Source organism: Capra hircus, chromosome 22 (genome assembly GCF_001704415.2).
Source record: "Capra hircus breed San Clemente chromosome 22, ASM170441v1, whole genome shotgun sequence".
In the NCBI taxonomy this organism is placed as follows: domain Eukaryota; kingdom Metazoa; phylum Chordata; class Mammalia; order Artiodactyla; family Bovidae; genus Capra; species Capra hircus.
Window position 1 is genome coordinate 31204108 of NC_030829.1, and position 144179 is coordinate 31348286.

Genomic DNA, 144179 nt, shown 5'->3' on the forward strand with positions numbered 1-144179 from the left:
GAAACTCCAGTACTTTGGCTACCTCATGTAAAGAGTTGACTCATTGGAAAAGACCCTGATGCTGGGAGGGATTGGGGGCAGGAGGAAAAGGGGACAACAGAGGATGAGATGCCTGGATGGCATCACCGACTCAATGAACATGAGTATGGGTAAACTCCAGGAGTTGGTGATGGACAGGGAGGCCTGGTGTGCTTCGATTCATGGGGTCACAAAGAATCGGACAGGACTGAGCAACTGAACTGAACTGAACTGAAATAGCAGGGAGGGAACACAGCTCCACCCATCAAAACAAAAATTGTCTATCTCAGTGAAACTATGAGCCATTCCGTGTAGAGCCTCCCAAGACAGATGAGTCAGTGGAGAGTTCTAACAAAACGTGGTCCACCGGAGAAAGGAATGGCAAGCCACTTCAGTATTCTTTCTTTGAGAACCCCATGAACAATATGAAAAGGCAAAAACACTGAAAGATAACTTCCCAGATCAGTAGGTGCCCAATATGCATGAGATCAGTGGAGAAATAGCTCCAGAAAGAAGGAAGGAGTGTAGCCAAAGCAGAAACACACCCAGCTGTGGATGTGACTGGTGATGCAAGCAAGGTCTGATGCTGTAACAAGCAATACTGAATAGGAACCTGGAATGTTAGGTCCGTGAATCAAGGCAATTTGGAAGTGGTCAAACAGAAGACGGCAAGAGTCAATGTCAACATTTTAGGAATCAGCAAATTAAAATGGACTGGAATAGGTGACTTTAACTCAGGTGACCATTTATCTACTACAGTGGGAAACAATCCCTTAGAAGAAATGGAGTAGCCGTCATAGTCACAAAAAAGTCCAAAGTGCAGAACTTGGATACACTCTCAAAAACAACAGAATGATCTCTTTTGGTTTCCAAGGCAAACCATTCAATATCACAGTAATCCAAGTTTATGCTCCAACCAGTAATGCTGAAGAAGCTGATGTTGAATGCTCCTATGAAGACCTACAAGACCTTCTAGAACTAACACCCCAAAAAGATATCCTTTCCATTACAGGGACTGGAATGTAAAACTAGGAAGTCAAAAACACCTGGAATAACCAGAAAATTTGGCCTTGGAGTATTGAATGAAGTAGGGCAAAGGCTAATAGAGTTTTGCCAAGAGACTGGTCATAGCAAACACCCTCTTCCAACAACACAAGAGAAGACTCTACACATGGACATCACCAGATGGTCAACACTGAAATCGGACTGATTATATTCTTTGCAGCCAAAGATGGAGAAGCTCTACAGTCAGCAAAAACAAGACCAGGAGCTGACTGAGCTCAGATCATGAACTCCTTATTGGCAAATTCAGACTTAAATTGAAGAAAGTGGGGAAAACAACTAGACCATTCAGGTATGACCTAAATCAAATCCTTTACGATTATACAGTGGAAGTGAGAAATAGATCTAAGGGACTAGATCTGATAGACAGAGTGCCTGATGAACTATGGCTGGAGGTTTGTGACACTGTACAGGAGACAGGGAGCAAGACCATCCCCATGAAAAGAAATGCAAAAAACCAAAATGGTTGTCTGAGGAAGCCTTAAAAATACCTGTGAAAAGAAGAGAAGTGAAAAACAAAGGAGAAAAGGAAAGATACACCCATTTGAATGCAGAGTTCCAAAGAATAGCAAAGAGAGATAAGAAAGCCTTCCTCCATGATCAATGCAAAGAAATAGAGGAAAACAACAGAATGGGAAAGACTAGAGGTCTCTTCATGAAAATTAGAGATACCAAGGGAAAATTTCACTCAAAGATGGGCTCAATAAAGGACAGAAATGGTATGGACCTAACAGAAGCAGAAGATATTAAGAAGAGGTAGCAAGAATACACAGAACCATATAAAACAGATCTTCATGACCCAGATAATCATGATGGTGTGATCACTCACCTAGAGCCAGACATCCTGGAATGTGAAGTCAAGTGGGCCTTAGGAAGCATCACCACGAACAAAGCTAGTGGAGTTGATGGAATTCCAGTCGAGCTATTTCAAATCCTAAAAGATGACACTATGAAAGTGCTGCACTCAATATGCCAGCAAATTTCGAAAACTCAGCAATGGCCACAGGACTGGAAAATGTCAGTTTTTATTCCAATCCCAAAGAAAGGCAATGCCAAAGAATGCTCAAGCTACCGCACAATTGCATTCATCTCACACGTTAGTAAAGTAATGCTCAAAATTCTCCAAGCCAGACTTCAACAATATCTTAACCATGAACTTCCAGATGTTCAAGCTGGTTTTAGAAAAGGCAGAAGAACTAGAGATCAAATTGCCAACATCTGCTGGATCATTGAAAATGTAAGAGAGTTCCAGAAAAACATCTATTTCTGCTTTATTGATTATGCCAAAGCCTTTGACTGTGTCAATCACAACAAACTGTGGAAAATTCTGAAAGAGATGGGAATACCAGACCACCTGACCTGCCTCTCAAGAAATCTGTACACAGGTCAGGAAGCAACAGTTAGAACTGGACATGGAACAACAGATTGGTTCCAAACTGAAAAAGGAGTACATCAAGGCTGTATACTGTCACCTTGCTTATTTAACTTCTATGCAGAGTACATCATGTGAAATGGCAGGCTGGATGAAGCACAAGCTGGAATCAAGATTGCCGAGAGAAATATCAATAACCTCAGATATGCAGATGACACCATGCTTGTGGCAGAAAGTGAAGAACTAAAGAGGCACTTGATAAAAGTGAAAGAGGAGAGTGAAAAAGTTGGCTTAAAACTTAACAGTTAGAAAACTAAGATCATGGCATCTGGTCCCATCACTTCATGGGAAATAGATGGGGAAACAGTGGAAACAGTGGCAGACTTTATTTTTTGGGGCCCCCAAATCACTGCAGATGGTGACTGAAGCCATGAAATTAAAAGCCGTTTACTTCTTGGAAGAAAAGTTATGACCAATCTAGACAGCAGAGACATTACTTTGCCAACATAGGTCTGTCTAGTCAAGGCTTTAGTTTTTCCAGTAGTCATGTTAGGATGTGAGAGTTGGACTATAAAGAAAACTGAGTGCCAAAGAATTGATGTTTTTGAACTGTGGTGTGGAAAAGACTCATGAGAGTCCCTTGGACTGCAAGGAGATCCAACCAGTCAATCCTTAAGGAAATCAGTCCTGAATGTTCATTGGAAGGACTGATGTTGAAGCTGAAACTCCAATACTTTGGCCGCCTGATGTGAAGAACTGGCTCATTGGAAAAGGCCCTGATGCTGAGAAAAATTGAAGGTGGGAGGAGAAGGGAACAACAGAGGAAGAAACAGCTGGATGGCATGGCCAACTCAATGGACATGAGCTTGAAGAAACCCCAGGAGTTGGTGATGGACAGGGAGGCCTGGCATGCTGCAGTCCATGGGGTTGCAAAGAGTTGGGCAGGACTGAACTGAACTGAACTGATCATGTCAGAAGCGGGGGTGTGGTAAGGGGGGAAGTATTATGGGTTATAATCTTATCAGGAAAATAAAGCAAGTTTATATAAGACCACAATGGATATGTGTATGCCAGAAGTCCCAAGAGAAGGGAATGATCATTTCTAGATGAGTGAGATAGAAGACTTCAACGTGGAGGTGAAGATGGGCCTCTAAGGCAACATTCTGAAATGTTAGTAATGGAAGCAGGTAAATTCAAGGAACTGCAGCACTACAATTAGGTTAAAGTGGAAAGAAGGTTAGGCACCACGGAAAAATCTTAAAACTTGAAGCCATAGGGTGAAAATAATGTTATAGATTGTAACCAGTCAAGGTTTTTATTGGCTGTTACAGGAATCTGAAATTTATCTTTGCTCCCAGTTTTATTGTTCTTAAAAACTATGTTGATCAGTCAATTTTCATATGAAACTGAGAGCAAAATAGAAGAAATGAAGTTGGGGAAAAGAGGTGAAATGGACACAAGACAATCAGATAACAGTTTCCAGGTTAAAGACACTGGAGGAAGCAAACCACCTAGGGTCAAAAAATAATGATTGTTTTTTTCATAATGGAAAAACCAGCATTTAGGAATGTTGGATGATTTATTATCATCCATACCTAAGGGTTATGCTTTTTGTTTTTCAACTTCTGTTGAAAACAGTATCTTTGCCTAAGAATCTAAAGACAAATCCTCTTTGGAATGTGATTTCAAATTCTTTTTTGGATTATCTGCAGAGTCTCAAAAGAACTTGAAATGTTTTCTTGTTACCTATAAAATGTTAGAAACACTTGCCTTTCAAAACAGCAGCTGCAGGGTGAACATCTAGAAAATAAACCCAGAGAGGCTTCCCTTCTTTGTTCTGTTAACCCAAATAGTCTCTATGTATTTTTCAATCTCTTTTTTTCTACACCTTTTAATATTAACCATAAGTGATGAATGGCGGGTGTGGAAGGAAGGGGACTGGAGAAACCCCATCCATTTGAAAAGAGTTCATTCTTTTTACCCTATTTTGCAGAGTATCATTTTAAATAAGTGCTAGCCAGGAGAAGGTTTCTATTGTTTTGAACCACAGGCTTTATATTACCTTAAAAAAAAAAAAAAAAAACCTCTCAGCCGCAAGTTGGATGCTTCTGGCAGCAATACAAATCTAGCACCACCCAGAGAAGGAGCGTATTTGCTTCTTCGCTCACTTCTGGCAGGGCAGAGGAATGCTGGACATCGAGAGACGACAAGGGAGGCTGTCCAGAGCATTGCCACGCTGCTTCCCCATCCCTCGCCTTGGGCCTCCTCCCTTGGGAACACACAGGTAAGGACATAGAGGTGCTGATGCAAGTGGAGCATCCTAGCTCACTGTGACCATGTCTGGGAGGAAGTCAAGTGCAATGCACTAAGGATGCCTACTAGATCTCAACACTTTCAGGAAGCTCAATGTGGCCTGGCTGAGGTCATAGGGCTCTCATTCCATCCACCACACTGCTAAAAAGGTCCTTCTGTGTTTCTTAGCCTTTCTATCTTTGTGTATCTCTTTGAAGCATGCTTTTCTCTAGACTATTAAGAAAAACATTGAAACAGCACTGTATGTTTTGATTTTGACAAATCGGAGGCTAGTTGTTCATCTGTTTTTCTTTTGTATTCAGAAATCAGAGCTTACAGCAATCTTGACTGCTGAAAGTGAAATATCTTCTAAAGTTTCATTTTCAGTGTAGTGTTGTAAAATACTACATGTGGATAAAATATAAAATTTAGCATCAGACAGGGAGCTGAAAAACTACAGAGATAAAATGTTCCTATAATATGGCAGTCATCTCTAAATATAAGGTTCCATGTTATAAATTTGGGTTCTTAATGAATTTTTTATATCATCAATTCTGTTTCCACTTAGATGTCAGAAACTGAGCTGGAAAAGATAAAAGTCAGAACAGCTAAGCATTTTGAAAATGACAAAAATAACATTTCTTGGTTGAAGGAAGGTAAGTTCTCTTACTGCTGATTTTCTATCAATGTGAAAATTGTGCTTTTGTTTATAAGCAAAAAAGAGTGGGCAGAATGAGGAAAACTGCCCTGCAGTTCAAATGATATTAATTCTTCTGATTTTCTGTTTCTTTTTCTCTCTCTCTCTTTTTTTTTTTTTTTTGGCCTAAGTGGTAGATTGAGGGTGTTTAGTATTGAAATGTTTTTTACATTTCTTAGGCTGCAGGACACTTAGGTGATTTTATGAGTAGGGGAATATACTCTTCCAATTCAGATACATGTTACCTATCAGGTTCTTGTTGTGCTAAAGAATTTTCTCCTTTGTACCCAGGAAGATGAAATCATTTGAGGACAAGTATTTTTTAAATAATAATCACAGAAAGGAGTGCAGGCTGTAGGAAGGCATGTCTACAAATAGAATTGTCATTCACTGCAGTTACAGAGCCACCTTCCCAGGGGAGAGTGCTGTCGGCCACAAGCACTGTGTGCATAAGATGCCTGCTTGAAATACACACACAAATCGATAAGTCCTCCTAGGAGGAGTACAAATTGGTGCACTTTCGAAAACACGTATAAACTCATGATTATTTACTAGAAGGCTTTATTTCATATTCTTTTCTTTTTATGAATACCTTTAATGTTTCTTAAAGGAAACTGATTTGATATTTTATTTAAATAAATAAGTTGTCTCTTTTACACCATTTCCTGGATCTATTCAATTGTAAAAAGATGGCTCTTAAGTAGTTGCCATTCCTCAAAACTGTTTTCTAAGGTCACAGGAGACTTTAATATATATGTCAAGTAAGTTCTATAACATCAAACATCATCATCATTATTACATCAAACACAACGACAATGTGCATTAGTGATTATGCTGAATCATCAAAAACAACCTTATAAAGCACTAATTACTCCTAACATTCAGGTGAGAAAACAGAATCTCAAAGAGTTTAAGTAAATTACCTAAAATTACAAAATTAGGAAGTGACAGAGCTGGGATTTGATCCCAGACCGTGTGACTCCTCAGCAAATAAATTTAACTACCACCTTTCACTGTGTTTCAAAGAAAAGATGTTTAAGTCACTTGTCAGGACATGATTTGTGCTCAAAAACTTTCCTAAAGTGTTTAAATCAACACCTTCACTTTCACATATACATACTCCATCCACTCTTATTCTTAATTGCTCTTTACCACCACTGTCATTTTTCAACTGTTCACTTAAAAAAAAAAAAAGATTATCCTTCTGCCCCAGGGCCCCATAATCAAATTTAATAGCTGGGACTCATCTCTAGTGAAGACTTCATTTCAGGATAAAAGTGGGTACAGACATGAAGCATTCTCAGAATCATTTCCTTCCAAAAGCCACAGAGCTAAGAAATCTTTTTTTTTCTTTTAATTAAACAATCTTTTAAATACAAACTTAAAAAAAAAACAGAAGTGAAAAACAAAAACTGAACTCAGGCTAAAAATCCTTCTGTGTTTTTGTTGGGAGGACCAAACCCACAAAGACAGAGGAGTTCTTTACTGCTGCTTATAGGGAAGTTTATCTTATTTTGTTTTGCTTCAGCTGCTCCATGCTATAGATGTATCATAGAGAAATAACGACAAAATTGATAGACCAGTCAATTGCTTCCTGAAAATTTTTGGTTTAAAAAAACTGTCTCCATGAAGTAAAACTTAGGATTTAATTATTGTATTCTACAAAACCTAATTTCCCAGGTGACCTGTTTTATCCCATTTTGGACACAATTTAAGCTACACTCAAATTATGTTTACTTTATTTCATTAATTGTGAATTATCAGGAGGAGTTAGTTTTTTAACATAAATGTCTTTTCATTTAATGTTAAGAAAAAGTTAATATGTTGTCTTATCAAAAAAGAAATAGGCTGGTGCAGTGGCAATAGGAGAGCATTTGAAGTCAGGCAGGTGAAGCTTTAATTTTTCTGCTCAGTTGTTTGCTAGCTGGTGACTATGCTCTTACTTAACCTCTCTGAGCTTCGGATTCCTTAGCCAAGGAGTATAAGATCTAGCTTGCGAAATTACGGGGAAGATAGGCCATTATTTCGTGTCTTTTATCCCCTCTTGAAAGTATGGTTCAAAATCAGATAATTATTTTTCGAGATTCTGATTCATAGTTTGAACAATGAGCACCACGCTAAGTGCTATATGTTTTTACAGCACTGTCAACAGAAAGGACCTCTATAAAGAGGCAACAAGGCAGTTTATCTGGGATCTTAGAATTGCAGTTTGGGGGATCACAGATTTGGGAGGAAACCAGAATAGTGTCTGATCGGAGAAAATGGGCAGAGGGGTTATGGGGAAAAGAGGAAGATCGTGCAGGCTACACAAGCTGGTGACTGAAGTCTGGACAGGAGAGTAAATCTGTTCCACACATGACTCAGCTATCGAGCTTACTTATCCTTTCCTGGGGGTAGGTGGGATTTCCTTAGTCCACAAAAAGCCCAGTTCTCAGCATTATTCTTTCCTTCTGGCAACTCAGCCAACTATTCAGTTGCTTTATTTTTCCATGTTCAGTCAAAGTTCAGCACAGGCAGCAAACATGGAGATCCTTCTTGCATGCCTCAGTCATTCCTGCCATTGTTTCTCTCAAGGCATTTCATGTAAATTCCTTCCTTTTGTCCCTGTAACCATTTGGTGTGCTGTAGTATTGGTCCATTTTCCAGATTAAAAGACAGAGGCTCAGAGAAACTAGATCTTTTTTTTAATGACAAAAAAATGCTTTTATTTATTTAGCTTCTTATAATACTCACATAACAGAAACTGAAAAATTCGTGTTAATATTTAGTCTCTAAGTCATGTCCAACTCTTTGGCAACCCCATGGACTGTAGCCCACCAGGCTCCTCAGTCCATGGGATTTCCCAGGCAAGAATACTGGAGTGGGTAGCCATTTCCTAGTCTTTCCCATTCTGTTGTTTTCCTCTATTTCTTTGAATTGATCATTGAGGAAGGCTTTCTTATCTCTCCTTGCTATTCTTTGGAACTCTGGATTCAAATGGGTATAGGTTTTCTTTTCTCCCTTGCCTTTCACTTCTCTTCTTTTCACAGCTATTTGTAAAATGCTACTCAGACACGCATTTCATCTTTTTACATTTTTTTTTCCCTTGGGCGTGGTCTTGATCCCTCCCTCCTGTACAGTGTCACGAACCTCCATCCATAGTTCATCAGGCACTCAGTCTATCAGATCTAATCCGTTGAATCTATTTTGCATTACCACTGTACAATCGTAAGGGATTTGATTTAGGTCATAATTGAATGGTCTAGTGGTTTCCCCCACTTTCTTCAATTTCAGTCTGAATTTGGCAATAAGGAGTTGATGATCGAAGCCACAGTCAGCTCCTGGTCTTGTTTTTGCTGACAGTATATAGCTTCTCAATCTTTGGCTGCAAAGAATATAATCAGTCTGATTTCGGTGTTGACCATCTGGTGATGTGCATGTGTAGAGTCTTCCCTTGTGTTGTTGGAAGAGGGTGTTTGTTATGACCAGTGCATTCTCTTGGCAAAACTCTATTAGCCTTTGCCCTGCTTCATTCTGTACTCCAAGGCCAAATTTGCCTGTTACTCCAGGTATTTCTTGACTTCCTACTTTTGCATTCCAGTCCCCTATAATGTTAAGGACATCTTTTGGGGGTGTTAGTTCTAGAAGATCTTGTAGGTCATCACAGGAGCATTCAACATCAGTTTCTTCAGCAATACTGGTTGGGGCATAAACTTGGATTACTGTGATATTGAATGGTTTGCCTTGGAAACCAAAAGAGATCATTCTGTTGTTTTTGAGATTGCACCCAAGTTCTGCACTTTGGACTCTTTCGTTGGCTATGATGGCTACTCCATTTCTTCTAAGGGATTGTTTCCCAGCGTAGTAGATACAATGGTCACCTGAGTTAAATTCACCCATTCCAGTCCATTTTAGTTCACTGATCCCTAAAATGTGAATGTTAACTCTTGCCATCTTCTGTTTGACCACTTCCAATTTGCCTTGATTCATGGACCTAACATTCCAGGTTCCTATGCAGTATTGTTCTTTACAGTATCAGACTTTACTTCCATCACCAGTCACATCCACAGCTGGGGATTGTTTTTATTTTGGCTTAGCCTCTTCATTCTTTCTGGAGCTATTTCTCCACTGATCTCCAGTAGCATATTGGGCACCTACCAACCTGGGGAGTTTATCTTTCCGTGTCATATCTATTTGCTTTTTCAAACTGTTCATGGGGTTCTCAAGGCAAGGTTACTAAAGTGGCTTGCCATTCCCTTCTCCAGTGGACCATGTTTTGTCATAACTCTCCACCTTGACATGTCTGTCTTGGGTGGCCATACATGACATGGCTCATAGTTTCATTGAGTTGGATAAGGCTGTGATCCAAATGATCAATTTGGTTAGTTTTCTATAATTGTGGTTTCCATTCTATCTGCCCTCTGATGGCTCCTTAGATGGCTCCTTAGAGGCTTGTGGAAGCTTCCTGATAGGAGGGGCTGGCTGTGGAGGACGCTGAGATTTGCTCTGATGGGCAGGGCCAAACTCGGTAAATATTTAATCGAATTTTCTGTTGATGGGTGGGGCTGTGTTCCCTCCCTGTAGTTTGACCGGAGGCCAAACTATGCTAGTGGTAATGCTGGTAACAGTGACCTCCTTCAGAAGGACTTATGCCAGGACTGTTGTGCTCAGTGGCCCTAACCTCACAGAAGGCACTGTTGACCCACACCTCTGCTGGAGACTCCTGGACACCCATAGGCATGTCTGGCTCAGTCTCTTATGGGGTCACTGCTCCTTTCTCCTGGGTGCACACAAGATTTTCTGCCCTCCAAGAGTCTGTTTCCCTAGTCCTATGTAAGTTCTGTAATCAAATCCCACTGGCCTTCAAAGTCAAATTCCCTGGGGGTTCTCAGTCCCTTTGGTGGTTCCCCAGGTTGGGAATTCTGCTGTGGGTCCTAGAACTTTAACAACAGTGCGAGAACTTCTTTGGGATAATTATTTTCCAGTTTGTAGTTTGTTTGCTTGATGGCTCTGTAGTGGAGTTCACACATCGTACCTTCCAGGTCTGCTGCAGCCTGACTGCCTGTCCCCGTGGCAGGCCACTGCTAACTCATGCCTCTACAGGAGACACTCAAACACTCAAAGGTAGGTTTGGCTCAGTGTCTTGTGAGTTCCCTGGGTCCTCGTGTGCACAAGGTTTTGTTTGAGCCCTCCGAGCATCTCTGGTGGGTATAGGGTTTGATTCTAAACATGATTTCATCCCTCCTACTGTCTACTGGGACTTCTCCTTTGTCCCTGGATGTTGGTATCTTTTTTGGTGGGACCCAACATTCTCCTGTTGATGGTTGTTCAGCAGTTACTTGCAATTTGGGGGTTTTCACAGGAAAAGATGAGTGCACGTCCTTCTACTCTGCCATATTTTAGGGCTGTTTGTAATTTATCAAAACCCCTTCCCCCTTAAAAAAAGAAAAATAAATAAAGTAATCCTTCAGTATCCACCAGGGGACTGGCTCCAGTACCCCCTGTGGATACCAACTCCAAAGATGCTTAAGTCTCATATCAGATGGTATGGGGAGTCAGCCCTCTGTATCTGCAGATTCAGAACCCATGGATAGGGAGGGATGACTGTAGTGATCTGAAAGTTGTTCAAAACCTCCTTTATGAATAACAAATTAATTGCTTCTCCCATCACAGTGTCTCTTGCCTCCCTCTGAAACTCCAGCTGAATACTGTCCATGGTTAAAATATAGGGAATCACAGCACTGCCTGATTAGGGTTGGACCAAATGCTCACTGGGTTTATCTACATAAACCAGTTACCACGGCACCTGACCTCGGAGTGAGCGTGGAACCAAGAAGAGTCACATCATCACTTCCAACCTAAGTACTGATACTCTTTCTAACTTTTCATCTTCAAACATTCATTCGGTGCACCCAATTTGATTTACGTTTATTAACAGTATCAACAGAGACAAGGCATGAGCATAATAGCACACATTTAATAAAAAAAAAAAAAAAAGGAGGAAAGAAAGAAACACAGTCCTGCAGTTGAGAATTTTACCTAATTGTCCTGCTTTGGCCTGAAAGGTGAAAAGGTTCTTTGCTTTCTACTTCTCTCAAAGGGTTGGTTGAAGCAACATCCAGAGCTTTTTACTAACAGTTAGGGTAAACAGTGTTTAAGAAACACATCAATAAACCTGAAAATGTATTCAGAATAAAACTAACTGAATCTAGTTTCATCTTCTATCAAACTACCAGGCAATCTTGTATCACTACAGCCTTTGAACTCCTGACTTCTCAAATTTTAGATTGATCAAATTCCTGACTCCCAACTTAAGGAATTCAGCAGGATATAGATGGAGAGAGGATATAAATGTTTAAGAGCAAGTAACATGAAGTAACACGCTCAGGGACCATACTCAGAGAAAACCTGTTTTAAGACAACAAGAGAAGCAAAATATGATTGTGAAATATGCACCCAGCAAGATGAGCTGTGCTATGTAACTGTGGGCCAAGATGGTCTTGAAAGGCCAGTCTTGAAGATGGCCATGAGCTATTTGCACAGAGGGAGAGAAGGAGTTAATGCCAGGAGTAGAAGCATCAGAGGCTGCATGATGCAATAACCACTTTGGTGCCAGGGAAATGGGCATGTTGGCTAGTTATCTGCATATGGGTTAACACAAGAAACGGAGGACAAAAAGACGGAGTGCCAAGTATAAGTAGCTGGACATGGGTTTATAAGTTGTCAGTGCAGGCAGGTCTGAGGTCAGGGACCAATATACTGAACTGTGATTTGGGCATACATATCTGTAACTGGAGTACAAGCTGGCATGGGACAGGCAGAGGAAAAGTTTAAGGCAAGATGGATGATGATGGCTAAGCCAGCAATGCACTCAACACCCTAGACAACAGGGCCATATGACTGGCATAAAAGTCATAACAAGGAGAAGAAGAAAATAGGCCCAAATGTGAAAAATGTTATGAAGGAAAAATTGATATAACATAGAAATTGGGGGGAAATTACAGGTGGAATAAGATGGCATGTAATACTCCATTAAGCCAGGGAGCATTCTGGGTAACCATTTCAGTGCTTGCTCCTTACATCATTTGATACGGAAGAGAAACAGTGAAATGAAGGGATGGGAGCCTTTAAATTGTTGCCATTTGCAGTTTAAAATCACAGCATCGCCAGTGTTTGAACTGCACACAATTTCCTGGAGTGTCTCCTGATTTTTCAGGAGAACTGGATTTCTATATGACATCGCCTGAATTCTAAAGGTTAACTAATGACAATGAACAGCAATAGTTACAAGAAAATACCATGCAGGACAAATAAACCAGATTCTGTGAGTCTAGCTCAGCTCAAGGGCTACCAGTTTGTAACTTCTGTTCTAAAAGCTTGTATCTCTCAACAAAATCTATTACAATTTCCTGAAAACTGGTTTTCCATAAATATTACTCTGTCTATATATGTATGTGTGTACATATATATATATATATATACACACACACAAAGTTAAAACAAACGTTTGACTTAAAAACATAAAATTAAGAACATTAAAATAAAACTGTTTGTCTTTCGGAAGACTAGCTCTCCGTGATTGGTTTAGTAAAGCAGTCTCTTTATGGGTGTAATAAATAGAAGAATAAAATTATCCCAAGTTACAAATGTGTCCTCAACATACAAGGCATAGAGTTCTATACTTCTGACCTGATGCTGACTCAGTCCCACAGCTGCTACACTGGGTGGGGCCACACAGGGAAAGTTCATATTATAGAAAATACTTGATTTTTTTTTTTAAAGGCAAGGGTGGAGGAGGAGGGAAATGAATAAGTTTGGCTTTCACTTCTAAAAATGCCAGGAAGAAAAGATATGAAAGTTCTATAGGTTATTCTGAACTATAGATACTTTTTCTATAAGCAGTCACATAGTGACTATAATCTTTGATGATTTCAAAATCATTATTTAGATATATTTTAAAGAAAATGTCCCTAAACTTTAGTATCAATATAGAGAAGTCAGGTCACCAAAGAGCTGGCAGCTTGAATACAGTGTGATCATTTAATCAGAGTTCATGACCATTCAGTTCAGTTCAGTTTAGTCGCTCAGTCGTGTCCGACTCTTTGTGACCCCATGAATCGCAGCACGCCAGGCCTCCCTGTCCATCAACAACTCCCAGAGTTTATCCATACTCATGTTCATTGAGTCGGTGATACCATCCAGTCATCTCATTCTCTGTCATCCCCTTCTCCTCCTGCCCACAATCCCTCCCACCATCAGAGTCTTTTCCAATGAGTCAACTCTTCGCATGAGGTGGCCAAAGGACTGGAGTTTCAGCTTTAGCATCATTCCTTCCAAAGAAATCCCAGGGTTGATCTGCTTCAGAATGGACTGGTTGGATCTCCTTGCAGTCCAAGGGACTCTCAAGAGTCTTCTCCAACACCACAGTTCAAAAGCATCAATTCTTCGGCACTCAGCCTTCTTCACAGTCCAGCTCTCACCTCCATACATGACCACAGGAAAAACCATAGCCTTGACTAGATGGACCTTAATCGGCAAAATAATGTCTCTGCTTTTTAATATGCTGTCTAGGTTGGTCATAACTTTTCTTCCAAGGAGTAAGTGTCTTTTAATTTCATGGCTGCAGTCACCATCTGCAGTGATTTTGGAGCCCAAAAAAATAAAGTCCACTGTTTTCCCATCTATTTCCCATAAAGTGATTAGAGACCAATAATTCTAGATATTGGAAAATATCCAAGAAATTCAAAAAGCCATGTTCCACAAATTCCCTTCTCAATATAATCCAAAACTTGAAGTCCATAACACAAGAATCCCATCTCATTTCCGTTAAGGTCTGTTTGCAAATGAGATGGAGAAAGCATAAATCTTACATGTACTGACATTCATAAATTCACTAAACTTCCCTTAATTCTAAGTGAAGACAATTCACTTCATTTGCTCAAAAATAATTTCAGATCATGAGCATTAAGACAATTTCAAAATGCATTTTTATACAATTCAGCAAGCATTTGAAGAGACTCCTCTTGAACTTGCAGATAATATATTAGGCAAAGAAACAAAGATGTCAAAAAATGAAAATGCCACAGGTTCTGCCCTCAAGGAATTCATGTATTTAAGTGCTTTATTATAATGACTAAATATTAATCCATGCTAATTCTCTCACTCAGATAATTCTCATTTTTAAAGGGGCTACTTTTTGTGTGTCTAGCTTTAAAATTAAGCAACACTAATGTCTATTTGAAATTGTTAATGTGCACCAATAGTGTATCTTGATTTCCTTTTATTATGTGCACATAGGAAATAGAATCATTAGCTCTTATTTCTGTAGTCTCCATGGACTTGTGAACATGTGTTACCTAATAACCAAAACACTGGTAAGGAGAAGGTAACAGTCAAAGAGAATGTTGTTTTGTTTTTAACCAGAGGTGAAAGGAGAAATTAGATGTGAAAATATGCCCTTAAAGAAGTAAACAAGCACAAGATCATTTCACAAGGTAATTATTTTGAAGTGTTAAAACAAGATGATATGAAAGAGACTGGCATGGGAACTATCTTTCAGAAGCAGCCATCAGAGAAGTTTTTTGTTTTTGTTTTTGTTTTTTTGGCCTTCTTTTGGTATTTTTATTTATTTTTTATTTTTTTATTATTATTATTTTTTAATTTTAAAATCTTTAATTCTTACATGCGTTCCCAAACATGAACCCCCCTCCCACCTCCCTCCCCATAACATCCATCAGAGAAGTTTTGAATGAAAGATTATTGACCTGAAATTTAAATAACAAGAAGAAGCCAGCTGTCCAAAAGTCTGGGAAGAGCATTCCAACAGGGAAAAGAGTCTTTGTAATGATAGTATGGTTCAGAATGACTGGATGAGAAGGAAGAAAGGGAAGAAAGAATAAAGGAAATAAGGGAGGGAGGGAGTAAGGAAGGGAAGGGGGAGAAACATGTTCAAGTCATAAATAATGTTGAACATTTGCTGGTCATAGGCAGGAATTTAATGTTTTTCCCTAATCTGAATTAGGAGTCACTGGAGATTCTAAGTAGGGGATAAAAGCAACTACTTATACTGGATGTGGTAAAGAATATATGCATATGCAGAAATAAAACAGAAGACCCTGCAATTGACCAAGCAAAAGATGATAAACGAGACAGGCTAAAACTGTGAAGGTGAAAGAGGTAGTATAGAATTCAGGATCTATTTTGGAGATAGAACTAATTGAACTGGCTGGTGCTCTGGTGTGAGGCAAGAGAAGGAAAGGAGGCAAAGTTAACTCCTGGCTTGAGAACCTGCATGATGATAATGATGCATGAAGAATAAGAGAAAACGTGGCTGGAGATGGAGGAATCAGAAGATTTGGGTGGGTGCCATTAAATGTGAAATGGTGACATCCCATGAAGATTATAAATTGGGCAATAGCATACATGAGATCAGCTGTCTACTTTAAGTAACGCTGACAGGGAGGTTGGCTAGAGATTTTGATTTAGGCCTGAAGATTGAGAAAGCATCTGCTGATGGCAGAATACAGGAAATGAAATACCATTTCAAGTAGAAGGGTTAAGGTGGGAAAGAATGTGTCATGTTCCAAAAAGTGAATGAAAATAAGAGGGGCTGGAGCATCTTGACCCGAAGGAAGGCTGGCATTTGATAAGCATGGGGAGTTTGCCCAGGAACGGAGCCTTGAAGCTTTTGTGGACCTTGGTCAGCATCTTTGATTCCAATAAACTGTCTACCCTGGAAATGCCTACTAGAGATTTATTTTAACTTGTATTAAAATATATCTCACTGTATTTTATCCTCAAATGAAAACTAAGTAAAGGACTATCAAAAAAGGAGAAGCAGGTGCAGAGGATGAGGTGGTTAGATGGCATCACCAACTCAATGGACATGAATGTGAGCAAATTCCAGGACAGAGGAGCCTGGCATGCTACAGACCATGGGGGTCACAAAGAGTTGGACATGACTTAGCTGAAAAACAACAACAAATCAAAGGATAATGTACTACTTTCAAAATATCACAACTATAAAATGAAGCTTTCATAGTTTGCATTAATCAGGGTTCTCCAGAGAATCAGAACCAATAGGAAATAAAAATAAGATGGACAGATAGAACATAGATCAATGGATAAATAGGTAGAACATGGATGGATGGATGGATGGATGGACAGATAATAGAGGATTTATTATGGGGGACTGGCTTACACACTTATGGAGGCTGGGTCATCCCATCGTCTGCTCAGGAGGCTCAGGAAAGCCAGTAGTGCAGCTCCAAGCTAAAGCCTCAACTTCTGAGAGCCAGTGGTGTAAACCCTGGTGCAAGCAAGAAGTTCTGAGAACCAGAAGAGCTGATGTCCAAGGGCAGGAAATGGATGTCCTAGCTCCAGTGGAGAGAGCAAATCTGCTTTCCCTCTTTCTTTTCATTCTATTTAGCCCTAAACTCACTCTGGAATGATATTCTCTTTAATTAGACTATCAGTTCAAGTGCTAATCTAGTCCCTGAAACAACTGCATGGACACGCCCAGAAATAGCATTTTACCAGCTCCCTGGGTATTCCTTAGCCCAGCCAAGCTGGCACATAAAATTAATCATCACATAGTTTTTAAGAGGAAAGTAACAGATACTTTTTCTAGCGAAATTAATGAAAAGTGGAATTTATTGGAAGTCTGAGAGTTGTTCTGCAGTCTACAAAGAAAATTCAGGTCCAGGGTGGGCAGGGAGTAATCTAACTCTGGTGATCCAGATGTCAAGATTTAACTCCTAAAACATGAGCTTCACACACTTTTCCTGCCCTTTCCTCCCTCCGTATTCAAGACTTCAAATCTCTAGGAAGAAAGCTCTGTCGATTTGGCTACGAGTCCCCATCCTGGCGAGGCAAGGAAGGGTACTTTGACTGACAGCACCACAGGGCTACACATAATGGGGGAGAGATGCTTCTTCAGAGGAAATCCAGTGCTCTGACACCAGAATGGAAGAAGAACAAATGCTACGTGGCTTCCAAATAAAGTGCACTCTAAGGGCTGGTGCCCACTATCAAATTTTCAGTGCTTTGCTCCACAAGGGATGATATTTTTTTAAGAGCCTGACATGTGCTGTTGTTGGAACGCTGAACATTTCAGGAAGGACAGTACTTACTTTAAATGTATTGGCCTTCTACTTAAAGTTCAAATGTCAGAACCATTTTGATTCTCTGATAACCTTATTTTATGTGGAGAATGTTCAGTAAAAGATGAGATCTTCTGTGTTCTCATAGGTCAACAAATTAAATTCCCGTGGCATATCCTACAGCTGACGGTTGAAATTTCTCTCCAACTAAGCCTATAAAGAAGTAAGTTCATTTCTTATAAAATGATGATGTTGATCCCAATGGAATGGAAGGCCTAGAAGATGCCATGTCAGCCCATGAGACTATAACCAGATGAATTAATCAGTGCAAAGTCCCTATAAGTTGTTAAACAGCAGATTTAAAGACTCTTTTTCAATGATGATAGAGCAGTACATCAAATCCAGAATGATCTTAGCTCACCATTATTAATTGCAATTTTATGAACTAGGAGTGAAGCCATCTGTAGAGACTGGGAACCAATCTTTCCTGTCTCAACAGGAAAAGAAAATTGTAGCTAACTAGAAACTTCAAGAGATTTACTTCTTTCAACTGAGATTTTCAGGAGACTCATTCATTTTCCTCTCTGTCACAACAGCTGTTGGTGTGACTCACTTAATCAACATTAGTATAAAGAGCAATCTTACAGAGAGAGAGGGAAAAAAAAAAAAGGACCCTTATGTTCTATGGCTCAGGAATAAGGACATTCCATTTCTTGCAAATTCCACAAAGAGACACTTTATTTTTATATGATTATGGCCCATTTCTTTCAGCTTAGGAACAGCATTTAGAGGGAATATACTCTTTAATAAAATGCACCTGCACTAGGTGTGCACCAGACCATTAGTAAAAAAAAAAAAAAAAAATTGGAATGTGAAGCGAGCAAATGAAGACATCAGTCTACAGGCATAAATCACTTCAACCATTTTAGCCATAAGCCTGTCAAAAAGTAAATGTGAAGCAAAGGCAAAAAGCAAGGGCAATGACAGTAGTTTTGCCAGTGTAAAACTTCAGAAAAGAGAGAACAACTCCTAGAGGCATAGGATTAAGTAAGACATCAGGCAGTTTCTCCCTTTGAGCTGAACTTCCACACTAATACAGATCTGAAAAGAAACAGCTACACTGCAGAAGCTAAGAAAGGTATTCTATGATGTCTCATCTCAAAGAATAGACAAAGGAGAGGAAACTCTGCACTTCAGCTCTTTCATTTGTGATTTTTTTTCTTTCCTATATTTAGAATATTCAGCATTGTAGACAGGAAACCAAATTTCTCTAACAGTTACTGAAGATGAAGGTGAAGTCGCCCAGTCGTGTCTGACTCTTTGCGACCCCGTGGACTGTAGCCTACCAGGCTTCTCCGTCCACGGGATTCTCCAGGCAAGAATCCTCGAGTGGGTTACCATTTCCTTCTCCAGGAGATATTCCCGACCCAGGGATCAAACCTGGGTCTCCCACATTGGAGGCAGACGCTTTAACCTCTGAGCCACCAGGGAAGCCTGAAAGATCTCTGTAAATACTAAAACATTCTGAATGTAAATTTCACTAAAATATATAAAGTTTCCATAAATAAACTCTTCTGAAAAATAAAAAATAACTCATCAAAAATTATATTCTATCCACCTTCAACAAATTAGATTCCACTCTACGTATGTGTCTTCAAACTAATTTCTTAGACCACTATATACTGATAAGACAAAATGATTCATATCATAAAAGAGGCATTTGTTTTACAAAATAATATACAATTAAGTAAGCCAAATCAACAAATGTTTTGATTTCCTCCAAGGCACAAATTTGCGCAAATAACATACCAGGACTTCTCTGCCCAAAGAACTTAAAATTCAGTTGGGGAAATAAAATATCAACATATCTTGTTTGCCATTAGGATTCAGACCAGACAAGAGCAAGCTTTTCAGCTGTATTTGAAACATAGCGTAAAGTGCATAACCAATTTGGAGGCAGTATTTCAGTATCAGATCTCTCATACAGCAAACCAAATGGGTACACACAATTCCTTAAACAGATACAGATTTCTCTTAAAATTAAAACAGAGCTGGTTGCTTTCCTCTATTTTTAATGTATATAGCAGATTTGGTCTAAAACAACTGTACTTAAAATCCCCTTGAAAACAGAAGGATTCATTTCAAAATATTAACTTCTTACCTATGTCCCTGAAAAGAAAAGACCTTTTGTGTAAATACTCCTTAATGTATTAGCCAGTCTTTTTTCTTTCAAAAAAAAAAAAAAAAAAGAAGAGGAAAGAGAAAACAACTGATATCCTTATTTTAAAAAGAGCAAATACTATAACACGAAACAAACAGAGATACTTAATAGTAGTAAGGAACTTCACTTAAGTCTCCAAGGGAAATTCTAACATGAATGATTTCTGAAGAGGGAAAACTGCACTAAGGACTAAAAAAAAAAATAACAACTTGGAGGCATAGCATATTCATAGGTCATGAACATATTGGTGTTTCCAATATACTACTATTAAATCCCTAAGTTCCGTAGGCTAACAACCATTAAGAAGCTACTCTCAGATCACCAGATTCTAGGGCAAATTACCAAGTCTGAGTTCTAAACTCAATTCATCACTTGCTCTCTAGAAGAAGAATGTAAGGTTTGCTTCAGTCTCTTAAGGACATCAGTCTCATCTTGAAGTCCCCTAGCAAACTAGGAGAAATAACTTGTTTTCATCACTCCACAGGTTAACAGTGCTAATTAGAAATCAAATTTAATTTTTGAAAACTCTGAAAAGGGAAAAGTGACATGGTTAAAAAATAAATCATTATATGTTACATATATATGTTCATATATCTAACGTATGTATATATTTATGGAACAAAATATTTTATTCCATTCTTCTCTCTGCCTTTCTAACACAATACAATTCTTGACTAGCTTCTCTAAGACTGTAACAGAGAATTTTATTATGAGATATAAATAACACTTCATGTATTCACAATCAATGTACATTAATATACCAGTGTGTGGATATGTGTGTGTGTGTATATGTGTATATATATATATATATATATGATAAGGGAGAGGTGGTAGAAAAGGAAACTATCATAAGTAAACAAAAAATAAAGCAAAAATGTTAAGTATTAGATTGTTAATTGCTCAAGGACAAAGGTGTATTACTTCTTACTTCTATAACTGGGAATCCAGATAGCCCCTAAAACATAGCAGATGCTCAACAAATGATATGAATAAATGAATATAAATATATTCCAAAGATGATATGATATTCATTAGTAGGAAAGGACATATCTAGAATTCAGAGAAATGGGATGTGGCTGGGTTACACAAGTAAAGCTTTAATAGGAAGTAGCATTACAAGCTCCAATACTCTTGCCTGGAAAATCCCATAGAGGGAGGAGCCTGGTGGGCTGCAGTCCATGGGGTCGCTAAGTCGGACATGACTGAAGTGACTTAGCAGCAGCAGCATTACAAGCTGATGGAATATGATGGTCCAAAGTGGAGTCAGAGAAGTCTGAGTTGTTCAGAGAACAGTAGCTAAGTTTCGCTGGGTCAAGGGTATGTGTATGACAGAAAGAAATAAACACTGGCTCTATCATGAAAGACTTTCAATGCTAGACTGAAGAGCATACACAGAAAGTTCTAGGGCAAAAAGAAGCTATCAAATACATCTGGGATAGGGGTTGAGAAGGGGAATAGGATCTAAAGATGGGAGAAAACTCTGTGCTTTAGAAAACATTTGTGATTTGAGGACGTTAATGTAAACAGACTGAAGGGTAGAAAGAGAGGTGAAGGGTGGAATAGAGTGACTAGTTAGAAGCTTGTTGCAACCACAGATGAGAAAGAATGATTTGTGAATTGAGTTACTGGTTGCCAGAACAACGGAAACAGACTAACAAGGAAGACAGTGGTAGACCCAACATCTTTGCCATGGACTAGACTTTAGAGCATAAGAGACAGAGTGGGTGTCAGAGATACTAGAAATCCTCTAGTATTTAAACTGCAGTGTGTGTGTGTCTGTGTGTCTGTGTCCTTATGTAAGTAATCTGTTTATTTCAGAAAAATTAGAAAACACAAATAGCAAAAAAATTACTCCAAATCTTAACACCCAGAGGTAGCCACTGCAAATCTTTCTTTTTCTCTTTTATATGTGTACCACACAATACTTGGTAAATATAATGAAATATGATTATGTAGTATATTTAATAATGTGTTTTCTTATTCATAACTGAACATCAATACCTTTCCAGGTTGATAAATATAAATTTACAGCATCACACCAATGGCTATGTGTATTGTATGCTGGGCTGTGCTACACTCAGTCACTTCATCATGTCCAACTCTCTATGATCCCATAGACTGTAGCCCGCCAGGCTCCTCTGTCCCTGAGATTCTTCAGGCAAGAATAGTAGAGTGGGCTGCCATTTCCTCTTCCAGGGGATCTTCCTGACCCAAGAATTGAACCCATGCCTCTTGCATCTCTTGAATTAGCAGGTGGATTATTTATCACTGAGCCACCTGGGAAGCCTAGCTATACACACAGTACTTCATTATTGAAATAATAATATATACATCAGCATTTCCTTGCTTTCAGATATTTAGGTTATTTCTTTCTTTCTTTTTTTTTTTTTTTTTTGCTTTTAAATCTCAAAAGAATACAATATCTATAGGGATTCCCTTTTAAATGGACTAACCAGAGTACTTCGTATATTCCTCAAACCTTACCTTTGGCTGTCAGGGAACACTAGACTCTATATACTCTCTATACTCTATATACTCTATAATATACTGTATATCAGTGCTTCACTTTATGTTCTTAAAACAGCCATGCACAGAAGAGTGTGAAGGTCAGAGAAGTTTTTAGAATGTTCACAGATAAGAGCCCCAGATCTCAAGCTCAACATGCTGATCCCTAATCCAGTGCTTTTTCCATCAGACTCTGCTGTCAAATACACTTTAAGATAGATAACCAATAATCCCTCACCATCACTCATTAGGACAATTAAAACTAAAGGAAACTGAAATGTTTGGGAAAGTCTTGTGGGTAATGTATCTTTAAACCTCTAATTCATTTAGTTGGATTCTCTACATACCTGTCTTCAGCACAGACATGGTGATTTAAGTGGGAAAGAGGACTTAGTTATGACATTAGGCAAAGATTCAGAAGCCGACTTATCTACAGATTGCAATGATTAAATAGTTCAGAATGAAGCACAACACTGTAATATTGCCACATTCACATTTAAGAGATAAAAGTTGGAAGTTCAGCTCACATAATATCCAGTCATTTAAGACACAAGAGAGTTAATCATTTTAATATCTTCCCATTGATGTTGGCTAAGCAAATAAAAAACATTGCTGATGGAGGAGGGAAGTGGAAATCTCACTTTGTTTGCTGATCTTTGTGAAACAAACACTTGAAAAATAAAACATATCACATCAAAGTGGGGAGGAGGGAATAATTCCAGTGGCAGAATCAACCATGATCAGATTAAGAAATAGCAATATATTTTTGCATGGCTAATAAACAGATCAAAAACCTGCAAAACTAAGGATGTTTGGATCCAAAATCTAACTTTAATTTTCAAATATCCCTATCTGGTCTTAACATCTCTTCAGAAAGAAAATTACATTAAACATAGCCCTGCTTTCTCATATTCAGCGAGTAGCATGCCATTGTCAATCTTAGATGTGACCTTAATTTTTCTTCTTGTAGTTAGAATTTTTCAAAAATTGTCTCCTTAAATCTTTATATAGTAGTAAATGATTTTAGCAAAGAATAAAAGGCATCATTCTGTAATAAAAGCCTGACGCCAGAAACAAACATAATGTATTTCAGATAGGCATTATGGATACTTCATCCATTGTCTTTTTCATTTGCAAATTCAATTTGATTATACTTTGGTGATCAGAAGCCTGCTAGTTTACAATAATAACATTTTTTAGTTAAAATAATAAAGCAAACTTTTTAGGTAATCAAACAGCGCTTGACAAACTACCTGAATTCCTACCATCTGACCCACAAAAAGAAAACAACAACAATAACAAAATGCTTAAGGAACGATTTTAATTTCTCACTTCACATAGTAAAGGAAACTAGGAAGTTTCATGCTACTCAAAGAATTCTGATTATACAAATACACTTCCTGCTCCACAAGGCACCTAGACATAAGAAATGAAAACCATTCTTGTTCCTGTCTAATCAGTTGAAACTATGGCAATTATATGAAAATGGCATTACTAATAAGAGAAGCTAATTGAATAACTTGGGGTTAAGCAGAAGTAGAGTCTAATTACATCCCTCTAGTGGCTCAGATACCTTAACTGTTAATTTTCACCAAGTCATCTAGTCTTTGTGATCTGAAGCAATTTTCATACTGCTGCTAAGTCGCTTCAGTCGTGTCCGACTCTGCGTGACCCCATAGACGGCAGCCCACCAGCCTCCCCCGTCCCTGGGATTCTCCAGGCAAGAACACTGGAGTGGGTTGCCATTTCCTTCTCCAATGCATGAAAGTGAAAAGCGAAAGTGAAGTCGTTCAGTTGTGTCTGACTAGTAGCGACCCCATGGACTGCAGCCTACCAGGCTCCTCCATCCATGGGATTTTGCAGGCAAGAGTACTAGAGTGGGGTGCCATTGCCTTCTTCGAATTTTCATACAACCTCTATCTAAACTTTGTAGGCTCTTTGGTTCTTTTGCTTTGTGTTTTGTAAGGACTCATTTTACAATAACCAACTACTCAGAGGGAAACAAAATATCTGTACAATTATTAAGACTGTACAATATTAAATTCAACAAAGAGAGTAATGTACTTAAATGTAAATTTAGCTTGTTCTCTTTTTTTAAAACTAAGCAGAGATTAGGGAGAAATAGCTTCATATCATTTCAAATTTTCATAAGGAATAATATATATATTAATTAGTCAATCAGCAATCACTGGCAAAACCATGATATACTGGGGGTGGGGGTAGGGGGGGTATCTGATCAAAGCCTGGCAATAGGCTGGACCAGAGAAGCAGATCATAGTGTACTTATTAACTATGTGAAAGAAGTTACTTGAAGTGTAATGAGAAAATATAAAATGGCCTTTAACACAGAAAGACAATTATTAGATTTGCTTTTTTTCTTCTTTTTTTTTTAAGACCACTATGTTTTTTTCTTTTTTAAAAAAAATTGGAAGATAATTGATTTACAATGTTGTGCTGGTTTCTGCCATACAGCAATGCAAATCAGGTATAGGTATACATATATGCCCTCCATCTTGAACCTCCCTCCCACCCTATCCCCCATTCCAGCCCCCAAGGTTGTCACAGAGCTCCTTGGGTTACACAGCCGCTTCCTACTAGCTATCTATTTTGCACACAGTGGTATGTATAAGTCATTGCTACTCTGGCAGCAGTGTGGATGTGAGAGGCTTCATAGTAGCTCCTGTAGAGATGTTTTAAATGACATTATGAATGAGAAAATACATCTTGATAATTTGCTGAAAATTACAATTATCAGGACTTCCTGGTAACTTGGTCCTACAGATGAAGGAGACAAAGGTCAAGGACAGTATCTCAGTTGCTGGGTCAATTACCAAGGTCCTTGCTCAGTTGGAAACACAGGAACTGTGGTGTGTACTTCATTTGGTGTGAGTTACATAACTAAACGTTTTTCTTTTTAAAATTACCTTATTTGGAGAAGTACGTCCACCAATGTCAGGGTGTTAGAAGTGTTGGGTTCTATTAATAGAAATGGAAGTTGAGTATTTCTTAGACTGCAGACACTAAAATGTAGTGCATCACATTTTCGAGTAGTTTCTGGATGCTAAAGTTAATAGGGAGGAAGCAGTATATTTAGAGTTCTTTCAGTTACTAAGTTGGAGAGATAACAAGCGGAAGATCTGGAGAAGGAAAAGAAGCATAGGGTTTAAATGAAGCTCCTTGGATTCATATATTTTAAACTTCAAGTTTATAGGCATTGGAAGAGGAATCTAGGGTTGTGCTGTGCTTAGTCACTCAGTCATGTCCAACTCTTTGTGACACCATGGACTGTAGCCCACCAGGCTCCTCTGTCCATGGGATTCTCCAAGCAAGAATATTGAGTGGCTTGCCATGCCTTCCTCCAGGAGACTTTCCCAACCCAGGGATTGAACCCAGGTCTCCCACATTGCAGGCGGATTCTTTACTATCTGAACCACAAGAGAAGCCCAATCTAAGGTTAGTAATGGGTATACAAAATTTATTTATTTTCTCTTCACGTTAATACAAACTAAAGAAAGTATCTTGATAAGTAAAGCTTTCACCCTTTCCCCATCAGTAAAAATGCTGCTACTTAAAATGAATGATAAGATGTAAAAGAGATCTAGAGTTCTGTTGATGTGTTCAACAAGTTGACTCACACATTAGACATAGTCATAATGGGGTAAATAGAGGTTATGAGGTTTGCAAATCAAGCCTGTGTCTATTTTTACACATAATTTAACTTTGTTATTTCCATCAAGATGAAAGAATGTAATGAGCAGGTATGGGAAGCAAAGAGAAAATAAATGTGGGACAAGTGTTTTTAACAAATCATACTTAGTTTCATTAATTAAAGCCTGTATCAACAACAAAGACACAACACTTTTGCCTCAGATAGTCAGTATGAATCAAAGGATACCATGATCAAAAATACAGAACTTTAGAAACATTTCCATTGCATAATTTATACCTTTGGGGATGATGCCATCAAGAGTAAAGTCTTTGGAACCACAATGACCTGTATCTAACATCAGGTTCTACTCTTAATTAAATGGTGAATTTAGGCAAATCAATTAACATCACTGAGTTTCAGTTTCCAAAGCTATAAATCAAAAATAATAAAGGCTGTTGCAGCAGATACAGCAGATTGCCTGCCCAGTATCCATTTTCCATCTCTTCTTAAGGAACCTCAATTTTGTTCAGAACCAAACAAAATTTCAGCTTGTTTCTAGCTTGAGCTTCATCCAACCCAGCATTCCACATGATGTTCTCTGTATATAAGTTAAATAAGCAGGATGACAATATACAGCATTGACATATAAGCTGAAATCAAGATTACAAGAGAAATATCAACCTCAGATATGCAGATGATACCACTCTAATGGCAGAAAGTAAAGAGGGACCAAAGAGCCTCTTGATAAGGGTGAAAGAGAAAAGTGAAAAAGCTGGCTTAAAACTTGACATTCAAAAAACTAAGATCATGGCATCCAGTCCCATCACTTCATGGGTAATAGATGGGGAAAAAGTGGAAACTGGCAGATTTTCTTTTCCTGGGCTCCAAAATCACTGCAAATGGTTACTGCAGCCACAAAATGAAAAGACGCTTGCTCTTTGGAAGAAAAGCTATTTGCCAACAAAGGTCCATATAGTCAAAGCTATGGTTTTTCCAGTAGTCATGTATGGATATGAGACTTGGACCATAAAAAAGGATGAGTGCCAAAGAAGTGATGCTTTTAAATTGTGATGCTGGAGAAGACTCTTGAGAGTCCCTTGGACAGCAAGGAGATCAAACCAGTCAATCCTAAAAGAAATCAGTCTTGACTATTCAATGGAAGGACTGATGCTGAGACTGAAATTATAATACTTTAGCTACTCTATGCAAAGAGCTGACTCATTGGAGAAGACTCTCATGCTAAGAAAGATCAAAGGCAAAAGCAGAAGAGGGTGACAGAGGATATGATGGTTGGATGGCATCACTGACTCGATGAACATGAGTTTAAGCAAACTCCGGGAGATAGTGAAGGGCAGGGAAGCCTAGTGTGCTGCAGTCCATGGGGTCTCAAAGAGCTGGACACCACTTAGCGACTGAATAACAACACCTGCTTCAGTGCAGCCATGCATTTCCAGGGAGGCTAGCTCTGTCAACAGTCCCTGAAGTGAAATGAATTCTGATTGGTTTAACTCTAACACTAACCAATCATGGTGATCCTGTTTTCCCTTGCCAGTAACAGTTTTAGACAATAGTGTGTGAACTAATTCAGGACAATGAGACATTAATCTGCTGGAGACTTCTGGTATAGGCTTTTGTCTTGTTTTATTTTGTGTAAGGAAAACTGAGTTGATTGTTTTCTTTATTTATTCATTTTTATTTAGATTTATTTGGATCCTAAGAAATCTTACGAGAAAAGTTCTTCTTACTTTTGGATGCCGTCAAGTCTTTATGTGATGCATGAAAGTGGGAAGCCACCTTATAATCATAAAGGAAAGTCAGGCTAATTATAAAGCTGCACATCCGACCTAAATTAACACGGGGAAAAAAAGGAAACAAAAATCTGTGTTCTTATGTGGGTTGTCTGAGCCACTGATTTAATCAACCCTTGAGCCAGTCTACTTCTAAAACTGACATAAAAGAAATAAATTATCTTAGACTTTAGGCAAGTTTGAGTTAGAATTGTCTGTTATTTTCAGCTGATGGCTACTTTGCAGAATGAATAATAAGTGAAAGTACTGAATACCCAATAATAACTACTATTATACTATAAACTTTTTTCTCATAATCACCTTTTAAGCCTCTTTCTCTCTTTTCCTAACACTTTTGAAAGCAACAGGGAATGTGTGGTTTCTTAGTCCTTTCTATATTCCCCAACATACCTTCAACAGTGTTTGTCAACAAAAAGGGCTTATAAATATTGTGAAATAGACTAGAATCAAATGAAATAGAATTGAATCAAAGCAATTTCATTCATTGTACTACAAAGGTCTATTAACGAACTAGAGTGGACAGATTTTGTTAGCAAAAAAGGGTATGTTTTATAAAGAATAGTATGAGGAAAATCAATGTACATTTTATTCTAAAGAATGATATCTTTTTCACTGTAAAGAGAAATATAAATTTCCGTGAACCAAGTATTAAATGCTAGAACAATACTTGTTCTGAACAAGTGACATTTCTAAAGCACTGAAGAAGAAACTCAGATGAGAAAACTTGGAACATGAAAATGTCTTTATGAAAGCAAGCTGTACTTGTTTTCAATTATCAGTTGATAAACTTACCAATTTTAATAAAAATTGGTAAATATTAAAAATTCATTCAACTGTTGCCCAAAGTACCATCCTTGATCTTATATTCATATTCCTGAGTGACAGCTTATGCTTTTAATGTTTCTCTACACCATCTTTCATCAGACAACTCCACTTTTTTTCCTGGCTCTAAGAGTCTCTTTAGGCTCAATGTGTAACACAAAAATTAAGTAATAAAATAGAAAACAGCACAGTTAATTGTACCAATTAGCAAATATAAGGAGGTTCATAAGCAGGCCTTTTTCCTCCCCTTCTCTTTTCAGTAAGAGTCAGATATTCATTCATCTTTTTTTTCTTTCTTAAGCCTGTCTGGATGAATATTAGTGTCATAAAAAACTGTTACTTCTAGTAGAATCAAGTATTGCATTGAAAAGAGAAAATAGGAAGAAAAGGATGAGGCCTATCAGGAAAATCTTATTTGGGGACAAATACCAAGCTAACACCATTTGATATCACTGTAACACCCAACTAAACTTCTCACTATGCTAAGTCGCTTCAGTCGTGTCCAACTCTGTGTGACCCCATAGATGGCAGCCCATCAGGATCCCCCGTCCCTGGGATTCTCCAGGCAAGAACACTGGAGTGGGTTGCCATTTCCTTCTCCAATGCATGAAAGTGAAAAGCGAAAGTTAAGTTGCTCAGTCGTGTCCAACTCTTCACGACCCCATGGACTGCAGCCCACAAGGCTCCTCCATCCATGGGATTTTCCAAGCAAGAGTACTGGAGTGGGTTGCCATTGCCTTCTCCTAAACTTCTCACTAAAGTCTAACAAAACTTTAGAATTCCTTTGAATCATAAATAAAGGCAACACCATAATAATTTGTACTGGCAACAACTGTGACTATAATAAAAACAGAAATCATGGATATTTTCACATCACCTTAAAGTTGTTACCGATATTTCAAAATGTTATTTTTATGTCATGATTAGTTATCCAATTTCTGGACCTTTTTGAGTTAATGTCCCAGGTGACATTAGCGGTCAAGAATCCTTCTGCCAAAGCAGGAGACATAAAAGATGCAGGTTCAATCCCTGGGTTGGGAATATCTCCTAGAGGAGGAAATGACATCCAACTCTAGTATTCTTGCCAGGAGAATCTCACAGTCAGAGGAGCCTGGTGGGCTATAGTCCATAGGGTTGCAAAGAGTCAGACACAACTGAGCATCTGAGCACAGCACATTAAGTTTATTTGATGAAGAGATACATATATTACTTTATCAACAATTTAAAAATATTTTGATAACTATATGTAGCTGGTTTCCTGGATTTTATTTTATGCATTTAAAACATGATTCTGGAAACTGGTTATTAGCCTTCACCAAGCTTCCATGGCTTCATAAAACAATATTAAGGACACCTGAACTAAGGAAATGCAAATGAGCAGAACATGTTCAGAAATCTAAAAAGTAAGGAGAGGGGCAGAGTCTAAGTCAGCTAAGACTGAACCTCTGCCGCTCCCATTGTACAATACGCTATATATTTCTTAACACAAATCAAAGTCGACTGCACTTCCTACAAACAGTTTTTACTTCTGCAAAAAAGATAAATTCTTAAGTTTTCATAAATCAATTATCCATATATTTCTCCTATTGGATAATTTTAAACCAAAAATATTCTAAGCTTATTTTGGAAAAGTTGATAATATTGAACTTATACCCACCAGAGTAGTTCTGCCATCAGAAGAAAATTTTGCATACAATTTCTACATTTTAATTGCAATTTCAGTGTGTGACTATGAAATGAAAAATAATTATTTTTTATCTATAATTTATCTGCAAATTATAGATAACACATGTATATATATATGTATATATACAGATATAGATGCCATATATACATCATCAAATATGTGGTTTTCAATGTCTAAACATTGTTAAAGAGAACATTTCATTAGCTAAAGTACTGAAAATGAATTTTGACTTTATTAATATCAAATTTTAAAGTGCTGCTGCTCAAAGAGAAGACAATCCATCCCAATACAAGAATCCATATATTTAAAAAATATGTAAAAATACATAACAATATGAAACACTCCTACACATAAAAGAAATCACAAGTCTATGAACTTTCTTTACTCAATGTCTCTCAAATTAAAGGAGCCAGACAAATAGAGCTTGAATTTCATCTATGCAATTGCTTCCAGATTCACCTTTATTATTGTTAAGTGATTAACAGTAAAATAATAGCAATTGCATTTACTAGGTGTCGGGCACACTGATTGAAGCTATAGCTATAAAAGAAACAGGGCAAGCCCCAAAACTACACTCAGAGATTCTGGTCTGGTAAAGCAGATATTATATAACATAAATAATCAGTTAAACATAATCGCTAATATTATGAAGGAAAATTGTAGGGTGTATTCTCTCACTTAATTCTTAACAACAACGATGTGAAATAGGTCATATTTTAATTTCATGAAAAGAAGCTTAAATTCAGAGACATAGAATAACATCCCATGTCATAAGGGGGCCACAGAGGTAAGACTATAACAGAAGAAGTAGAAACATACAAACTTAATTGTAGAGTATTAGCCAACTCTTTGGAAAAGACCCTGATGCTGGAAGAGATTGAAAACAAAAGGAGAAGATGAAGACAGAAGATCAGATGGTTCGATAGTGTCACTAACTCAACAGACATGACTTTGAATAAACTCCCGGAGATAGTGAAGGACAGGGAAGCCTGGAGTGCTGCAGTCCATGGGGTCAGAGAGAGACTTGGTGACCAAACAACAACAGCAACGTTTAACTTCCTGAGGGAAGAGAATCATTATTATTCAGCTCTGAAACCATCACGACTTGTATATGATAGACAAAACTTAACAAATGAATGACAAAAAGTAAATCATTGAACAAAATTTAAGTAAGAGATTGGAGAAGGAAATGGCAACCCACTCCAGTATTCTCGCCTGGAGAATCCCATGGACGGAGGAGCTTGGTGGGCTACAATCCACGGGTCGCAAAGAGTTGGACACGACTGAGCAACTTCACTTCACTTAAGTAAGAGATCGAGAATGGGAGAATACAAATTATTACATTTCTACATTATGCCAAGAAGCCAAAGACAAGATCTGTAGACTATATGTTTTGGAAGAAGGCTAAGTTCACCTTTGGTTAAAACAAAGCGGTACTATTCTAGTGAGTGATGTTTGTAATGGAGGAAGTCGTGCATGCCTGAGGACAGAGGTATACAAGAAATCTCTGCAACTCCCTCTTATTTTTGTTTTACCTAAAACCACTCTAAAAAATTGTCTTAACACAGACATAGAGAACAAACCTATGGACACCAAGAAGGTGGGGAGGCGGGGTGAAATAGGAGATTGGGATTGACATATATACACTATTGATACTATATGTAAACTATGTAAGTAATGAGCACCTACTGTATAGCACAGGTAAGTCTATTCAATGCTCTGTGGTGATCTAAATGGAAAGGAAATCCAAAAAAGAGGGGATATGTATACATATCTGTATAGCTGATACACTTTGCTGTCCAGTAGAAACAAACACAACATTGTAAGACAACTATACTCAAATCAAAATTAATGTAGAGAAATTTAAAAGAAAATCTTAAAATTTAAAGGACAAAAAAATTGTCTTTAAATTTTTTCCACCAATAAAAAATGAAAATAAACACTGGAGACAGTGTGGAGAATAGGGAACCCTCTTGCCCTGCCTGTGGGAATGTAAATTGATTCAAGCACTATGGAGAACAGTATGGAGGCTCCTTAAAGAACTAGACATAAAACTACCATATGACCCAGCAATCCTACTACTGGGCAAAACCATAATTCAAAAAGACACATGTACTCCCAATGTTCATAGCACATCTATTCACAATAGATAGGACATGGAAGCAACATAGATGTCCATCAAAAGGTGAATGGATAAAGAAGCTGTAGTACATGTATACAAAGGAATGTTATTCAGCCATAAAAAGGAACTCATTTGAGTCAGTCCTAGTGAGGAGGATGAAACTAGAGACTATAATACAGAGGAGAGTAAGTCAGAAAGAGAAAAATAAATTTTGCATATTAATGCATATATATGGAATCTAGAAAATGGTACTGATGAACCTATTTGCAGGGCAGGAGTATAGACACAGATATATACAGAGAATAGACTTTGGACACAGAGGGGGATGCAGAGGGTGGGACGAATTGAGAGAGTAGCAATGAAACATTCTAGGCAAGAGTACTTGAGTGGGTTGCCATTTCCTTCTCCAGAGAATCTTCCCGACCCAGGGATCAAACCCAGGTCTCCCACATTGTAGACAGATGCTTTACCATCTGAGCCACCAGGGAAGTCCAACATATACACTGCCGAATGTAAAATAGATCACTAATGGAAAGCAGCTATACATACCACAGGGAGCTCAACCCAGGGCTCTGTGACAACCTAGAGGGGTAGGGGATGGCGGAGGCGGGGTGGGGGATGATTCGTGTTGTTGCATGGCAGAAGCCAACACAATATAGTAAAACAATTATCATTCAATTAAAAATAAATTTAAAAAATGAGTAACTAGGCAAGGGAAATATTATGTATCATTTAACACCTGATGAGCATCTATTATAAAGGTAACAGATACACTGATCTTGAGCTCTTTGGTTTCTAACTGGTCGTCAGTGACTCCTAGGAAGGCTGTGCTGAAGAGGATTCTGAATGAGGTAAGGGTAGCAGCTAAGTACCAGAGGGGAGAATAAAAGGATGTTTGCCAAAGATTTGCCATTCTTGGCTACTGATGTTGCAATACTGTGCTAAAGGAACTGTCCTTCCTCAGGAGAATCTCAGAGTGTAGTGGGAGATAAGGTTAAAGAATGAGAAAAAGGGTTTCCCTGGTGGTCCAGTGGTTAAGAATCTGCCTGCCAATGCAGGAGACACAGGTTCGATCCCTGGTCCTAGAAGATCTCACATGCCATGTGGCAAAGAGGCTTATGTAAAACTACTCAGCCTGCACCCTAGAGTCTGTGAGCCACAACTTCTGAGCCCACACACCCTAGATTCCATGCTCTGCAGCAAGAATAACCACCACAATGAGAAGCCCAGGCACCTCAACCAAGAGTATCCCCCACTTGCAACAACTAGAGAAAGCCCATGCATAGCAATGAAGACCCCGTGCAGGCAAAAAGAAATTTAAAAAGAGAGAGAGAGAGAGAGAGAGATAAAGCATAGAACACTGTGGTAAGTGCAGGAACAGATCTGTGTTCAAGATGTTAGATCACTCCAGAGAAGGGACACAGGAGTTCTGTTTGGAGTTACTAGTGAACTTGATTGATTTGTGACAATAAAAACAGTAACAGTGGGATACACTGCAAGCTTACAATTTGTCCAGCACTAAATACTTACATGTCTTACTTTACCAAATTATCTCAAAATTCATATGATAGCTGTTATTACTATCCACACACACACATACACACACGAAGAGAAACCATTGAGAAAACTAAGCTAGACAATGTTAATTACATTAATTTGCCCCAGATCAACACATAATAGGTGGGAAAGCAGAGTGCAAAGCTTAGATAGTCCAGAACCCAAGATGTTACCCATTAAAGTATGTGATAAACACTTTTTTTTAAAAAACATTGGGTGTGTTTTCTCCAGGGATAAGTAAAATTACTTTAAGAATGTTCTTTTCCTTAGTAAGGAACAAGATTCCTTACTTTGGAACCACAGTGGTTTAAGTTTAACCTACAAAACAGTGAAACTCCAAAAACATGAATCAGCTATACCAAACCATTTACTCCTGATGTTTGTTGCTCTTCAAACAAGTATCTTTCTGTTTTTGCTTTTGCTTTCAGATAGGTTAATAGAGTTTTGTGAGAAATATATGAAGAGTAAAATATCAGTTTTGGTAGTTTACCATTTGGAATCAAGTTAATCTCAACTCTAAAATTGTCAGGCAAGATTATGGAAATAAACCACAGGGATTAACAAGTACAATATCCTGGCTTCTTCACTTTTCCTGCTAGTTAATGTTTATTAAGTCTGTCTAATGAGACTAAAAAAAAAAAAACCTATAAATTAAACACATGACCATAGGTTACGTAGAACTTTAACTAGAATGAGGTAACAGTTTTAAGAGTCACACTCAAGAAAACCAGTCTAATTGGGCTTTAAATCCAAGCTTTGTTCAGGATTTTAAAAAGTCACTAGGCAGTTTCTCTGTCACCCAAAGACAGTAAAGCCCTTTTGTATGAGGGTGGGAAGACTACAGATCAGGGATCAGAAGCAGAGTTAATTATCTTGTAATAATCATGTAAGATTATTAACAGCATGTATATTAAGTACTTGATTTTTGACATTTTAAACATTCTTTTAAAAAGATATTATTTACTCACCACCCAGACTGAACAGATGTTAACATTTGGCCATCTTTGCCTCAGATTCATTTTCTTAAAAAAAAAAAAAAGAATGCCACATACTCTTTAGTCTCTCTTATTTTGTATGAAATCAGGATTCTAACTTGAATTCCCTCTGGAAATGTGACATTCAAACCCCAACTTTCGTTAGGGTCATAGCAATGGAAGGTCTAACACAAGCATCTATCCCTTTCATCTGTGCAGACACCACAGAGGTGGGACAGACAATCATGCCCACTGTCCAGATGAGGCAGCCAGCGATAGGAGAGGCTGAGACTTGCCAACTAGTGAGTGACATGTGTGCAATTTGAACTGAGCGCTGCCTGTACAGACAGCAAAAACAAGACCAGGAGCTGACTGTGGCTCAGATCATGAACTCCTTATTGCCAAAGTCAGACTTAAACTGAAGATAGTAGGAAAAACCACTAGACCATTCAGGTATGGCCTAAATCAAATCGCTTATGATTATACAGTGGAAGTGAGAAATAGATTTAAGGGACTAGATCTGATAGACAGAGTGCCTGATGAACTATGGATGGAGGTTCGTGACACTATACAAGAGACAGGGATCAAGACCATCCCCATGGAAAAGAAATGCAAAAAAGTGAAATGGCTCTCTGGGGAGGCCTTACAAATAGCTGTGAAAAGAAGAAAAGCGAAAAGCAAAGGAGAAAAGGAAAGTCATAAGCATCTGAACTCAGTCCAAAGAATAGCAAGGAGAGAAGAGAAAGCCTTCCTCAGTGATCAATGCAAACAAATAGAGGAAAACAATAGAATGGGAAGACTAGAGATCTCTTCAAGAAAATTAGAGATACCAAGGGAATATTTCATGCAAAGATGGGCTCGATAAAGGACAGAAATGGTATGGACCTAACAGAAGCAGAAGATATTAAGAAGAGGTGGCAAGAATACACAGAAGAACTGTACAAACAAGATCTTCACAACCAAGATAATCACAATGGTGTGATCACTCACCTAGAGCTAGACATCCTGGAATGTGAAGTCAAGTGGGCCTTAGAAAGCATCACTACGAACAAAGCTAGTGGAGGTGATGGAATTCCAGTGGAGCTATTTCAAATCCTGAAAGATGATGCTGTGAAAGTGCTGCACTCAATATGCCAGCAAATTTGGAACACTCAGCAGTGGCCACAGGACTGGAAAAGGTCAGTTTTCATTCCAATCCCAAAGAAAGGCAATGTCAAAGAATGCTCAAACTACCGCACAATTGCACTCATCTCACACGCTAGTAAAGTAATGCTCAAGATTCTCCAAGCCAGGCTTCAGCAATACGTGAACTGTGAACTTCCAGATATTCAAGCTGGTTTTAGAAAAGGCAAAGGAACCAGAGATCAAATTGCCAACATGTGCTGGATCATCGAAAAAGCAAGAGAATTCCAGAAAAACATCTATTTCTGCTTTATTGACTATGCCAAAGCCTTTGACTGTGTGGATCACAATAAACTGTGGAAAATTCCGAAAGAGATGGGAATACCAGACCACCTGACCTGCCTCTTGAGAAACCTATATGTAGGTCAGGAAGCGACAGTTAGAACTGGACATGGAACAACAGACTGGTTCCAAATAGGTAAAGGAGTACGTCAACGCTGTATATTCTCCCCTGCTTATTTAACTTCTATGCAGAGTACATCATGAGAAACGCTGGGCTGGAAGAAGAACAAGCTGGAATCAAGATTGCTGGGAGAAGTATCAATAACCTCAGATATGCAGATAACACCACCCTTATGGCAGAAAGTGAAGAGGAACTAAAAAGCCTCTTGATGAAAGTGAGAGAGGAGAGTGAAAAAGTTGGCTTAAAGCTCAACATTCAGAAAACTAAGATCATGGCATCTGGTCCCATCACTTCATGGGAAATAGATGGGGAAACAGTGGAAACAGTATCAGACTTTATTTTGGGGGGTTCCAAAATCACTGCAGATGGTGACTGCAGCCATGAAGTTAAAAGACACTTACTCCTTGGAAGGAAAGTTATGACCAACCTAGACAGCATATTAAGAAGCAGAGACATTACTTTGCCAACAAAGGTCTGTCTAGTCAAGGCTATGGTTTTCCCAGTGGTCATGTATGGATGTGAGAGTTGGACTGTGAAGAAAGCTGAGTGCCAAAGAATTGATGCTTTTGAACTGTGGTGTTGGAGAAGACTCTTGAGAGTCCCTTGGACTGCAAGGAGATCCAACCAGTCCATTCTAAAGGAGATCTGTCCTGGGTGTTCATTGGAAGGACTGCTGCTAAAGCTGAAACTCCAGTATTTTGGCCACCTCATGTGAAGAGTTGTCTCATTGGAAAAGACTCTGATGCTGGGAGGGATTGGGGGCAGGAGAAGGGGACAACAGAGGATGAGATGGCTGGATGGCATTACCAACTCTATGGACTTGAGTTTGAGTAAACTCCTGGAGTTGGTGATGGACAGGGAGCCCCAGCATGCTGCAACTCATGGGGTCGCAGAGTCGGACACAATTGAATGACTGAACGAACTGAACTGAACTGCTTTTCTTCAAGGTTTCTATTCTTTGTGTATATCTATAGCCCCCAGGGGGCTTCCCCAGTGGCTCAGCAGCAAAGAATCTGCCTATAATGTGGGAGCTGCAGGAGACATGAGTTTGATCCCTGTGTCAGGAAGATCCCCTGGAAGAGGACACAGCAATAGACTCCAGTATTCTTGCCTGGAGAATCCCATGGACAGAGGAGCCTGGCAGGGCGTGGTCCAGTGGGTCACAAAGAGATGGACACAACTGAAGCTACTTAGCAAGGCACATAGCCCCCAGGGATAATAAAACGCAAGGGACTTCTGGAGAAGTATACAAGGAGAAACAATACTTCAGAGCAGCCCATGAAAGGACAAAGAGTAAGGGATTTATCTGCCTGAATGCATAATCTAGCCCTTAGCAACTATTCAAGAAATCCCAATCCACATCTTATGGTGTGGAAAAAAGAAGAAAAAGAACTGGTTATGTAAATAGAACCCAGCATGTGGTGCGAGAGACCCATGCAAATTTGAGCCTTCAACTCTGATTCTGTTTGAATGGGGAGCTCACTTTTACCAGGGGTTCCAGTAAAGTTGATGGTAGGTTACATGTTTGGCAAGAAGAACATTGTTAAAGGAACTTAGAAGGTGTACAAAATTTGCAGGTAATAGGGAGGTAAAGATGAAATTATATATTCAGGGATGTGTTGGAGATTGTCAAGAGGACCTTTTGACTAGTTCACTGTATTGAGTTGTAGTTAACCAAATGAACATCAGAGTCAAAGGGACCTAGTTTTAAATCTTAGTTCCACCACCTACTCTGTGTGTGACCAAGGATAATATGATCTCTCAAGTTCTCAGTTTCTTCCCATCTGTAAGATGGAGAGAAACCTATGCAATTTGCAAGGTTCTAGTGAAGCAACATGTGTAAAGCATTCATTACAGTGTTTGGCACATAGCACTTGGTAAATAAAAAACCAGAAAGGTACTCATTTCTGTCATTATTGCATAGAGTGAGTGAGCCAGAGGAAAGACCGTGGGAAGACACTCAGGAGTCTGGCTTGGGCAACAGAATATTTGGGAGGAAAGAAATCTTGAGAATGTAGAAAATGAGAAGCTAATAGGCAGCTACATAGAGATGGATCTTTCTGGAGCAGTTTCACTGTTTTATGTGACCACCCAGACCACTAAGAAGAGAGCAAAGGAACTATCCATTGAGTCCCAGCTATGTGCCAGGCACTACTTCACTACTTTACATGTTATTTCACTTGTCTTCATGACAATCTTTTGATTTAAGGTGTTTTGCTATGCTCTACGAAAGAGAAATCTGAGGCATAGGGAACATGAGTTATTTGACCCAGGTCATTCATTTATAAAAGAGTAGAGACAGAGATGTCAACTTAAATTCCTCTGATCCCAAAACTGGTGTTCTCACCACCTCCCCATGGCCCATGGTAGTCTCTTACACATGTTCAAGTGTACTTAGAAAACATATTCCCAAGCCAAGTATGTTTTTTCTTGAATTTCTTACACATGTAGCATATAAAGGCATTCACATTTATTAAAACAGTATTGCAACTGACGATATCAACTGTTGACAACAGCACAGAGCAGCTAGCATTCTCATATACTTTTGAAGGATGTCCAAACTGCAGCCAATTAGGAAAACTGCTAAGCTGTATTTACTTAAAGCCAAAAATAAGCCCATTCTACAATATAGCCCATTCTACAAAATAGGAATTCTATTACCCAGTTTTATACTCAATAGAACTGAGTAGGGTTTATGCCCACCAAAATAATGTATGAGTGTTCAGAGCAACTTTATTCAAAACAGCCAATCACTGGGAATAGTCAAGTTCCCTGACCATAAAATGGGGAAATAAATTGTGGTGTAGCCCTACACACCTGTAAAAAGGAGGAACTGCTGTTGGTACACATTAAAACATGAATGAATCTTTCCAGAAACAATGGTTAACAAATAAAGTTGGGTATGGAAGAACATCCATCAAATAATCCCATTTATAGGTAAAACAGACAAAAGCAATCTATGGTGATAGAAGTCCAGATGAGTACTCACTCTTGGGGCAAAGGTCTGAATTAGAGTGGGTCATGAGGGAGATGTCTAGGGTGCTAAAACTGTTCTTTATCTTGTGGACAGTGGTCACATGACTGTACATTAAAAAATTAAAACAATCTGTATACTTAAGATTTGTCAACTTCATTCTATGTAAGTTATATCTCAATCAAATTTTAAAATATTGTTGCTGTTGTGGTTCAGTTGCTAAATCATGTCCAACTCTCTGCAACCCCATGAACTGCAGCACACCAGGCTTCCCTGTCCTTCACCATCTCCTGGAGTTCACTCAAATTCATGTCCTTTATAGTCAGTGATGCTATCTCATCCTCTGCCATCTCCTCCTCCTTTGCCTTCAATTTTTCCCAGCATCACAGTCTTTTCCAATGAGTCACCTCTTTGCATCAGATGGTAAAAGTATTGGAGCTTCAGCATCAGCACTTCCAATGAATATTCAGGGTTGATTTCCTTTAGGATGGACTGCTTTGAACTCCTTGCAGTCCAAAGGACTCTCAAGAGTCTTCTCCAGCACACAAATTGAAAGCATCCACTCTTCAGCACTTAGCCTTCTTTACGATCCAACTCTCATGTCTGTACGTGACTACTGAAAAGACCACAGCTTTGACTATACGGAACTTGGTCAGCAAAGTGATGTCTTTGCTTTTTTAGGAAGCCAGTGAAATCCAGCTGGCAGGCCCTCAATCATCAACCCCTGATCAAAACCAGTCCCATCTTAGTCAAGTCTGTGCTAACCTTTCATTCCTACACCTGGCACACAGTAGCATTCAACAAGCATTTATGTAACAAGTGAGCACATGCCTAGGATATTAAGCAAGTTCCCACCCATCTTTAAGTACATCCCTCTCTGTTCCTCAAGTAACCACAGACTATGGTGACATCAGACTCCATAGCTCAGAAGGTGGTGGAACCATCCCTGTACCTGGTCATACTTTCTTAAGAAGAAATAAACCATAAAACCAAGCAGCAGTTTTGCAGTATGACACAGCAGTATTGCTTGCATTAGGCCAATTTTCCACTTATGACAGCAGTAATAGCACTAAAAGCCAATAAAAGCGGTCTGTTCGTTCAGAGATCAGCTTTTATGGCTTACTCTAAATATTATCAAGTGAATCAAGAGCCGTCATTATAGTGTCTAAAAAGCCTTCGTACCTTGTAAGCAAACAGTGTGACTCTGACAAATAATCATTAGCGTGCCTGTGTGAGGCCAGAACTAAGGGAAAAAAAATCAAATAACTGATATTTTCATTTACATAAGTCATTAGGGTAATTTTGGTTAGTTTCAGAATAAACAAAATGGATTGCCTATGTAAAATGATATACTATTGCTTTCAACAATCCCAGTTATTTTTTAACATCTTATTTCCAGGCAGCTGAAGACACAGGCTACTTAAATTGTTGAAGCCTTCTCAGGCCTTATAAGTAGAGAGCTAAAGTTTGAAAAAACTACTGAGGGCTCAGTCAGTTACACAGACTTCACCAATGTATCTTCTGTCTCAGTTAAAGTACCTGTCAGTATCTCTGATTGCATTAAATTTCAGATTTAGTAATTACTCATGCTTGCTTGTTTATAAGGACAAGGACAAAATTTTTCTTATTTTCTTAAGAAAAAATAAATAAATCCAGTATCCTCTTCTGAAATTTACTTTACTTACCTGGCTCTCATATATCATACATATACATACCTAATATACGTGTGTGTGTATATACACACACGCACACATATATGATGGGCTTCCCTGGTAGTTCAGCTGGTAAAGAACCCAACTGCAATGCAGGTGACCCTGGTCGACTCCTGGGATGGGAAGATCTGCTGGAGAAGGGATAGGCTACCCACTGTAGTAATCTTGGGCTTCTCTGGGGGCTCAGCTGGTATAGAATCAGCCTGCAACGTGGGAGATCTGTGTTCGATTCCTGGATTGGGAAGATCCCCAGGAGAAGGGAACGACCACCCACTCCAGTATTCTGGCCTGGAGAATTCCATGTGTATAGCATACATATATATATACATAATATCTGTATATATACATATATATATAGCATATTAAATACACACATGCATACACACCCAAGTATCTTATGCCAGACACTGCTCTAAGTACTTCACAAATATAAACTGACTTCATCCTTGTAACAACTCTATGAGGTAATCTGATTGACAGATGAGGATACTGAGGTACGGGAGGTGGGATAAGGGACTTGCCCAAGGTCACAAAGCTAACCAAAGGCAAGGCCAGGCTTTAAACACAGGCTGTACCATTCTGCAGCTTTTATTTTTAATAATTATGAATACTATCAATATTTGGAAATGTAATATATAAAATAGGGAATTCTTTAAAATCAACTTTTTTTGTAAGTTAAAATTTCTAACACTGATAAAATTATAAGATCAGTGAGAATGATGTGGAGGCGTTTCTGATAACTATAGAAATTTTTGTTTGGAAGTTATGAGTGACAGCCACAGACTTATATCACCCTGAAGAGACAGTTTATTTTTGCAATTTGCTTTGGAAGACAAAGCACTGAGAATCTTATTATAAGACAAATGATAATAGATTTTATTCTCCCTTTTTATATAATTTATATTTCAAAACTGGCAAAAGTCTTCAACAAAAGTAATCCAGAGCTTATAGAAGGAATAGTGAAAAAAAAAAAAAAAAGATTGGGTTTTAAAGTTAAATCACTAGCAAAATCTAATAATTATTCTAACATTTCTTAATGCATATTGAATTTGAAGTTTCCTAAGTCCTGTACTCAGTTTAACATTATTTCCAGAAAATACATTGTAAATGTATCTTATAACACCAAGTTGATGAACAGTGTCATTGAAAAATTATATATATCAGTGCTCACTTCTGTCAGGTATTCACTCTATTTTTCAAAAGTTTATTTTGTTGAATATGATGACTCTAAACCTTGTTTCATTTCCATCAATCATAATTTACCAGCAATCAAAAGCACCAAAATATTATAATCTGAATCACCTAACTGAACTCCCTGAAATGAAAATAACCAGCTCTCTCTCTCTCACTACACACACACATACACACACAGCTATTTCTTCATTTTAATTATAATATGTATACCAACCTCTTGCTCTGAAAAGGTCAATGAATTTTGGTATCACAAAGCAAATTCTAGACCTCTGTACATCTGACTACTAAGCAACTATAAAAAAAGCTATCCTTTAAAAAACTATGATCAATTTGTAATGCCGACCACTGGCTGTTACAACACAAGGAAAATGGCAACATATGTGTACCAAGTATTCCTGAGCCTCGCCTTTTTCCCCTCTGACACTAGCAAAATACTCTTACTGCCAAAAATAAGACACCTTCCTCCTTTTGTAGAAAAAAAGATCCTCATAACACAGACTTTACACAAGAATTGACTTTTCCCCAATTATGTGATATTGTTGTATTATCTGGAGTTTACTGTTTTAGAGAGGGTTTTTCTGGAGCATCTCCCAGGTGACAGCAATCATCCTAAAAAATACTCCTGGAGAGAAACAATTCTGTGATCTCATCCTGAAGCTTTTAAGACTTTTCTTTGGATTAAAGGTTTTAGCATCTCATTTTTTAAGGAGAAAAAAGAGGTGATGAGTCTATATAAACACATATTTTCTTGAGAGTAATCTTCAGAGGAATTGTAGAGTCAAGTAAGTTTTAATGAACTCGCTGGGCTTAGCACACTTGCTATTCTACCTCTGGGACAAGCATTCACATCTGCATGAAACCTCATACATACCTTTCATGTCTCACTGATCACTGGGGTAAATCTCAGATTTGGCAGTCCTCTTAGGATCTTATTCATCTTCCTTCCTTTTACAGATAACCTTTCTCAGACAAAACTCAGGTCTCTGGCTGGACTTTCTTTGGCAACAGGTAGTCAGGAGTGTGAGAAAGAATATTTGAAGCTAGAAAGAGGAGCAAGAATGTTATGTGATCGGGATTGAGGTCTTAAGGGCAACAGTTAAAAGGCACAAGGCCAGGAAGTTTCTTGGGGGAGCCTGTGCAGAATGTTACCTGCTGGCTGTCTCCCTAGTTATTTACTTCAGTGACCTCCTTTGATCTCTTTTCCATTTCCTTTCCTTCCCAAAATCTTGCTGAAAGAGAACATTCTAACCCAGTGACCCAGGAAACATTTTCAATGAGAACTTGGCTGAAAGATGGAAGAATTTAGAGGAAGGATAACAGGGTTTTGGTATTTCAGCATTTTCAGACAGTAAAGACTCTGCCAGGTTATGCAGTGCGGGAGACCCAGGTTAGATCCCTGGGTCGGGAAGTTCCCCTGGTGAAGGGAATGGCAACCAGTACTCTTGCCTTGAAAATTCCATGGACAGAGGAGTTTGGCAGGCTACATACAGTTCATGGGGTCACAGAGAACAGACATGACTGAGCAACTAACACTATCACTATCAGTATCTCTATATAAACTCACAATGTGCCAGGAAGTATTTTTACATATGTTACATGTTGAACATACATATGCCATACAACCCAGCAATTCCACCCCTAGATATTTAACCAAGAGAAAAAATGCCCACGGAAAGGCCTGCACATGAGGGTTCATAGTAACTTTCTTCATATTAGCTCTGTGAAGTGAAGTCACTCAGTCGTGTCTGACGCTTTGTGACCCCATGGACTGTAGCCTTCCAGGCTCCTCTGTCCATGGGATTTTCCAGGCAATATACTGGAGTGGATTGCCATTTCCTTCTCCAGGGGATCTTCCAAACCCAAGGATTGAGCCCGGGTCTCTCGCACTGTAGGCACTTTACCATCTGAGCCACCAGGGAAGTAAGCATCAATCAGAGGAGAATAGATAAAAGAATTATGGTTTATTCATATTAATATGATGAACTATACACCTTAGCATTACAAATGAATGACCTCAGCAAAGTGGATGAATCTCAGAAACATTATGCTGAGCAAAAGAAAACAGACACAAAAGAGTACACACTGCATGGCTCCGCTTACACAAAATGTGAGGAAAGGCAAATTTAATCTACAGGAACAGAAAACAGATTAGTGCATGGCTGGTAGGTGGCATGGTAACTGAAAAGGGAGAGAAGGAAATTTAGGGGGATGATAGGGGCTTCCCACGGAGAAGGCGATGGCACCCCACTCCAGCACTCTTGCCTGGACAGAGGAGCCTGGTGGGCTGCAGTCCATGGGGTCGCTGAGGGTCAGACATGACTGAGCGACTTCACTTTCACTTCTTACTGTCATGCATTGGAGAAGGAAATGGCAACCCACTCCAGTGTTCTTGCCTGGAGAATCCCAGGGATGGGGGAGCCTGGTGGGCTGCCGTCTATGGAGTCACACAGAGTTGGACACGACTGAAGCAACTTAGCAGCAGCAGCAGCAGCAGGGGCTTCCCAGGTGGCACAGCAGTAAAGAATTTGCCTGCCAATGCAGGAGATGTAGTTTGATCCCTGGGTTGGGACAATCCCCTGGAGTAGGAAATGGCAACCTACTCTAATATTCTTGACTGAAAAATTTCATCAGAGGATCCTGGCGAGCTATCGTCCATGGGGTCGCAGAGAGCTGGACACAATTAAGCGACCAAGCATGCACACACATGCGGGCATGCACACACATGAGGGCACGCACACATACATACACACACACACACACACACACACATATGCACAGAAATGTTCTGCATCCTGATCATGGTGACGATTTCATTTGCCAAGACCCCACCGTATACTCAGGTGCATTGTATGTAAATTACACTTCCATAAAGTTGACCAAAATAAATGTGCTGAACAGCCCTTTGTTTGTGATGCAGACTGTTCTTATTCCTTAAAAAAAAAAAAAAAAAGTGAACATCACAATTTTAACCATTATCATTCAGGACTAGCATGCCACTCTTTTGTGCCTTTTGATAGGATTTTCACTGCAACACAGCCTTGGCAAGTGTGATTCAAGAGGCTGAGATTCCAGGGGCACCCTTGCCCCCAACTTTCTCTGTGAGGCCTTCCTGGATGGGTCAGTTACTTACACAGGTTTCAGTTTTCCCATCTGTAATATGAAGGCAATAGACCAGGCCAGAACTTGCAAAATGGTGGCCTGTGGATGGGTAACATTAGGTCGAATTTGCAAGTCCTAGTGTATTGTAATTCATGCAGTGTGATTCTTATGAAATATTTTAATTAAGTAGCAATACTGAAAAAATCTGAAGTTTTTCATAGGAATTTTAAATTTCTAGCATCTTTGAAAAGCAAAAATCTGATAACACAGTCTGCATCTCAAATGGCACCAATTAGCTGGAAATGATAAATCACAACTCAGTTTAGCCATGCATAATACTCTCCAGTTGTCCTTGCCTTCTCCCAGGCCTTTTTCAGTTTACATGCCTGCCTGTCTCCTGGTCATGTTGAGTTTGGAAATTCTAAACTAGATTAATGATGAATAAGTGGGAACCTCGAGATGTAAAGAACTTTCCAGCTCTTTAGGAATAGAATCTTAATGTATTTAAAAATCTGTCCTGCAAAGCCACTCACTCAGATATGCACAAAGAGAAAACATTCATAAGTTGTGAAGTTCCAGGCAGCCTTTTGCAAACACTGGAGTAGGACTAAGGAAGCAGCCATTTATGTAATAGAGTTCCAATAACTAAAATAGTCCAGGACCTAGACTACAATAATCAGCCACTAATCTACCAGGGAATGAAACATTTAGCCCTGAAACAGATGCTGCATTTATATGGGATTGCTCTGAGTTTTTCTTTTTGTTTTTTCAATTTATAATTTGGGGTTCAGAATTATATATTCTTTACAAAATTATGTTGAAAGCTGTTCTTATTTAACTTCTCTGCTTTTAAATATTTTATAAAGTTCTGGAAATAATTGTATCTTAGAAATTGGAAAGGAATCATCTGTAAAATCAACTGATAATTGAGACTTCAACCACTTTTTCCAAAGTTCTTAGTCTATTCTGCTTGTCTGTGTATTCCAAGTTTTAAAATAATCTAAAATTTCTAATGTATTTGCATAACTTTATGGTTTGCATTACAATATTTCTCAGAACTTTGTGTTCTCAGTGTCTTTCCCTCTCTGGAGGAAAAATAAACTCTGATTTATTTATCTTTGCATTCTCATCCAATTTTTATTTTTCATTCAATGTGTTTCCCTTTTCTTCTCTTTTAATGACTTAGGATCATTTTCTTTTTAAATTTTCTTGAGTTGAATCCTTATTTCAGTAATTGTCATTTAAAAATAGTAATTTTCCTTAAGTTTATATTTGACTTATGCTTTAAATTTGGATATTTAATATCACAGCCTTTGTTTTCTAAACACAACATAATTGTGCTTTGATTTCTTTTCTGATCTAATAAAAGTTTGGAGAATAATTTTTGAATTTCCTATTACCTAGACAGCTCTTTATAATTGCTGTTCTTTAAATTTCTAATTTTAGGTAACCATAGCAAAAAACAATCTGTACATTCTTACAGGTCATATTTTATTATAGTGACCTAAAAGAAAGGCGATGCCAAGGAATGTTCAAACTACTATACAACTGTGCTCATTTCACATGCTAGCAAAGTAATGCTCAAAATCTTTCAGGCTAGGCTTTAGCAGTACATAAACCAAAAATTTCCAGATGTACAAGCTGGGTTTAAAAAAGGCAAAGGAACCAGAGATCAAATTTCCAACATTTGTAGGACCATAGAGAAAGGAAAGGAATTCCAGAAAAATATCTATTTTTGCTTCATTGACTATGCTAAAGCCTTTGACTGTTTGGATCATAACAAACTGGAAAATTCTTAAAGAGATGGGAATACCAGACCACCTTACCCTGTCTCTTGAGAAACCTGTTTGTGGGACAAGAAGCAACAGTTATTAATAGAACAGAACATGGAGCAATTGACTGGTTCAAAACTGGAAAAGGAGTATGACAAGGCTGTATACTGTCACCCTGCTTATTTAATTTATATGCAGAGTACATTATGTGAAATGCTGGACCAGATGAATCACAAGCTGGAAACAACATTGCCGGGAGAAATCCACTCTAAGGGCAGAAAGTGAAGAGAAACTAAAGAGCCTCTTGAGAATGAAAGGGGAGAGTGAAAAAGCTGGCTTAAAACTCAACATCATGGCATCTTGTCCCATCACTTCATGGCAAACAGAAGGGGAAAAAGTGGAAGCAGGGACAGAATCTTTTTTTCCTGGGCTTCAAAATCACTGCAGACAGTGACTGTAGCCATGAAGTTAAAAGATGCTGGCTCCTTGGAAGAAAACCTATGACCAACCTAGACAGCATATTAAAAAGGAGAAACATCACTTTCCCGACAAAGGTCCATATAGTCAAAGCTATTGTTTCTCCCGTAGTCATGTATGGATGTGAGCTGAACCATAAGGAAGGCTAAGCACCAAAGAACTGATGCTTTTGAATTGTGGTGTTGGAGAAGACTCTTGAGAATCCCTTGGACAGCAACAAGATCAAACTAGTCAATCCTAAAGTAAATCAACCCTGAATAGTAACTGGAAGGACTGAAAGCTCCAATACTTTGGCCACCTGATGCAAAAGCTGACTCATTGGAAAATACCCTGATGTTGGGTAAGACTGAAGGCAAAAGGAGGAGGAGGAGGGATCAGAGAATGCAATAGCAAGATAGCATCACCAATTCAATGGACGTGAATCTGAGCAAACTCTGGGAGGCTGTGAAGGACAGGGGAGCCTGGCATGCTGCAGTCTACAGAGTCTCAAAGAGTCAGACACAACTTATGGCCTGAACAACAACAAACACATTTTTTGCTTCAGGGAATTTATTGGTATTTTCTTATGACCTAGCATATGACAGGGAACAAGTTTTTAGTTTTTGTAAATACTGAATGTCGATTTTCAAATAAATATTACACAAATATTTTAAAAGAATATGTATTTTCTGCGATAATTTCACCTAGTAAGCCAAGAAATCCCAAATATTACAAATTACTTAGAAGCTAGGAAGAAGCAAGGAAGGAGCCCTACTACAGAGTCCAGAGGGAGCACAGCGCTGCCAACACCTTAATTTTGGACCTCCAGCTTCCATAACTGTAAGACAAGCAATTTCTATTATTTTGTGCCATCTAATTTATGGTATTTTTTGATGGCAGCAACAAGACACTAATACAGGGGAGACTACGGATGCAGTCTATACACTTCAGACTTGCAGGGTCCAAAAACGATTGGAAAAAAAGTTGAAAGCAAATCTAGAGGAGTAATTAGATCCTTACATATCTACAGCAGTAGAGTAATCTAGAAAGTGCTGCTCAGTGCTTACTTCTGAGATGCCCATGAATAGAACAGTTATGTCCCAGCTCTTCAAGTGCTTCCAGGCCTTGTTTAACACAATTTAGGCTCAAGTGCAAGACTTGACGATTACTTTCTGAATAAGACCAGTTTTCTTGACAGATTATGTGACATGCTAACCCTTACTCTCTCTAGTCCACTTCTAGCATTGACTATGAATAGAGAGTATTCCAGGAAATGGCTAGAACCAAGGCCATAGAGCAGAGGGACAAAGGGTAAATGATAAAGGACCTTGTCTTCTATACTGAGACATCTGGAATATAAAATAAGAACTACTAGGGGACACTGGATAATTTAAAGTAGGGCCTGACCTGATAGGTACATTATTTTGATTTAGTTAATTAACACTAACATCAAGATTTTTCTCTTTTATATCTCTGGTACCTTCCTTTACCTTTTTAGTTGTTTCTAAACTTTACACTTAAATTTTAACAACAGGTTCACTATTAGCATATGTTCAAAAAAATTTTAAGAAAAAAAAATCAACCACACCCCTCACCCACTGTCAGTATTTTTACATGCTTCCTTCCAGTTTTATATTTTATTGGATAAATAACATTTTATTGTCTGGTTCTATGCCCCTATTGACAGCTATTTATATAATTTTAAAGTTTTCATTATTTAAAACACGCTTCAATGCACACTCATACATAAAGCTTTGACTGTGTAGTTTCTTTTCAGGTTTTATGAATTTCCAGTAGTGTGAGAGCTATGTTAGAGCATATGAATATTTTAAAAGATCGTGCCAATCAGAACTCCCCATGTGCAAATGGCAGACATTCAGAGCATACTAACTTAAAAGTGAGACTCAACTGCTCTTAAGACTGAAGAGTCTAGAGACTGATCTACAGTTACGACTGCAACCAGAGTTTATGAGCATCTGTGCATGTGCTCAAAGGAAGTTCTTTTCAAATAAATATACTGCAATTATTTTCTCCATATGTAATCTGCCTTTTAAATTGCTTACAGGGTCTATCAAAGAACAGATAATTTTAATTTTGATAAGCCCAATTTATTCATTTTTTTATGGTTCGTGCTTTTGAGATCCTAGGAAATCTATCCTCACATTCAAGTTGCAAAACCTTTCTCTTATGATGAATTCTAGAAAATGACAGGTTTTGCATTTACATTTAGATCTATAATCCATTTCAAGTTAATTTTTTTGTGTATGAGGTGAGGTGAAAGTTGGGATTTGTCTCTATGAATACCCAGATGTTCTACTAACGATTAGTTGAAAAGACTACTTCCCCTATTGAATTACCCAGTCTCCTTTGTCAAAAATCTATTGCCTTGTAGATTTCAGTATACAGTTTGTATGCATACATCCTTAAATTTACTACTCAGTATTCCATGGTTTTTGGTGCTATTGTAAGTGGTATTTTCTTCAAATTCCTTTTCCAGTTTCTAAACCTAATTCCTTAAAGCTCATGGTCCCAAAGGAGAATATTTTTCCCTGTTGACTCTTTTCAAGAAATTCCCCATGAAGTCTACTCTTAACTGCCCTGACTGACCAAATGCAACAGATTTTAAGAGATAGGAAGATTTTGCCAAGGAAAGTCCTTTCCAATACTGAGTGGGGGTGGGAGGAAAGGGGAGGGGCATTAGGAAGACAAAAAGCATAATTAACCAAGTCCTATACAATAATCACACCTATATTATCAAATTACCTTCTAGAAAAGTTGTGCTGGTTTACCCATCCATAAACACTGCATAAATACTCTTTCCTTTTTCACAGTCTATGCTCTAATATTGATTTTCACCATCATATCTCTGAATTTTATAATACTGGCCAGATATTCTTCACATCACTGGCTGTGTGCTCCTCTAATTTGCTTAGTCACAAAGTCTGGCTTTTCCTTGGGCTTCACAGTGAGGACAAATTTTAATCCATTTCCCAAGGGACTGAATGCATTGCTAAATGCCAAGTATTTATCTACAGAAGTTCATCTAAGTTTCTAGTTGCCTATGAACATAGGAAAAATAGCCTCTATCTACTTTGAATTGTAGTATCAGTGTGCTAAAACACGTTTAGAAGCTCTCAACTTGGAAGTAATGATTAGTAGGGGAAAATCTCTTAGAATAAACTAGAGAACTAATAATAATCATTTGATCCTTTCCATTGCTTCCTCTTACTCTGAAAAAGGAGAGACATATCTCATAACTTTAGACTCTACTGAATAATGCATTATTTATTTTACGGATGGAACAGAAAGTGGCATGGGTTTTCCAATGTTATATTAATTTCGTTAAAGTCAATAGGATTCCAGCACTAAGAAAAGTTAATTAAACAATGGGGTCCTGAGACCCACAAAGAGCTAGCATACCACCCTAAATTAGAACTGGGATTACAAACTTTTAATAGTTACAGTTTACAGTCAGCATTCTATTTTAAAGAAACTTTGGAGATTGGTTTATACACTGCATCATCATAGGGAAGGTTGAGAAGAAGGCCAAACCACGTCTCTCAAGTAATGAACACATTTCTGTGTGACTCAGGGAACCTGTGACAGAGACACGTGTTATCTTGATTCCCAGAAAGCAGCTTTATTTTTACCAGCAGCACACAGCTTATATGTAATTTTTTTTAACATTTCTTAATTACAAGGACCCATTTCAAACAGTTAGGAAACATGGGGAAACTACTAGATAAAATTATTTTATCTTGTTGGGTCTCACCTCATCACCTAGAACTCTGAACTTTCATTTTTATTTGTACTGTAAAAGATTTCCAGGTGGTATTATTACCTGTATTTAACCAAGGAGAGAAGGGGGAGAGAAGGTTCTGATTTTAGCTCACATATTTAAAATTACCAATTCTCCATGTAAGTAAGACTTTTTTCCCCCCACGAAATGTTCAGGATCCACAATTTGCACATAACCAAGGAGCTAAAGCATTTCCCAAAGTGACAGAGGCTTCCGCCAACTGTGCATGTTGTCTCCCCAGTTCTCAGTGTTCAGAGTACCTAAGGCATAGTTGAAGAACGGGCCGTTTATTCACTCCTGAGTCACAGAACCAACACATTCCATATTCGCTTGTTATGAATCAGCTGTCAAAAATGGTTCAGACTCATCTATGATTATTTGTGTGCCTGGAAAATCCCATGGACGGAGGAGCCTGATAGGCTGCAGTCCATGGGGTCGCAGAGTCAGACACGACTGAGCGACTTCACTTTCCCTTTTCACTTTCATGCATTGGAGAAGGAAATGGCAACCCACTCCAGTGTTCTTGCCTGGAGAATCCCAGGGACAGGGGAGCCTGGTGGGCTGCCGTCTATGGGGTCGCACAGAGTCGGACATGACTGAAGCGACTTAGCAGCAGCAGCAGCATGATGCCCACAAAATCACAAAGTACTTTTCATAGTTTTGTTTTACATACACAAAAATACATCATATATTAGTACAATTCTGTTCTTTATTCTATAGCTTACTAACATTTTTGTTTGTTTTTTACTTGTTTTGTAACGATATGCCTCAAAATAACTTCCCTGATATCAAAGAAGCAGCATGGTTAAATCAGTTTACTCTTTTGTTAATTGAACTATTTACTCTTAATTGCTCCGTAACTTTCACTTGCACTTATTTCTTCTTCAATTTGCTTCCCCATTCACTCCGAAAATTATTACAGTCCTGCCGGACTTCCACAGGGGATTGGTTTCACAACCCCTGCAGATACCAAAGTCTGCCAATGCTAAGTGAAAAGTCACTTAGTCATGTCTGACTTTTCATGAACCCATAGACTGTAGCCCACCAGGCTCCTCTATCTATGGAATTCTCCAGGCAAGAATACCGGAGTAGAGAGCCATTCCCTTCTCCTGGGGATCTTCCCAACCCAGGAATCGAACTCAGGTCTCCTGCATTGTAGGTGGATTTTTTTTCTCCCCAATCTAAGCTTATATTGAGCTTATACAATATGGCATAGCATTTCCATACAATCTATGTGCATTCTCTCATATACTTTAAACCATGCCTATATTACCAGAAACAATGTAAATGCTATATGAATGCTATATGTATATACATATGTAAATGCTATATGAATAGCTGCTAATGCAGTGTAAATGCTATATAACTCAAGTTTGGCTTTTTGGAACTTTCTGGAATTTTTTTCCCCCAAATAGTTCCAACTCATGGTTGTTTGAAGCCGAAAATGCAAAACTCATAAAATCAGAGGTCTGTCTTACAAAAGTATAGGAAACAAGCTAAATGCCACAATTTTATTACTAGCCAAATACAGGGGAATACTATAAAATTATTAAAGAACATGTTAAGGTAGCAAAAGGGAAAAATAAACATCATTGTATATAATAAGCTTTTATTTTTTTAAATAAAAATGAGAAGTGCAATATATCCATAAATCATGTACAGAGAAACATAAGAAACTGCCCACAGTTTAACTACCATGCAGAGGGAGGTGACTGGATATCGCCACTGATAGAGTGATTAAGTGATGAAAGGACTTCTAATTTCATTTTATAATTGCAAGAAAAAGACTACCTATTCTATCCCAGTGAGAAACTTAAGTAATGAACTTCTTGGCAATCACTGATTTCATAGAAGAAAATTGCTTTCCACATTTTGGTCTGTAAGTGGAACTACCTTTGCCACCTCACCATTGGGGAAGATAGACGTGTATTTAGTATTCCAAAGCTGTCTAAATGAAAATGAATTTTCTCCAATGTTTACTGAAAGGAAATCCCCAAGGGAGTTTATTTTTGTTCTATATCTTTTGTATCTAAGGTGGATTATATTATTTCAGATCATACTCACATCTGTTTATAATAATGTAAAAAAAAAAACTTGTATAAAACAAAATAATAATTGCAGATTGAATAAAAATAGGCAATTTTAGGGTGTTTAGAGCTGAGATTTTTTTTTAAAGATTCTTTTAAGTAGTCTTAAAATATGACTTTAATTTATCCATTAAATTCAACAGAAGCCAAAAACAGACATTACAGCTGTTAAAATCATGCAATTGACACTAATGTTTTTTCATTATTATTTAGCATATGATATTTTGTGTGTAGTTGGAACTAGGTTTTATTCTGTACAATTACCAAAAAAATTAATGTTCTGAAAAGAATATTAAAAATACAAACATGCCTACTAAATTCCTGCTATATAGATTCAAACTATATAGATTCATAATTAATCTTATATCTGCATTTCTTAACCTTTCTCTTAACTGGACTAACTCAGTTTTCAGTTCAGTCACTCAGTTGTGTCCGACTCTTTGCAACCCCATGAACCCCAGCACGCCAGGCCTCCCTGTCCATCACCAACTCCCGGAGTTCACTCAGACTCATGTCCATCGAGTCAGTGATGCCATCCAGCCATGTCACCCTCTGTCATCCCCTTCTCCTCCTGCCCCCAATCCCTCCCAGCATCAGAGTCTTTTCCAATGAGTCAACTCTTCGCATGAGGTGGCCAAAGTACTACAGTTTCAGCTTCAGCATCATTCCCTCCAAAGAAATCCCAGGGCTGATCTCCTTCAGAATGGATTGGTTGGATCTCCTTGCAGTCCAAGGGACTCTCAAGAGTCTTCTCCAACACCACAGTTCAAAAGCATTAATTCTTCGGTGCTCAGCTTTCTTCACAGTCCAACTCTCACATCCATACATGACCACTGGAAAAACCATAGCCTTGACTAGGCATACCTTTGTTGGCAAAGTAATGTCTCTGCTTTTAAATATGCTGTCTAGGTTGGTCATAACTTTTCTTCCAAGGAGTAAGCGTCTTTTAATTATATGGCTGCAGTCACCATCTGCAGTGATTTTGGAGCCCCCCAAAATAAAGTCTGCCACTGTTTCCACTGTTTCTCCATCTATTTGCCATGAAATGATGGGACCAGATGCCATGATCTTTGTTTTCTGAATGTTGAGCTGATTTGATTTAGGTCATACCTGAATGGTCTAGTGGTTTTCCCTACTTTCTTCAATTTAAGTCTGAATTTGGCAATAAGGAGTTCATGATCTGAGCCACAGTCAGCTCCCAGTCTTGTTTTTGGCCAACTGTATAGAGCTTCTCCATCTTTGGCTGCAAAGAATATAATCAATCTGATTTTGGTGTTGACCATCTGGTGATGTCCATGCGTAGAGTTTTCTCTTGTGTTGTTGGAAGAGGGTATTTGCTACGACCAGTGCATTTTCTTGGCAAAACTCTATTAGTCTTTGCCCTGCTTCATTCCGTATTCCAAGGCCAAATTTGCCTGTTACTCCAGGTGTTTCTTACTTCCTACTTTTGCATTCCAGTCCCCTATAATGAAAAGGACATCTTTTTTGGGTATTAGTTCTAAAAGGTCTTATAGGTCTTCATAGAACCATTCAACTTCAGCTTCTTCAGTGTTACTGGTTGGGGCATAGACTTGGATTACTGTGATATTGAATGGTTTGCCTTGAAAACAAACAGAGATCATTCTGTCGTTTTTGAGATTGCATCCAAGTACTGCATTTTGGACTCTTTTGTTGACCATGATGGCTACTCCATTTCTTCTAAGGGATTCCTGCCCACAGTAGTAGATATAATGGTCATCTGAGTTAAATTCACCCATTCCAGTCCATTTTAGTTCGCTGATTCCTAGAATGTCGACGTTCACTCTTGCCATCTCTTGTTTGACCACTTCCAATTTGCCTTGATTCATGGACCGGACATTCCAGGTTCCTATGCAATATTGCTCTTTACAGCATTGGACCTTGCTTCTATCACCAGTCACATCCACAGCTGGGTATGGAGCCAAAGCAAAAAAGCAAAAGCAAAAGCAAAAACAACTCAGTTTTACCAATGAGCAAAACAGAAACGTTTTTGGATTTTGTTTTGCTTTTAGATATGAGTGCACATTTTATTATATTTAAATATTTTTATTTCATGGAGTAGAATATTTCCTTTTACTTGTATTCAAAGTAAAAATTTCAAACTTCTCTAAAATAGGTTTTGTTGGCTGTTTTGTGTTACCTCATTTTTCTGCTCTTTTTTTCCCCTCTTTACCACTTAACACCACCTAAATTTTTTTTTACTTCACTCAATTTTTTATGGTCTGTTTAATGACCAGAATATCAATGCCATGAAGATTTCTGTTTGTTTTGTTTACTATTGTATCTGTAGTATCTAGAATAGTTTTTGGCACATAGTAGGTGTTCAAAGACAGTGCAGTGCCCTGCATGACAAAATTAGAGCCAAATACTCACTAAAAAGAGCCTCTGGATGAAAGTGAAAGAGGAGAGTGAAAAAGTTGGCTTAAAGCTCAACATTCAGAAAACTAAGATCATGGCATCTAGTCCCATCACTTCGTGGCAAATAGATGGGGAAACAGTGGAAACAGTGGCTGACTTTACTTTTCTGGGCTCCAAGATAGCTGCAGATGGTGACTGCAACCATGAAATTAAAAGACACTTACTCCTTGGAAGGAAAGTTATGACCAGCTGAGACAGCATATTAAAAAGCAGAGACATTACTTTGCCAACAAAGGTACGCCTAGTCAAGGCTATGGTTTTTCCAGTAGTCATGTATGGATGTGAGAGTTGGACTATAAAGAAAGCTGAGCACAGAAGAATTGATGCTTTTGAACTGTGGTGCTGGAGAAGACTCTTGATAGTCCCTTGGACTGCAAGGGATCCAACCAGTCCATCCTAAAGGAGATCAGTCCTGGGAGTTCATTGGAAGGACTGATGGTGAGGCTGAAACTCCAATATTTTGGCCAGCTGGTGTGAAAAGCTGACTCATTTGAAAAGACTGTGATGCTGGGAAAGATTGAGGACAGGAGGAGAAGGGGCCAACAGAGAATGAGATGGTTGGATGGCATCACCAACTCGATGGACATGAGTTTGGGTAGACTCTGGGAGTTGGTGATGGACAGGGAGGCCTGGCATGCTGAGGTTCATGGGGTCACAAAGAGTCGGACACGACTGAGCAACAGAACTGAACTGAACCCACCTCCTATAAATAGGGTACATGTTATCCACTTTGCAAGCATGTCCCATTCCTATCATCTGGCCTACTTAACTGATTTCTGTTTTTCACCTGGGTTTACTTAACTTTTGAGATTATAACTCTAGAGTCATGCTTCTAACCTATTACTCTCTAATCTACATTAATCCATTTGACAGCTATTACTACAACAATTTATACCCTCAGTTAAGGCTCATTCCTCCTCTATCACTCATTTTTAAAAAGGTCATTAAAAAAAAGTGAATATGTTAGTCACTCAGTCATGTCCAACACTTTGTGATCCCATAGACTGTAGCCTGCCAGACTCCTCCGTCCATGGAATTCTCCAGTCAAGAATACTACACTGATGCAAATGAAGTAGTCCTTGTGAAGGGTTTATGAACCACTAGTATGCGCCACCATACTCCAGTGGAAGGTACAGCATATACTGCTTAAATTTAAACTAAGACTTTACATACTTTTAAACCTATGTGGTACGTTGGGTAAGAATTACACCGAGACTTTGTATAGCTCCATTTCAAAAACTATTTCAAGTTTTCAAAAATCTCCCATTTTATTCTCTTTCACTAAGAAATAGGTTTGGGCACTGATCAATTACACATGACTCATAAATGTATTGAAACGTTTCAAATCTGTTCAGAGCCTGAACTCAGCTTCAAAAGTAGCATGGAACCAAAAGAGAACAGAGTAGATGTTTTCCTGTACATCAGCACCTGACACCTCTGCAGATGCTATTTTGAAGACTCTGGTTAAGGAACTATAACCAGGCAGACTGGCTTAGTCAGACAATGCCATAATAATGTTATATAACAAACTACCCAAGATATCAGTCACAAATGCCAGTGAGCATTTATTTCTTGCTTGCATATCTGTGCAACAACTACAGTTTGGCTAATGTGGGCTGGGTACAGGAGGGCTTAGCTCAAAGCTGGGTCCAGATCTACACGTATGTTCTCATTTTTCTTGGAAAATCAACTATTTAGTCATGTTATTCTCAAAGTAAAAGGCATGAGTTCACATTTGTAATCACAGTGCTCATATTCCATCCTTTATTTTGGTCAAGTCAACTCACAGTACTAGACTCTCCATAAAGAAGGAGTCTGTAAACTCTGTCACCCATCATGAGCCAGAGCAAGGGTGTACAGGTAAAATGCTGTTTTAGGGAAGTGAAAAGTTCAGACCAATAAACCACTCTGACATACACCCACTATTATATGAAAGTAGACGGTGACAGTTTATCTATAATCTTAGACCTTGGTATAAACAGTCGGGTAAAATAAAATTTCAGATGGTGCCTTTATTATGGAAAAGATGAACTACCAACACAGAATATGAAGGCTCAAGACTGTGGTAAATGACTTTACCTCCTGGACATTAAATTCTAAGAACTCAGATATTAGAACTGAAACTACAAAGGACTGGCATCTCAAAGTTCTAAGAAGGCAATAACCACAGAGGTTATTGTGGTGACCACCGAGGAGTCACTTTGTCTCCAAAGATGTGGGCAGAAACCACCTTTCTGCAATTTCTCTAATGGAATTACAATTAACCACAGGCTTGTTGTGGAATAAGGGTCCACTGGGTATTAGAAATAAGCTTAATGAATACAATTCAATAGTGTACGGCACATTCTCTCAGTCTCTCTGAAAAGGTATTTAAATGGTGATTTCACACAATATTACTTTTAATCAAATCACATCGAGATACGTCATTATTTTATAGTTTATCTTTCTCTAAATAGATTAAATTCTACTGAAGATCACTTTTTCAGCCAAACAAGCTATGTAGTTTTGGTGAATCTTTATTATTTGACAATATGCCCATTAAACCTGGCTTCCCCTGAAAAGAATTGTGTGCTGAAAAGGAAATACATATGTTCCTGTCTATAAATCCAAAGGGAACGCAGTATTTTCTTGGTTCCATATTGCAAGATGCTTCCAGGACAAACGAAGGATTGCCAGTGGAAACTCTGGATATTAGTTTGTGAAGTGTCCTGGGGAAGCTGGAAATTTTTGTAAAATAAAAACATACAGTAATTTGAAATTACACACATATACAGAATAAACCTTGCCAAACTGGCTGCCCTAAGACTGTTTTTCCACCCAAATAGTTTAATGGTTTTTCTTTTAAGTATTAGTTGAAAATATTTACCTATGAGCTCAAAGGAATGTCTTAGAATTGACTGAATTTTGTTGGAAAACATTCTGAGTTTTTAAAACAATCATTCATTATGAAGAAAAATACAGAATGCTTTTTGGTCAATAGCAATTAAATCTGAAACATAGAACGTGGCATCTCCTCAGTTACCTAAAAGAATGTCATTGAAAACAATAAAACTACAAGTAATTGAAAAATTATGTACTAAGGATAAAATAAATACAATGAGAGATTTAGGGCATCAGATACACGAGATGAGAAGAATTAAGGGGGCCAACTCAAGAAGTTACGAGAAAATGTTAAAACTTCAAATCCCTCAAAATATTTATGGAACAGAGAAGAATAACTAGCAACAGATTGAAAAAGAAATCCCTTGGCTTTAACCACTAAATAGAAAAAGGGACACAAAATTTGCACAACCTGACCATTTCTTTGTTTAAAAACAATACTTTAACAAACAACTCAAAGGCAGAAGTTCTCTCTTCATTTTTGACCAAAATAGCTCAACATCAGTTGGACTAGTGGATCTAATTATGTGCTAAAACTTAGACCACTTTGCTCACTGCTCACTTTTTTTTGCCAGAAAATTCCCTCGCCCCCTCAAGAATGTTTTTTTATTAGCATTAGCAAATAAAGGAATTTTAGTTCTTTATTTTATGACCACTGGCATCAGCAGTTACAATTTGAAATAACTACCGTATCTTAGCAACTTTAATCTTAACAAAATAAATACAGTAAGGAGCAAACAGGCTTCATGCCACATGAGAGTCTCATCACCATCCAGAAAAGGCAAGAGAGGAAATCAACAAAAGATGACTCTCAACGTGCTGGTACTCTGGAATTGGCAGCTCGCCAGTGGCCAAAAACACTACATTTTTTTCCCCTTTTCATAGCAGAGGCACATACAAGGCTGTATCTTAGGGAAAAATTCACTGTGATCTAATGGGGCAGTCATGAAAGAGGGAAGGGAAAAAGATGATTCATCTAAAAAGAAGGATATGAAGGGAAAATTTGAAATTTTATTATTTTCTGTTCCTTTTTCTCCTGGGACTTGGGGATCACAGCAATGGCTGCATTTCCCAAATTGGATCCAAGCCAACACTTACACAAGCACAGCATAAGTTCCTTTCATTAGACACTAATGCTCCAAATTATGACTGAAAATAAGAAAGAGGGCACTTACTAGATATTGAATGAATGAATGAATCAATACGTTTCTGAACTTTCAAGCCAGTTAGAAAATATTAGAGACACAAAGCTCTTGAAACTACTTCATACTCCTGCAGAGATTACTTGAAGTATCTCTGACATACAATTAAATCCCTGTTCAACTTGGTCCAAACACAAGCATCCCTCTGAAGTTAATCCTAGGCTGTGCAATTTAAAGGAGAGATCAGAGACCTTGTGGTTAGACAGACTTAAGTGAGGACCTCCACACCATCACTTTCTAGCTCTGTGAATTTACAATATTACCTTTAACACCTCTGAGTTTTAGGGTATTCTTCAGCCAAATGGATAAAATTCCATAGCGGGGAAAAAGATGGTTGTGAAATTGTCAACTGGAATACTGAGACTAAAGCTGCCTGATCCATTTCCTTTTAACATGATTTACCATCAATAAATTTGACTCACTTTCCTTCCCTTGATATCCTTTCCTTTGAGTTATAGAGGCCACCATCAGCAAACAAATCACATATGGCAGCCTCCTCATTGCAATCCTGTTTGATGTTAACCAGGTTTATCACCACTCTTCAGAACGTGCAGCTCTTGAGTTCCTTGGCTTATTACGTTCTGAATTACAAATGGACATCCTGGTTAAGCCTTGACTATTTCTTATCTGAAGAGATTCCCAGGTGGCTCAGCAGTAAAGAATCTGTTTTCAATGCAGAAGACATGGGTTCAATTCCTGTGTCAGGAAGATCCTCTGGAGAAGGAAATGACAATTTGCTTCAATGTATGTCCCGAGGAAATCCCTTGGACAGAGGGACCTGACGGGCTATTGTCCATGGGGTCACAAAAGAGTCGGACACAACTTAGTGACTAAACAACAACAACAAATCTCTTACCTGAACTAATGATTGGAAGACCCCAAACAGTGCTCTAACCTTGTCTCTTCCAATCTGCTGCAAGCATTCTCTTCCTAAATTTGACCATATTTTTGCTCCTTCAAATTCTCTTTTCTATGATATTATGGGGCCTCCAAGTTCTGAGTTATGTCTATTTCTCAAGTCCCATTTCCTGGAATTCCTGCTATGCTCTAGTCAAACCAGTCTGCTTCTAATATTACTTCAGACTCAACACGATTGTTGCACTCCCTACATAAAATGTCTTTTCAATTTTTTTTGGCCAGTTGATAATTGCATCAGAATCCAACTCAACCATTATCTCCCCAGTGAAGACATTCCTGCAGTTGCTTTACAAGGGCGATAACATTCTACGTTGGACCATGTCTGTACAATATACTCTGTCTTTATAGCACTTAATTATAGTGCATAGTAATTATTCACTTTCTATCTCTCTCATTAGATCATGAGTCAAAGAGTCCTGAGGTCAGAGATTATAGTTTAGCATTCCCTGGCACAGTGCCTGCATGGAGCAGATAGTAAATATTAGTTTGGGTCCCCTACCGCTGTCCTCCCTATCCTTCAAATAATATAAAGATGGATTAAATTGAACTGTTTGGACTTTTATTTTGATGAAGTTAACTGAAAATTCTGCTTTATTTGTTAAGGTAATGTCTAACTTAATCTAAAAGAAGAGTAAGCATCTCTTTTTCACAGAAAATAAATAGAAACTTACATTTAAGAAACAAAATGTTGGTATTATTTTTGTTCTTGATGAACTTTCAGCTTCTGGTTTCTTGATGACCATAATCCTGTTTTGTATGGTTGTTACCTTGAATCTTTTCTAAGGCCCTAACTTACTCTGCTTCTTGCTTGTCTCCCCTACATCTCTCTCACTTTATACCTCCTTGGCAAATGGTCATAGCATGTTTATAAGAGGAACAAAATCAAAGATGATGATGGGAATAAAAGGATTTACCTTTTGATATTAAAGAGTCATTAAATTCTGAGTTTTGAAACAGATATAATCTTATATATCAAAATTCTAATACAATATAGTTGCTGCTTGGTTCTGTGGTTCAATGAAAGGCTGGTACAATGCCTAAGATAAAAATTCTATAAAGTCCTCTAAGAAAATTCTTAACTCATTTGTATAATAGATCTCTCTCTCTCTCTGTCTTTAGTTGCTAAGTCATGTCTGACTCTTGCGACCTCATGGACTGTAGCCTGCCAGGCTCCTTTGTCCATGGGATTCTCCAGGCAAGAATACTGGAGTGGGTTGCCATTTCCTTCTCCAGGTGTATAATAGCTAATATACATTAAATAATAAAGACTACATATGAAGTGCTCAAGAATATAGTTGAATAGCTGAAGTTAAATATTTCTACAACTTGCCTGGTGGCCTTAAAAAATAACTTCACTAATTCTCCCCATCACCAGACCTAATCTAGTTCTATCCTTGTAAGAAATATTGTCTATACCCTACTGCTAAGATGGTATGACATTTCACCCTGTGCATGCTGAAGAGTATCTCAAAATGGAAATTCAGCTATAGAGGGAATATTATCAATGTGTCTGAAAATGAAGGGAAATGACAAAAAGTTGGAAGGAAAGAGAAAATCAATTCAATGGTGAGGGAATAAATTCATTCAAGCAGCACAGCTTAGACTTCTCCTATTTGCTCTGTATCTGGTACCCAAACAAGACATTTTAAAAAAAACTATCTATCCTTCATGGCAGCCATGGAGACAGACACCAACTATGATATGACCTGAGCCTTGTATTGTTAAATATTCTGTGCAGGACTTATAATCATAAAGTTTTGAGCAGAGAGTCAAATCTAAACATAATATTGTATACTGCTATTCTTTGAGGGGAAAAGAGACTTAAAAATTTTAAGATGGTAAGGCTGTTGTAAGGATAACAAAAAGTTCTATTGGTTTTTCTCTAAAACTTTCTTTACCCCAGTTATAATCTATTTTCCAAACAGTACACAAAGCCTTGCTTTTATGGTGAAGACTGCCAGATTAAATACAGGATGCCTAGTTAAATTTAAACTTCAGCTAAATGATGCATATTTTTTTAGTATTAAGTATGTTCCACATATTGCATGGGACCTACTTCTCCTAAAACTTATGCATCATTTATCAGAAATGCAAATGTCACTAAGCATCCTGTATTTTTATTTGGTATTTTTAAATTTAATATGGTGGAGCTTCCCAGGTGGTGCAGTTGGTAAAGAATCTGCCTGTCAGTGCATGAGACACAAGAGATGTGGGTTTGATCCCTGGGTCGAGAAGATCCCCTGAAGGAGGAAATGGCAACCCACTCCAGTATTCTTGCCTAGAGAATTACATAGACAGAGGAGCTGGCGGGCTATAGTCCATGGGATTACAAAGAGTTAGGCACAACCAAGCACACATACATACAACCCTATTTATAGGAGTGCCTATCCAATCATAAGACTCCCCACTTTGAGTTTACTTTATGTGGTTTTAATGAATGCAATGGATCAAACACTGACTGATACAAAGCAGTCTATTCAGCCTCATGTTTACCACAACACTGTTTGTCAAGGCCTGTAGACTTGGACAGCTAAGTTCCCAGCTCACTTTTCTCAACTACTTCAGTTAACAAAATGTGACCTTTCTATCCTCCTCTTCTCCTGAAGAAAACAGAAATTTTCTAAAGGGATAAAAATATCCAAAATTAAAAATGACTATGAACTATTTCAGAATCTTGAGGCTGTCAATACTTGATGCTTTTAAATAGTTGTCATGGTTCACCCTAGACGCATCTGCATATTTCTGTGGTTTTTTTCATGGCGTGTAGTGAACTTTGATATCTTTGGGGAATAAAAGAACTCTCTATCTGTCTATCTACACATATATATTTAACAATGCAAGTTACTGTTATATAAATGTAGGCTGTTGTCAATTTCAGTTCCCTGCCATATCAAAAGAACAAAGCAGGCAGGAAGAGCAAGAGGATGATCTAATATGCCTACGCTAATAACAAACTCAGTGTCCTAAATTGGCAATGGCAGCCCTCTTCTGCGGAGATTGTTTTTAACACCATCAGTAGACATTTTAAAAAATTGGATGGTGACAGGAAGAGTACATTTTAAATTGTCAACCTTCATGATGTCCTTTTGAAGAATAGCAATTACATAACTCAGGGAGCTTTATTTTGCATTTGAAAAAAATACATATATCTAAAGGAGTCTGCGACTCCATATCCTGAATTCTTTGTAGAAAATAAAGCTCCTTATTTTTTCCTATGATCTCTCTTATTTATTTATTTTTTTACTCACTTCCTAGTTAAGGCGGGTATCAATATTAAGTAAGCAATACAGAATTAAAACTGCTTTGGATTTAAATTATTAACAAATTCATTTTAAAAGACTTTTGACCATATGCTACTTCTTAACCATATTTAAAGTCCAGTTTTTAATTTTCTAAGGGTAGCATACTTTTTTTTCCCAACTCTATGGCATTAAAAAGTTTACTTATAGTATTCTAGCATTTTGTTAAAGTTTTAAATTGTTTCCTCTTGGGCAATGAGAGAAGGAAGTGTTATGCAAGAATAAGTTTTTATCACACAGAAGTCATTTGATCTTTTTCTGCTAATTCTCATCATTTAAAAAAAAATTTTTTAGAAAAAAAACTCTTTAAAAAATGCAGACAATGCCAAGAGAAATGCATTTCAAGTACCCTAAATAGTTAATGTATTTTCTAAATGAATGATTTAAAATAGCTATTAAAGGAGAGGAAATGAGCTTAGGTTTCTAGTAATGACTTCTCCTCTTCAAAATGAAATCTGTAAATCCCTGATTGCAATTCCAAATCCCCAAAGGACCAGCAGTTCTGGGACCAGGGCTCACTGGCTTTATGTCTAATAGCACCAGATAAGTAGTATGATTTTTATATATGTAATTTGGGAGAATATTCAGAATTTATAGACCTGGAGACAATTTATGAATGAATTTCCTTTTTACAGTACATTATTCTAAAAATCAACTTTTCCAACCCGATTGTAGGCAGAGCACACAGGAATGTGGGAGGCATGGATATATACACAGAGAGACATATATATATATATATTTATATATGCATGCACACACATGCACGAAATATAAGTACCATTTTATTCATAAGAGCATAATGACTCGGCCTGTGATTGTTAATAAAAATGCATTTCTAACCATCAAATTTGAGTCTATTATTCTAAGTTAATTGCATTTGCCCTAAAGAGACTTACAGCTGGCTGTCAGCCTGTTTGCGTCAGTTTCATTTTATTCATCAGTCAGTCTTGTCTCCTCTCCTTTTTATATTCCATATATTGATCAAACAGATTTGTTAGCATCCCTCCACAGCTTTCACATCATCAAAAAATTAAAAAATATCCTTGATTTTATCATCAAATACATTTGATGACTTCATTCATTCGTGGGCTATCTTCACTGCTATTTCAGCAGCAAATAGATACCCTGTGGACAGGCCCATAAGACTGCCATTAAATATAAGAGATGTAACTCACTCAAAGAGGCACTGAGAAAAAGTCAAACAGGAGAAAGTTTACACAGTAGTGGTCTGCGGCACCTCCGCTTTTCAGTTGGAATAGGGATACACATCACCGTAAACATTAGTTCTTTACTGGAGTGTACTATGCAGTAAAAAGCATCTTGTTAAAATTCATCCTCAGAGTAGAATGTACTATGAGGTGGTGAAGTGGATTAAAGAAATAAATGGGCACCATGTTCCCAATGGAGCCAAGGAAAACCAGTGGGTGAAACAGAAGAGCAGGGAGGTTAGGGTAGAAACGTAGTTAAGGTGAAAATCTGTGAAGAATTAGAATTTTACTTATGTGAGTCAAGTTGCTTAGAGGGGAGATAAAAGGCATCACAGGGTGAGAAGATAATTAGCTGATCAGAAGCAAAGCAGTTTAAAAGGTGACCCTTACCTCCTCTGTTACTCAGTCTAAGAAACTACAGACAATTATTACAGTATTTTCTCCAGGGATGTGTGATACAGTTTCTCCACATATCCTCTAAGACACAAAGCTCTCTCAGCATTGTCATTGCGTTGCCTGAGTTCAGTGCTTTTTATGGAAATTCCTTACATCACGCCAGCCTTGTCTTTCAACCTTGCTTTAGATCAGTGATTCTCAAATGGGGTGATTTCACGCCCCCCAGGGGACATCAGGAATAAATACCTGCAGATGCTGGGGGAAGGTGTTGCTAACATCTGGTGAGTAGAGGCCAGTGATGCTGCTATACAACCCGCAATGCACAAGACAGTACCCACCACAAAGAGCTATCCAGCCCCAGAGGACAATAGAGCCAAAGTTAAGAAACCCGGCTTCAGATGGCTGACTGAAATCCAGTTAAAGCTACAAAACAAAAACTACATCACAGTTCAGCAGCCGTGCAGTGAGGAGGATTTAGCAACTCTGAGAAGCAGAGAGCAGTCCAGCTATTGCACACAGAATTTCACACTCACCTATTAAATAATACAATTCATTACCCAGACCCCAGGAACAGTGGAGCAAAATACAACCCCGATGTTAAGAAGAACAAAGAAAAATGAAAATCATTGCTTGATAGAAGATATTTCAAAGACTTCCAAGGCAAACCAACTGAAAAATCCCCAATAAAAAGACTCAGCAAGAAAATTGTGTCACAGCCCCTAATCCTCAACAGACCTTAACAAGATGTTCATGAGCCAAAGACTCATGTCTGCAGAAGACAAAAGACATAGGAGACAATATAGTCTAGAGAAGGATTATCGTTAAGAGGCAGGAGAAAGATAAAATGGATGCCTCCACCTTACAGTTAGAACTCCCAAAGAGAATAAACAGAAATGGACTCAAAACCATGTTACAGTAACTGTTAGTCTTTCTGCTCTTGGGAAATTAATATTTAGGTTAGACTCGGGGCAATATTTTTAAAACGTTTTTTTGATGAGTGCTTTTACCCCACCTGACTAGACACCCCTGCCTGGCACAGATGGCCAAGACATTTGCTTTTTTAAATACTCCATATTTCCACAGCCACCCACCAGACAAAAATTAGATTACCAATGCTTGTGTAAACTTTCCAAGCTCTGACACAATAAGATTCCAGGAAATGTACATGCACGGCTAAAAGAAGCATTATACATAATGCACTGTAATTCCAACAGACAAGTTGCTATCTTCGATAGATATACACATTTTCCATGCCAAACACATGAACGTCAATACATTTTTCTCAAGTTAAAATGGAAACCATTTAACAGATATAATGGGCACAATGAATTTCATTTTGCATTACTAATGCAGCAGAGGAGGAGGGAAGCTTTGGCAAGGATTGCAGTAAGACCAAGAAAAACAGGAAACAACTTAGAAGCTAACGTGGCTATACAAGCTATTGCCCCAAAATGTAGTCATGGAACCCAAGGGCAACTGAGACTTCATAGTCTCAAAACTCTAAGTTCATGTAAACAAATTTTCGACTTAGGGGGAAAAAAGTAAAAAATGGACAAAAGAGCGGTTGCATTTTTGGAAAAAGGTCAAGAGAATGTCACCATGTTTGTTTGTTTGTTAACCACCATTCCTGAAGAGATGTTATCACGACCAACTGAATTTAGGGGAGATAAATTGGAGGTGAAGGAATTAAATGACGTGTCATGTGAAAGGGAGTTAGAAAAGTAATCCAGGAGCCTAAATCCCTAGCTTCTGCTTTTACCACTGGACATATGTATCATCTAATCTGATGAACATTAGATTCCTGTTCATCATTGTTAAAAAAAAATAAAACAACAAAACAGCATTTATTTCATTGGCCCTTACCTTTAAGTCTTTTTGGCACCTAAAATAGTTTATTTCAGTCACTGCACACCAAAGAATTTTTTTGGTGCTGTCTACTAGATTTAAATAGTAAATTCTGAAGCTTTAGACAAATGCTATTATTTGGACAAATGCTATTTAGACAAAGCCATTTAAAATAAAGGTTTTGAGCACAGGGTTACTGCAGTCAGGCAGCCCTCACTTCCAACCTCATGTCGCCAACACAGTTTAATGGGCAAGCTGAGCGAATTTGAGAAAATTCTGTTACCAGAGTTTCAGTTTCTCTATCTGTAAAATGGGTGTATAATAGACCTTATATTAATATTTTTTGGGGGGTGTCAGACAATGAAAGTCACTCAGTTGTGTCCAATTCTTTGTGACTCCAAATTCTCCAGGCCAGAATACTGGGGTGGTTAACCTTTCCCTTCTCTAGGGATCTTCCCAACCCAGGTATCAAACCCAGGTCTTCCACATTGCAGGTGGATTCTTTACCAGCTGAGCCACAAGGGAAGTCCAAGAATACTGGAGTGGATAGCCTATCCCTTCTCCAGTGGATCTTTCCAACCCAGGAATCAAACCAGGGTCCCCTGCATTGCAGGCGGGTTCTTTACCAACCGAGCTATCAGGAAAGCCTTTTTTTAGGGGGAACAGGGGATTACATGAGATCATGTGTATAAAACAGGTTCATTAACTGCAGTAATGTCTAGCAGTGGGCTTCCTTGGTGGCTCAGTGATAAAGAAACTGCCTACGGTAATGGACAGGGAAGCCTGGCCTGCTGCAGGCCATGGGATCACAGAGTCAGACATGACAGAGCGACTGAACTGAACCAATGCAGGAGATACAGGTTCGATCCAAGGGCTGGGAAGATATCCTGAAGAAAGAAATGGCGAGCTACTCCAGTATTCTTGCCTGGGAAATCCCATGGACAGATGAGCTTGGTGAGCTACAGTCCATGGGGTTGCAAAAGAGTCAGACACAATTTAGAGACTAAACAACAACAACAAACTCTAGCAGCAGAAGGGACCCTTTTCAGAGGTCAAGTCTATGCCTCCACAGCTTCCAGGTTCTGTGAACTAGGATACAATCTTAGTTCAATCCCCTCTAAAATGAGGAAAATAACAGAACTATCTAAAGTAATAATATATACAATTATATAATAATGCCAATAATATCTAGGATTGCTACAAGGATGAAATGAGATAAAAATTTCTAACTTAAAGCACATTGCCTTTTATCCACAATCCTGTTTCCATCATATTTACAAAGAGGATTTAACATCTTTAGTATTAGGCTCCAAAATAATTGATGAAAGCGTCTCAAAATGTAAATGGAAAGACCAATTGGAGAAAAAACATAAGACATTCTTCATTATATTTATCATGAGTTCCATCAAGGACTTGCATTTCTTTGATTTTCTTTTTCTCTTAGAAAATAAAAAGCACATTTCAACTCAGTGAAGCTTTAAAAGATATATGACAATATTTAAAAAGATTTGACCTAGCAATTCTTTAGAAAAGCTCCTACTTCCAGAAATTGATGACTTTTTTGGCTAATGTGCAGATGTGGTACTTCATGTAAGGACAGAAGCCAGTACCACCACAGTCAGTCCCGTGGCCGAAAACGATGTGCCAGCAAATTGGTTACGAGGTGTAAAAAACGGTGGACACAAAAAGTGAAGAATATCTTTGACTGTGAAAGGTCAAGATGACTTAGTAAGCTATTAACTTGGCTCATTTTTCAAATGATGAATCAACTTTTATGAGAAATATTCAGTGTTTTCAAACTGCTTATCAAGATCCTAATTCTGTCATCATAAAGACCTATATAACTCAAAATTTTAGAATACCACTTAATATGTTAATTGTTAAATTACAGTGATGTGAACTGGAATATGAAGATAAGTCAAACTTTCAACTTGTTTCTCTCTTCTGATGCAGAATAAACTTTTCCAAATAAGGGGCTTCTAAGGTGCACAATGTTTAGCCAGATAAAAAATAAAACAGATTGGTATGATAGTCAGCAATAGAAAGAGAAACAAATTAAGTACTTATAATTAAAGCTTGAGGAATGAAAGAATTCACACTTTCTCAGAGCTATTATTTCAGACAGTCTGGTGTCAGAATTAAAAGCCAACCAGTGCATCTGTTTATATTGCCAAGGATTTTCACAGTAAGAAGGGCTAGGAAACACATATTTTTTAATTAGGGTCCAAATCCCAAAGAACACCAAAAAAATAGTATGTCAAAAATAAATGTTCTTGTGATTTGTATTGTCCAATGTCCAAACAAAGACAAAAAATTATGTTTCTTACTTCTCCTTCACAAACACAAGTGAAAGAAAAAAAAAGTATTTCTGTTGCTTTGGCCACAGACTCCTTTTTTTTTGTTGTTATTCTGCTTGCTTCTGGCTTAGCTACTGCTTTTCTTTCCCAGGATGAAATAATATAGGAAAAGCTGATTAAGGAAGGTTTCATTCACAGGAAGGTTCACCAAGATGGCTCAGTTACCAATCCTTAAAAGCTGAATTACAGTGACATCCTAAAATGACCATTTTACACTTTAAAGTACATCTCCCATCTGAAAACTGTGAGTTAACTCTTTGTTTATCTTGAGCTCTGAATTAAAGGAAAGTCCTCTTTAAAATACACACTGATGGACTGAGCCCCATAGTACTCAAATCTTCCATTAGCTTAGTTTTACTTCTCGCCAGCAAAATTTCAGGTTCTTTCCTGCAATTTCAAAGATCACTCTTTGGTCAGTAGAAAAACATATATTAAAAAGTAGTATTCTAGATACAAAAGTGAACAGACTTCTTTCCCTCATCTATTTATTCAACAGATATTAATTGATCATCTATTATTTGTCATATGCTGGGTTCGTTGTTGGGAAAGTCATCAGTGCATATAATCACAACACAGGGTGTTAGAATTTCTAATAGGAGAAGTATAGAGTTTTGAGAAGTGTGTACCAGCAGAAGTAGACTAGGATAGATTTGAGAGATGATCGGCCCTCATATCTTTTATTTGACAGAGGAGGAAGCCTAAGATCTAGAAAGGCTGAACTTCATAACCACGGAGCTCTTCAGTGGAAAAATAAATATATATATATCACAGAACTAGAATTAACGTCTCCAAGTTCAAATCTCAAATTCCCTATAGAGCAATATACTTCTCTCCAGAACATAATTTCCCCCCAAACAATAATGCCAAACCATGAATGTCAAAGCAGTTGACTAAAAGGTAAAAATGTGCTTTGAGACCTAAGAGTCAACATTCTTCCTCACTGTATGACATTCCAGATGGTGGACAGGGAGGGCTCAGAGGTCAGACCCAATTGGACCCTAATCTTAAATCGACCACATCTAACCAGCCAGTGACCTTCACCAAAGCACCTAATCTGAAAATCATCTTGATTTTTAAAAAATCTTCTCCATCAGGATCTGTCATGAAAGAGTTGAATTGAGTAGAAACTCAATACACATACATTTTTGTCTCCTCTTTTCACTCAAGTAAATTGAATAAAACTGATGAAAGACCAGGTCACCAAAAACCACATCTCAGTTTATTTCTTATCAGACATTTCAGCACAAAATCCAGCCTCCAATTTCTACTCTGTGAATGTTTTAGGAGTTAGAAGGCAGAGACTAAACAACTGAACTTAGAGAATTTCATCAGCATACATCCTGTAAAAAAGAGATGGGAAGGAAACAGAATCAGATAAATATTTAAAGTTATTTAAACCTCCTACATAATGTTGCGAGCCTCTTTCCGTTATGGAAACCCAAGTAGCATAGGTAAAGGGAACTTATAGATTCTTATATCTAGGATCTCCAAAAGAAGATGAGTTTCAGGAGTAAGTGAAACTTACTCAAATGACACTCAAATTCCAGGCACTCAAATGACAAGTCAATGCCCTGCTTTGATGGTAATTTGGCTCCCTGTTTTAGCTTTATTCTCAGCTATTTATACAAGGCAAGAAAGACAACTTTTATCAGTTATCTTCAACCTCACAAAAGAGGAGAGAACTCTCACTTTCAGGCAACAAACTGACTGGTACTACCTGGTTCTTAGAGCCATCCCACAAAACACCACCATGGTTGGGTTTTACAGGATGTGGGTTACCATGTCTCTGCACGGAAGAGGGATGGACAAGACCATTCCACTCAAACTATGTGGAACAGGTCTTCTTTTCGAAAGTGGGGTTCTCTTCCCTGAAAAAAAGGTAAATGGATCCTGGAAGGACAAAAAAATTGGATATTCGTGCAAATAATTATCTTTAATTTCCTTTCTTTTAGGATTATCCAGTTCGATTCAAAGTCCTCTGGAAGACCCTGGTAGGTTCATCTGATTTCTTTGTAATAGCTTCCTATACTAGATAATGGGCACTTTGGGTGTAATGTGTTAAGGGAAGGACTCCATCTTTGTCAGTGTCCACTGTATAGTGGCCAAAGCACTGGCATACACATCATCACACATCTGCATTATTCAAAGTATACCACAATCATTTTTCTTCCTTGAAGGTGCTTATAAGCCTATCTCTACATACATGTTACATAACAAAAGTTGAAAAATCATGTTCTCATTTATACATTACACTGATTCAGCGTCTTCCTATTTAAGACCCTGTGTTTAGCTTTAAGGGATGAAAAAAAGCTCAGTCTCTGTCCTTGAAGGATTGAGCAACTTCTCTAAGAAATCACTTTAAGCTAGAATTAGCCAAGAGGACCCCAAGTAAAATTGAGCTGGGTTTGGGGGGGTAAGTAAAAGTTTCACTGTTAAGCATGTACAAAGAGGCAAAGACGGAAAATGTGAAATGTGATTTCTCATTTAGTTAAAAGATGACACAGATAAATGGGGAATAAATAGTAAGGGAGCTTTTAAACATTCAGCAATGAAAGTCCGCCTAATATGTCATGGTGCTCCTGTAGGAGGCTATACTGGGCCACAGTCCTCTAGGAAGAGGTTGGGCTAAAGGAACAAGACATATTAATGAGGGAGGAAAAAGCCAGCATCACGTTAACAAATGCAGTATGGCCCATTTACTTTAAGTAAGCATCAGACATGTATATGTTCATCAATTTAGATGAAAAATCTAGAAAAGAGTTATCCCCAACTGAATATAGGAACCACCTCCGTAAAGAGTAGTAAGAAAGAAGCGAGGAGCAGGGGTGAAGTGAGAATTTTGCTTTTCTTTTACACTTCCATATTGCGTGAGCTCTTTCTTTCCACAATAAAATTGTCACTATGTGTTGCTTGCTTAAAGTATAAATATTGTTTATATAAAAGGGAGTTTTGATTAAAATAAGGGTCAAAAAAAACCACTGGCAGGATAAGAAGTGTGGAGTTGTAAGAATTACAGTTCTTGTAATTTTTGGTTGTCATTAGGGCAGGTAGCTAAAAACCTGAGCTATACATTAGGAAGAATAACATTTGGTAGATGGGAATATCATTAAGCCAATCAACAGATAGGCAGGTAGAACTCTTTGGAGGTCATGACATAGATAAACACATATATTTTGTATATGTATATATAAATGAAACAAATATATATACTTTATATTTGAAATATACACATATTTATATACTTGAAATATATAATTTATATACTTTGAATATATATATATATTTCAAAGGACCTTACTTTCTCGGCCAGAGATTGAACTTGTGTTTCCTGCATTGGAAGTGTGAAGTCTTAACTACCAAACCACCAGTGAAATCCCACAAATATATTTTATATAGCAGACTCTTCCAAATATAGATAATGAATATATTAAAATGAATAATAAGAGTTAGGGAGAGAGAAGACAGACTAGTTCTTTTCTGAATATAGTGATTTTAAGATATGCAAGAAATGCCTTTTGGGATGCTTGCTTGGGAAATGTCTTAAAGACAACATATCTGGATATGGAGGGCACAACAAGCCGAGTCTAATTTCAGTTTAGATGTGGCGGTAATCTACATGAAGAAGAGAGGTGGAGTAATAAATGATATCAAAGGTCATCAGGAAATAAATGAGGTCAGCAAGGTAAAGAGTGAATAGAGCCTAAGGCAAGGCTTTGAGAAAGATCATCCATTAAGAGAACAATGTACTGGCTCATTCATTCACCTTTTTTCTCAAGGATCCTGAGCCTAACACTGTAAGTTTCAAGTACAGAATACAGTGGTGGAAAAAATGGCTTAGTGACTGCCCACAGGCAACTTCTATCCACTGCAATGGAAACATCCACTAACATTAACTGAGCACTTAATGACTTGGCAATGGCACTGAAGTATCATATCAATCTTTAGAGCAGTGTTGTCTTATCTCCACTCTATGGATGAAGAAATGAGACTTGGTGAGGTGGCCAATTTGTTCTAAGTCATGCAACTATGAAGTGGCAGGGACTTGATTTGATGACCAAGTTTGTCTGCTTCCACAACCCATACACCTGTGCACAACTGTGAAGTGGCCAGCCAAGGGGTCGTAGAAGAAATATCAGAATGGGGGAAAACAACAACAACAGCATTTTCTGCTAAAAAAGACAGGGTCAGAGTCGTGGACCTGACTAGTCATGTTATCAAGGAGAGAAGAAAATGATGAAATATCATTGATTTGATTATTAGAAAGTCATCTACTCATTTATTTTTTCACTCAACCAATATGTATTAAGCAGCTTGCATGTACTACCACAAGGGCTTTGAAAGATCAGTTTTACTTGGTGGGGATAGAAGTCAATTGTGAAGGATCAAGAAATGAGTAGATAGTAAAGTCACTTGTGCTAAGGACGCCTCTGAGTAATTGGGTGATGGAAAAATTACCTTAAGAAGGCTTTTCAGGCTATAGCACACCTAAGTCAGCCTGCAGAGGCAGGACAGAGTCAGTAGAGAGAGTGAAAATACAGGGAAAGGGGATCATGGTGAATAAAGATGCATCCTGTGGACAGCGAAAGATAAGGAGATGCAAACTCCTGATACAAAAGGTCATGTTGAAGAGGAGAAGGACCCATTTTCCTCTCCTAGGGGAAAAAAAGGAAATATAAAGGAAAGGGTAAATGTTGCTGCAAAATGCAATCGTAGGACACTATACCAATAAGATTTTATTTGCACATGTTTGGACAGCGGTTCTCAACCCTGGCTACATACTAGAATCATCTTGGCAATTGTTACAAACTGTGATGCTTTAGACTGAACTCCAGACCAATTAAATCAGAAAAAAATGTGAGGTTTCTTCAGGCTGAGGATTTCCAAGGCTGTAAAGAGGACTTGGCAAGGTGTGACTAGGTGGGGAGAGGGGGGAGGCATTACTTGAGCAAAATCTGAAAAGCTAGGAACCAATAAAGAAACTAATTTGCCAAAATAAAGTAAAGAAGAACTGGTGTGGGGGGGCGGGGGGCGGTGTGAAACAGCAACCCTGCTATGTGTGTAGATCACAAAGGATCCCTATAAATTTTCAAATTACTGCAAAGCAGATACATGTGCATCCCATTACATACAACCATAACCTGTACTAAGCACAGGTCATATCAGTACTACTCTCTTTTGTATTTCTAATTTCTATCAGAGTCCCTAGAATGCAGTAGATACTCAATAAACATTAGGTAAATGAATGATTTAATAAACAAATGTGTAACTCAGATGGCAGCACAACCCTCTCTTCAAGTGCCTAGAGTCCTTGAGATAAGCAAAACTGTCTCATACTCAATCCCAACTCACCTACTGCAAATACCTTCCATGTCTCAGATCTACATGGGGTCTAACAGATTTTTACCAAAGTTTAAAGAAAACAAAGGGGAGAAAGCCTTTATCAGCAAAACTTACAAGCAATTTAAAATTTGCTATTTGTTGTTGTTCAGTCGCTCACTTGTGTCTGACTCTTTGCACCCCCATGGACTGCAGCACATCAGGCTTCCCTGTCCTTCACCATCTCCTAGAGCTTGTTCAAACTCATGTCCATCGAGTAAATGATGCCATCCAACCATCTCATCCTCTGTTGTCCCCTTCTCCTCCTGCCTTCAATCTTTCCCAGCATCAGGGTCTTTTCTAATGAGCTGATTCTTTGCATCAGGTGGCCAAAGTATTACAGCTTCAGCTTGCTGAAGATCAGTCCCTCCAATGAGTGTTCAGGTCTGATTTCCTTTAGGATTGACTGGCTTGATCTCCTTGCAGTCCAAGGGCCTCTCAAGAGTTTTCTCCAACACCACAGTTCAAAAGCATCAATTCTTCAGCATTCAGCCTTCTTTATGGTCCAACTCTCATATCCATACATGACTACTGGAAAAAGCTTTGACTATACAAACAGCCCATATTGTTAACTATGTCACTTGGCCATTCTCACTGGCCATTGTTCCATGGTGAGTCCTTGCCTCCTGCCACCTTGCTGCACTTTTATTTCCTTCAGGCTTCACCAGTACCATCCAAATCACAAATTTCACCTGTTCTTATTTAGAACAGTTTAATCCTACACCATGGCTTTGGGGGGAACTCACTTTTAGTATCCAGACTTTCCTGGATTTTTTTTTTCACCAAACCAAATGGTAAATATTAACCCTATCCTTTTTAGAGCCCCAAAGTTTTATGGCCAATTATTATTTTAAATGGCCATTTCCTCCTTCTTTTCATATAAGAGAATGAATCATCTGGAGAAGACAAATGGAAAATCTCCAACCCAATAATGAATGAGGCCCAATGAGAGAATAAACATTTGTTATTGGAAGTCCATAAAATATGTATATAATTACTGTTGAGAATAATCCTTACCGTCCTTACTGGCTAGTCTCAAAATCAATGTCTTTGTCTTTGAATGTCATCACTGAACCCAGTCACATGAGCAGTGATGTGAATACAGCGGGCACTCAACACACCAATCATGAGGATAAAGGGTGAAGATGAGATACTCTCTGAGATTTTATACCTTATAATAATAGTGGTAATAATAGCTACTTTCTATGTCCAAAGCCGTTTAAAAGCATTAACATTTCACATGGCCACATATCCTCAGAAAGCAGATCAATATTTATTCTTCCAAGTGTGTCGAGTACACAATTGGGGCACCTCGAGGTGAAAGCATCACCCTGCCAGTGTCAGCCTCAGAACTTGGAAATCACATCCCCAGTTCATTATGTCAGAATAATAAAGTGACCCTGGCCGGTTGAATGTATTCATTAATGGCTGAGGAAGGAGAGGGGCAGCAGGAGCAGACAATAAAGCTTGGGGAACTCAGTGCTAACTAGCCAGCAAGGAAACACTATTATTTAGTATTGCATCAGTTCCAGAAGAGAAACGTACACAAACACACGTACATCAGAGCAGGCCTGTTTAGTCCTTTTCAATGAGAATTTATTTTTTTTAACTCCTAGTCCAAGTAATTTTATTACCAATGATTGGATGGGGTGAGGGATAGTAGGAAGAACTTCCTTCTGAGATCTCTCTCTCTCTGTGTATCTCTGTCCCCTTGCTGTGTGTTTTGCTGATTAAGCAAATCAACCTTAAATAGCAACTAACTAGAAAAGAACTCCACAAGGTTTCCTTAAGCAGCATCAAAATGACCGTGGCCTGTTCTCAGAGCCTATTAAGAGGTAATCAACCAACACGACTAACAAGTCACTCAGCCCAGACTTTCAGAATTTGGCTCTTTTGTTCTGTCAGTTTGAAGAGTGCCCTGCGACTGATGCAATTTAGAAGGGAGCTCTTTCAGAGCTTTCACTCAGGAAGGCGCTGGGAGCTCTGGGGGTAGAGCTTAGCTCAGGAAAAGGGAAGGAATACAAGTCCGCATTGACAGCTTGATCCCAGAGAGAGGCGGCAGGGGCGCTTGTCTGGCGGGTCCTCTGGGTGTGGATGAGGCAGGGGCAGGGAGGAGCCTTCATCTTAAGTGAACGTGTGACTCCAATATTAAAAGAACAATTACCTTCCTGTGCTCTGCTTGCTGTTTGCTACTGCTGTTTCCTTCAATAAAACCTCTTTTCACTTGCCAATGGGGGCTTGTCAGGCAATAATATTTTTCAGGCATGATACACATACTAAAATGCCCTTGTGAGTTTTTAATACATTTACAGTTGATAACAATACGGCTGTTTTTTCAGGAAAGGTAAAAAAAAAAAAAAGGATTTGTTAAAATTGCAGAGCAATAGCAAGACAGGATGGACCCGTGTGGGTATACTTCATGCTGCTGGTCCCTCCTAAGGGTCAAGCCAGCCGCCTGCAAGCAGGGGAAAGTAGCAAAGTGTGGCCAGGATGTGGCCTTATTATTCAAATTGAAGTTCACCTTTTAAATAAAGACCTTTGTGTGTTCAGATCCTCTTCTCCCATCTGGGAGGAGGAGGATAACACAAGTTAGGTGAGATGTGTGCACAGCATCCTTATATTTGAATATATATTTGGCTCATGGATTTATCATGGAGCACTGTCTTTATAACTCAAGCAGGATGAAGGGATGGGATGAATTGTTCCCAAGGAGAAACCTCTACTTAAAAGAGATTTCCACCAAAAGACTAAAATCCTTGACTCATAAATTACAGTTTGCTGTGATCACAGCTCAAGTTTGTTTCATTAAATGAAACTGGACATTCAGTTCAATTCAGTAGCTCAGTCGTGTCCAACTCTTTGTGACGCCATGAATCGCAGCACGCCAGGCATCCCTGTCCATCACCAACTCCCGGAGTTCACTCAAACTTACATCCATCGAGTTGGTGATGCCATCCAGCCATCTCATCCTCTGTCATCCCCTTTTCCTCCTGCCCCCAATCCCTCCCAGCATCAGAGTCTTTTCCAATGAGTCAACTCTTTGCATGAGGTGGCCAAAGTACTGGAGTTTCAGCTTTAGCATCATTCCTTCATTCAGTTCAGTCGCTCATTCGTGTCCAACTCTTTGCGACCCCATGAATCGCAGCACGCCAGGCCTCCCTGTCCATCACCAACTCCCGGAGTTCACTCAGACTCATGTCCATCGAGTCAGTGATGCTATCCAGCCATCTCATCCTCAGTCATCCCCTTCTCCTCCTGCCCCCAACCCCTCTCAGCATCAGAGTCTTTTCCAATGAGTCAACTCTTCGCATGAGGTGGCCAAAGTACTGGAGTTTCAGCTTCAGCATCATTCCCTCCAAAGAAATCCCAGGGCTGATCTCCTTCAGAATGGACTGGTTGGATCTCCTTGCAGTCCTTCATTAAGGTATAATAAATAATATAAATAGATAACATCAATCAGTCAATTTCTAGATAGATTTCTATTGTTATTTTCAAACATCCATTTGGCTAGAGTATTTTTAAAAATGTGTGCGTGTATGCATGGACTCATATGTATGAGTCATCAATTATGTGCATAATGCTTATAAGCTTGTAGAGACTTTAAAAATCAAATAATAGTTCTAGTGGTCAAAACGTTTTGGTACTAGCCCACAAATAAATACATATTTTCATGAAGGGACATACTGGTGAAAAGAATTTCTCTTAAGGGTGAAATGGAGCTTCTACATAATCCTACAGAATAAAGGCACCTGTACTGACTGTTGTTAAAATAATACATGGTATTGGTTGTTCAACATGTATTACAGTATCTACCAATGGGAGACCATATACAGTTAAGTGGATAGCTACCACGTGTGACAGCATGGATTCAAATCCTGGCCACAATACTGTTAATTCTATGACCTTAAGTAAAATGTCTCCAACTCTCTGAGCCTCAATTTCTTAACCATTATAGTGTGATGAATTCTGCTGCTGCTGCTGCTAAGGCGTTTCAGTCGTGTCCGACTCTGTGCAACCCATAGACGGCAGCCTGCCAGGCTTCCCTGTCCCTGGGATTCTCCAGGCAAGAACACTGGAGTGGGTTGCCATTTCCTTCTCCAATGCATGAAAGCGAAAAGTGAAAGTGAAGTCGTTCAGTTGTGTCTGACTCTTTGAGATGACTTCTACTGTTATACAATTATATAATACTACAATTATAGTATCTACTAAGTACATTTCATATAGGGGAAAATCAGGAAATAAATATATTGTATTTTGTACCAATCCTGGAACTTAATAAATAGTAAGTATTTTGATCATTATTACTCAATAATAATTACTTAAATATAGTTATTGATTAACTTACATATGAGTTGTATTCCAAATTAACGTATTATTAACCAGATTGATTAACAGTACCTGCTGTAAAGTGCTCTTGCCTGGAAAATCCCATGGATGGAGGAGCCTGGTAGGCTGCAGTCCATGGGGTCGCTAAGGGTCGGACACGACTGAGCGACTTCACTTTCACTTTTCAGTTTCATGCATTGGAGAAGGAAATGGCAACCCACTCCAGTATTCTTGCCTGGAGAATCCCAGGGACCGGGGAGCCTGGTAGGCTGCTGTCTATGGGGTCACACAGAGTCGGACATGACTGAAGCGACTTAGCAGCAGCAGCATCTGTAAATATTCCCCAAGTTTCTATGGCCTAATTTAATAAATGATCTCTCTTGGCCACCCAAAGTTCCATGCAGATAAATATCTGAGTTGCCTTCCACCACATGGTGACTCAGGGATTCAAGTTTTTTTCATCCTGTGGCTCTGCCATCCCTATGTGGACCCTCAGAGTTTTCTACTGCATTCTCTGCTTAAATATGTCCAAGAAGTGAAAAAACAAACTGTGAAGAATCACAGGGCATATTTTAGGGGACAAACTAGAAGTGAGGCACTTCTTCTGCCCACATCCCTTTTGCACACAACCATGTACCTAATACAAGGATGCCAGAAAATGTGTGTCCAGAAAGAAGCAGATTTGGCTCAGCAGACATCCAGTCAGTCTCTGTCAGCAACATAAATCTGTATAAGCTAAAATCAGTATTATTGAGAGTATTTTCTTTAGCCATATTTGAAGCACTAGGGATACCAATTTATGCAATAAGGAGCTTTCAGAATATACAATGTCCCTATTAAATGCACTGGTGATGTTGACTGCTAAATTCTTTTATACACTCACCCAATTTCCTTGGCTGTCTCTGAAATTTTTATTTTTTTCTATCTGCTTCTACCCTCCTTACTCATCTTTGCTGGTTCTCCTTTAAACATGTGTACCAGAATGCTTGTAATTGAACTTTTTCTTCATAGACAGTTTTACACTTTTTTCTTTTTTAACAAAAGAAAATGGGCATTCTTCCTATGCTTCCTCAGATTCAGCTCTTGAGATCTTCTCTGGGAAGACCTCCTCCATGATGGAGACAGAGCTGGGTACCACTCACCAGTATCCCTATAACCTAGGTCAGATCATTTGTTGCATGGAATTACCAGGGTCTCCTGAGTGGAGTCTGCTCTTTGACTGGAAGCAGTTTGAAAACTGACTTACATCTTTTATTTGAGTTTCTCCTCACCGAGTATAGTATTGTAGCTGTCACAGAGCAGACACTCAACCCCATTTAAATGAAGGAATTAAAGAACTTCAAGGTATAATTCAGCCTATACATCTCAGCCAATAAAGAAAACCAAAATACAAATAAAACTTCGATCCTATCAAAAGAAGTCATGTAAAAAAATTAATGAGAGGAATAGACATTTACCTCTATAAAAGCATACAAAGCATTTTTTTTCCAATTTTCAACATTTAACACCATATTTTTTAAAAAGTAAGCAATTTGAGTATTGCACCTGGTTCCAGTAAATTGACTTTGGAAATATTTTTCTTTCCTATGTGTATTCATATACTGTAACTTGAAGGCAGAGAAAAGACAACTCCAAACAAGCCTACCAGAGATCCTACTCCCAAAACTTTTGCACTATCTTAAAAAAAAAAAAAAAAAAAAACACCATCTCTGAATCTCTAGAAGTGAAACTTTTTTTGGCAGCCTAATATCAGTTATAAAACAGGCAATATCTTCTGAGATATTAAAAAAAATGCTAAAGATGAGTGACTTTTTGAATTAAATTCTAATTAGAAGATTTTTATCAAGATTTTTTCATTCATTTACTGTGAAAATAATATAACATTTTCTTCAGTATATTTGCATTATTTTCCATTTGAGATAAGCATTTATCTCTAAAAAAGTAACAAAACTCTTTATAACAAAACTACTAAAACTTAAGGGTAGTAAAGACTACTGTTAGTACCTTATTCACTTCCAAATATATAAATACAAAATATTTCACATGAAATCCAAATAATTGCAGTGACCTATTCAAACAGATATCATTATAGTCTCTCCTTTGCATTGCTATATTATGAATATTAATTATATGTACTATGAATATCATTATCAGCCTATTTAGTCTACTATATCACAGGCAGGGCACCATAACAATTAAAAGCTCATCTTCTTTTTTGGACCCAGACTTCCTGAGTATAAATCCCAGTTTTGCCATTCACTCTTTGCAATTACAGTTCATGACTTATATTACCTATCTGTGCCTCAGCCTCCTCATATGTAAAATGTAGATAGCAATAGAGCTTAGCCTACAGAGCTGTGGTGAGGACAAAGCTTACTTTCCTTCCAGTTCATCCTCCATACTGGCATTTCTAAGACAAATACATGATCTTGTTTTATTTCTGCTTAAAATATTTATTTTAGGTGCTTAAACAAGAGTTAAGGGAACTTGGATATAGTCTGTATGTTCAGGGGTATGGGGTTGGGAATCTATATTATATGTCTGTGTATGGTGCATTTCTCCAAAGAAAGGGTCCATATGTTTCCTTGGGATCCATTCCTCTTAAATCAATAACCACTACCCAATGGCCTAAGTCTAAAATCCATAGGTAAACATAAAAACTCCACCATAACTCCCCTAATCCTTCTTCTCGCTTTTGCTTATTCCTCCCCCATGTTCTTACTATGCTCTGCTAAATACTAGTTTTCACACTTCTGTGTTTTACAGATTTTTTCTTCTTCCTTGAATATCAATGGCCACCTGGCAACTAAATACTAATTTTTTGAGATTCAGTGAAAACATCATCTCTTGTAGATACCTATCTACATTACACCAAGCATTATTAAAAATCCCTGAATTTGCATCCTCAGAACTGTGCGCATGCCCTATTATCCATCTGTCATATGCTACTGAAGTCATCTGAATGCCTGACACTCCACTGAAGGGTAAACTTAGAAGGCAGGCACCAGGTCTTATTCATCCTTGTGTATCTACCAACAATGAGTGTACTGTTAAGTACTATATAAATAACCCATAAATGTTTCTCAAAAGAATGAGTGAATTACTGACTGTTGTCTTGCTTCAGATTCATCTGTTAGGTAGATACTACATGGTATTTTCTGAAGGATTTTTTTTTTTAATCAATGTTGGTTAATCTACATGAATACCATATTTATGAATTCAGGCATAAGATGCTATATTTCACACTCTTTCTAAAGTGTTTTAAATCATGTATGTACCATGATAGTTGGTGATGGAACAAAAATTCGATAGCATGATTTTATGTCCTAGGAGGTCAACACTCTTTCTATTAGTAACATGATTCTAAATGGGACACCTTGAAGCTATTTCAACAAAACCACCACCACACATTGATATCTTGAACTGAGCACAGCAGTGCTGCAGTAAAAACCAGAGAAACAGGGAGAACTGGTGCAGAAGCAAATGACATATGTTTAAAAGCCATACAATGTCTGAAGCACTTCTCCTTTATATGAAGTATATTTTCATTCCACTGTTTCACCTTCATGGATTCAAAACACCAAACTTCTTTTGATCCAGAAGAGGAAGAGAGTTTTCTTACAAATGTATGAAGAAGCTAGGATTAGGCATGCTTCTGGCATCTTCCCTTTTTCAGAAAACAGGATTTTGAAGCAAGAAGCAAATAAACAGAACACACTGACTCTTGACACACCATTGCATTCTTCAACTAGAATAATAAAAATTTGCAAATGAACAAAAGAGTGGGAGGCAGATATCTGATTTACAATGTTTTTGAGCTAAAGAACACTATGAAAAAAAAAAAGATCCATGTGAATAATAAAGCATTGTTAACCAAGTCGTGACATTTCTATTCTAGTGATGACTTGAACAGCAGAACTGCATACAGGCACCTTGTGCCATTTTCCAAGTGGGAGGAAGACATATAATTATAATTCTTATATTAACGAGACTTCAAGAAAATCTGGGGAAAAGTTTATTCAAAAACATATTGACATATCAGTATTATAAATTACTTTCTCTTATTAACCTCCCCCCCCCCAAATTCTTTTGTTAGCTAGCTCATCATGGCACGAAAAGGTATTTCAGGAAAAGAGAGACCTACTTTGAAGATCTTTTTATTGCACTGAAAAATATCTACCATATATTTATTCTGTAGCTTGCTCAACATGTGAGATATATGAGAGAAATATGCTTTCAAAACAGTTTTAACCTGCACTGTCTTGAGCACACGTACCAACTCTGTCATATCACTTATCGAAAATCCTCATAGAAACCTTGCATTTGGTCAAAACTAACGCATCTGTTTTAACACCCTTTGCGAAAGTCAAAGAGGATATAATATTATGTTTTCACTTAACATACGTTTTTCTTCCATTTCCTTTCTTTGTTGGGTGGTTAAGGGGGGGAAATACTGCAAAAATTACAGTGATGTTATCAACTGCAGCGTTTTAACAGAGAACAGAATTGGAAATGGCATGTTGCTGAGTGAACTTCTAAATGAATGGGGGGAAAAAAAACCCCACAGATGGATGGATTTTCTCTTGGTGTTTACCTCCACTGAAGTCTCAGAGGGTAGACTCCCAAGTGTTGAAGGAAGCTCTCTAACTGACCCCATTAATGCCTTAGGCACTGGTGAAGGTGAAGGGGCAGTTGTAAAGTCAGCCTCTGAGTGAGCACTGCAGAAATTATAGGGTTGTGTTAAATGCATCCTCTGCAGGGTGCTTCCCTATCTTCAGAGGACACACTCATTAAGTGCTGCCAATGAAAAAACTAAGCATTTTTCTCTATAAAAGTGCTCCTTTTTGTGGAACATTTGGAGCCTATCCAAAGGGCTTCCAGTCTAGGTGAGAGAACATAATAAAGCAAAACACCTCCATCATTGAGGCATCAGCCTGAAGGAGGGAGTCGTTGGCTACATATCCACCAGGGTCACTCACCTACCATCATAACATGCTCCCGAGACTGAGCAAGAAGGCAGGGTGCCTGATCCAAGTAGAATATGACAGAAGGGACATTGAATCAGTATGCAAAAATGCTCACTTACAAACTTAGAAGAAAATATATTTATGCTATTTCTTGCAATTTACTAATCCCATTTCATCTACACTCAATTATCTTTTCCCTCTGCTTGTTAGTTATAAAGATACACATGAAGATTTGGTTTCTACATAAACCTGGTACTTTCTACAATGTCTCCTATGATAAAGATACATGGGAGAAATATATAATGACTAGAGATATTGTACTCTTGTATTGTGTATATTCAATATAGAGAGTGTATCAGCTTAGTCAACCAAGAAAGAAAAAAACAAGGATGAGGGAAGAATGTACACAAGTCAGATGGAGTAAAAGGTACCACAGAAAGAAGCACCGTAAAAGGTCCAAGACTGGGTCTCAAAAAGTGATAAAAGTAAATTATCACTGAGGGAGAAAAAAATAGCAAAAGAACCCAAAGAGGCCTCATGTTCATTTGCTCATTTTTATGTGAATTAAGTTGACTGCATGTAACTATGTTGACCTGGTTCTGTCCTAAGATGCTCTTAAAACTGGGTAGTATGTTGGGAAAAGAAATATTTCAGAGTTAAGTTCTGGTGATGAATCTAGGACAGGGCTCCAGGCTTTAAGCCTCTTTATGACAGTAGGAGAATTTAATAGATTTCTCATTTCCTAGGAGAGGAGAATTCTCATCTTTAGTAATTGAGTCACTGCAATTAGTTTCCTTGAAATCTAGAAAAGTAACTTTTTCTCGGAAAGGAAAAGAGAATCATTTCTAATTCTAACTCAAACATCTTCTTAAACATATGTGTGCCCAAAGTATTGGATGAAAGTCTTTATTATCAGTGCTCTGCACTTATCTCAGCTGATTTTAAGGAATCTGTGCAGAGATAGACGGTAACAAGAAAGAAACCTTCAGTTAGAACAAACTGGGTTTGAATCTTTGACAAGCTGTTTCACATCTCTGAATTTCAGTTGCCTTGTGACTCATAATAGGTACACACAAAGTTGGAGAACCACTCTTCTAGGTATTATAAAATGAGATCTACATGGGCTCATGCCCACAAGATGTATAAATGAGGCAAAATTACCCTCTGGACTCAACAAGCTGATCACCTGTAAAGATACTCCTCTCAGAATAACCTTAACAAGAGCAAATATACTTCCTTTAAAACATCAGCACTATCTTCTGATGACTTATGGAGCTCTCTCAGAGAAAGAAAAAAAAAATCCTCTTTCCAGTCTGCCACGATTATTGAACTGGAATCAGTGGGTATATTTATACCTGTTTCAAACAAAGTATGGTTGGCTCATTACAAGTTTAAATATTCCATTAGCTAAGTGGTAAGGAAGCTCATGTAAACCAGGAGGCCCTATGGTTCCACCTTAAGTATTATTTCTTTAGAATTTCTGTTACTGTTTTCAACCTTTTGAGCTCTTGCAAATGTATCTGGCATTCAATTAAAGTGAGATTAATCCAAAGCAGATGCAGCAGTAGTAAAGAATTGCTTTGTTGAAAGCCTACTCATTTAACATACTAAATTGTAAGCACATAGACACAAACAAATCCATAAATATCAATCATTTAAAATTATTTAAAATGCACAGTTTTATATAACTAATTTGACAAAAATACAAATGCCAATGTACTCTTAACAAAGAGCTAAAATGACTAGTTTTATCTTTATGGCACTATAAAAGCATTTCAGAAGCTGAGAACCTAGAATCTCAAAGAGTCTTCATCTTCAATGAATAAGAACAAATTTTACCCAAACTTTCAACTCTTCATGGCTGTAACTGTTCTTCTATTTAAGTTCTTGGATTTCCAAAGTAGCAGTTTTTTGTTTTATAAACCTTGGGGAAAATGTTTGGACCATATAAGCACCTGCTGCTGCTGCTAAGTCGCTTCAGTCGTGTCCGACTCTGTGTGACCCCACAGATGGCTCTGCCGTCCCTGGGATTCTCCAGGCAAGAACACTGGAGTGGGTTGCCATTTCCTTCTCCAATGCATGAAAGTGAAAAGTGAAAGTGAAGTCGCTCAGTCGTGTCCGACTCTTAGCGACCCCATGAACTGCAGCCTACCAGGCTCCTCCATCCATGGGAGTTTCCAGGCAAGAGTACCGGAGTGGGATGCCATTGCCTTCTCTGATATAAGCACCTACAGGAATCTAAAGCATAAAGGGTGGATGTGATCATGGTTAATACTATTGTTATTTTCTAAGTGAGATAGAGAACTCACCTGAGAGACACAAAAGATTTCAGCCAGGCTCAGGGGTTCTTTTTGTACGACAACCTAATTGATAGAGGCTGTTAAAGAGAATTAGGAGATTAATCTACCCAGCTGATGGAATGAGGACTAACACTCATCATCTAATATTGCAATGCCCTATAAATATGAAAGACCTCCTTAACAATGATGGCCAGATAGAATCATATGCATCAGAGTCCCAGGGAGTGGGACGAGAGCCAAAGTGCCTTATCTTTCATCATACATTGTCTTTTCTGTCCCTTCATTTGAACCTTGGCCTCAGTGGGGATTTCTGACCAGCCATTAGTCATTAAGGGGAATTTCATTGGTACAAAATTCATGTTACAGATGGCAGAGAAGGGATACCTGTGGGCAATCTGTCTGTTGACATGTTTGCCTCCTATAAATAGACCATAAAGACCCCAATGGCACAACCTTGACACATTCATCTTTTTGCTCCTGTATCTTTGATAAAGGCAAGGACAGCAGGCTTCAAGCCTCAGTTCAAAATCTTACTCCAATCTTTTCTAGCTTAGAAACATACCAATGAATAAAGCACAGCACCCTTCCCCTCTAAACTGCATTTTCTTGCTAGTTAAACTGTACTTTTAATAACCTCCTCATTGGGTTACTACAGGAATTAAAGGAAAATTCATTTAAAGCCCTAGCCAAAGCTTCTCACAGTGTAAAGCAAATGTTAGTTATCATTATAATCTTTATAATACTTTCATTATTATAGCAGGTGCTAAGTGAATGAATGGATGGATGAATTGGTGAGTGGAAGATGAAACTAACACCTATGGTTTATCCAACATCTGAAATTCTGTAATTGGATAAAGTTTCCAAAGAATTTCATATCTGAAAACTTACCTGAAAATATTTCACCATCCCTGGGTATTATTGTATCTATTCTAGATGCAATATAATATAGAGGAAAGAGCACACAACTAGAAGCCAGGAAAACCAGAATTTAAATATTGCGTTGCTTATCATCAGTTAACAAACACCTCTCAACATTCTTTCAACCTTTACGCCAAGTGCTATGTAAGCTCAGGAACATCAAGGCATGGACAGCTTTCCTCACAGTGGGAAAGACGCACTCATAATGGAAGGAAAGACAGAAAGGACCTATTTCACAAGTCAAGAAAGGCTTCAGAGAAGTTAAATGTCCATGAGGATGGGAAATGGAATTTGTTAATCCCCATAGTCCCTGTACCTAGCAGGTACAGGAGCAGATGACAGGTAGTTGTTAAATAAATAAAGTACCATTTCCTCTGGGTTTGAGGGATGAGAAGAAGTTGAGCAAGGTAGGGAAAGAAGAAGGTAACTTGAAGCAGAGAGAACGGTACTTGTAAAGGGCATTCACAAAGTTGGGAGACGTAAATGTCTGTGGGTGTGGAAGGTGCTTTTGGGAGGAAAGGAACTGCAGATTAAAAAGACAGTGGCTCTGAAAACACTGTTAATTGAAAGTGCTGTATAGTACAGCTGTATTACTTACAGTGCTGATCGCTGCCCTGATTCTCTGAGTTCTTCAGCATCCCATATGGTTCTGAGATGGGTTCCTCATCCAAACATTCACTGGCTCCAGGGTCTTCTTCAAAATGCCTGAAATCTCTCTTCCTCCTTTCTTTATGAAAATATTTTAGAGGATCAGTGAAAGATAAAGATAAAACAATGCTTGCCTTCATCATGCTTTCATTAAACAAAGGAAACAGTTATAACACTTTTCATGGAACAAAATTACCAATGTATGCATACTGACCACTCCAGACACTAATGTTTCCATTGACTACTTTGGATTCTAATCCACATCATCACATTAGGACATTCTAACATTCATTTTAAAGAAGCCCATTTTTAACTGGTCATTTTGAAAGGGAGTATTTTTTTCAATGAAGAAATCTATTTTTCTCAGCTTTTATAAAGGTATTTTGCATTAAAATGCTCATTTAAGAAAACTTGAAAGATTCAGAAAATTTGGAAAACTCATGCTCATTACAAGCATTTGGAAAATTCAGACACTTTTGTGAGTGGAGCTTTTATCTGAGAATCGTTCTTATATACAATTTCCAGGTAACTGCCATAATGAATAAAAATTAATAATGCAAAAGTTGCTTTATAATTATACCCAGATACCATCTTGTAAAGAGACCAAACACTTCTAAACACTTCCTGGTTTTTGGCTCTGTCACCTCCAATCAGAGTTAGTTTTGAATGATAATATTCACTTCAATGCTTTCACTGGAATTTAAAACTTGTAACCATTGATCATTTCTCAGGACAACTATCATTCTTTCCTTGCCTCAGCACCTCAAAACTTGTGTTCCTAACTTTGTTCTTGCTTTCTTAGGAAGTGAAAATATAACTTTTTTTTTCCAAAAAAAGTATTGCTAGTTTTCTTTAGAGTGGTGTAGCTTCTTCTGATGAAGTATTATGAGAACACCTTAGAATACTTTTTCACACAGAAAAGACAAACTGATTGAGGATAAAATGGTCAAGACCTAATCTTCCCTCAAATTAAAAAAAGAAAAAAATGTTGCACCACTGTTTTCTGGCACTTGACTTTGGGCAAGAATGATTTAGGGACAACCTAAGAACAATTCTTTCTTATATGGTCTAATTTTGCTTGTCTGGGTGCTTGAAAAGTATTTTTATTTTTATACGTTAAAATACTTTGCAGGATTGTTGGTCTCTTTTTAGTAAATTTTAGACAGGTTTGCCCTCATAAATTATTTCTGCTCAAGACATACATATCAAGATTATCTTTAAGCAAAGTCTGTATTTAAACTGTTTTGGTTTCTTCAGGAAACTATAGCTCTTAGGTAAGACTTATGTGCTCTGGCCTCTATATGTAGTACCATTTTTTATCATCAACTTTAATCCTCTGTCCTTTACTTTTAAACTATGGGAGAGTTGTTCATATTTACTCTGTATATGACTACTGATATTTGCTGTAGGGTCAGTTCTGTGTTTTACTGCTCCTAAGGCAGATTTTAACTCTGTCATAATTTTGACATCTTCAGAATCTCTTAATTCACTGTGTCCCTTTGGATCTATCCTGCAGGTTTTTTACCTCCATCTGTTTCCTCCTTAAGATTTTCTTGTCTTTTCTTCACAGAGTTCTTCAGGTAATCTAATGAAAACCTCAAACAATGCTTGAAAATCTTGTGTTTATGGTAACAAATCATACCTGGATTGGTTAGGGTGTCAAAGAACTACAGCTCTCCAATCAGATCAAAAAGCACACCTCTTCAAAGGAGAGGGAAGCTCAATTTTCCAGTTAATATAAAATATTCATTTCCGGACCATGACTGGGGGTGGTGATGGGGAGGAACAGACATAGTTCATTTCCCTCTCAGCAGACCTAGCCAAAGTGCCAGACTGATTGGATTCTTCAGTTCAGTTCTTATGAGTTGATATGTTGTGTCAATTTTTCCCGGAAAAATCAAACCCATAATTTATGGGCATAAGCATTTTTCCTTTTCTATCTTGTCTGAGGTGTTTGAGAAGAAAGCTAAGAGAAGTTGTACCAAGGATTGCTATAAAGACAATATTTTAAACTTGAAGCTATGACCACAGTGTCTATTTGGCCTATGGAGATAATTTTTAAAACCTATCACGATTAATACATGGAGTAAGTGGAGACTTTTTTAAATAAGACTGTTTTCCTTGAAATGGCCCAAACACGCCATAGAATTGTCCTATTATTTTTTAAGACCTGGAAATGTAAACTGACTTTGTGCTAGTTTGTTCCAACTATTCTAAAATATATTCCGAATAGGCTACCTTCACATGCTAGAATACTGAATATTTTATGCTTGGACAAGGAGCAAACTATAGGTCTTTCGCCAAGCACCGTCAATGCACTTGAGTATGGGTTACCAAAAACGCTGGAGAATTTTTTTTTTCTATTTATTGTTATAGCTCAAATCCTTGTGTCTCTGGTAGGCTTTAAGTGACATAAATATGCATTTCCATCTGCACGTCCTTGTCAGGAATAGTTCTGCTGGGAGGTGTTATGCCACCCAAGTACTTCCAGAATAGAGTCTGTTAATCCTGTTACCACTATAGAAACTCAGAGGAAAAGTCTACTCAGGCCACTACTGCAGCTGCTGTGCCTGTCAGTGTTCCAGCAGCCACACCCTCAGTACAGAAAGGAAGTCAAACAAGATGGGTTTTCCTTCAGGTGGAGGGGGATGTAGAGAGCTGACCTCACTCTGTTATTTAGACCAGCAGTCTCTAGGTTTTTCTTGTAAACCACTATTATTTAAAAAGTAAAAAGGGTGGGGGTAATGAGCAAGCCCATCTTGGGCATACACACACACACACACACACCCACACACACACACACACACACACACCGGCACGTACAATAGAAATATAAGCTGCCATATTAATTGCTATATACACTAAAAATATACCAAAATATCTATTATATGAGCATTTCCTTTAAAAAATAAATATAAATAGCTTTTTTAACCTGCATTGGATAGACTTGTACTCTATTGCTAAGTTGCTTCTGTCTTGTCCGACTCTGTGCAACCCTAGGGACTGCAGCCCACCAGCCTCCTCTGTCCATGGGACTCTCCAGGCAAGAATACTGGAGTGGACAGCCATGCTCTCCTCCAGGGATCTTCCCAACCCAGGGTTCGAACCTGTGTCTCTTCATCTCCTGCATTGGCAGGTGGATTTTTACCACTAGTGCCACCTGGGAAGCCCTGTACTCTATTAGGTGTGAGTATATATATGGAGGGAGACCACTGAGCTAAACTTCTACCAGATAGGCCACAAGGAACAGATCGTAGACCCCACTTAGGCTTCTCATGATGCCACAATACACTGTGCACACACAGCGGGCCAAAGGAGCTGGAAATGTACATGTGCTTTGCTCCTCCACTTATTGCCTCCTGTTACCTCTTGCCCTTCCTCTAACGTGGCTTGACTTTCAGGCTCCAGGCTCTCTGTACAGATGACATCCCTGTCCTACATTTATACAGGCGTGTCATGGATGGGTATGAACCTGTCAAGACCTACAAGCCAACAGGCATCCTGCAAAGTCTGTCAGCAGACATGTCACTTCAGAGGCCTCACGATACAAAGGCAAGAACCAGCTAAATAAACCAAAACCAACCATCAGTCATCCAATAAATATTTTCCAACAAAAGTTTATGGATATATAAACCCAAAATGAATGTCTTTCACTGTCTAATTCCATATAATGCAGGAGAGCTCAGAATTACCCATGAATCTAGCTGTGGAACAAAAATTCTTCAGAAAGGCAGTGAATATGAAAAAAAAAAAAATCTCGCACTTCTCATGATAGTGAAAGACTGTCTTTTCAGATATAGAAAACCGAAGACTTGGCTCAAAGTTCTGCTCGAATTGATAAAAATAAATTATTTTATTGGTAAAACCTAGAGTCAGCCAGAAAAAAGTATGCAAACTTCCCCCAATCACTATCAGTGTGGGTATAAATTGACATGATCCTTTTGGAAGGCAATTAGTAAATTACATGAAAAGCTTTAGAAATTTCACCATTAATTCAGTAAGCCCCTACTTATGACTTCAACCTATATAAACAGATAGATATATGAAAAGATTCATGAAAATGTTTAAGAATATTTATAATAGCAAAAATTGTCAAGAATCTACATTTTTATTGAATGGTGGAACTGTTAAATGCTTTATGATATGTCACATAAGAAATGATATACATTATTTGATTTCTTATTTATTAAGTACCTATTATGTACCAGGCACCCATTCAGGAGATTGCAATTAATAAATATAGACAAAGCTTTCATAAAGGTGATATTTCAGTCAAGTGTAGAAGAGACATATACTACACAATCAAGGAAATAAGTACACATGCAAAATATTTTTAGAGTAATAGAAAATAGTAGAAAGCTGAGAGCTGAAGAATTGATGTTTTTGAACTGTGGTATCGGAGAAGACTCTTGAGAGTCCCTCGGACTGTAAGAAGATCAAACCCGTTCATCCTAAAGGAGACCAGTCCTGGGTGTTCATTGGAAGGACTGATGCTAAGGCTGAAACTCCAATACTTTTGGCCACCTGATGTGAAGAACTGACTCACTGGAAAAGACCTGATGGTGGGTAAGATTGAAGGCAGGAAGAGAAGGGGACGACAGAGTATCAGATGGTTGGATGGCATCACCAACTCAATGGACATGATTTTGAGCAAGCTCCAGGAGCTGGTGATGGACAGGGAAGCATGGCATGCTGCATTCCATGGGGTTGCAAAGAGTCGGACATGACTGAGTGACTGAACTGAACTAAATATATTGAAAGTACTATGCAGATAATAAAATAGTGATGTAATAGAAATTGCTGGTGGTGAGAGCCTGGGATTATTTTATACAAGGATCTCTCACCATCTGCACTATTGCCATTGAAACCCATATTCTTTGTGTAGGCTTGTTGTGTTGGGGGAGGGCTGTGATGGTTCCTGTGGATCACAGCATGTTTACTTAGCAGTGTCCCTGGCCGCTCGTCACTGAAAGCACTCATCCCAACCACGACAGGAAAACATGTCTCCAACCATTGCCAAATGTCCCCTGGGTGGCAAAATCTGACCCAACCGAGAACCACTCATTTACATTTAGTGTAAGGTAAGGCTTCTTTGAGGAGGTGACATCTGAGATGAGATGTATGCTTTTAAATAATCTTTAGGATATAGAGAAATATTCATGATATAACAGTAACATATATAATATAGCCAATAAAATGTTGATGTTGATCAAGGTTGATGTTCTTTTTTTTTTTTTTAATTTTATTTATTTTTTTATTTTTTAAATTTTAAAATCTTTAATTCTTACATGCGTTCCCAAACATGAATGATGTTCTTTTTAAATCTCTATCTAGACAGAGAATACAGCATGATGGTAAGAAGCATGGTCTGTAGCCTTGCTGCCTTAATTTCAATCCCAGTTCCACTGCTTTTCAGTTAGGTGGCCTTGGGTAAGTTACTTTACATCCTTGTGCTCTTTGGTCTTCATTCAAAGAGCGTGGATAATACTACTAGTACTTAACTAAGTAGTATTAAATGAGTGTTAAGTACTACTAGTATCATCCCAATGGTAACTCAAAGGGTAAAGAATCTGCCTGCAATGCAGAAGACCAGGTTCGATCCCTGGGTTGGGAAGATCCCCTGGAGGAGGGCAGGGCAACCTACCCCAGTATTCTTGCCTGGAGAATCCCATGGACAGAGGAGCCTGGTGAGTTACAATCCATGGGGTTGCAAAGAATCGGAATGACTGAGCAACTAACACTACTACTACTAGTAGTATTATATGAGTTAATACCAACAACAGTTCTAGAAGAGTGAGTGACACATCGTGGAAGCACTATATACAATATATACATACATATTATTATATATACAATATACATATATATTATATAATAATACATTAAAGTTACATTAATATATATTCTAAATTTAATACATACTACATATTATAAATCTGATGCACATATAGATACATATGCTAAATATATATACCAGATATTTCCACTGTCTTTTGGTGAAAGAAATAAAATGTGTTAATAATGATAGAATTACAGGGGATTTTATTTTGCTTGTCTTTTTGTATTCTTCACAGTTTTATAGACACAAATGTAAATGCTGCATTCACATCAAAATAAAAATCAATATTATTTTAGCACAAAAGAGAGAATTTTTAGACTTTCACCAGGATCGACTGGCATATTGAGAGTGGGATAAGAAGGCCAATAGAAGATGTGATCAGAAAAGCCTGTACCAGAGAAAATGAGTCAATTGTCAACTGAAAGTTGAGACACCCCACATTCAATCTGTCAGTCAATTCATCATTCATCTGAAATTTTACATGCGTTTTTTTGCCAGACACTGTGCTAGGTGCTAGGAAATCAAAGACAAATGGAGGTGCAGTTTCTGCAAGGAACTCACAGCAGAAAGGGGAAGAGAAATACATCCAAAATTAACCACCGTACAATAAACAGAACTATAGGATATAATGAGGATACCAGCCCAGGTCTCTGGGGGCTCCCAAAGGAAACAATTAGTTTCAGCTGGAGTCGGGGGGTTATTGTAGGAAACTTCACCTATGAGATGTCACTTGCATTTGTCTTTGAGGGATAAATTTGGAAAATGCAATCATTGGTAAGAATTCTGGTTTTAGGCAAACATATAGCATGCTTCCTAATCAAACACCAGCAAGATCACCTAGAGAGGAAAATCACAAAGGACAAAGGAGTTATACTTCAGAAAAGTGTCTTGATCTCGTATCAGAGTGCCTGGTTTCATAAAGCAATTTGTGAAAATAAAGTTTGACTGTCATAGGAATTAGAAGGCGTAAGTTCAAGTACTAGCTCTGCCCCTTACCAGTCGGATAATCTTGGGCAAACCATTAAAATCTCTGACCCTCCATCTACTTCCTCATTCATATAATAGTGATAATAATACTTTGCAATAGTGTTGTGAGCGTCAAATGAGATAATGCAAGGAAGAGACTTTCAGTGACCTTCAGATAGTTGGGATGAGAAACGGTGATGGCTTTAACAGAACAGAGACTATTGTGAATAATTATAATTTAATTTTTAACATTTATATTTAAATACAAACAGTAAGAAAAGAAATCAACTGTATATACAACACCAATTAGACATGAGTTTATAGCCTGATTGGCTCCATTTATTTTTTCAGAGCTCTTAACCTATTACTAATCCAAGTGCATCAAGCTATAAAAACTTTATACAATTCTTTCCCTAAGATAACATAATCTTTATTTCTTGAGACACTTTATACTAACATTAAACTGAAAGTAACTGGATAAAAATGAAATGGAGACTCATAATTGCAAACTGTTTTCATGTTGAAAGAAGATTCAACCACATTTTAGGACTGAATTGCTCTTGCTACCGTTTAGGATCGAGCTATAAAAAAGTATATCACTTAGCCTATGCCTGCCTACCAGTGCAAAGTATAGTGGCAAACAGAAAACAGAAGTAATTATCTAGAAGCATTAGGCCAAAAATTCCACTTCGGCCCCCTAAACTGAAGTTGCTTTGCAGGCAGCAGGGAAACCTAGGACGGGGCCATGCTCAATTTTCTCTTAAAACTTTCTTCCCCCTGAATGCTTTTCATCTTGAACACTTAGTCCTATCATATCTGGAGAATGATGCTCACCTGCTTTTTCTCTTTTTAAAAGAGAGATTTACTAAGGCTGATTGAAAAGGCTTAAGATGTCCTCTTGTCATGGCCCTTGATAAACATTTCATCTAATATTTTTGAGACAGTTTTAGTTGAAGCGCTGCAGAAGACAAATCAAAACAATAATACATAAAACTTCTGCTTTACTTGAGTGTTTTTAAAAAAAGAAAACAAACCTGAATGTCTTTAAAGGACATCTAACCAGAATTGGCATCTGAAAAGTTAAAGAAAAAGAAGATCCCATATATTCAGTTCATTTATTTCTCCCCCATTAAAAAACATTAAAAACTCCAGTACTTTGCCACCTGATGTGAAGAACTGACCTGATGCTGGGAAAGACTGAAGGCGGGAAGAGACGGGGACGACAGAGGATGAGATGGTTGGATGACATCACTGATTCAATGGACATGGGTTTGAGTAAACTCCAGGAGTTGGTGATCAACAGGGAGGCGTGGCATATTGCAGTCCATCGGGTCAAAAAGAGTCAAACACGACTGAGTGATTGAACTGAACTGAAAAAACAGATGTAATGCACATAAGATTTTATGTGGTCCTATCTAACAGGATATAACAATGGCACAATCCATGAATTACTGACTGCCATTCATCTCAAAAGGCGAGATACTTAGGAAGCCTTCAACTCTCACCTTGAGTAAACTGCCCAACTCAGCTTTGAAAAAAAGAAAATGTGTGTTTTTAAAATACAACTTCTTTGAGTATCAGTTACCTTGTATTACACTTTTGTCACTACTAGGGAATCCTTATCATCCTCATTTTGTTCTGTCGTTAACCGTAGTATCAGATCTCAAACTTAACTCAGTTTAAGAAAAACAGTGCTCTATACATCAAGAAAATGATTCTAGCTCTTTCTAATAATTTTTCACCATGTGTGATCATGTACGCTTTTTTCTATTTTGTGTATTGTGTCATTACCTACCAAGCTGTGGAGAAGACAGTCCATATATTCTAACAACAAGATATCACTTCTGACATTTGTGTGAACTTTACAAACTTTGCTCATTATGGGAGAAACTTTTTTTCTTACGTGTACAGTATCAGCTTACTAATCATACTCATTTGTTAATGGCTTGGTAACTTATACTTACAAATGTCACTTCCCTGTTTTGATCAGATTTCAACTACAGATAATCACAGTACTAAATTCTAAGTTAGAGGACAATTTAAATCCAAAGGAAAATATAATTCATCATCACAGCTTTAAAAAATAGTCCAAATATTTGAAATGCACACTCACCTTAAAATTTTGGTGCAGAATTAAAATGAAAATCATCCTTCTTTAAAATCTTATCTAGTAATTTTCATAGAGACTTCTGGAGTTTATTGCTCCGAAGGAAAATTTAAAAACAAGCTAATTTTTTTCAAAAGGCAATATGTCAATAGAACTGAGTTAAGCCATTGAGAATAAGAGAATGGGGAAGAAAGAGTTACTGACATTTTGTGTGTATGCGTGATGTACGTGTACTTTGTTTTGCTTTTTTATGAGTAATATGATCAGGAGAATATTGCTTTTTGATTACAGCATATAAGATGTCTTGGGAGAGTTGCTATTACAGTTGAGATCAATGGTATTGAAATACAGGCCAATCTTGTTGTTTTGCTTTGCTGTATAGTGCTTCACAGATACTGCATTTTTCACAAATTGAAAAGTGTGTTAGTTGCTCAGTTGTGTCCCGCTCTTTGCCATCCATGGACTGTGGCCCACCAGGATACTCCGTCCATGGGCTTCCCCAGGCAAGAATATTGAAATGGGTTGCCATTTCCTTTTCCAGGGGATCTTCCCAACCCAGGGATCGAACCTGGGTCTCCTGCATTGCAGGCAGATTCTTTACCATCTGAGCCACCAAGGAAGCTGCTCTATGGCAACTTTGCATCAGATAATTCTATCAGAGTCACTTCTTCCAACAGCAGTTTCTCACTTTAAGTCTCTGTGTCACATTTTAATAATTCTCACAGTGCATGCTGTGCTAAGTCATGCTAGGTTGCCTCAGTCATGTCTGATGCTTTGCAGCCCCATGGATTGTAACACACCAGGCTCCTCTGTCCATGGGATTCTCCAGGCAAGAATACTGGAGTGAGTTGCCATGCCCTCCTCCTGGGGATCTTCCAACCCAGGGATTGAACCTGAGTCTCACATTTCCTGTAGTGGCAGGCAGGTTCTTTACCTGGGTATTCTCACAGTATTTCAAACTTTTTCATTTTTACTGTATTTGTTATGATAATCTGTGATCAGTGATCTTTGAGGTGACTATGACAAAAAGATTACAACTCACTGATGCTTAGCATTTTTGAGCTATGAAGTATTTTTAAGTAAGGTATGTACCTTGTGTTTTTAGACAAAATGCTGTTACACACTTAACAGACTATAGTATAATGTAAACAGAACTTTCAGATGCCCTGAGAAAGTAAAATAGTCACATGACCTGCTTTACTGCAGTATTTGTTTCACTGTGGTCTTTTGCAACAGAACCAGCGAAATCTCTGAGTTGTGCCTTGGAATCCAGAATTAAGGGCACAGAAGATTAAACCTGACTGGTAGTTTTGCAAATGAAAAAACAGAGATGTACTTGTGAGATATGTAGAAGGAAGAACAAATAAGAACTGGTAAATGATGTGACGGAAGGACGCGCGTGTGTGTGTTTGGTGAGTGTGCTCAGCTGCTTAGTCGTGTTCCACTCTTTGCAACCCCATGGGCCATAGCTCACCAGGTACCTCTCTCCATGGAATTTTCCAGGCAAGATTACTGGAGGGGTTGCCGTTTCCTACTTCAGGGGATCTTCCCAACACAGGTATCAAACCCTCATCTCTTGCACCTCCTACGTTGGCAGGCAGATTCTTTACTACTGCACCAGGTGGAGGGATGGAGCAAATCAAAGAATACTTTTAAGTTTAAGAAATCAGCAAAAGGACAATACTTTGAAAGGAAATTAAATTGTGAATTCTTCAGGGATATCCAGGAATATCAAGTTCAAGGAGGAGAATGAAAGGCCAAGTAGAAAGAGACAAAACAATTGTAATAATTTGGCTGGTAAATCAAATAAAACATCCAATAGTCAGCTGCATGTCTGAGAACGCAATTTGTGATGACTGTGGGTCTCTTGAGGACCAAGACTATTTGCTCTTAGGCTCTGAAATCCCAAGCATATCTAGGCACACAGTTCATCTGCCTGGCTGGCTGACTGCATAGAGATTTGGTAACCAATTGCACAAAGAAAATGAGTTGTGAGTATGAATTAAGACCAAGGAACAAAGCAAGGAACTAAAAGGACAAAGTTTGAGGAATATTGAAGGAATGGGAGGGGGAAAAGAAACCAGTAACAGAGATACGAAAGGTCTGTCAAAGAAGTGAACCCAGAAAGAGAAAGAGGAGTGGAAGGGAAGAAAAAAAACAAGAATAGAATCAGAGGAGTGCCTGTGGGGTAGGGTGGGGGTAATGCTACTTATTCATAATTTGAATTCATATATATATATAGATATATAGATATAAACTCTGAAGATGCATCAATGCAAAAATTCTAAAGTCACAATTAGTGAGCAAAAGTGAAAATCATTAAAATGTTTCCTTAAAAACTTCAAATAAATAAATTAATATCTCCTCTCACATTGATTCATCCATTGCATGTGGGTACTCAATAAATGTTAATTGAACTAAATTAATAACATTTGCTCAGTGGTAATAAAAAATTAATTAACTGTCGGTCTTCTCTGTTACTCACATTTATTCCCACTGCTTCTGCAATTACTTCTAGCCCAAACAGAAATTTTCTATTTCCTTGACTTTTAGTATCCACTTTAATATTTTTCACCAACAATACAGATGAACTTCTAATTTTTGTCCTAATTTTTGTGATCTTTTTCCTGTTGAAAAAAATTATTTTCTCTAAGTTAATGTCAAGAACTATGTATAACATCCCAAATATAGTTTCACAAATTCCTTATTTAATTCCAAAATAGTTTTCTCTGCAGAAGATGTGATACCACTTTTTATGTTTCTCCTTTTAGCTTATGTTACTTTGTAATACTTTGGGTACAAAGTCAAGTAACACCACAAAAGAAGGAATCTGGGGAAATTATTGTTAGCACTCCATCTACAAAAGACGGAAGATGTCAGTAACATTCACCCAAAATTGTGACTCATTTCAGATGTCAGAATTCTGGGTTGAACAGACTGGGTTCTGAAATGTGTGTTTGTCAGATGATTTTCTAATGAGTAACAGATAGTTCCCACTGGGGAATGGAAAAAAATAAAAATATAAACAGATATAGAATTAAAATAACTTTATGAATGGCAGCTTAACTTCTCTATAAAATTCTCTCAGTACAAGCCCAGTGTCTCCAAATGGTTGCTTAATGTAGCACACCACTTAGATTCAAAATGCTATACTTAAAAGTGTCGAGAAATTAAAAAGAGAATCATATACCACTTGGCTGTATACTGTATTCTCCGCATGTTCTTACATTCCAGTAACCTCTATCCAACTTTTTTTTGTTACTGAATTACTTTGTGCAAAGGCGATTTACATGATATGCTGCCTGACTACGTGTGATAATTTGCACTGATTGTCAATTAATTCTGTAAGTAAATAGGTGCTGTAATCTCTATATTCATCAAGGTTTCGTTATCTATCAGCTCTTCCTGAGGATAGAGCAGCTGTAACTAAACAGGCAAGATTCCCTAAATGTGCAAGAAGGTAGTCTTGCTTTGTAAAGACTGCTGAGGGAGGGGTATGTCTATAAAGCGATGTTATTTGCAAGGCTTGATTTTCAGTAGGTGACACATCAAAGGATTTAGAGTGAAAAGGGTTTTGCTGATGGGCAGTTCCAGTGGTGAGGAAGGAGAGAGAAAAGCTAAGAACAAATTGGAGGAAATATTGAATAATATAAAGAGACAAGGATAAGAGCAACGTTTTTGGAATCCAAACGGCCTGGGTTCAAATCCCAGCTCTATCATTTACTAACAAGGAAGCCTCAGGCAACTTATCTAAATAAACTTTCTAAGCCTTGGCTTTACTCGTTCATCTGTTAACTTGGGGTACCAATTTATGCATTTCCCATGTATTCTGGAAGGCTGACAATAACCGCCTCCTAGTGTCTTTGTGATGCTTAAATAAGGTACATTGCGGTAACACAGAACACTTGACATAAAATGTATACAGTTCTGTCGGGGGCGGGGTGGGAGGGATGCATGCACATTTAAGGCAGTGGTTTGGTATTCAAAATGGGTGATTTTAACCCTTGGAGGAAATCTGGCAATATCCACAGACATTTTTGTTTATTTTATCCTGGGGCAATTGGTGTTACTGGCATCAAGTAGCAAGAGGACTGGGATGTTGCTAAACATTCTATAATTTCCCTGTGACAAAGAATTAAGTTAAGTGAAGTGAAGTCTCTCAGTCGTGTCCAACTCTTTTTGACACCATGGACTGTAGCCTACCAGGCTCCTCTGTCCATGGGATTTTCCAGGCCATAGTACTAGAGTGGATTGCCATTTCCTTCTCCAGCGGATCTTCCCGACCCAGGGATCGAACTCGGGTCTCGTGCATTGTAGACTTTACTGTCCGAGCCACCCAGGAATCTGGCTCCAAATGTCAGTACTTCTCAGAGTACTGAAGGCATAATTTGAATGACTATTTGTGATTATAGGTGGTTAGTCAACACTCTGATATTCAAGTAAGAAAAATAAACTATTCTTTTTTATCATTATTATCATTATCTTAAATCCATGAACCTCTTCTGAGTTAGAATCCAAGAGTTTCTCAATCTGTTGAGCTAATTCTATCAATTCAACATTACATTGTTATTACTGTTATTCAGTTGCTAAGTTGTATCCAACTCTTTGCAACCCCATGCTGCTGCTGCTGCTGCTAAGTTACTTCAGTCAAGTCTGACTCTGTGCAACCTCATAAAGGGCAGCCCACCAGGCTCCCCCATCCCTGGGATTCTCCAGGCAAGAACACTGGAGTGGGTTGTTGACATTTCCTTCTCCAATGCATGCAAGTGAAAAGTGAAAGTGAAGTCGCTCAGTCGTGTCCAACTCTTAGCGCCAGGGACTGAAGCAAACCAGGTTTCCCTGTCCTTCACTATTTCCCCGAGTTTGCTCAAACTCATGTCCATTGAGTCTGTGATGCTATCCAACTAACTCATTCTCTGTCACTTCTCCTCTTGCCATCAGTTTTTCCCAGCATGACAGTCTTTTCCAGTGAACTGGCTCTTTGTATCAGGTGACCAAAGTATTGGAGCTTCAGTTTCAGTATTGATCCTTCCAATGTATATTCAGAGTTGATTTCTTTTAGGATTGACTGGTTTGATCTCCTAGCTGTCTAAGGGACTCTCAAGAGTCCTCTCTAGCACCAGTTAGAAAGCACAAATTCTGCAGTGCTTAGCCTTCTTTTATGGTCCAACTCTCACATTCATATACGATTATTAGAAAAACCTTAGCTTTGACTATATGTACCTTTGTAGTCAAAATGATGTCTCTGGTTTTTAATATGCTGTCTAGGTTGACATTACATTAAATGCTATCAACAGCAGATGTTTTCCTGAACCCCTGTTTCTGCCAATCCCTTTTAAGGTGAATCAAACTTCATCCAAGAGATTTAAAGCAAAGAGCATAAAAGACAGAGAAAAAAATTAACCACTGTTGAAAGTCAAGTCTATTTGGAGGCTCAGAAAGAAACAAAAAAGGCTGAAGACAATTGTGTGTGCAATAGTGTCAGTTCTCACACCAGTTAGGAGCCTTTGGAGAACAACTGTTTTCATAATTAGCTTCTGAAAATCACTGATGTACCTATCAGTAGGCTGTCCTCTCCTTTTCCCACTCTCAAAAGCAGAAGGTCGCTATGGCAGTGGTTCCCAAACTTGTCTGCATGTTGGAATCTCCTGGGAAGCTTCCAAAATCTCTGAGGAACTGTAATCCAATCTGTTAAAGGGATAGAGGGGATGCCTGATCTTTAAAAGATTTCCAAGATGATTCTACTCTGTAGATAGGTCTAGGAACCCCCGTCCTAGCAGGTAGGATCAAGTAGAGATTTCCATCTGCTTCAAACTAACAAGCAACTTCTGAAAGGACAATGACAATGGAGTTGGCAAGAAGATACTTCTTGCACGGAGCTGCCTAACCACAGTAAAATTAAACCAGGTTGCCAACTCTTTTATTGATTTCAGTCACTCAGTGAGCATTACTGAATTAGGGACTGAGCTAGCGATGGAAAAGGAAATCCTCCAGAAAGCATCTTTACTATCTCCCAATAGTGCCACCCGATCCCCAGGACTGGTGCTTGTTTCGGTCTGGAGAAGTCCCTAGGAATCAGTCTGGATGTGTGTTTCACATCTGTTAACCCCTCTCTCCATCTCTAGATCCCTTCACAGGTGCAAGTAAGCTATACATTAACTGCACCACTACCCTGTCTGGTCTCTTTCTCTCGCCTAATTTTGTGGTATGCTTCTGTTGAACACTCCTCAACATTTTACTGCATTGCTAATGTGTTCGACATTTCTAAAAGCCAGTGACCAGACCTCTGTTGTTGTTGCGTTAGTTACTCGGTCATATCTGACTCTCTGCGACCCCATGGACTGTAGCCCACCAGGCTTCTCTGTCTATGGGATTCTCCAGGCAAGAATACTGGAGTGGATTGCTATTCCCTTCTCCAGGGGATCTTCCTGATCCAGGGATTGACCCTGGGTCTCCTGCATTGCAGGCAGATTCTTTACTGTCTGAACCACAAGGGAAGCCCCAGTTAGGCAGCACTGAATTCTGAGGGCCCAGCCCAGTGCTGACAGCCTCAGTCATTATGTGGGACTCAGTAAACAAACATGGGAGTTGTGAAACACACAGAGCACCTACGTCTTCTCAGGCTTCTCTGCCTTCCGTGTGCCTCTCCAAACCAGAATCTCAGTCAAAGAGCTTGCTAGACGTTCCCTGCCTGCCAGGTTGTTATACGGAAATAAAAGCCTGTTCTCCGAGAAGCACACTCTCAAAGCCACAAAGACGACTATCACCTTTATAAGGACCTAACAAATGGCAAAGCAGAGAAAAGACTGGCAACCAAAGATTCTTCAAGGGCAGACACAGAAATGAGCTTGTAGGCTGGTTATGTGTGACCCCTTTTCTTATTCAGGAAAGGAAACTGAGGTCTGTAAAGGCAAAGGAATGCAACAACTTGATTGAGATCATACACAATATTAAACAGTACTGTCCAGCATTTAAAAAGCCTTCTGTTGGCCAAAAAGTTCGTTCAGGTTTCTCCATGAGATGTTAGAGAAAAACCCAAATCAACTTTTTGGCTAACCCAATACTACTTCTGAGATCCACAACACATTATGACAATAAGCTGGCAACATTTTATGAGATTTTTGTTAATTCTAGTGAGTGAATGCCTTGCTTCTCCCACCCATTACTACAAAGACCACCGTGGAAATCAGTGTTACAAATTACCATGAAATGTGAAAATTGCCATGTGTTTTAAATTTTATAATTATTGCACGTTTATTCTTACATATATTTTCATTCAAAATAATCCTATTCAATAATGTTGCATACTTTCAAATAATATTTTAATCTTGTAAAAGTCTAGAATGGGAATTTGTCTGCAAACATCCATTTTTGGATCCCTAGGTCATGTCGACTACAGCGGGTGTCTGTATGTGTGTTTTCTTTTTTCATCTAGATGTGCAACTCACAAATGAAAAGCAGGCAGACCAGAAAGCCATTAATGCTATCGTTATAAATTCAGTATCTGAATTCAATATCACAGATGGACCAGCCAAGGAAACCCCCAGTGAGAAAAAACTGTCAGAATCCAGCATATCACTGTCCTCCCTTGAAGAAAGCCAAACGAAATTTTCCTACCTCCAAACTGATACTTCAGTTCATCCGAGAGACACTGATGGTATGTTTCTCACAATCAACCCATCTCTAAATAAAGCTCCCCAACCCCCGGCCCCTGGAAAATCATCACATATGCTGTTAGGGGAAAAAAAAAGTCTTTATGAATATTAAACAGGAAGACTTTGATTTGAAAACTCTGGTGAATGACACATGTCAAGGTCACCTTGCAATTACGAGGTGCTTGGCAGGTTGTTTGCTCTCCAAGGTGGGAGTCTGAGGCAACGGGTTTTAAATAGCTCGACTGAGGTATAATCATCCTGGCTATGGAGCTATGAAGTAAATTTTTAAAATGGCCAATTTTTTTCTCTTCTTGGATCTGGAACTATTCAACCTTTGAGTCTAGACTGAGAGGAGAAGAAGGCAGAGTGGAATAGTATCAAAAAGTTGAAAGTGTAAAAATAGACTTTTTTAACTATAAGGATGCTGACATCAGCAGCCTGGGAAAAGGTTGGTTCCTCTGGTAAAACTGCCTCCTAGGCATTTGAATCAGTGCAAAGCTACACCAAACCATCTTGATGTATGACATAAGAGGCATGTTTCATTTGCAAAACCAATTTCAAACTGAGCTGATGTTAAATGATCAGCATAGTCAAGTTCAAAGTAATGGACTTCAGACTAAGACATATGGAATTTTAGTCAGGCTAACTTTGCAGTGACCTTTACAGAAGATGCAAATCACTCAAAAGCTTTATAATATTCCATATTGATATTTTCATTTAAGGAAAACTCAAAGCTTCTCAAAGGAAAACATAACAGGGTATAGTTTCTGGTCTATATTTAAATTCATATTTGCCTTTCAAAATAAGACAAAAAATGAAATGAACTCTGTATAATAGGAACTTTGAAATCACATCAGTTTAATTCCTGACTCAAATTTATTCACTGGATAAAACTGGATAAAGTTTTACCACCTATGAATTTCAGACTTCCAGTTGTTTAATGGTGCTAGTAATGCACCATACAGTGTTTTGAAGATCAAATGAAATAGCATGGGTCAAACATCCAGGACAAAGTCTATTACATAAAAGGTGTCTAATTTTTGCTTTTATTATGATTATGGTTTTAAAAAGTAAGGAAAAGATTTCTAATACATGTTATATATGATCGTGTGAAAATGCTGTCATGGATGCTTTTGACCAGAGGCTACAGACAGGATCGCCTGCAGTTGCCAGGTGATAATGCGAATAATGAAGCATGGAGGGAAACAATAGGCATTGGCAAGTATTATGGCAACGTAAAGAGCACTGCCTCTACTCAGCTCCAACTAATTGTTGCCAGAAGGAAAAAGAGGTTCAGAGTTGCCAGACCTAGAATGTTACATGCAACCTCTCAATTTGTAAGTGTTGGCAACACTTATGATGTTGCCAACTTCCTTTATGAAGCCCCAGATACTCACAACAAGACATGGATTTTGGCTATCTTTGGCCTGTAGACTGCCAGATTATGACCTTGAGTCAAGATGATGTCCATATTTCTTGTTTTGTTAGAGCTTGATGCTAATCCAAAAAACAGGCAAAACAACAACGTTCTCAGCATTTTGACAGTAAAGAATTTTGTCAAATCGTGTCAGGGTTACACAGCTCTTGTAATGATTCCAGAATCAGGAATTCCCGTTATATGTATCCACACACACACATACAACAGAACCACTCTGACCTATCTTATCAGGTATCTTGGCAGAATGAGAAGGCCAATGCAGTCAGCATGTGGCCTGAAATGAACCCTTGTATTCTCAGGGAAGATCCAAATGACTATTCTATTAAAATGGCAACCCTACTCTGATGCTGCACGTAGAAAAACTATTCACTCTGCAAAAGAGCAAAGGAGATTCATGAAGACTGCTGAATTAGACTGTCTTGTTAAGGCCTGGACCAAGACTACTGTGGTCCAGGAAATTCCAATATTAAGCTAACAGCCTAGGAAACAGTTTACTCTTCATTTCCCTAGCTGTAAAAAAACAAAACAAAACAAAATAAAAAAACACCTCCCTACCAAGGTAAGCACTTTTGGTATCTGGTTAAAAGACAGTAAAACATCCAGACAAGGGCCCACAAACAGTGTGAAGAAACCCTTATTATCCTAGACAGCAAACATCAAGGAACTAAAACAGTTAAATCAGATTCACTTCATTTTAGGAAATTTTGATAGTAATTAATTGAAGGATGCAGAAATTGAGAGCTGGGGTCATTGTTCATACTGAGATAAATACAGAAATATCTTTCAGGAACAGCAGGGGAAACAGAAGGGGAAAGAGAAGATTGCATCCACTTTCATGTAGTTTGTGGTTAATTTATTTTCAAATATATAAATGAGTGCATAGGAATGGATGCTTAATTGCTAATATCTATTATTTATATACATTGCCCCCACTTAAAACAAGGATAGAGAAGCCTCACACATGCAGATTTTGTAAAATGCGCTACATCCATTAGCACAGTTCATGGTGTGTGCTCTGATGGGAATTTAAGAAGGATCTTTACTGCACATTACACACTATGTGCTGCGACATTATTATTAAATCATGGCTCATCCTGCGTGGTCCCATTCCTGAAGAAAAGGGGAGAAGTCCAGAGCACTATCTGTGCTTCTGCTTCTATGTTCTAACTGTAAAAGCATCCCGGCGGATGATAAAACCAGGATATACATGCTATGAGAAAACAGGCTCCTTAAAAAGAATCTGAGAATATACCTAATGGATGTATAATTTTGAATCTGAGGTGTCTCATCCAAGTGGAAGAGGAAAATCATAAATATAAGACACCTCAAAAGAATAGTCTTAATTACACCATGGACTACTGAATAAAATGATTACATTTTCTACACTGTAAATTTCATACAATTAAATGCAATAGTGTCACCTTATAAAATGTTTCAATTTTATAATTATTTCAGTTCATTTGCTCAGAAAAAAACATAAGCACAAATTTACTAAGTATCACCCAAATCTAGTCATTCTAGTTCTAAAGAACTAACTTCAATGTTAGTTGTGCTTGTCTGAACTTAAATAGATCTTGACATATTTAAGTAGCTATTAAAATTGATAAAATCAGGGATGATACCCCAGCTAGAGAAAGGCAGTCACACTTTATCTATTTCCATTCTGCATTACAGACTTTTTTGAAGAACTTAATGTTGGGGGAGTGGGAACCAATTTTTATACTTTAAACCAAAAACTTCCAGTAACCAGTTGGAGCCACCATGTCATGAATCTTGTTATTAATGCCAAGTTCTCTCGGTGACCATTAACCATAATGTACCAGAATACGGCATTTGGAAGAGGTTCATCTTGTCTTTTGCTTTGTTTTTGTTTTTAATTTTGTTTTGGGAGAAGAGGATAGGATTTTTTTTTTAATCTGTATTTTTTAAATTCATGTTCTTGCCACTTTGGAAAATGATTCCCAAGGATGCAGGAGGTATGCTTCTGGAGTTGAGAAGTGTGGCAGGGACCACAGAGGGCAGCTACAGCCACCTCTGGTTCCGCCTTCCTCTTGATTCCAGACATGGTGGTGGCAAGAACAACAACAGCTAGAAGGGCAAACTCAGAGATGACAGGGCCGTGAATGAGGGACTGACCTCAGGCACACTGGTGGATATTCCTTCGCACTGTTGCCTTCTCTATTATAACTAAATATGATCTTTTCTAACGAGGCAGATTCTGCCTCTCTTTTCCCCCATATTTATTGTTTGCCCGTGTGGTACAGCATGTGGGATCCTAAGTTCCCTGACCAGGGATCAAACCTGTGCCCCTGTGCTGGAAGTGCAGAATCTTAACAACATCCCTGCCTCTTTAAATTTGAAGTATGCTTGATTTCCAGTACTGTGTTAGCTTCAAGTATATAGCATAGCGATTCAGTATTTTGCAGATTATACTCTGCTGCTGCTGCTGCTAAGTCACTTCAGTCGTGTCCGACTCTGTGCAACCCCATAGACGGCAGCCCACCAGGCTCCCCCGTCCCTGGGATTCTCCAGGCAAGAACCCTGGAGTGGGTTGTCATTTCCTTCTCCAATGCATGAAAGTGAAAAGGGAAAGTGAAGTCGCTCACTCGTATCCGACTCTTAGCGACCCCTTGAATTGCAGCCTACCAGACTCCTCCGTCCATGGGATTTTCCAGGCAAGAGTACTACTATAGGTTATTACAAAATAACAGGTATAATTTCCTGTGCTGCACAGTATATCCTTGTTGTTTACCTATTTTATATACTGTAGTTTGAATCTGTGAAGCCCATACCCCTAATTTGCCTCCCTTTCTATCTCCCCTTTAGCAACCACATTAAGATATGGTGTACCTATACAATGGAATACTGCTACTGCTGCTGCTACGTCACTTCAGTCGTGTCCGACTCTGAGTGACCCCATAGATGGCAGCCCACCAGGCTCCCCCGTCCCTGAGATTCTCCAGGCAAGAACACTGGAGTGGGTTGCCATTTCCTTACATAAAAAAGAATGAAATACTGGCACTTGCAACAACTTAGATGGAACTACAGAATATTATGCTTAGTGAAGTAAGTCAGGCAGAGAAAGACAAACTTTATATGTGGAACCTAAAAGTAATACAAATGAATGTATATACAAAACAGAAACAGATTCTCCCCCTTAAATAGCCAATATTCTAATTACATTTGGAATGGTCCAGAGGCTGCAGTAGTCCTTCAGGATCATAAGAGCATCACTTAGCGCTTCACAGTCTTCACATCCTCCATTCCCCCTAGGGCTGAAAGTAAAGAGGAAATAAAAGCACCCTAAGAGGGTTTTTGTCATGGCTTCTTGCTCAAAGGCAAATATCACATTCGGCTGAATGGCTTGAAGGTCTCAGATCTCCTTTAACTCAGGTTTAAGGAAGGAAGAAGTGAGAAATGAGATGGGTATCCTGACAGCAACATGCAGAGCCTATGCCGTGATGTCACGTAGTTCAATAAAAGGAATTTAATACGTAAGGAATGTGTTGCAAAGGTATAAAGAGAGCTGAAAAGCCAAGTGAGGAAATTAGCAATAATCAGAAAGCTCTGCCACCTCTTCTTTTGGTCCCTCCTAGTCACCAGTAAATCATCAGTACGGACATTAGCTTCTCAGCCACTAGTAACTATTAGTAGACAAAACAGAAGTAAGTGGTACTAGCAGAAGCCACAGATAGAAGGGCACTTGGAAAAAGATAAAACCAAAGAGAAGATTCAAAGCAGAGAGCTTTGTAGCCTGAGGTAAGGATTTAGGACCTGATTCTAAAGGGAGTGTTGAGATGTTCTAATTTATGATTTTAAATATCACAGGGGCTAATGAATTTGAGGTGGGCTCATGTGGAAGCAGTGTCCTGGACCGGAGGCTGTTTCCATGGACCTGATAGTGGCTACAGCTAAGACAGTTGACAGAGGCTGACAAATTTCAAATAGGACTCTGCAAGGGAATCAGCGAAACTCAGGAGAGAATTGGTTGGAGAGGGTATGATGAGGAAAAGAAAAATGACAGGAATGAGGTATAGCTTTGAGGCAATTCATATGTGCGTTTAGGAGCCATTCACAAGATAAAATTAGGGAAGAGACAGGTTTGTGGAATGTGGAAAAGAGGGAGCTCCATGATGCAATGTGGCCTTGCTAAGTGAGAGATGTTCTGAACACAGTGCAGAAGAGATGAGACGCAGGTAGCTGGATGGATGCTGGGCACGATGTCATGATATTTTAGATGGGCCAAAAGGAATGCTAATGATAGGCTATGGAACATCAAGTTTATGCAACATTAAAGTCCTAAGGAATACTGTAGGCAAAGGAAAATATACCCATTCAGGAGAATGCAAAGTCCAATTCTCTTTTCAAACAGTTGAGAATTTTCCCCTGAACTGCTTACGTTACTTTTTTGCAAACAAAAATGGACCATATGCAAAACAGTTTCCCCTGATCATGCAGAATTATTTAATAACGTCTTTTAGGAACTGTGTGGAACACACTTGAAAGTGGGGGAAAAAATCTGTTTTCAATTCATTAATGTTGCCGTGTTTTTCTGGGCTAGAGGCTCTGCCTTTTATACCAAATAAAAAGGACTGACTTATAAACAGAAAAAGAATAATGGGCTCTATTCTCAAGTGCAAGATAGAGATAAGGAAGGAAACAAATGCCAGCTTGACCAAAGATTTAGGTCAATATACATATAGTACTATATATATATATAATATCATACATAAAATCTATGGTACATCAGAAGCAGAGACCGCCAGGGTCTGACAACTTGAGGAGATGTTGGCAAGACGATTCAAACCAAACATTTGTATACCCACAGGAAATTACAAGGCCATTTCACAAACAGGTTTTCACACTCTGATAGGAAATACCAGCTCGCATCCCCAGAGGACACCCTGCACCCAATCTGACTTATTTCTAAGCTAAACTTTCAGTCTTGTAATACTCACAAATGACAGGATCTGGTGGGTAAATCATTTTTATATGGTCACAGACCTGAGTAAGTCTCTGATTCTCCATTCTAAGAGATCAGGGAGCATTTGCTTGGAATATTTTCTCCTGAGAGCCTCTTCTTTGCCAGGAGCTGCTAGAGCAGCAGTCTTGGCATTAAAAAAAGTGATGAGGCTTTACGTCCAAGATCTTTGACCACCAACACGCCCTCTTCAGAAATGCATGCTGAGAATAGTCTATGAACGGCACTCACTCACTTCTGAATTTTTGTGGGTGATTTGTAGTGACTTACGAGCTATGGGTGAGTTGGCCACATGCTAGAAGCTGGCTCTGAGGGAATAAAAATACACCCTGTCTGGCACAGAGATGAGTACACACACCATAGACGTATTATGAAATAGGCCACCTAAACTATAAATACTGAGTAATGGCCACAGCACCTGCAACAATATATAGCAATTAAAGTGGTCATGAAAGTTATGGCATGGTTCTTTACCACTCTGTCTTACTGGGAAGAAAGAATCAGAGGGTGAGAGGCTGGGGAGAGGGCAGGAGGGACTGAGGGATGAAGGGAGATTTTTGTTTACCTGTATGCAGAACTCATTTTAGACCTTTATATATATATTTTTTTTTTAATAAATTGGAATGACTTTATTTAAAATATTTGTTCCCTTTCAGAGAATTTCCATATTCTCCCTTCTCTTAAACACTAAGGAGTGTTGTACAACAGAACAGCAGTTCTGTTACGAATAACAGAAAAAAGTTTTCCGGAAGACATTCTTAAGTCAATGGATGGGGACCTAAAAACACTTAGACAGCACTGGCAGATGACGCAGAAAGCAGAATTTGCAGGCTTGTGTAGTCAGTCAACTGAAGTCTGAAAACCAAAGATTACTAACATTCTTAATGGAGGAAAAATAGATTATAAAAGTCTAATAATGTTAATTGATTGATAAGCCCATTAGGAGAGGGGAATTTTCCCCAATTCACACTAAAATGTTACTTTCAACCATCAGCAGTCTTCAGTATACTGATTTTAATTCATTAGATGATATATCACATGAACACTTACCTACCCTTTTTAAAAACACTTACATGTTTTTGAGACTTTCTTAACTAAAAAAAAAAAAAAATAGGAGGAGGGAGGGAGGGAGGGAGGGAGGATGAAGAAAGAAAAAGAAAGAAGTTATAGTTTTAACAAAAGAACTGCTGCATCTAACTAATTCCCTTTATAGAAACAAACAAACAAAAAATAATCCATAATCCATCACAGCTGCTTGGCTAGAATTACCAATTACCTTCGATGCCTTAGAGATACTTTTCATATTTTTACAAGTCTGCATAGCAAATTTCTAAAACAGTTTTTTTTACACAGGATTGATAAGATTTATAACATTTTAGGTGTATATGATGATGTATTTCATTTAACTATATAAAATCAAGGCTTTACATAACTGGAGGAAAAATGAGACAGGGCTCAAAAATAATATACTACCACAAACAACTACGATTATTTAAAAAGTAATTTATGTTAGGTTTTAAAATGTGCTTTTCACTGGCACTGAATATGGGTGTGGCAGATTTACTGGAATCCACATCAAACAAATAAAAAAGCCTTGTGACGAGAAGCCAGAAATGTGGATGGTCTCTCCTTGTCCCCAAATCTAATTGCTCCTGAAAGCTCCCAGCACTTGAGGAGGACTTGCTGGTTTTCAGACCACTGCAAGGTTTCAAGAGAGGTAGCTAATTGGGCAGCTTCCCAGCACCTCTATACATAATGTAAATATAGGAGTTTAGAAAAGGGACAGCACTTTAAATAACCAGATTATGTGGAATCAATAGGAAATGCTCAGGAAGTTAATAAAGCAATTACTTAAGTAGAGTGAGTACTGGACAGGGGTGGGAGCAGTTGAGAAAAGAACGGTGTTCATCACCCCCAATACGGATAAATAATTAAGAGTCGGCTATAAAGTTATCAAGCACACCGCTGCACATGCTTGCCCTGCATCTGCATCCCCAGATGAGCCACAAATAATTGTCCTTTCTTCTTTCACCAGAGGACTGCGCCTCCCTTATCCTCACCTGTCTGTTCTGCCAGTTTCTGGATTGTCTCCTGATGCTCCCGGACACGTGTGAAACGGTGTGTATCAATGTTTGCTGCCCCTCCCACAGGTACCATCACACCTCAGATGAAAGCCACTCCCGGAATGACTGCAACTGCAACTGTGACATTGACTGCAGCCTTTTTGAATCTTGTCACGAGACCAGTGAGTGTCTGGAGTTGGCCATGGAGATTTCAGAAATTTGTTATCGTTAGTGCAACAAAGGAACCCCGTTCAGGCAGACCTTTTGGCCCTCAGGGGAAACTTCATGACAATGAGCCTGTGATTTTCCTGTGCTGAAATGTAAGGAACTGTACACATTTCTTGGATGCTCTAGACCATTTTATTCTGCACCTGTCTGGGAAAAAGCTAGTATTGTCAACCCAATGGTCTTGTTCCAAATTTCCCCACCGCATGGCTCACTGAAAAATCAGATCTTGATCACATGTGATGAACAAATCTTAAATACTTCTTAAATGCCATAGGTACAAGATGTTTCTTGACTGCAAAATAGCATGCAGAACCATTCTGTGTTATTGCACTCATTGGCTTGCATCATGGATTCAACTTCATTCACAAATTCAGGACAAATTAGTGCATTCTTTTAGAATTGACATACATTAGCTTGTCTTTCTAATGGACTCATGCATAAACATTATGCATTGTTGGTTATTATTAATAATGTATTGTATAACATCATTTTGTAATTAAAAATTTATTTATACAGTCTCTTAAAATTCACTTATATGTACAGTTTAGGTAGGAAAGGGAATTAAATGAATTAGAAACCGTGTTCCTGTAATTACAACAGATGTCTCTAAGACATATCCAGTGAATTTTGAATATGATGTACTTCAAGAGAGTACTGTAATTCTAGACCATATTATTATATGCTTATGACTATGTCATAACAGGTTATGCATATTCTTAATTTGTTACAGAAAATCTTTTCTTTATTCTAATAAGCAGAAATGGGAATTATGAGCAAGTTTCAAGAAAATGACCCCAGATCGTCAATTCTTCATTTTCCTCATTTCTGTTTGTCAAGTACAATAAGCAACAGGATATTAAAACAGAACCAGTTCATTTTACTAAATGATCAGTTATGTAGGAACCCGAAAGAAATACATGTGCAGGTCCTTATTCAGCACTGAGTATTCTAATACAGAATGTGCTTCAGAAACCATATCTTTTTTTCTTTTTCTGAAAATTCAAGTGATTCATAATTATATTGAGCACTTCCTCATATTTACAAAAAATTTTGTAAGATGTGGTATAAACTTAGAAAGTGACTTTTGACTCAAACAAATTAAAACAAACAAGACAATTTGTGGGGGTTGAAGTCACTTGAATTTTCTTTAGTCTCTGTAGGCATGGCACTGCTCACAAACGTGTTCTTAAATATTCTAATGGCGCTATCTCACTACCTTCATCAAATGTAAAAACAACACACTATCAATAACCAAAGAACACAAAGATGAAATGAGTCAACAGAACTTTTTATGATCGAGACAAACAACAATAACAACAAATCCCAAAATATCTATCTTTGCCTGATGTTGGCAATTTGGGACAAAAGGCATGTTTGGTTTGTGTCTGTAGCCAACTAGCACATTTTTCTGCTATGCAATAACTTCCTCGAAACACTGAAAACTCTTAATCTTTTGAAAATATTTAAACTGCCCATATAAAAAACAGTGAACTGCTCTTGCGTCCCAGTAACACAGTGCATGTACGGCTACTACAGGCTTCGTCCCTGTTCAAGCATCATGTTATCCACAAAGCACAGAGGAAGACAGAGCCCAACCCTTATGAAACACTGTAGTCTCAATTCTTTCTGGGAGCTTAGAGACAACTGTATGCATAGAACTTGCAGATCTTTAGGATGGAACTGCTGCTGCTGCTGCTGCTGCTGCTGCTGCTGCTAATTCACTTCAGTCGTGTCTGACTCTGGTATTAAGAGAGGGACCTAAAGTTGTTGTTACCCAATATGTTCATAAGGGAAAACAGTCCCCCAAGTACTGACTGATCCGAGATCATACAGTGATTTAATGGCAGTGTCAGAAACTCAAAGTGGTGGTCTAAGTTTCTAATGGCCGTGCACTACCCCAGGATTCTCTACTTCTTGTTCAGCTCTACGCAGCTGTATACCTGTCCTGTTCCAGTTGCTCAAATATCAAAATACTACCAGACTGGCTCATAAACAGTTGCTACTGTGAACCTCCTTAGGGCTTCTCCCATACCCCTAACCACCTGGCCCCTCTCCGAGCCCCCACCCACCTCCTCATGGTCCAGTCACTCAAGGAAGAACATCTGGACCTGCACAGGGTCTTTGGGATCCTGTCCCAATAAAATGGTATCTCATCTCATTCATCAAGCCATGTCATATAAATATTAAGTATTTTGACTATCATCCCCTCATTCTTTCTAGTCTACATAACCCTCAAATTGGGCAAAGATGATCCATTTCAGAAGTGAACTGAATACTTGTCAATTAAAGACATAAAAATTGTCAGGTCTTATTTTATATTGTGGTCAGAATACTATAAGATCCTTCTGTGGCCTCTTTTTCCATGGTTTGTTAACTTATTCCTCACTTTCAGAATTTGCCATGCTCTAAAAGAAAGGGTCGGTTATACAAAGTGTGAAATTTCTTTTCTTTATCACCAATAATAAAACATCATCCTTTTTGCAAACATGAATGGCTCTTTCAATGAATTCTTACACAATAAAGCATACACAGCTGGGAAAATGCAATTGCAGAGGTAAGACAGATGAAAAAGGAATGTGGTTATTGATTAAATACAAATATCAGAGTCTGAGAAGGTTCAGATTTTTTTTTCTGCCATGATGAAAGCCTGTGATCACAAATAAAGATAATGTTGTTCTTTAAGGTGGGCTTCTTAGGGAAAAGAATATTCTGATTTAAGGAAGTACACTAGATAAGAGAGCTCTGAGAACATGCAACCTTTATAGGGATTCCAGAAAGAGATTTTTTTTTCTACACAATATAACAAGATAAGTACATTGTCTTTGCACTGCTCAATGGATTTTTATAAAACCATTGCTTCTCTAAAAGCCTACAAAATATGGGAAGCCATGAAGAAATGAAGTTACATATAACTTGCTAATGAAATTTTCCCACTACATAAGCTGATAGGCCTACAAAATTAATTATCAATGCTGGACAATCAAAGTTAATAAGGCAAAAGTCGCCTCAGTTTTTTCTTTTTTTTCCCAAAGAAGTGAGACAACATATTCAGTCAGGGAACCTTCACAAATAAGAAATATCACATGAAGGCATATCAGCATTTTTTCAAGGATAAATGTGTAGGTGGAAATGTCTGAAGGGCAGAATTCATTATCCAATGCCTCTAAATTTCTCCCTTTATAGAACTGAACAAAAGAATAGTACATTCACTTAATTAAGGCACTTTGACTCCAAGAATTTTGAGTTAAATGTTAAGTTCACCCAGGTTATACAAACTGATGACCTGTGATAAAATTATAAAATTTAAGTACTTGGTTTAATATTTTGTTGGGTGTTCTTCAAAAAAGATATCTGAGTTAAAACCTGAAGAGGAGCCACATAAAGGCTCATGTGAATTGTTTCGAAAGGTAGGGTGAATAGAGCATAATTTTCTAACGATTATAATCAACACTGGACAAAAACTGTATTACGGGATTTTCTACATAGGTCTAGACAGCTCGTTACATCACCATGAAGGAGCCCAGAATGTGGGAAGGGATGAGGAACGGAGGTAAGGACAGGATCTGCATCAGTACTAGATAAAAGTGCCACTTTCTTGGACTTTCCTGGTGGTCCAGTGGTTAAGACTCCATGCTTCCAAGGCAGGGAGTGTGAGTTTGACCTGTGGTCGGGGAACTAAATCCCACATACCATGAGGTGTGGTCAAAAAGGTAGAAGAAAAAAAATAAAAGTGCCACCTTCTGGTCTGCTATCCTGATATGCTTCATAGCCTGGCTTTTGCTACTGTCTCTAAAGCAGTGGTTCTCAGGGGTGATTTGGCACTCATTTGGCAATGTCTCGAGGCATATTAATATTTGGTTGTCACAATGGAAAAAGGAAAGATGCTATTAAGCTTTAGTGATTAAAAGCCAAGAATGCTACTAAACATCCTACAACACATGTTTAGTTGTTTGGGAGGACAACCTCCCAAAGAGCTCTGAAAGCCTTTCTATCAGTCTCAGTAAATCATTACCAAATGGACCTTAAAAAACTGTTAGAAACAAACTTGCCAGGTAAATTTAAACTTCAAATTTCCAATAAATAACAAATAATATTTTAGTATAAGCAATGTCCCAAATATTGTACATGACATATTAATACTTATACTATGAAACAATTCCTTGTTTATCTGAAATTCAAATTAAACTGCTTGTCCTATATTTCTATTTGCTAAGTCTAGCAGTCCCAGTGCAACAGACTCCACATTTTGAGAAGGAATTTAGGAATGTGATGATCCTTTAGCTTCCTCCCTGCTGTCACAAGAGGAAGGGTTGTTGATCTTTTTGGTCAGAAGCCAGGACATTCATTGGGCCACATTTTACAAAACGTTGTAGTTTAGGTCAGGGAATCTGGTTTAAAGATCAGCTCAAGAGCAGGACATTCTCATTTTCCCTGCTGTCTAAGGCTGATGCAGGGCCTACTTCCTTAGACTAAGCTGGTCATATCACATCTCTGTTGGCAACTGAGGAAGCACCTTAGCCAGGGCTATCCTGATTTAAGAAGTAGTAAACAGAGGTCTTCACTTAAACCTTGACATCTAAACTGTATTTTCTGATTCAGTCTTAGCTGGAAAAAACCTGCCTTGATTAGCGCTTACATCGCTAGAAGAGAATCTATTCCCCATCTAGCTATTTTTCCTATCCATATAGCTCCCTCTGCTGAACTCAACAGGGGGAGGAAGGGGTGAGTGGGAGGGTGAGACTGAGGCATTCTTAAACCTGAATTGCAATACCATCTACAAACTTCACCACACGCTCTCAGTACATAGTTAGGAGCAGATCAGAGAGCCTGACAGTGTTCCCTTTACTGCGTTATTCTTATTTTACTGATAAGAGAAATATTAAGTAGAAAACATAATATTTAAGTGCTTTATATACATTATCACTATTCTCTAAACAGCCCTATGACACAGATTCTACTAGCATCCTCATTTCCTAGAGAAAACAGAGACTTAGAGAAATTAAGTAATTTGCTCAAGGTTCGCACCAAATAAGCAATTGTTGCAAGGCTTGAACCACTTGTGTTCATTTCAAGGTTTTCACTTCTTTATCCCTAAGTCTAAAAGTTGTACATATGAAAAATGATTGAATCAAAATAAAGCCCAAATATCACTTCTAAAGCAAAAGCAATCAGAAAAATATGACACTATTCAAAGAAACCCACTCGCTGATAGTAAATGTTTTCTGAGTTGTTATCCTATGCAATGATGAGAATTTGAAACATCTTCAATATGCTTTTAAGATATGTACTCTAATAAGTAATAAATGCAAAGTGAATGTATAGCAACTTAATCTTTATGTCAGGAGCTCTGCCCCATTCATTTCTGGTTACAAAGGCTTACATTTTAGTGCTCCATTTTAGCAAAGCAATTTTGATCTCTGCCTCCAGAGCTCATCCTGCACACAGGACCCAGACCAGTCCCTCATCAGCATTCCATAAGAGCATGAATTGTTTTTAATCAGTCAACAACACTACAGTCAACCAAATGCATTCTGATACTGAGACCTTTTATCTCAAAAGCTATGCAGAAACCAAGGTCACGGTAACCTCTTTTATGGTTTATTGTTCCTCAAACGTACTTAGTGAATTTACAAAGCCACAACTTATTTTGTGGATTCAGAGCTTTCACTACGTTCAGCCCTCTCCTACATCATCTTTGTTCCCTCTTTCAGCACTTTCTGCCTAAGGGTCTTCATTGAACATCAAGTTCCCGTAAGTATTTTAAAAAATAAAACAAGAATATCGAACAAGATTCTCTCAGCAGCTAAGATAATCATCATTTGTAATTGAGGCGCCTCAGAAAACTGCATGAATGTTTCAAATCACTGCTGTACAGCTTTGCAATAAAGGTGCAGGCAATGGAAGGGGAAGGCAAGAAGGTAGGACCTTGCCAGTGCGGTCACTCTGCCATTGTTACAATCAAATAACTGCTGATGTAGGCAAGGCAGTAAGCCTTGATCTAGCCCAGGGGGTGAGTTTGGAAAACTGCCCTTGGGAGGTGAGGTAGAGTTAGGGTTCTAACTGCTGTAGAAGTGCTTCAGCAGACCCACAAACCTCATGAGGTTACCCTCCTAGCTCACGTTTTTGATGACTCTCATTTAAGCTATAATATGCATAAGTTCATGGTCTTGATCTACTAGCAGTATTTTTACAATAAAGTATTAATATGTGATTAGAGATAATTTTGAAAATAAAAAAGTGTCTGTGTACACAGGGAACAAATGTACGGACATCAAGTGGAGAGAGGAATTGGTAAACTGGGATTAACATATATATGCTACTAATAGTATGCCTAAAATAGTTGACCAATAAAAACCTACTGTATAGCTGGGAGAACTCTACTCAGTGTTCTGTGATGACCTAAATAGGAAAAAATCCAAAAAAGAGGGGCTATATGGATACATAGAGCTGATTCACTTTGCTGTACAGCAGAAATTAACACAACATTGTAAAGAAACTATCCATCAATAAAAAATAATTTTTAAAAAATACTGTCTGTGTAGCACCAAGAATCATCCTGCATGCTACCAATGGTACTGTAAACATAAACTGGGCAAGGGCAGGTTTAATGAAAGAAACTATGTAACCAGTAGGGAGGTTATTGCCCAACTCTAGGAAAGACTTAGTAGAGGCCTGGACTAAGGGGGTGGTTAGGAAGTGATTGACTGTGTGGAAGGAGGAAGGGGTAAGGTTCATATCTGAAAAGGCCTTTGAAAGTTAGTTTGTGATCTACTTTGGAACAAATGAAACCCACTGAAAAATGGCACGGGATTACATGATTAAAGTAGGGTGGGAGGAGGCTGGGCCATGACACAGTGTACAGGACAAATTAGAGCAAGGAGGGATTGGAGACCGACAAAGAGGCCACTGCAGTGAGGCATGGGGTGCTGAAGGCCTGAAATAGGATGGTGACAGGGAAAACAGGAGGAAAAAGATGGATGGGAAAGAAATTAGAAAAGGGCTATTAGTCCTTTCTCAAAGTCTTCCTATTTTAAGACTCAAATATTCCCTACTGTCTATCATGTCTATGAGTCATGAAGCCATTATTTTCATTAGGGAAGGAACGCGTTGGGGAGGGGAGAGTTTTATTCCAAGTGGAAAGTCAAGGTATATTTTTAGCTACATTAAGCCAGCCTTCTGCTGCTCTGCACACTGATGTAATTCCAACATAAAACATAACCTATAATATTCCAGGGGAACAAATCCAATTCTTGGTCATATAAATTTTCATATAAGTCCATCACAATTCATTCCCAAAACATCTCATTCTCTTTGAAAGCTGGAACTGCAGCAAGTGATCAAAAAGAGTAGTTTAAAATTGCTCTGGAATTTCCAGAGATGCTAAATCTAACCCGCCGACGGCATAGGACCAATCCCCCAAACTTTAAATCAGAGGTAAAGCGTTTTATGTTTTAAAAGATATATTCCTCAAAGTTTATCACAGTGTATTAAAGTCAAATGTGAGTTATTACTTACCAAATCTGGAGCTGATGTCGCCTCTTGATTACCCTAGGTAGGCGAGAATAAGTATCTTCCAACCAACATATTTTTTACCTTTTCATCTGCCTCTTGCTATTTACAATAGAGTGAAAAATAATAGCCAAGGAGTGACTTTTCAGGGTTGGACGAAGTGCAAATCCCATCTGACTGGAGTCTAAATTGTATTCCAGGCCCCTGGCAAGTTCTGCCACATGGGGAAAAAATAATGGAAACTGACTTCTCAATAGCTAGATTGGTCCTGTAGGAATAATCAGGGAAAACTCATCTGATGAACTTTTAGCACATTTGCATTGGCTTAGAACCCACATATTTATTGTTGGTCATGCTTGAAATTTACTCCTCTCTGGCCCTGCTGGAGTTTTCTGCATGAAGGAGACAGCCACACCATGATCAAGATGCCCGATGGAACCCCAGAGTGAGCAGAAATTTTATAACTAATAGCACTGATACAGAAATTCAAGATTCCTTCCAAGGGAGGAGGGAGTTGGAAGTGCGGAAGATACTCTTTAAAGTGATCTTAGATCCTTTTCTTTTTAGTGCCTAGAATATTACCTAGGCACTCAATTAGAGGAACAGCCCAAAGGTTCACCATCCTAAAGGCCCCCACTTCTGGTCTTGGGGTGTTTGCATTATCAGGACACTCCTCTTCTAGAATGGCCCCATTATAACACAAGTAAATTCTATGAAATGGCTTCAAGAAGCCATATAAGAGTAGATAAGAAGGTTGAAGTCTACAGACAGGCATGGGTACCAGTCCTGTCTCCACTGTTTACTAGCTAAACAAACTGAGTTAGTAACTAAACCTATTTGAATCTAACATTATAAAATGTGTCTATTAACACCTACCCCATGGGTCACTGTTAAAAGTAGAAGAGATAATTCTATCAAAATCTTTTGTGTAGATTTAGTACATGTATAGATTTACTACTTTCATTAAAATTTTCAGGGACTTACTTCTCTAGTGGTCCAGGGGCCTGGGTTCAATCTCTCGTCAGGGAATTATATCCCACGTGCTGCAACTAAGAGTTCACATGCCGCAACTGAAGATCTTACATGTCACATATTTCGCAGGCTTTTAGAGAAGCAATGGTTTTATAAAAAATTCATTGAGCAGAGCAAAGACAATGTAGTTATCTGGTTATATCGCTGTGGGGAAAAAAAAAAAAAAAAAAAAAAACCTCTGTTCTAGAATCCCTATAAAGGTTGTATGTTTTCAGATCTCTCTCATCTAGCGTGCTTCCTTAAATCAGAATGGTCTTTTCCCCAAGAAGGCCACATTAAAGACATCTGCCATGGAGGAAATTTTGACATAGCCCTTCCTTCTGTGGGAAAACCCAATTAAGACTTTCCTAGGAATGGAGGCAAATTCACATTTTGTAGGGTATGGTGCTTAAAACAAGAAAGAATCATTTTAAGATTCAAGGCTGCAAAAATACCTTAATTTTGCATTTTTATAAAACCACAGTCATGAGTTGAAAGGGTACCTTTTTTTTGCAATCTATGATGGAGATCTAGAGATCAACATGACAAGCAACATCACACCTATTGGGAAAGGGTCTTAGCAGGGATTTGCATACACTAGCATTCTTTTGGGGTGTAGACAGTCCTTTCTCATAGGAAAAGGGCACAGCAAACTTTGCCCATCACGCTTCAGTAAGTACACAATGCATTAGTCTCATCTGACAACTTGAGAAGTAAAATATACCATGCCAAGAGGTGTTCTGGACTCCATTTCAGGATTCTTCCCAAGGATTCCCCATAAAGGTGACACAGATGCATATAGTTATTCCAGCAAGGGCTTACAACTAAATTATTCAGTGAGAGCTGAGACTCCAAATTTCAGTTCTGACTTACCCTACTGTTTTCATTTCTTCTTTTACATCTTTAATTTATGGTTGTTGAAAAATCTAATTAGTTATTAATCCTTAGAAATCATGTGTTCCAAGCATGATGAGAAACCAAAAAGGACTAAAGAGAGGGAGATAGGAGAAGAGTTAACTGTGAAAAACTCATTCACAATGAATGTCTAGGTAGGAGGGGGCTTAGCCTCAATTACTCTGAAAATGAAAAAGTCAGACCCTTCTTTAGCTAAGCAACAATACCCCAGCATTTGCCTACCTGTTTGACAGCACAGTAGTTTCAAGTAGACGTTTTTGTGGGAGAAGCATTCTAAGATCAAGGGGTATAACATTACATCTTCTTGGAGACTCATAGGGAATATTAAAGACTCTGAGAAGTCCTGCAGTAAAAAATACCCTACACATATGTGTTGAACTCAGCATTTTCCAAACATATATTAGCCAAAGAATCATGTGTATAAATAAGGGCAAATAGATTTGAGACATTGGTTGAAGGCTTTATTTAATATTTTTAAAAGCATCATGGATGGTGCACTTCATGGGGTATCATAATTCTTTTAGACAGCTGCACAAGACAGTACTTCAGAGAAAATCAAATGACCCACCCCATCCGTGTAACCACACTGCTTCAAACAGGAATCCGTACCAACATGGAACATCCATCTGCTTTAGCTCACAAACTGAGATTTGGGATTCTTTTCATCCAAATGAAGGTTGTGATTCTGCCACAGGGAACTACTGACACACTCTCTCATCTTTCTCGCTGTTTCAAGGCATGTGATGTGCTCAGTCCTTCTCTATCTCACTATCCCTCTAAATAGATGTCTATGGTTCCATTATTTTTTTTCTTTTACTTGCTCTCACTTTGAGAACTGAGAAAATATTTATTTATTGATGCAGCTCATAAGAATAGAGTCTCAAAACTGAGGGCCATGATTCACATTATGCCATATATATGATGACTAACTTATTTCAAGAAGAGTATACTTTTTGTCACGGTTCTGGCACCTCAGGAGACACTGGGTATGAGCTGGCTTTCAGAGAATGCTACTTCCAAAATAATAAGGAACCGGTAACATCCATATTAGGCAACTTAGGTATTCAGTTGCACATGCCATGATTTCTCTGTTTCAGAAAGGAAAGTCTTGACCTCTGAGAAACCTCCTCCTCCTGGAGCATCGTGATTTTTAACTCCATTCCAGGGTAAGTCATTTTATATAAGCCACTGACAATAGTGAAGTGGATACAACAATATTTACTCTGGGAATATTTTGCTCTTCATGGTTTCTGAAAACTTTTTTAAAGGACCAGACAATAAATCCATAATGTACATTTATAATCATCTCTTTGGGCAAGTTACTTTAATTTCCTATACCTCAGTTTCCTTACCTAGAATAGGGAGATCAAACTTAGTTATACTGAAGATAAAATGAAAAAGTATATCAGATGTCTTTAGGAGAGTGACTGACATGTCAAGTATTTAATGTAAAAAAGTTATTTAAATCCAAAGGTCTGAGGAGGATACAAACGTCTGCTGCTGCTGCTGCTGCTAAGTCGCTTCAGTCGTGTCCAACTCTGTACAACCCCATAGACGGCAGCCCACCAGGCTCCCCCGTCCCTGGGATTCTCTAGGCAAGAACACTGGAGTGGGTTGCCATTTCCTTCTCCAGTGCATGAAAGTGAAAAGTGAAAGTGAAAAGTGAAAGCGAAGTCGCTCAGTTGTGTCTGACTCTTTGTGACCCCATGGACTGCAGCCTACCAGGCTCCTCCATCCATGGGAATTTCCAGGCAAGAGTACTGGAGTGGGGTGCCATCACCTTCTCAAATGTCTACTTGTCCCTAAATTGTTAACAGGGACATTTTAGGTTCAAATTTCAGTTTTGATTAACTCTCCTGTTGGGAGTTCTTTTCTTTTGCGCTGTTAATATATACTTACCAAAAAATCTAATTAGTCATTAAACCTTCGAAATTACAAGTCGTAAACATGATAAGCAGGCAAAAAAAAAAAAAAAAAAGGATATAGAGAAGGTGAAAGACAAAACATTAACTATTAGATGTTCGTTCATAATGAACTTGCATGCAGGTAGGGGCAAAGGCACAGTTGCCCTAAATTAATGAAAAATTTATATCACTTAAGAATGATTCTGCCATCTCCATTACTTGGAACTATTAGATTTATGTTTGAGTAAAATTGAGTTAAATTGGGCTCACGTTGCATTTGGGGCCCTCCTTATACATTAACCCGTGATATCGCTGAGATTGAGGTGAAATTTCCAAAAGCTTCATCTTCTCTGGGAAAATGAACAGACCAACAATTCCTCGGCGTTAGCTCCGCCCCACTCCAATCTGTTACTTTTACGTCCAACGTCAAAGGCAAGCTCTCCCCATTCCAACTGTACCCTGAACACTCTCCCCCATAAAATACGGTTTAAAGGCCAGCTGCAGTGTGGAGCCTTTTCTCGGAGCCTACAGTTTCAAACAAATGACTGGGCAGAAGCCAGGATCTATATGGGCTCACGAAGACTGTAAAACATTTGGTGCGGAGTGGAAAAAGACGCCTGAGAGCTCTGCCAGGCGTTTTCAGCTTTCTTGCACCTGTGCCAAGTGTTTTTCAGCTCCCCTACCCATTTCTTTGGAAGGGGGGGCTGGTGGGATGGAGGCGGGGGTTGGGGAGATAAGCAAGCTTTCTGAGGGCATATGCCATGGGCACTGAAAAACTTGCTACCACCATTAGACACTTGTTTCCTGCCCAGTCCCTTCTCTGAAGGCAAAATGAGGACTTCCAGCCAATCTTAGTATTGGAATTCTGAGCATTTGAGTCTACTTGACATTTATTTTATCCTATCGTGCATCACCATGGATTCCGAAGACCACTTCCTCCTCGGCCCCCTCCCTGAAAATCTCTCCCCTGAGCTCTCAGTTGAATCACCCCTGCCCATCACCGACACCAAATTGCCAATTATTTCAAGGAAATAATTTACACATTGAGACAGTTTGTAATATGCAAAAATGTGTGTGGAAGAAAGTATATGTTTCTTAAAGGAAGAACACCCAAAATGTTTTCAGATGAAAGTGTGAAAATGTCTAAACATAGATGACATGATACAGATCATGAGAAAGTCGATTTGAAATTATCCTGAAACGTTGTGATAATGTTTTCAAAAGAAGGAGAATTCAGGGGAAGGGAGGTACTACTCGGACCCTGCACAGTGGTATTGAAGATAAAAAGTTCTACAATGGTGTATTGATTCCCATGCGTTTTTTCAGTTAATTCAATAACCCTATGAATTACTTTCCCCATTTACAGTTAAGGAAACCAAGGGTTAAGAAGATTAAATCACCCATCACACACCAAGAAAGCAGAGCTTGGACTTGATCCCTGATCTCTTTACCTCTGAGCTCTCTGTTAGGCAGGCCACATCCTCTCCAAAAGAAGCCCTTTCAGCTCACTGACATATTGATGCAAAGACAATCATATATAGAGATTCATTCCTTTGGCTGAAACTTGGATCTCCCTTAAGATACAAGTGTTCTCTCAAGACCAACTATACAACTTCACCACTTAACCTTATCAGGAGTGAGAAAATTGGGCCTTTTCTCTGGGCATGTCTTATTAGATAGGGAGGGCAGAAACCACTGGGCTGCTATAGATGGGAACAGAGCAATTGCTGGCAGGAAAATGGTAAAAAGAAGTCTCTTAAGGGACTTCCCAAGTGGTTCAGTGGTTAAAAGATAGCCCTTCCATTGCAGGGCACATGGGTTCAGACCCTCATCTAGGGAACTAAAACCCTACATGCCACAAGGCATGGCCAAAAAATAGAAGAAAAAAAAAGAAGTCTCTTACAAATGGAATGGCAACTAAAACTTGTCACCTCCTTGCTCCTTCAATGATCTCCCATGTTTCCCAATGAATTCCAAACCCCCCACCATGACTTATGCCATGGTCCTTGCACAAAACTTCCAGCCTTAGCAGAAAAATCAGTTTCCCCAGCTTAAGGTGCTCCTGTCTACCTCAGGTCATTAGTACGTGTTGTTCCTTCCTTTTACTAGTTTCAATTAACCCTTCAGGTCACAGATTTCTACTCCTTCCCTCTGAAACTTCAGTTTACATTAGCAGGCCTTTGTTTCACCATACCTTAGCACTTTGCTTTTCCTTCATGATACAGAATTAAATTTGTCACTCCAGAGCAAGAGAAAGAAGAATATGTCTTTTCTACACTTTATACACCACTGTATACCCTGTGGGACTTCCCAAGTGGCTCAGTGGGAAAGAATTTGCCTGCCTGTGCGGGAGACACGGGAGACGCAGGTTTAAACCCTGGATCGGGCAGATCCCCTGGTGCAGACGATGACAACCCACTCAAGTATTCTTGCCTAGAGAATTTCATGAACAGCAGAGTCTGGTGGGCTACAGTCCATGGGGTCGCAAAGAGTCAGACATGACTGAACATGTACACACACATGCACGTATACCCAGTAACTACTATTAATATATTCGCCGGTACATAGTTGGCACAGATTTAACATTCTGTGGAAGAATGAATGGATATAGGGTAGTGCAATCTATCTTTGTACTCCATTATTGTTCAATGAGGAATAGCACAGCTGAAAGTTCAGTCAAGGACTTGTATTGATTGGACAATGATGCAATTAAAGGAGATTATTCTTCCTATGTAGGTAGATAAAAGGTATATAAAAGAGACCCTGACTTTGTAAAAAAGTTTCAGGTAGAAATCTATTTTCTAAGGCCTAAGTATCATATGTTGGAGAAGGAAATGGCAACCCACTCCAGTATTCTTGCCTGGAGAATCCCAGGGACAGGCGAGCCTGGTGGGCTGCCATCTATGGGGTCACACAGAGTCGGACACGACTGAAGCGACTTAGCAGCAGCAGCAGCAGCAAGTATCATATATATGTGTATGGGTGTTATTTATATACAACATGCATATATATTAGTATTCATATTATATATCATATATATTAGCATGTATATTAGCAATTATCAACGATCATTATTTTCTCATTATAATTTTTTATTACTTTTGTTACTGGAATAGCTCTCATTGGCCCAGGAATTTGCTACATGGTAGGCACTGGCCTAAGCAATTTATATATATTATTTAGTTCAAGCTTCATAAAAGAAGCCTATAAAAAGGTATTATTAGCTTCATTTTACATATGAAGAAATATGGCTTATAAAAATTGAGACGTCTGAGATTCTTTTCTAGCTAAGATTAAAAGCTAAGTCTATTCAAAGTCATTTATCTTCAAGGACAACTGATAACCTGTTCATAATTCCATCATTCAAAAATTCAAAGAAAATCAAAACTCCCTCCCCTTAATCCATCTTTCCCTTTTCAAACACATACACACACACATACACTCCAAGCTTAAGTAAAACAACGAAAACCTATCTCATGATGAAACAAAAAAAGAAACACACCAAGAAAATGAAGGCCACAGGAGAGTTGAAACGGTCCATGAACATCTCCACAACCATCCATCTACTCAACAAGGACATATACCTGAGTTGTACTTTTCCCTGAAGACTTCTGGACACAGCAAGCCTGACATTATAATCCAAGATCTCATGAAGAAGTGTATGACTCCATTCAGCTAGAACAGGAGGTATCCTAACACCTAATAGGCAGTTAAGTGAACTCAAAAGTTTTCTCCCAAACTTTGGAAATGACACAGTCATTATCATCAAGTAAAGATCTGCTTAGAGGCAAAGCTCAGAGCCTGTCGATAAAGATCCTAGTGATGCCGTGTGTGCGCTCAGTCCCATCTGACTCTCTGTGACCCCATGGACTGTAGTCTGCCAGTCTCCTCTGTCCACGTGATACTGGCCTTCAGCAAATAAGCCCCTTGGTAAAATGTGATACTGGACACCACTGGGGTCTACACGATATGGTGTTTTGAAGGGAGTCAATAAAGACAGGGTGGTGGGTGGCCAAGGAAAGCTGATGAGACAAGATGCTGGGCTGCCCTTGCCCTGCAGTCCCTAACTCTTAGCTGCTATGGTCTACATATGATTTCATTGACACTCATCTAACATTCATTCAACATACACCAAAAATGCATTCATTGAGCACTATGCTATAGGAAATCTTTAAACGGCTATAAATTTCACTTCTGAAAAAAAGAGGAGCAGGGGATTCAGAAGGGAGGAGGAGAAAGAACAAGGAAAAAAGACAGAGCACACTCATGAGTGCCTCTCTCATGAAGAGAGAGACGCACCCCAGCAGCCCTTCCAGCCTTGACTTTCTAAGGTAGACATGCAATCAACCTCATGTGTCTCAGTTTCCCCCCTCTTTAAAATGGGGACAGTTACCCTGCCTCAGGCTTCATGAGATTGTTGTGCTGTTCAAAAAAAATGTCAGGTGAAACTGCTCTGTATCCACTGTAAAGGTTCTATTACTGCTTCATGAGCAACACAAAATTTTTTTTTTTCTCATGAGACATTTAATCATTTCTCATGACCCAATCAGGGGGAAATTCCAAATGCCTCCCCAGTAGTATCTGCTGAGCTAGAAACTCCCCACAAATACTGGCTTCCCAGTACTGCACCCCAGTTACAAAACATTAGTGCCTTCTCAATTTAATGTACTTTCTTACAGCAACTGGTCCGCTAACAGGCAGAGGTGCATTAGTGGGAGATTTATGCTAATATCTCAGCAGTGGAAATCATGAGCCTCACTATATTCTCATTCGGTCTGAGACAAGTAGCCAGGGTATGTCCTTTAACAGGATTTCCAGGAAGGATACTGCATCTTAAGAAATGCTGATTTGCTGGCATTTATATATTCCAGGAAGAGGGCTGTCTTAAGTGTATCAGAGCATCGAGCAGAGAATTATTTTAATGCCCCCTGCCTCTCTCCACACATCTCCAGCATAAGAGAAAAGCAGAAAATATCCACTGGCTACAGAAAAGCTGGCACTGGAAAAGAGGCTGGAACCGTTCTGAAGAGTCCTCATAAGACAATAAGACAAACGTCCTGGAGAACAGGGTGCTATCCATCCCCAGCAACTGCTTCCACGATGGCCCTGCCAGCGTGTGTAACGGCCAACTGGTTCATCTTGCTAACTATAACGCTCAGCATATGGGGCGGGAGTGTTTATAGATATATACATACACCATACATTTTTCACAGCAAGTACATATAGAGACCATCCAACTGTATATTTTGCAGACATACAAACACGCACATATATTGTCCATATGTTCAAACAATTTTTAAGCTATATCATGAACAAATAAAGATCCCTTTACACAAAAAGTTGCTGAAGGTACCACAGCGAACACTTCAGAGTATGGATTTTAAAGATGAAAAAAAGTGAACTTGAATCCAGCCTGACCTTTACCAGGTATGTGACCTCTTCTATAAAATGAGAATAATACTGGAATCTTCCCTGAAGGATAACGTCAAGGATTACTCAGGATGATGCATGTGTAACACTTAGCACAGCATCCAGTGTAAGGTAATTTCTCAACAAATGTGGGCTTTGTTACTTCCAGATACCATGTCAGGTGGTAATCACCAAAGTTCTTTTAGAATTAAGAGAAGTCAAAACAAGTGGCAAGATATTATACACTGCCCACCTAGGAGCCTCATCAACAACTTGATGTCTCTTGTCTGTTTCTCACGATATCCCGGGCATGCGTCTGCCACTGTACTTACCCTACGGCGGCTCTCTTCCTTCACGAGTCTATGACTCTCTTGAAATAAGGAACTGTGTGTTTTTCATCTTTGTTTTCTCAGCCTGTGGATCAGAGACCAGTTCATGGTAGGTGCTCAATAAATATTGACTGAACAAACTATTATTCATAGACGACATACCCTACGCAGAAAGATCTGCAACTGGGACTTGTCAGATTTGGCCCAGCAGGGAGATGTGCAAATGCAAATTATCGCAGTAAAAGCTGATCTCTTAAACAAAGAAGTACAGATAAAGCAAAAGAATGATTTTTTTTAAAAAAGATTCTACTTTCTTTAGGTATTTTCTTTCACTGAGAATATATGAATGTACATATTTTCTCTCATCTTCTTGGGTAATGCCAAAGGACAATTGGATGTTTGATAAAGACCTGAATCATTTTTCTTGCATATACCACCTCCTTAATGCATAATGTAAAATTTCAGCCTCAGATCTTAAAGCAAAGATCATACAGACTCTTTTAAAAAACCTGTGTGAAGAACTCTTCCAAATTTTATATTTTGTCTCTCAGTGAATTTGGTGAATTCGAATTCTTACCTAAAGTGTGAATCCCTAGTGCAAGGAGATATTGTACGTATGGTAAATTTAAGTCTTGAAACATGGACAGAAATATCTATGGAAGAAATGTTTCTTGAATGGCAAAAAAAAAAAAGTGTAATGACTATGTGGAAAGGCATTTTGGTGGCCCAGTGTAGCATCAACCATGAATTGTCAGGATACCCCAACTTCCCACTAGCTTTTTCTTAGGGGATCACAAGATTCAACTTTTCACCATCATCAAAGGGAGTTTTATTGCAAGAGTTCCTCGCTCTAATGCAATAATCATGAGAAGCCAACCAAGTGAAGTCATTCTAAGCCATTATCACCTTATCAGGAATTTATCCTTCCAGTCATTTGGCACAGTTTCTGGAGGATACTGCAGCAGGAATGGGTAAGAGAGAGGATAAATCCAACTCCTTGGATATTATCTATGAAGTCTCAACACATAACATCATCACTTTTTTTTTTTCTAACCACAGTAGGTTTCTGTACTGGGCTCAGCTCACACATATCCACTTCCTTATGGATACTATGAGTTGTCTGTACCTTCTGTCTCCCATATGACTCAGGGGACACAGGTAAAGCTTCAGGGGTAGAGCCTGATGAGAATGAATGAATCTGACTGGTGAGGATGGCCAAATGACCTAAACTGACCCTATCTGATTCAGAGGAAGGACTTAAATATCAGGGTAAGGGGAGAGGTGTAAATTTGTCATTTCATTTGGCATGAGCTAAAATGTCTTGCATAAGCTAAGATTTCATACTAAGATAGGCACAATAAAGGACAGAAATGGTAAGGACCTAACAGAAACAGAAGAGATTAAGAACAGGTGGCAAGAATAAAAGAACTAAAAATCTTAATGACCCAGATAACCACTATGGTATGGTCACTCACATAAAGCCAAACATCCTGGAATGTGAAATCAAGTGGGCCTTAAGAAGCATTACTATGAACAAGCTAGTGGATGTGATGGAATTCCAGCTGAACTACTGTAAATTCTGAAAGATAATGCTGTTAAAATCCTGCACTCCATATGCCAGCAAATTTGGAACACTCAGCAGTGGCCACAGAACTGGAAAAGATTAATTTTCATTCCAATCCCAAAGAAGGGCAATGCCAAAGAATGTTCACACTACCAAACAACTGCAATCATCTCACATGCTAGCAAAGTAATGCTCAAAATCTTTCAGGGTAGGCTTCAACAGTACATGAACCAAGAACTTCCAGATATAAAAGCTGGATTTAGAAAACACAGAGTAACAAGAGATCAAATTGCAAACCACGTTTGGATCCATTGGATCAGAGAAAAAGCAATGAGAATTCCAGAAAAATATGTACTTCTCCTCCACTGACTATGCTAAAGCCTTTGTGTGGATCACAACAGATTGTGGAAAATTCTTAAAGAGATGGGAATACCAGATCACCTTACCTGTCTCTTGAGAAATGTGCATGCAGGTCAAGAAGCAACAGTTAGAACTGGACATGGAACAATGGACTGGTTCAAAATCGGGGAAGGAGTACATCAAGACTGTATATTGTCACTCTACTTATTTAACTTATATGCAGAGTATATCATGCAAAATGCCAGGCTGAATGAATCACAAGGTGAAATCAAGACTGCTGGGAGAAATATCAATAACCTCAGATATACAGATGACAGCGAAGAGGAACTAAAGAGCCTCTTGATGAAAGCGAAAGAGAAGAGTGAAAAATCTGGCTTAAAACTCAACATTCAAAAAACTAAAATCATGGTATCCAGTCCCATCACTTCATGGCAAATACATGGGGAAACAATGGAAACAGTGAGAGATTTTATTTTCTTGGGCTCTAAAAATCACTGTGGATGGTGACTGCAGCCATGGAATCAAAAGATGCTTGTTTGTTTGGGAAAAAGCTATGGCAAACCTAGAGAAGAGAGTGAAGGCAAAGTCAGTCATGCCTGACTCTTTGTGGCCCCATGGACTGTAGCCTACCAGGCTCCTCTGTCCATGTGATTTTCCAGGCAACAGTACTGGAGTCGGTTGCCATTTCCTTCTCCAGGGTATTTTCCTGATCAAGGGATGGGACCCTGGTCTCCTGCATTACAGGCAGACAGTTTACCATCTGAGCCACCAGGGAAGTCCAAGAATACTGGAGTGGGTTGCCATTGCTCTTCCCCAGGGGATCTTCCCAACCCAAGGATCGAACCTGCATTTCTTAGTTCTCCTGCACTGGATGGCGGGTCCTTTACCACTAGCACCACCTGGGAAGCCCCAGCAAAACTAGACAGTGTATTAAAAAGCAGAGACATCACTTTGCCAACAGAGGTCCATATAGTCAAAGCTATGTTTTTACAGTAGTCATAAACGGATGTGAGAGTTGGACCATAAAGAAGGTTGAGTGCCAAAGAACTGATGCTTTCGGACTGTGATGCTGGAGAAGACTCTTGAGAGTCTCTTGGACAGCAAGGAGATCAACCGGTCAACCCTAAAGGAAATCAACCCTGAAAGTTCATTGGAAGGACTGATGCTGAAGCTTAAACTCCAGTACTTTGGCCACCTGAAGCGAACAGACAACTCATTGGAAAAGACTCTGATATGGGGATAGATTGAAGGCAAGAGGAGAAAGGGGCAACAAAAGATGAAATGGTTGGATAGCATGACCAAGTCAATGGACATAACTGTGAGCAAACTCTAGGAGAAAGTGAAGGACAGGGGAGCCTGGCATGCTGCAGTCTATAGGATCACAAAGAGTCGGACACGACTCAGTGATTGAACAATAAAAATGTCTTGGTTGCTATTGATGGCCAACTGATGGCCATGATGAAATCAATGCCATATCTATATTCATATCACTAGCAGAGTAGAGATGAAAAGAACGAAGGTCTCTAATTTTGTTAAACCATCATATCAATTAAAAAGCAAATCTGTTCATCTCTAGACTTTCCAAGTGTGATAAATTTCCTTATACTTAAGCGACTTATATACCAGCTTTTGTGATAGAAAAGAAAAACTGCTGCATTAAATGTCCATATTGATTTTAAGATGTAGCTCAATTTGAAAACATTAAAATGTAGATGGGAAGGTAGGGGCAGTACTTATTAGAATTGGGGAAATAAGAGAAAAAATATGTCAGAATTGGCTTAGTTCATGATTCTGAAATTAGAATGTCCACTTAGGATTTATGACCTATAATTAGAAGTGGTTCCAGGCCAGTGGCTGCTCCTTCATAGGTAGCAGCCTACAAAATCTTAGACCTTGTTGATATTAATTGATTAGAAAACTGAAAGGACAGAAGATTAACCATTTCTAGATTTTTCGTTGGTAGGCAGATGAATACAATAAAGCTAGATTCTATAAGAAAAATACACTACTGAGAAGAGTTTAAAATTCCTTTTAGATATCATGAAGTACCTATAACTAACATAATTGTTATTCTCATAATTAATGGCCATTTGCCTAAATGTAGAGCTAATAATATCTGTGACTGCTTCCAGGATCCTCTATCTCCACATTCATATCTTGCTTATGAGTTCCTTTCCTCTATATGCCATGTATATTCTACTTTGGCTGAATTCTGAGCCTGAGTTTCAGATTCAACCACTTCATAAAGCAACTAACACTTTTCTTTCTCTATCCAGCCACTTAAGCGCTCTCCAACATACTTAAAAAGAGATCAAGACATGATTAATTTACTACTTGGATTTTTTCCAAAAAGTGAAAAGTAGTTTCCTAGCATAAACAATTTCTATTTACGGCATGCTCCAAACCATCTTATTAAATACTTGGGTATAGGGGTGCTTGGTTTAAGTCTGAGAAAAGAGTATAAATCAATACAATCATCCAAAAAAAAGGACGATCAGTCAAAAAAGAACACTTTATTCATTACCTAGTTAAGATGTAAGACATTAAACTGGACTGGATACTTCATAGAAAGTACACCCAAACAATTAAAGGGAGGGTTAATTTAGAAGTTCCCACGTTGAGTCGTTCTCCTAGGGAGTTTGTATTTGTTTTGTACTTTTTGTCTTTTTTAAAAAATCAGCCATTCTAATTTCTAGCTATTCTGCACTGCCCAGATACAGAAATTTGAATCTTGGTAACATTCCCCTATAAATTTAAATGCATAAAATTATTTTTAAATCAAAAATTAAGAAAATATCACCTCCAGGAGAAAATTTTATGAGTATTAAGAAGAAAAACTAATTAAAGTACCTGTTAATATAAATAAATCTTTTGTTATCTTCAGAGAACAAAATTAAACAGAGACACAGTTTTTAGCCTGGCTAATGTGATTAACAAGATAGTGAAAACAAAGTAGGAAAATTTTTAAGTATCAAGTTTTATCATTTTGATGGATGAACACTGCAAGTAATCAACAATTCAGAGAAAAGTGTTTTTAAAAGTTTTTGCAAGAATCATCTAATGTGAGCGTACACAAATTCTCTTAAAAGTACATATAACAGTACTGGTTTGGGAAGAGGTGTCAAAGATAATATAACACCTAAACAAGTGACTTACAAGTTAAAACACATACTTATTTTCTTAGTTAAAGTGGATTTTGCCTTTTACTACTGTGAAAAATTGGGGCAAATTTTACAGCATTTTTGAAATATTCAAGAGCCCTTTTTAAAAATGCAATTTTGGAAAACCACAGCAAAGAATATGCACTCAGTAAATGTTGTTAAGAATTAAACTGAAATAATTAATTCAGTACTATGCAGACCAGGTGGCAAAGAACAGAGGCTATTTTAAAGGTAATTCATGCTGAAAAACAAATGGTTGAAGAAACAGGAGCTTGTATTACAATCTATTAAACCTCCAGTGCATCAATATGATAGAGTAATAATATCTCTATCAGCATAAATTTAGGCCTCTTATATTTACCTGAGAAGAAAAATACAATAGGCTGTTAGTGGCTAAGTATGTGAGCAATAATTCATAAGTACACCTAATCCCTACATAACACTGGATCATCTCAGGTGGATCGTTTCAACATCCTAGGTAGGAAAGGACCAATATTAAGTTTATAAAGATGCTATGAGACAAGCTGAACTAAGGTAAAACATTCTTAGAGAAAAAAATTTTTAATAAAGAGAAAATAATTTAGTTGTAATCTGCAGATTGGACCTGAACTGATGTTATTAAAGATAAACAATTATTATCTCCCTAATACTGTTCCCATTTTAAATCTCCCTAATATTGTTTCCATTTTAAATCAAGAACTCAGATTTTGTGCCCAGCTAAAATCCTGAATTTCCCAGGCTCCCATCTCATTCTAATGGACCATGAAAAAAAGTTCTGTGCAATGAGCTTTTAGGGAAAACGAGGTTATCTTTAAAAGGAATAGGAACTGCCTTTGCCCTGAGCATCATGTTTAAGCCACACTTTTTAAAATTTTCTTACCTGCAGCCATAAGTCATCCCTAACCCAAACAGGGGTCTGACATCTTACAAGCAATTTATTGTTATGAAATAGGATGTCGTTTCAAATTACATGAAAATAAACCAGCACATATAAGCTAACTAGCATAATAAACTTTTAAAGCTGACAGTAGCAGTATCTTAATGGAGCAGAATTCCCAAGGACTACAAAATGAAGCTTTGTTTTCTCTTTCTCATGAATGCAGGTGTGACAATAAACTCTTTCTAGCCTGACTCAAGAGAACTTCCCTGGTCAAACCGAGATGGTTACCTAAAAATAAATAAATAAATAAACTATTCATGAAGCCAAGTAACAACTTGGGTGGGGTGGGGGAGGAATCTAGGTTTCAATATAACCAGCTTGTAAGGAATATAAAAATATTTTACCTGGCCTGTGGTTACTTATTGAATAAAAGGCAAAATATGCTTTAAAAGGGCTTCCCAGGTGGTGCTAGTGGTAAAGAACCTGCCTGCCAACACAGTAAACATAAGAGATATGGGTTCGATCCCTGGGTCAGGAAGATCCCCTGGAGGAGGAAATGGCAACCCACTCCAGCATTCTTGCTTGGAGTATCCCATGGACAGAGTTAGCCTGGTGGGCTACAGTCCATGGGGTCACAAAGAGTCAAACACAACTGAAATGACTTAGACATGTTTTAAAAATGAAACTTAATTGAACAAAGCTTAATAGAAAGTTTTCTTTGATAGAAAACTTTCTTTAATAAAAGCGTGTCTAATGGATTAGATCAGCTGACTAGATTAAGGCACTGTCATTTAGACAGTAACTCCTTGTCAGGTTTCTTTCCAGTGACAACATGACCAAGTCACTGCTTACTTTTCAAATCACTTATCGGCACAAATTGAATCACTTCTTGGCACAAATTAAACCACTTCCAACACAGCCTTAAAACATTGAAACCTGTAACCTGAAGCTTCTTCAACTTAATTCTGTATCTCTCATTGTCTAGTCTGCCAGGTGTCTCCCTAAATCCATGGGGGAGGTTAGAGGATTTGTTCATTTTGAATATCCACTGATTCTTATTTTTATTTTTCTGGGATAATGATTATGCTCTTTGAAAAGAGTATAGAAGGTTTAAAGGACAACAGGACAAACTTCTAAACACACCACATGAGGTTATAACAGAAAAACATAAACATCCCTCATGCTTTATTAAATGAAGATCATTCATATTTGAGTTTTTACCTGGGAGTAAAACTCCTCCAAAAGATTGTGCCTTTTAACCTACACCAATGTCCAGTTTTGGGGTGCTTTTTCAAAATTATTTTAGCCAAAAATAATATTCAGATTTTCCATTTTCCACAGGGCACCAGGGCACATCCTGAAAAAGTATTTTTATTTATAGCATTATACATAAAACCTATAAATGTTCTGAACAGTATGGGTTTGATATGTCTGAAGGTTGTTTTTTTTTTTTTAACTTATATTCACAAGATCTTCCAGGAGAAATATACGACAATGAAGTTAAACTTCAGCTAACCTTCTAGACATAACTCTTAGGTACTCCCAGATTTACTAGTGATCAATTCTCCACACTTGTGAAAAACGTAGAATAGTCTCTGACACTTTGATATACAAATTCCACTTTTAAAATTACGATGTTCACAGAGTTGCCGGTAAGAATAGACTTCTTCATTTGTGAGAAGTAGAGAATAGAGAAAAGGTAACAAGGGAATTTTTTAACATGTGTTTTCTGGACAGCAGGCAAGCAACCAGTTATTTCTGGAACTCTTTCATTGCATTAAAATATCACAGAGCCAAATTCTGCCCTCAAATGATTTTTCTTAAACTTATTTGAGTCCATATGTTTCTAGAAGCTGAATTTGCTTCAGTGCATTTCAAGGTCTAATCTTGCTGTTATTACACAGACAGAATCTCCATGAAATTGAATTTTTGTTTATGTAAGAACAGTGTATTTGAATATTTCCTGAAGCAAAATGTGGGCAAAGACTGTGAAGAATTAGGGTTAGTGGAAAATAAATTGCAGATCATCAAAACATCTCTGAACTGACTAATTTTTCTTACAAGATTTCTCCTTTACTTGGAGAATGTTTTTTTCTTCTTTTATAGGAGGACATCTGAGAACACAGGAAGGAGTACCTAGAGGATTTTTATTTAAAGGTATCTCTTAAAAAATTAACAATGTCCCTTACAATTTCTTTTTAAAATGTTTTTATCTCCATTTAGTTAGTAAATAAAATACAAATTCCTATGTAAAGCATCGTCAGTGCAAAATAAGGAAGAAGAAAATGTAGACTGTAAGTAATTCTGCTTAAAATTATTATTTTTTCATAGTCTGGTTGCCAATTTAATACCATATGGCCGTTAATTGTGCAGTATAAAGTAAAATATTATGTGCTTTTCTGTATAATTAATGAATCTTAAATTCAAGAATTTAAAAGAGGCAAAAATTATTCCACCAGATTCCAGACATTCAGGAACCTCTATATAATATCACAAATCTTCTTTTAAAGTTTCTGAACATTTGTCATTTTCCTGTAAAGCTATATTCATCTTCATACCAAAAGTACCTGTTTCATTTTTCAGATAATAAGGGGGGGAAAAAAAACCTCTCCTACATCTGCACAAAATATGTCTATCCTCATTAGATCCATTTTTTTCAATTAAATTCAAGTTTCTCTGTCCAAAAAGCATAAATCTGGGTATTGATTTAACTATAAACTCATGAAACTCCCGGTAGTCTTCTAAAACCATTTTACTTGGATGAGCATATAAGCTTTTAAAATATCAAGTTATTCCAGTATTTAATACACATAACTGCTTCCAGAGGGCTAAAGGCAATAAGGCACAGCTGCCCATTCCATTTGAAGAACAACTCGACTGCTAGCCAGTGTCTCACTACTTTGTTTTTTTTTTAAAGCGTTTGCTTCTATTTTATTCAGTATGAGTTTGATACCTTCTGAACATGAACCATATCACCAGCAGCCAAAATCAATAACCTATCTAATCAAGGCCCTATAAACTAACAACAGACCCTCGGTGCTCTGTTCCTATAAAATGTAGTTCATTCTAAGTCTTTCCTTCCAAACCAGTCCAACTCTAAATTTATTATCCTCTTCTGACAAGGTTAGAGCATTGTCTACCCTAGACTTCTAGAAAGACCCTTTTGGGGAGAAAATCAATTACGTCTTGAAAAGAAAAAAAAAAAAGACCTCTCTGAAATTTTTTACTTTGCTTCTTTTTTTTTTTCTTTTTTGAGAGCAAGGAATCTTCTCCATGAAACTTTCATACAGCAAGCAGCTACTTCTTTTCAAATAAAAATCATGTGTAAATATTTCACAGACATGTCTCTACTGTGAATTGCACAATATGAAAAGGAGATGTTAAAGAAATATTTCCCTAAATCAAACCAAATAAGAATATAAACATTTTCCTAAATCCATGAAGTTTTGAAGTCTAAGCCACAAATTCTCCTTGTATAAAACATCATATGTTTTTCTGATATCCTGTAAGCTGTGGCTGAATAGCCTTCTCTCAATGACTTCATAATGTATCTGATACTCATGTTTACTTTAAGCTTCTTCAAATGATATTTTCCATCTTAAAAACTGAGAAGGATTTTTGCCTTGAAAGATTATTCATAGGTAGCAACATAAGCAAAACCAAAAGTTTATCCAAATTTTCTTTTCTCCCCTAGATCTGTGACATTAAACACATGTGTGCAAAAACCCTTCAGATGATAGCGATTTTCCTTGTATATTTTAGGTAGTTAATGACTCTTTCTCCTCACTTTCACTTTTTCCTCAGTTAGATATACACAGCTACTGAACTGGATGGAGATCAGTAAATTCAGAAAACAGCTAGAAAACCTGAATCAAATGTCAGCAAAGACACTGGTATGAACTCCACGTGTAACCCATTGTTTCTTGATAAAATCTAATCAACAACTCCCTTTAGAATAGTGTATGAAATTAAAATTTACTTTAAATATAACAAGAAAAGTGCTAATAAACTAATGGACAAGCAGAAATGATACTATCTATTGAGAATACTCTTGTAAGTAAGCTGAATGTTAGAAAAGAGAGGCCATAAGTAAGCATTGATATGGAAACATTAATGCTGATGTTGGCTACCAACACTAAGTCTAACAGTGTTCTTATCTGCACTCATTGATCTTACCAGCTTGTGTTCTTTCAGGATCTACTGATGGCCGCATATATCAAAGAGCTAATCTCTTCTGTTGCTTTTGTTTACTGGCTATACAGCTATTCTCAGCTTGAGTGCCAAGACATGCTTTCAGCGAAAACTTACCACAGTCCAGTTTATAAGCATATGACTCCTCCTGATGGTATAATCTCTATGTGCTGCGTTTCTTTAAAAGACGCCCACGTGCCACTTCTGACCCATGCTCCACAGGGTCTGAGTTGTTCTGACAATAGGAGTGATGGATGGTCCTTACCTACTACCACTTTCTCCCTTAGTTCCCTTAGGACTAAGTACACATTCAACACAGCAGCTGGAGGAAGGACAATGAGCTGTGGCTGGTAAATACTGAAAACCACTAGCTTGTATGATGACTGAATCTGTGCCCTTGAACTTTTCAAGCCTTCTAACTAATACTCTAACCAAGATATCCAAAGACAGAATAGGGAAGCATGAGAATACACTTTCCCCTCAGTTCAGAATACATGAGTCTTACATGGAGGGTTCCCAGGTGACTCAGTGGTAAAGCATTCCCCTGCCAATACAGGAGACCTGGGTCCGATTCCTAGGTCAGGAAGATCCCATGGAGGAGGAAATGGCAACCCACTCTAGCATTATTGCCTGGAAAATTCCATGGACAGAGGAGTCTGGTGAACTACAGTCTATAGGGTTGCAAAGAGTTGGACACAACTGGGTGACTGAGCACACAGCTTTAAACACAGAAATGCTTTATTTTTCACTACTTAACACTGCTTCAGTAAGGGTGGTGGTGTTCACTGGGAGTATGTCTCTCTAAGATTTGAAACCATCATCTTTTTCACATTCAGAAGGAGTTCAAAATCAATACTTTAGCCACTCTCATTACGAGTTGTGCAAGTGATCCTTCGAAATCAGTGATAAGATGACATTAGCACCACCTACAATGACCACAGGCTTCTTCCAGCATGAAGTCTATCACTGTAGCCATCTCCAGCACGGCCCATTACCATGAAAGATTTAGCAGCCAGAGTGTCATAATGCAGTCAGTGCTGATGTTCATCGGGATCTGTGATGCCCATTTGTTCCTTTAATGCTCTTTATGCTGGCAAGAAAGCTGATGCCATTTTGTTGACCAAATATCCAAGAGACAAGCAGGAGAAATTGAAGGGAGAACATTGGCCATATTTTTCCCAGCTCAATCTCTTAGTCACCATGTTCTTATAGGCATTTTACTATATTTATATTGTTCAAAAGACAGTATATCACCCACCATGTCAAAGACTGTGAAAATATAGACTCAATTGCATTTTGAAAATCTTGCATTAAGGCATGGCCTTTATTTTCAGGTATAACACATCACAAGATTATTTGTCAGTATTAGAAGATGCTAGAATTCTGCTCAAGTGTTATTTAAATATAAAAATTAACAACTATATACCCTATACCTATTACTGTGTAGCAAATAATAAGCATGTTTCCACCAATATGTCTATTTAATATTTATTAGTTAACCACAGCTTTGTATGTAAGGATACACAACTGTAATCTCCAACACAGTAGCCAATAGCCACCTGTAACTACAGGGCACTTGAAATGTGACTATTCCAAGTTGAGATATGTTTTAAGTATAAAATACACCCCAGGTTTCAAAGACTAAATACAAAAAAAAGAGAGAATGTTCATGTGGATGACATGTGGATTTGATAATAATTTGGATATGATGGGTTAAATAAAATTAAAATATGGGTTAAATATTTTTAAAACTAATTTTACTTGTATTTTTTTACATTTCTCATGGAACTACTAGAAAATTTTAGTTACATATATAGTTCACATTTAAGGCTCAACCTGTATTTCTGTTGGACAGGGTTTATATAGAAGATACGTCTAGTTCAGAGATCAACTAAAGCAAAATATATCCATAAAATACAACAATTTCTAGCCTTACTTATTTCCAGTATTCTCTTTCTCTGGAGGAAAAGGGAGAAAAGATCTGTTAAGACATTTATTGTACAAACTTTGAAACTTAATGATCTAGAATATACTAATTTGCTCTAGGTAAAAATTTCGTGCTAAAGATTAGATAAGAAAATTGCCACTTTTTAAATTGTCACAGCCAATTTTGACAAGTTTGGAATAAAAGGGAACTTCCTTAACATGATAAAACACATCTATGAAAAACTTACAATGACTATCATGCCCAGCTGTGAACGAATGAAGGAACTGTCCTAAGATTGGAAACAGGTATAATTGCTTTCTCATCACTTTTTTTCAGTGTATTACTAGAAGTTCTGTGAAAGATTTTAAAATTTTAAAAATAAATAAATAAATAAAATTTAAAAAAAATAAAAAGAAAGTCGCTCAGCCGTGTCTGCCTCTTTGCAACCCCATGGACTTGTAGCCTGCCAGGCTCCTCTGTCCATGGAATTCTCCAGGCCAGAGCACTGGAGTGGGCAGCCATTCCCTTCTCTGGGGGCTGTTCTCAACCTGGGGATGGAACCCAGGTCTCCCACATTGCAGGTGGATTCTCTACCATCTGAGCCACGAGAGAAGCCCAAGAATATTAGAGTGGATAGCCTATCCCTTCTCCAGTGGATCTTCCTGACTCGGAATCCAACCAGGGTCTCCTGCATTGCAGGTGGATTCTTTACCAGCTGAGCTACCAGGGAATTTCTCAACAATTCAGTTAAGAAAAAGAAGTTAAAGTCCTCTATATCGGAAAGAAGAACTAAAACTGTCTGTATTTGCAGATGATATGTCCTATATATATAAAATCTGCAAGAATCCACACATACAACAAATCTTTTTAGAATTAACAAATAGATGTATCAAGGTCACAAGATATATGATCAATATACAAAAATTAATTATATTTCCATATACAATGAACAATCCAAAAATAAAATTAAGACTAACTTGTTTGTATATGGAAATATAATTAATTTTTGTATATTAATCTCATATCTTGTGACCTTGATACATCTGTTTGTTAGTTCTAAAAAAAAATTATCTTATATGTGGATTCCTGCAGATTTTATATATACAGGGCATATCATCTGCA

The 144179-nt window shown here is 38.2% G+C and overlaps 1 protein-coding gene across 2 annotated transcripts; it reads left to right on the top strand.

Moving 5' to 3' along the window:
* Positions 5313-113901, top strand: LOC108638602 (myoD family inhibitor domain-containing protein). 2 transcript variants are annotated; one of them, XM_018066703.1, is made up of 4 exons: positions 5313-5400; positions 72038-72076; positions 104968-105189; positions 113642-113901. In XM_018066703.1, exons 1-4 carry the CDS (start codon positions 5313-5315, stop codon positions 113899-113901), a joined length of 609 nt encoding a protein of 202 aa, XP_017922192.1. The 2 variants fall into 2 exon arrangements, with proteins under 2 accessions (XP_017922192.1, XP_017922193.1); XM_018066704.1 differs by lacking the exon at positions 72038-72076.

Bases quoted from the DNA above. Each gene is read 5' to 3' on its own strand.
- LOC108638602 (XM_018066703.1), top strand. From the start codon at position 5,313: ATGTCAGAAACTGAGCTGGAAAAGATAAAAGTCAGAACAGCTAAGCAT. The intron at 72,077-104,967 runs GTAGGTTCATCT...TTTTTCATCTAG, and splicing joins AAGTCCTCTGGAAGACCCTG to ATGTGCAACTCACAAATGAA. The intron at 105,190-113,641 runs GTATGTTTCTCA...TTCTTTCACCAG, and splicing joins TCATCCGAGAGACACTGATG to AGGACTGCGCCTCCCTTATC.